This window comes from Chenopodium quinoa, unplaced genomic scaffold, assembly GCF_001683475.1.
Source record: "Chenopodium quinoa cultivar QQ74 unplaced genomic scaffold, ASM168347v1, whole genome shotgun sequence".
Taxonomy (NCBI): domain Eukaryota; kingdom Viridiplantae; phylum Streptophyta; class Magnoliopsida; order Caryophyllales; family Amaranthaceae; genus Chenopodium; species Chenopodium quinoa.
Window position 1 is genome coordinate 582502 of NW_018744348.1, and position 144179 is coordinate 726680.

Below are 144179 nucleotides of genomic sequence, written 5' to 3' on the forward strand. Positions count from 1 at the left end.
TTTCTTGCATATTTTAGTTGCTTATGGCATTAGATTAAACTTTATTGGTTTATTCTTATGTTTAGGAACACTTGGATAAGTTCATTGATCAAGATTGAAGAAATATAAAACATAAAAGAACAAGTAATGAAGAAATGTGCACTTGATTTGCAATGATCGAACTTCAAACGCCTATAACTTTTGATCTACAAAACATTTTGGGGAAATTCCAATTGGAGATGAAAGCTTATCTTGAGAGCTTTCCAAAGACAGGTTATATGCCCAATTCCGTTGTAATACGTGGGAGATATGCTCATTTGAAGCTGAGCGGTTTGCCCAGTCCGATAGGAGCGGGTGCGCATCCTATGAGGAGCGCCCGCTCCAAACTTTCTGGAACGATTCTGCCATATTTTGCTGCAGCTAGGAGTGCCCGTGCACGAAATTGGAGCGCCCGCTCCTCTGCACGCTGCTCGACTTTTTGCGGAGCTTCCTAGGCAATTTAGTAAGGGGTATAAATAGATTTTTTGCTCATTTTAGAGGGGGAATTTCATATTTTCAGTAGTTTTAGGTTATTTTTAGGTTTTTAGAGAGATAAACTCTCAAATTTTGGAGAGAGAAAGTGAGAGAAACAATGGTTTTCATGGATTTTGGATAATCAAAGGAGGAATTTGATGGTTTGAAGATCTCCATTTTATATCAATGAGCATTTCTTACTCTCTTCTCTCTTTATGCTTTATTAATTGCTTTGTTAATCATGTTTGAGTAGATTTTCTTCTACTAGGTGTTGAGTGAAGCTTTGTTATGGTTAATTGAGTTATTTGAGATAAATTTGATGATAATTGTGTGATTAAATTGATTGAATTGATGATGGCATGTTGTTTGTTTTAGATTGGATTGATCTCCCAAGATAGCAAACTTAATTGCATGTTAATTCTAGTTTGACAAGGGATTGTGAATTAGAATTTATATATTTGATTGCATTTTGGGTAAATTTCTTCTATGCACCTAGTCAATGAGGGATCTAGGCTAGGAATTTGAGAGATTGCTCTTGATGGTAATTAATTCCCATTTTAATTCTTTCTTTGCATGATTGATTATCAAATCGATTCCCATTAACTTGTTAACTGTTCAAAGTGGATCTTTGCCCCTAGTAGACTTTGTAATATCTTGATCTTTATATGTGTGTTAGTGTAGTTGTAGTGTCCACTATCCATAAACCGACTTCGGCGTAGCTTAAGCATTAGATCGAGAACAATCCAACATTACCGTTCCTTGTGGTTCGACTCCGAACTTACCACTAGACTTGTTTAGGGGTTAGTTTAGGATTATAATAAATTTTGTTTGGCCGTGAGGAGGTTAGTCAACGACATAATTTCCCCGCGCTCAATAACCTCGTCGATAAACTTCTAAAGCACCAAAACCATCAATAATACGCTGATCTTCATAAAACAGATTTACACCATTTCTTAGAGAACAAGCAGTTATGACATTTATTTCTCGAGAAATATGGAGTACGGCACACCATTTTTTAAGTCTATGTCGGATCAACATCACAGTACATGGTTTCATTTCTCTGAAGTAGGTTCTAGCAAATAAAGCCGGAACAATCTGCACAGAATAGTAGTTTGTGAGAGGTTAACCATCAAGAGCAAATAATGCCTATGTATGAATAGAAGGAAAAAGGTGAACAGAAAGGGAACAATGAAACAAATTATCTAGATAACAAATCAAACATACTAGAGTTCCTTCATTAATATATGGTGCACGGAATATATGCCTAAAAGATGGAGCAGAGATTCTCTGTTGCATTGCAGATAGATGAACATCAAGTTCTGAATTGGTTAGTGCAGGTATCCTTTCAAAGTTATCAACCCTTGGTAGCATGGCATTTAGATTTGTCTTTTCTTCACCAAGAAAGGCAAATATACGTGTGTGAAATATGGCATTTGCTTTAAAATACATTATTAGCTTATCTCCAACTTCGATATCATTGTCCGATATAAAGTTCCTCCATCCTTCTCCAATACATATACGCCTAATTCCACTCGCATTGCAAGATTTCTTAAGAGTTACATTCCATGAGAGCCCGTCAACACCTTGAATTTTCCACATTGATTGGCTAGAATATGATAGAAATTAGGAGGGATTTCCTGAACATACACATACAAACAGTTAACAAACAAACATTTGCATTGTACAAAAAGAAAACAGCTTAGCAAACTAAACAGCAGTAAACTTCACACACTGCAGAAGATTGATGCTTTTCTTCTATTCTAATTATCCATTTCATTACATAATTCTAATTAGCCTGGCAAAACAAATACACCTACAGTTAAATTATGATCATTCCAAGAATTAAACAAGAAATTTTATTTCTAGATACACATACCATTATTCAAACTCCAACTAGAGCTGCAATAATCTGCACTACACTCTGCAGCAAATCTAACCCCCTATATATAGTAGCCAAGGTAAACTAATTAGTTTTAGAGTAACTACAAGCTCCACAGCAACTGTGACCATGTGAACCTTTACGTACATCAAGTGCACTAAGACTAGATTCTTTATCATTACAAATGTGCAGTGCATAGGATTTTAACATGACTTCTTCATAAACGCAGGGATCTTTTCTTATATTCAAACATACCCATTGATTCCTGTAAACTGGCTGCATGGTTATTGCATTGTAAGGTCATATCTAGACTTGTGATATCAGTCTTGCTGTAGTGATTGAGGTAATTTTCCCTTATCGATAACCACATATAACTCATGTTATAATTTATTCCCTAACAAGTCATATAACCATATGAAGACTCCTTACACGAATCTTTGAAATAGAGGCTTAATCTTTTCTATATTCACGTTGCTACATGTGAATTTTAAATAACGAATACTACATGGACCATACAGATTCGCGAAAATTACTTATCGAACCGTCGAGGGGGCACGCGCGTAACGCGTGCTCCAACGACTAGTCCTTAAAAATGTTTGTTCACCTAGTTACCCCTATTAATATTATGTTAATTACCTCTAAGCTATTCTTTTGTGTGATTTAATGATTTATCTCTTATGAATAGTGTTTGGACTATTATACTCTTTAAATTGTTTTCAATTTATTTGCCTGCATTAATGTTATTATTATTAATTATTGTATTATTTTTTTCTATAAAAAAATCTCTTAACAATAGTGTGTAGAAGATGATGCACTTAAAAAGCGTTCTGAAATGGCTAGATGTAGCGTGTGCGTCGCTCGCGTCAATCACCTTGAAAAAAATTTAAATTATTATTATTAGAGAGAATAGATCGATTTCAGTGTTTGATACTAACAATAATATAGTTTACAATTTTTTTAACAGAATAAGATAAACATTTTAAAATGATGACATTATTTATAAGTTTGGAGGAAAATATTTTAATGACAACATAACTAGTCTAATATTAAGATAGGATAATATCATTGCTATTTATAGATTCTTATGACCATTCCAAATCTTTGATGTCCAGTTCTTTACTACTAAACGATTATGGGCTTGTTTTCTTCAGCTTATTTTCAGTTCAGTTCAATTTAGCTCTAATAAGTGCAGTTCAGTTCAATTCATTTCTTATCTTAATTTCCTTCTCTCATAAAATATTCAGTTCAGTTCAACTAACTTCAGTTCAATTCAGCTCAATTCAGTCAATCAGAACAAACCCTATATATTCTTTACTGAACAACTATATGTTCATTTCGTTTTTTTTTAAAAAAAAAGATGCACGGAGTATCGTGCATCCGCCTCCACATAAAAAATTTCAATAAAATCTACTCCAAATGATAACATTATGTTGATTCTAGAAAGAAGGTACGTAACAACTTAACTACCGAGTACTCATAACAATAGATTAACTACCAATGACTACTCATAATTAATTGATACAACAATGAATCAACCATAGCAAAATTAACTTTCAATCATCAAAATAGGTAAATCTAAACTAATTAATAAATTACATGATACATACACATATAAATATAAATATATGTGCATGGTTGTCCCTAAGAATTTATTGACTCGAATTTATATATAGTCCTTTCTTCTTATCCTCGTTTATGATGAAATGCAATTCATTGCATTGCATTAGACGTTCTGCCGCAAACAGTAAAATAATTTATAGTACCACTTTCTCTTTTACGGACCATTATTATACTCTACTTTTCTTTTTCTTTTTCTTTTTTTTTTCTTTTCCTTTTTTTTAAAAAAAAAAATAAATAAATTATAATACTCTACTTCAATCTGCATGGTTGATTGATTCTGGTTGTTCATCATACTTTATTTTTTTTGGTTGTTGACGATACTTTAAAGTCTTTCTGACAACACGTCTTTCCTGTTGACCTATTCCATTCCAATCCCCTTTTCTATATCCTCATACCATCTTACTTAAATAATACACCAACGAACTAAATTTAAAATTACTTTTGTTCAGTTTAAAGTTGTCGCATTGTCCTAATCTCTTATGATTAAGCATATGATGTAGTTTTATGAGTAAACTCCTTATTAGTTACTTTCTCTGTTCTTTTTTACTTAACCTGTTTTTTTTATCACGCTTGCTAATGCAAAACTTTAACGGTCAATAACTTTAATTCTCCATAATTAAAAAATATAAAAGTTATATATTATGATAGTTCTTATTGAGATGAATTCAAAATGATCCAACATGAATATGTTTTTCCTTACATATTATTCACAAAACACGGTCAAATGAGGGGTGGTGAATAGTGTAAAAGTCAAATCAGGTCAAGTAAAAAAGAACGGAGGAAATACAATTGTTTTAAATTGATCGATTCACCACTTTATTAAAATTACGGATTATTCTATATGGTAGTCATCATTTTATACTAAATTTTATTGGCTGATTTTTTTTAAATGTCAAAATAAACCATTTATCTAATTTTATAAATTCATTTATCAATTTTGAAATATTTTTTGAATTTTAAAAATATTTTCAATATTAATTTACAAATTTAATTTTTATTACGGTTGGAATTGAAAAAATAATTCACAAATTAATTGAAAATATAAAAAAAAATAAAAAATAAAAAATAAATTTTAAAAATAAGAAAAAATATTTAGGATGAATACCATAGAAGTTTCATAAAATTACACATTTGAGTCTTATATATATATACGGAGTACATATGCATATTTAGGAGTAGGAGATTTTACCTTCTCCATTACTCCTCAAGCACTAGGTTGATTGTTATTTAGCCTAATAGAATCCTTCTACTCATCGAAGAAATGGTTTTAAAAATGCAAATGTAACAAGTTTCCTTTGAAAGTTAACATATTACATGTAATTATACATCTAGTAGTTGATGATTGTGAATTGACTCAATCTATAATAACTTTATTATACATCTATTCTAAGTTACTCTTTTGTAATATTAGCAATTATTATTCAAATTATCATGATGAATCCACTCTTTTAAGAGTTTGACTATTAAATTTTACACATAAATGACATAATTAAAAGGTAATTAATTGACTCAAAACAACACTTCATGTTATAAAATAAATTATGACCTATTCTCTTCACCTTATTTTTAGTTCAGTTCATTTCTTAATTTCTTTCTCTCATAAATTTTCAGTTCAATTCAGCTCAGTTTAGTAAATCAGAACAGACCCTTACTCTACAAATATTATATAGTGTACAATTTATTTACGAAATTTGTGTTAACTTCAAATTGGGAAGTAGTATTATATATCAAGCCGTGATTAAATACAAGTTTTAATAAATTGTACCAAATTGTCGATGATATTTTGTAATGTAATGAATTTAGTAAAAAAAAGGGACCCACTTCGAATCTTACTCGACGTGCCAGCAAGTATTATTAGTGTCTGCCGTCTATTAAGACATGGCTACCAATTAAGTTTCCTTCTCTCTCTTAAAGTTATGATCATCATGTGAACATAAAAAAACAAAAGATTAGTTCTTTACAACTTATACCAACATAATAAAGGACAAATTTTAATTTATTTCTTTTACGTAGTATACTTTGTATGAATTTATTTGATTTTACTATCAAGTTGAAATATAGTTAAGTTTATAGTTAGGATAATATTGAACAGTCAAACATAAGACATGTGTAGCATGTCTTGCGCTGATTGATGAAGCTAAGGGTCATCATTTATTTATCTTTTGAGGTTTATTATGCTTTTTTTTTTAAAAAAAAAAGCCTCTACAATAGAGATCAGCGTATGATTTCATTTTCTGGCCCTTCACTTAGGGTTTGTTCTCTTACGTTGAAATTCAGCTCAATTCAGTTCAGTTCAGCTCAATTCAGTTCAGTTTAACTCCTAATTTCCTTCTCTTATAAAATATTCAGTTCAGTTCAGTTCATCTCAGCTCAGTTCAGTTCTTTTCAGTTCAGCTGAGTTCAGTCAATGAGAACAGACCCTCAAAGGTTAAGAGAAAAGTATTAATAATGATACTCCCTCCGTTCCTATATATATGAAATAGTTTGGATGATGTACGTGTCAATCTATAAGTTTGACTTTTGACCAAAAAAAAAAAATATTTGAAATTTACATTGATATTGATTAGATAACATCTTACACAATGATTAATATTTGACTTTTACATATTAGTATAATAAAAATGTAATGAATGTTGACATATAAATAGTGTCAAAGTAAAACTACATGTGGCTAAAGAAATAGTCCGACCAGTAAATTAGGAAGTAAAAAAGGTTAAAAGAAGATGTGCATAAGGAAATATCTTTACTCTTTGAGGTAGTAGTAAATGAGCATCGATTTTGTAGACCAAATTTTGTACATTTTTATGAGTTTAGATTTGAATTTGATCTACAATCCACTCAATAGACAGGTTAGCCCAAACTTGATTAAAAAATTTATATTCAACATTTTTTTAAAAACATCTAATGATTCTTAAAGTACTTGATTTGTATAAACAAATGACAAAAGTTTGTGATACTTTTAAAAATGTGAGAATATGTTGGTTCAAATAATGTAATCTACATTTCTCTCATTATTTGATGTTTTTTGTTTGTTAACTGTAAATGGTGAAAATTCATCAACTATACCCCAAATAAGTATTATTATTTATTTTTGATGTACTATAGAACCATCTTAATATTGGGAATATAGCACTTGCGTCATGTTTGGTAGTCAAGAATAATGTGAATTTCTACCATACATATATTTGGATACATTGATTCCATACATTTAGAATTAGGTATAACCAAAGGCTTATTATTGCTCATATATATCAAATTAGCAATTTTTTTTTTTAAAAAAAATATAGGGTAAAAGAATTGGATATTATTAATGGCATCAATTAAAATTATTGCCTATTAATTTGAATTTTTGTGTAGACGCCTCATATCAATGCTTTTAGTAATGCAATGCAACTTTAAAACTTAAAAATGTGTATCGTGTTTATTAATAATTTTTCATTACTCAAATCAAGCTAGCTTAAAAATAATTTTATGTTGATAAAAAAAAAGTGATTTTATCATGTACAATTTAGGGCCGATTTTCATTTACTGAGCTGAGTTGAACTGAATTGAAATGAATATTTTATGATCGAGAGAGAGAAATTAGGAGTTGAACTGAACTGAACAGATTAAAGCTGAACTGAAATTAAGTAAATATGAACAGACCCTTAGTATCAATTTAATAATTTAAATAATATAATACGGAGTAGTCTTTTTTGACCGTATTGATTTGCAAACTAGTAAAAAAAAGTTGTAGATAAAACTAGATAAAAATAGATTTAAATAAGTTCATTCAAAGTGAGGATTAAATCAAATAAACTTTGTAGCTTATTTCAAAATAATGCTCGGTATGTTAAAATAAAATAAATTTAGACAAAGGCGAATAAAACTAGTCTAAACACTTATACACGGTCTTTATTAAAATAAAAAAGGCACGATTTTCGGTGCAAGTAAACTAGGTTATTCGGTGGTGGATCCGCCATTCAAAATGGTCACAGCTAAGCCATGGTCTCCATTATTATTATTATATCTTCCTATCTCTTTGTTTTTTAACCTCTTACCAACCAAACCCTAAACAACAATTTTATTTTTTTTTTTCAAACCAAATAAATTTCACAAAATATAAAAAATTAAAAATTAGCCGCTGCCTGCAATCTCCGAGTATGGCCCCACACGCTAACTATCTTTATTTTTATTTTTTTGGTAAAATTAATTATTTTAATTATTATATTTTTTGTTTATTATTTTTATTTTTTTTTGAAAGACGAGGATTTCACTAACTTAACATTCAATCAACACACAGACATCCAATGTATTTTCTCCCAATCACAGCTCACCAACTCTTTTAATTTCCCTTAATTTTGTTCCTAATTTTTGTAATTATATTATATTTACAAAAATTATTTGAATAATAAAGTACTAATAATGGGAAATAGTCTAACAGTACAAAAATTAAATGTCTATGTCAGGCCAGCAGCCCAATAAATATTAGCTTTAAATTGATATAAAAATAATTAAAACTAACTGGTAGTCCAGTAAAACATTATTTTATATTACGTCAACAAATACCCAACAAAGTAACACCATATATCAACACCAAGATTCATTTCTAAACTTTCAAAAATTGTGCTTTCTTTCTTCTCTCTCTTACACCACCCCAAGATGGCTCCTTCTCCATCTCCACACATTGTCCTCTTATTGATTTCCCTCTTCATTTTCTCTTTCGTACATTCGTCGATCGCTGATGGCAGCGACGACGGCTACTACAACCCGATGGACTCGTCAAACGGTCCCGAAAATGTAACGGTTGATCCTAGTGTTCAGTTTGAGAATGATCACCTTCGTAAAGCCTACATTGCTCTCCAAGCGTGGAAAAACGCTATGTTATCGGACCCCTCCAATTTCACTGGAAATTGGGAGGGTCCTGATGTGTGTTCGTATAATGGTGTCTTTTGTGCAATACTACCTAATACGACTTCTGACTCGTATTATGGTAGTACTTATGATAACACCCCAACCCGGGTTGTTGCCAGCGTGGACCTTAACCACGCTGACATAGCCGGGTATCTTCCCGACGAGCTCGGATTATTATCCGATCTCGCCGTGTTCCACATCAACTCTAACCGGTTTTGTGGGACCGTCCCAAAATCATTTTGCTCAATGTCACTACTATTCGAGCTTGATATAAGTAACAACCGTTTCGTGGGTAAATTCCCCCCGGCCCTCCTCAATTTACCCTCATTGAAGTATTTAGACATCCGGTTCAACGACTTCGAGGGGCCGATCCCACCCGCCATCTTCGACAAGCCACTCGACGCCCTCTTCATCAACAACAACCGGTTCAAATATGGGATCCCGAAAAACATGGGTAATTCCCCGGTATCGGTTTTGGTCATGGCTAACAACGAGCTAGGAGGGTGCATTCCCTCTAGCATTGGTGACATGGGGTACACCTTAAATGAGATTATAATGTCTAATGATAATCTCTCAGGATGTTTACCCGAAGAAATTGGTAACCTCAAACATGTAACGGTATTCGATGTGAGTTACAACAACTTATCCGGGTCATTGCCACTTACCATTAATGGAATGTCTAGTGTGGAGCAATTAGATGTGGGTTACAATCAATTTACTGGGGTTATCCCAGAAGCTATTTGCTTGCTTCCAAACCTCCAAAACTTTACATACTCACATAATTACTTCTCTGGCGATGCACCCTCGTGTACCGCCTTGGCCGGGGCCGGTAAGGTTATCGATGGATCACAAAACTGTATCATTGGTGAGGCCAACCAAAGGTCCGCTGAGGAATGTGCCTCACCTTTGGCTACACCCGTTGATTGTTACTCCTTTGGTTGTATTAAGAAGCCTGTGTATACGCCTTCGCCATCATATACTCCTACCTATTCACCACCACCTTACACTCCTAGCTACTCACCATCGCCGTCTTACACACCGTCGCCTTCGTACACACCACCACCAACTTCTTTTGGTGGAGCCTCGTCAGGATCATACTCACCGTCTCCGTCGTACACACCATCACCATCATACCAACAGCCTACACCACCAACTTACACTCCTTCACCTGATTACTACTACTCCTCACCTCCACCACCATCAACACCGTCTTACAACACTCCTTCACCATCGAGTTATCCACCATCATCATTACCCCCACCCCCACCACCCGCCTCAGGGTACACCCCTTCCCCTGCTTACTCAACACCCCCTCCTGTAGGATACAATAGTCCTTCATACTCACCTTCGCCGTCTTACACACCACCATCAACCACCCCTTCATATTCACCATCATACACTCCACCATCAACAACCCCTTCATATAGTCCTCCATCAAATACCCCTACTTATTCACCATCGCCGTCTTACACTCCACCATCAACCACCCCTACTTATTCACCTTCGCCGTCATACACTCCACCATCAACCACCCCTTCACAGAGTCCACCATCAAGTACCCTACATATTCACCATCGCCGTCTTACACTCCACCATCTACCACCCCTACCTATTCACCTTCGCCGTCATACACTCCACCATCAACCACCCCTTCATATAGTCCACCATCAAGCACCCCTACTTATTCACCATCGCCGTCATATAGTCCACCATCAACCATCCCTTCACGGAATCCACCATCAAGTACCCCTACATATTCACCAACACCGTCATACAGTCCACCATCAAACACTCCTACATATTCACCAACGCCGTCATACACACCATCAACACCAGAACACAACCATAATCAATCTCCACCACCAAAAGGAAAATGTCCATCAGAACAATCACCCCCACCATCACACGGCGAAACACGAATGCCACCAGTTTACGGTGTTTCATACGGATCACCACCACCTCCAATCTTCCCAGGCTACTAATTAACAACACCACCCCATTATCATCATATCATATTTTGTAATATGTTATAATATGTTCATTAATTATTTCTTGGGGGTTCATCATTCATCACATTTTGTCATAACAATTCCTTCCAACGATGTCAGGAAGTTCAAAAAAAAACTTGACAGATTCTTTAAATTATACGTTTGTTTGTTTTTTTTTTTTTTTTTTTTAGTAATAATATGTACTTTGTTAGATTCATTTAATTTTACTTTTGTGCTCATTTGTGTTAATTACATACACATACATATACATAAATACAGTAAATTATAATTATACATACAGCAAATATACATAATATACAAGTTGATTCTTCAATCTTGATTGACAGCTATAAAATTTTTGTACAATTATAAAGTATAGTTTTATTTTCATTATTAGTAGTTTATTTTGTTGTTGATATGAATTAATAATGTAAGTATTATTACTATTATTGATGATATCTGTCAACTCCCTTACATTATTTCTTTCAATGTTGGCTCGTGTTACAAAATTTATGTTGTCTGCCCCATTGCTTTTATTTTACAATCGAGTAAAATCACTTTAAATGTCCTTCAAGTACGGATGATGCCCCCCCTCTTCAAATTTGCAACGTTCATATCCTTAATTTTTTAAGCTAGTTAAAGTACTAAGGTGAATAAATTGTACTCTATGAGCGAGCTTATACATCGACTGTGTTCTCGGGTGTATCATATAATAAGCATCTTCGGTTTTGATAGAGTACTTAAGCTTTGTATCTATATGTTCTTTCTATTTTGACGTTTTTGTCTCTAATAATGGAATATATCATATGCGTTAATGAATTGGTGCTCACATAAGAATAAAACCAAGTTAAAAATAGCAATATAAAGATTATGAATTTATGATAGTTGTAAAATCTATAATTGAACGATGTTATAACATATTACTATTAGATCATATGACAAACTCGCCTTTTCGTAAGAGAGGTGACAAACATATTACTATTAGATCATATGACAAACTCGCCTTTTCGTAAGAGAGGTGACAAACTAGTGTGAGACAATGTCACTTAAAATTGTATTATTCGGTATCTTATTGACCATTTAACAATATGAACAAAATTATTACTCGTACTACTATAACTATTTTAAGAGCAAACAAGATTTATTCTTTCCCATGTTCTTCTGAACTATTCTATATTTTCCCAAGTCTTACAAAACTTTCACACTTTATAAGAATTGAAAGAAAAATAATGATGAAGAAATTAAAGCATATACGGAGTAGTATAAATTTTCCTCAAAAAAAGCATATAGTATAATTTAATTTTAGGTATTCACTTTGGATACCTTACAGGCCTAACTCTTATGATAAATTTCTATTAAAACAATATGTGACACTCACTGACTCCCAAAAAGGAAAACCGAAATTTTTTGATAAGTCCCCAAAATTCAGAAAAAAAATTTCAATTTCCAAAAAGATTGGAAATATATTCGAGAAACCATTATATTATTAATTAATAATTTCAGGTGATCTAATTTGATTTGTCTGCCATTGTCTCCAAATGGTCTTACACCAAAATACTAGGAAAAAAAAAAAGGGGAGAAAAATATGTGTTCTTGTAATTTCTTGATTAACCAATCTTCTTGAATTAATTAAATGGATTTACTAGGACAAAAACATAATAATGCCACAAATTATTGATCTAACTACTTCAAATCTTGAAGTTTTCTGCCTTCTAGATATAAATTAATTGCCGGCACTAACCAAGACTTTGACAAATTCGAGTGTAAACTAATTAAATGAATAGATAATGTATATCAATTAGTATAAGAGCGTACTTGGTCACCTCTACATGTATAATTTACACCATAGTTCATCGTAATCTTATTAGAAATTATGTATATTCGCCGTAGTTGATAATGAAATTCAGGATATTCTTCAATAAGATCATAATGTAACCTAATGAAGATATAGCAAAAATTAATCAAAGCCGGCCGGAAAATACATGGTAGTCATGGTGAACAACTAATATATTTACGTGATTGCAAGTAATACATTGATAATCAATTTACTTAAATAAAAAGTCATAAATATAATTGGTTAAAAACTTAAAATAAATTATAATTCGTACATATTTGTATTTTAGCAATAGGAAGGAAAAGAGAAAGTTCATGAAAATGAATAAATGATGATAACATGTGGCCGTCTTTAAATTGCACGTAATATGATTAATAGTAACAATTATTGTTCATATACTGTCTTCTTTGTTATCAGCTGCATGTGTTCAGACCTTCTGATATAAATATTAAATTATTTTTCTGGTGCAATGCTATAAATGTTGAAGCTGTATTTGTTACTGTTCTAATTTGAATCACGAGATCTAATTTCTCCTTTTCTTCAGATATGAATAAAAGTACAGTGAAAATTAACATGATGTTTTGTTAGAGCTGTAATTGTTACTGCTATAAATCTATAATTTGAATCACGGGATCTTCAGTGAAAATTAACATCTGAATTTTTGTTTACTGTATTTCCACTTAGAGTATCATTTGAATTTTGTGCTAAAGTTTTATCGGATTTATACGGATAAAAGATATGTTTGTTGTTTTTAGTTGCCCAACTGTTAAAAAATTAGTCGGACTCATTTTCGTATCTTCCCAATGTGGGCAATCTGGTTGTATTGCTTATGACATGTTGACTAGAATTAGTTTCCTGGATGAAAATTCAAGAAATGGAAGCAAATGGTCAATTTAGCGGTTAACATTTTCCTCATCTGATGGCTGCAGAAAATCTGCCTGCAGTCGCGGAATTTTAAGCAAAATCTGATAAGGGAAGAGATATGGCATAAATTAACAAGGATATTAACAATTATCATAAATCCAGCAACAAATGGCTACAATTCTCAAACATGTCTGCTGATTCATATAATCTGGATTTGATTCTGGGCATAATCACACAACCCCAGCTGCATAATGTAGCAGAATTTTCAGGTCTGTCATAAAATCTTAATCAATCAGAATCCTAAATCCAATAATCACCTAGTAGAAGTCGAACAATGTTAATTGATACAAAAATTAACCAGGTCCCACTTTTGGAATGTCATAGTGGTCACTCAGATTTGCCAGGTACTGGTTAAATCTTTGAACCCGATCACGGTGTGATTCGTTAGCACTCTTGAGCAGCCGTCTTACTTCAAGGTGCTTCCACTGCTCTAGGAATCGTCTCTCAGCTGGTGTGAGCCTTTCATCATAGTTAGCAGACACTTCGTTCCCACCGTCCACATTTTTCTCAGTATTTATCTCCACAAGATCTGTCAACAATACCATTTGTTTCCAGCTTCAGCCCATTTATGCAAACACAGCGATAACAGTGATGCTAATCCAGTCAAAAGAACACAATAGTAGACCACAGACATCAAGGCACATCAAATAACAGGTAGATATGTACTGCATTCCTAATTTCATTACCAAATTAGGAAACATGTTAAGGGTTTATAGAATCAAAGTTCTAAGCAGAAAATTTTAAGTTAGTTGTCTCGATTGACATTTTCGGTCGGAACTCGCACCAGCTGCACAACTTTTATCAGCAACACAGTTATTAAAGTAAAACATGATTATTAAAGGTACAATCTAATCTTGAAAAGGGCTTTCTGAGGCTAGCATTAGCCACAGTCCACCCCCCCCCCCCAAGACAAAAAATGTGAATTTAGACACTTGTCAATCCTTATCCTATTGTACCTGATATTCTTAATGCTTCTTTATAAGGACATCACCTGCCTGCCCACCCACCTACACACTAAAATACAACAAAACAAAACAGGACTAAGGAATCCATTCAATTTAACTTTTACACTAAAGATAACTTATTATGCAACAACAAAATTGAGAAAATTAAGACCCAACTCCTGATACATCATTTCTTTGGCTGACCAAGAGCAAAACTCTTAGAAAATCTAGACTCTATATCAATACACCCAGCCAATGCAAAACTTCATGGTACCAACCAAATTTAGAGACAAATATTAACAATTGAAACTTAGTTCTGAATTTTAATCCTCGCCAGAATAGAAATATCGGCCAGAGGTTCATACGACTGGAAAACACTCCAAGACAAATTCTCTATAAAAACAGTAAAGACACTGGACAAACCATATGGTACTGATACATAGTATAAGGCAAAAAGGAACAAGGGCAGAGTGAGAATACAGAACTTGAGAAATGTTTTCAGTTCTTTGACCAAGATATGGTATCATGTCTAGAGTCACAATGTTAAAAGAAGCCAAGTATATCTAAATATTGAAACTACACAAACATTAACACGAACAAAGTAAACAGTTTTACAACAATCATAGTTGACCTAACTTAGGAATAGTTAATGATAAATCCAAAGAGATGAAACAATAATTGAAATACATGCAAACCTAACAAGTTGTTCCAAGAAACAAATCAATGCAGTGGATTTTTGGAAGATAGAGAAATATAGGCAGTCATATAACTGGTGATTAAGGTAAGTAGGTAACTGATATCCCATATTTCCATTAGATAGACAACCAATGCAGAATAGGTTTCCAAGGAATCAAGGAAAAAAGAAGAAATGGAGGCACCAATTTGTAAGCATTCATAGAGAGGATACGCGTTTGATATTGAGTTGCAGGCTTGCAACATAATTGATAGATAGGTATAACATACGTGAGTTGGCAAAGTCACATAGCATTGAAACAACACTAGACAAGTAGACAAGGAGATTTGGTGGTGAGTAGTATACATCAATGTGAGGTATGGTGTATTTAGATCCTAGATCTGCAATTCCTCTTTCTTCAAGCTTCACTTCAATCCTATTAAGACAAGAATGATTTAGAAGTAAAAGAACAATGTATACTTGACAATCATAAATATATATATTAGCATCTTGGGTCATAAAAGAGTTCAAACATACCAATGCACAATATAAAGCGCATCATACCAAAATTCTCAAAATTAGAAGTTATAAAAAAGTGTTATTGTTTCAAAAAGGTGAAATGTTGCACTACACGTTAAAATTTCCCTCTCTTTTAATCAAAGGCTGCGAGATGATTATTGTTCATTTACAAATTTTTCTGTGAGTTAAAATCAGTGATTCATCATTATGTAAACACTCATAATTGCTATTATTATTAAATTAATTGTTAATGGGACCATCACCACCATAGAACTCTGAATTGCTCCTGTGTGAGACAAGGATGCTGGGTAGAATTGCTTAGGAGTCGCTCAAATTTACATAAATATGCCATAATTCAGCAACAAGATTGCATACTTGGCCTACTTCTATCTCTTGCATGCTTAAATGGATATAGGCAAATAGTCAATGGGCTCTATGCTCTAATGACACTGAAGCAAAATCCAAATCACAACCCTCTCCAAGAGCCAAGAGTGCAAGGCAGGTATTCTCATAAAATCTTGGCCTTTTCTTTTTAAATGGCAGATATAAGCAACTAAATGTGGCACCTTGTATGCAGATCAACAGAAAAAGACAGAAGCGAAGGTGAAAGGAAAATATCCATCAAAAGAAAAAGATACTAAGTAAAGACGTAAAGTGAAATAGAAGGGGGGGGCTGGGAAATTATGGTAACACAAATATTACCTGTAGCAGTTTTTTCAGTTATAAACCGTTCAATGTTCTTTCTGTGTTTCTTTTTCTTTGCAATTCCACCTGCTTTCACGTCAAGTGCTTTTCCCTTTAACCTCAATTTTCCAGCGATAACATTTTCATATTCCGACATCCTACACATTCCATTAGAAGAGATTCAGTCTCAACATTGGTTTTTAAGAAAATTGAAAGCATGTTTGATATTGATCCCATCAATCATAATCCCCCTCTCCCGGAATCAGAAGATCCATAAGCAAAAACCAATATGGTAAATGACTTTATAGGATATGGAGATATTGTCTCCTTTCAAATATGATCAAAGTGAAAATAGTTCAATTCATACTTAATCCTGATCACATTGAGCTATTCACATAACTATTACTATCCTCTGCACTCTTTTAATTTTCTTTTATCATGTGCTAATATGCAATTTTCTTTAATCATTATCCCAATAATCCCATATTTTACTATTTAAATTTTTTTTTTTCAAGCTCTAGAGCATAGGATATAAGCATTGTCCTTCTCCTTGCTTACACTTTTGTTTAATATATTAATAACAATATGCATGAATTTTAAAAATACAATCCACATAGGCTTAGTATAGCCAAACCAAAATTTTGTTTGTGTCCACTACATCATAATACACTATACAAGCAGAGCTTAAAAGTTAAAAACACTAAAAGCTTAAATCTGTTAACCCAACAAGTGGGTTTTAAACTTAAAACGCTGCATAGCTAAGACTGTCAACCTAATTAGCAGTTCAAAACAATATGATCAGTTTGTCCAACAAATGATATGAAATCTATTTTCCCAAGCCAAAGAATTATTTTCAGGAAATTATATCTGAACCTAGAGTTTAATTGGTAGATCAGTTAGAAGTTAATAAGCTACAAAGCATGCCCAAGAAGTCTAAATCCTAAAACCTATAGCGTCAATGAAATTTTGGCAAAAACTTCATTGGCGTTGTAAAGTTATTGTTTGTCTATTTCACAACTATCTTATTTGTAGCTATCACGAGTTTTCTTATTTCACCGCATCAATACCTGGGAATCAAAATGAGGCGGGACAACAGATGAGATATGAGAGGTGTCTTATATAATGCAAAAGAAGATCTGGATATTTTTAAGGCCTAGCTCAGATCCACAACTCCACAAGTCAAAACTATATTAGAACTCCAACGCTAAATTTAAATCAAATGAATTAATTTCACTCTTTGTTAATTTTCTCCTCCCTTGAGCTCACAGTAGTGTTTCTTGAGGTCCAAAATCAGCAACCAACGACGCCATCTTCACAATCAAATCATACAATCATTCAAAAACCCTACAACTATATTTTCTCAGGAAGAATTATTCAGTCGTTGATTTTCTATTCCTTCAATCTCACTAGTCTTTCAAAACTGGAAATCCTAGCTATTATTAGCATGATAATTCCAAATTCAGTATTCAACAACATCGATTCCACAACCATATTATATCACCAATCATGAACGAGCACACAATTTCTCTCTCTAACGCCTACATTTGTACACAAAATTCAATCGTCTCCAAATTCAAACAATCTACAGGAAGCCAATTCATCCTAATAATTTCATTGAAATAATTTAAAAAAAATCAATTAAGCGCCAAACCCTAGGACTGCAATTAAAGCAAAAAATTCCAAAATTCACAACAAATCATCAAACAAACTCGTGATATGGTGTAACTGATTATACTAATACAAAATATTTTGCTAATTTTCAAAAATCAAAAGAAATTGCGCGAAAAAGAATCAAGGAGAAATTTAAAGGCTTCAAATTCAAGCTGCAATTGAAAATTAAAGCTTAACCAACGATTATAATGATGTAAATTGCACGTACCTTAAGAAGAAAATTGCAGAAGGACGCAATGATAATCGCAGATGATGTTTGAAAATTGATGGAGAAGCAGAACAAAGTTTAGAGAGAGAGTAATGAATAGGAGGTGTTGTTGAGAAGGAAAGAAATAGAGAGAAATCAGGAGAGCTCTTGTGAAGTAACCAGTAGTTTCCAGAATTGTCCAAAAACAATAGTTTCCAGAAATATCCATTCCATATCTAGGTACTCCGTAGTACGAGTATTTAAATTGTGGTTCATACGAATATACGATCAAGTGTTACACTACAGATACAAATACAAAGAACGGAGCATTAGATTGGTGAAGTTGGTAGGAAACTTATCATGGTAAATTGAGGTCACAAGTTCGAGTTGCACCAACTACAAAATCTCCGAGAGTAGGGTCCTTCGTCTTACTACTACTGTAGCATTTTACAACCATGAAGATTTGAATTTTGATTATATATAGGAAGTAGATTCATGTACTCTTGTTTGGTTGGCAATTGGCAATTTCATATAAGCTGAAACTTTCTTAATAGTTTCAAATTTCACAAACCTGCTAAACATACATTCCTCAGCTGAAACTAAAATCCAGATTGTTCAAATATGATACAAATACAATAGCTACCGTTTGTACTAGCTTGGTTTATGATAACAGTCAGCATCCCTTGATGAGTTGATGAACATATGCATGCTGGTTGTTTACGGTCAAAACGGAATTGTGAATCAGAAATGACTACCGGAGTTTGCAGGGTCGTTGATTCGCACATATATGACGAAAGAATCAACCCAGATTGTAGTACAAGACTTCTTGGCAGTTGTGTATAATTGGTAAACGAGGATGAATATACATAATATCATAATTCATTAACGTCTTTGGAAAACAAACAATGATCCTCTAGAGCCTTTCCCCAACCTGACTTTCTTATCTACATAAGTAATCTGCAGCTTGACCTCACTCTGTCCACCATACTGAAATTCAAGTCCTCCTACCTTCAATTCAGGTGCCTCGAATATAACCTGAATCCAACTCTCATCCAAAGCTATCAGCTTACCTGTAAAAATAATAATTTTGGCAATTAGGCATGAGAATCTATAGAATTAAACTATAGAATCAAGATTCAGGACAAAAATTTGAGATATTGATGCCTCATACCAAATTGCATACATGGTTGGGAATCTTGGAATTTGGACTGGAAACTAACTACTATCAATAAAGTATTACAGTAGTTTATAAACACATGATCAAGTATTGATTGCTTAATCCAGGCTTACCTTTCAAAGATACCTCACCATCAAGGAAACCAAAAGCAGAAAAAGATACTTTGTTCCTGACAGTATCAGGAGCTTCAATAACTTGAATCATTTCGTTTGTCTTAAACACAAGACGTCCTATTGCACTCCGGTAGCCACCACCAGGTGAAGTTGGATTTGAACAGTAAACCACATCCCACTCTGCAACATAATAATGTTACCTATTAGACTTCTCATGCCAACAATCAGTCATTCACTAGAAGCATATAATAAACTAGATTAATATCGTGTTTGGATAGAGGGGATTTGGAGATAGGGGCGTAGTTAGGGGGCAGGAGGAAGAGTGAGGCAAACAGCATCTCATGTTCACATAGTTAGGTTGGGTTGAAGAAGTAGAGGGAATAGACCATTCTTCCAACAAATACCTCTCAATTTAGGTAGATTTGGAAGGGAAAAACTCCCTTTTCCTTCCTTTCCCAAATTTTTAGTTATATCTAGATGAAAAGAATAGTTTCTCTCCTCTCCCTACCCTTCTTTTCTTTTTAAAATTCCTTACAAACAGGTCAAACACACAGTTAATTGTAAATGAAAGTATCCATCAACCGTTTATAAGTATGCAGCGCAACTTAGAGACATTAGTGCCTGTTATGCCACGAGAACAGAATGTGATTGCACTTCAAAAGTGAACTGAACTACGTACCTTTTTATTTTTCCTTTTCTTTTTTTAAGGGAACTACATATCTTCTATGTACATGAAATGAAATAATTAGTAAAATGTTCACGAGCAAGTTGTCTTTAATCTGAAACTTCTATTAACGTACATATTAGCACAATTACTTTGAATCTCGAAATCAAGCAAGAAGCAACACTTGAAAGCCCCAAAAGCAAAGCTACATTAGTTACCCTATCCCACAGCAGTACCACACTAAATCTTGAGGTTAGGAGGATATCTTTTGCTTCTGCATGCTATTTTACAAAAAAAAAAAAAAAAAACTACATTTGTTTTGAGTGAATTTGATAAAAATATTCAATATCTGTCTCTCAAGCTCAAACATTCTCTAGTTCTACAGCTACAAAGTAACAACTGACGAGCATAATTCTACCACTTTTTCCCAAAATCCCAGTTAAACTTGTCATTGAACATCTTTTCAAATTTCAACAATTAGACTGGAACATCAATAGCAGATCCAAAACAAAGTAATCGACTATCATAGGATGCTGAAAAGACCAAATACAAATCTAAAATTTCTGTGTCGCGAAAGACAATACTATCACCTGGGTGCTAGAGACTCTTAAATGTATTTACCTCCAAAAATGAGTGGACATTTTACTGGGGCATTAACACAATATTTCTGAAGTTCTTCAGCAATTTCACCAACTTCCTTTTGCTCTTCTTTTGTTAATAAAACACCTCGATCTGTTTCAGTGACCTGAAGGAAAAGCAAATAAAGAATTACTACCACCAAACTATCATAGTGACCTCAGACAAGGTACGAAGTACATCATCCAGCCTCCACTAAGTTTTCAGTCTGTTTGCTTCATATATAGAGGAGATTATTGGATATTTATTGAAGAAGGAAGATAATACAACACATTTTACTCCCCATTCCTTACCAAATCCTCCTCCTCTCCTCCCTTTGCATCTACATTCTTCCTTACCAATATTTCTAGTAGGGAACCAAACAAGAGAAAATGAAGTTTGAAAATGGATTATCACAGTTATATACTTTTTATTGAAAAAGTATTCAATTCAAATAATTTTTTCTTTAAACCTCTAAGGTTTGGCTTGTATCATCATTTGCTTTTGAACTGTTAGCCTTAAATCAAAATAACAGGGGTATCAGTGAGCAAAATTACAAGAAATACAATAACTGAGTCATTGTCTCTTACTCCTCTTTCTTCCTTCACACTTATACTGTGTGCATACCTCACCATGAATTCAACCACCCAGTTACATACACGTACAATAGCAGTTCTTCATACCAAAAAGGAAAAATCTAGGTGCAAAGGGTAAGAAACTAAGAATAGAAGCAAATTCAAACCTTAGAGAGGATGTCAGAGACGAGATCACCGGCATTATTTGGTGAGAATCTGGCTTTGATCTTTTCACCTCAAATAAATAAGATTCAGGAAAGATATAATCAGAAAAGGCCCAACAAGTTCAAATAAGGGTTACCAACTTCACCTTACAACAAAATACAAGTTCAGATATGCCATATATGTTCAGATATAATCTATAAAAGGGAAATATATGTGAAAAAGACGAAAACAATATGGGCTTAACTGCTTCAGTATTTTAAATTACAGTATATATAGTCAAAATTCTGTCTAGAAGACATTTTTTAAATTATCTTGCAAAATCAAAATCAGCACAATACATAAAATGTGTAATGAACCGGCCTAGGGGAGAGGCATCAAGGGTAGTTTTATATTACGAGTATTTTGCTAGCAGTTATTGGGTTTAGTAATAAGGGAGAGCAGGCATAGAAAAAAAGGTACCCAGAATATATGAGTTCTTATTTGGTTAGCTTTGGGAGAGGGTCAAGTCCCTCAAGTACTTGAAAATTATCTTTATTTTTCTGTAATTTCAGCTTTACCATTCAAAATCATCATTATCTCTTTAGAATTATCTGTAATATGCTGGTTCGTTACAAAATGTCACCAGAATACGAATTTCATAGTTGAGTTCTATTACAGAATCTAACATTTCCTGTGGCCGCCCTCTAGATAGAGATCACTGATCAGTCTGTTCACCTCATTAGAAAATCTCAGGCATCTTCTTGTGAACCCCTCCTAAACTAAGATCACTCATCAGTCTAGCCACTTCACAATAAATCACAGGCATCTCTGATCATACTAAACTATCAGTATACGTTCCATTTAGGATAACTTGAAATGTGTTTCGCATCATGCCTTCATCTTCAAGTGCGTAAAGAGTTTCATTGGGTATGCAATGTCAAACAAGAAAAGTTAAAGTGTGCTCAGAAGCAAAGCTATCAACTTTTCTATCCTGAAATTCTCATTACATATAAGTATTGCAAAGGTTGATCATTATTTTCCAAGAGTGGAAATATTTATCCTGATCTAAACAAGCAAAAGCCCCATACATCTATCCCCATCCTTTAACTTCGTCCTCCTCTCCGTTCTCCATCTATACTCTTCATATCTTCTCTAGATTTTTCCATTAGAAACCAAATATCGAATGAAGTTTGATATATAATTCCTTAAGAAGCATATTTGAAATGTCTCAATCAAACAGCAAAAAAACAGTAACCACTTATACATAGACAATTCGACTTTACTATTGTAATCTCTATTATATAAGCCGGGAAAGGTAGTGGTGTCTAGATGAAATACTTATAGTGCCCTTAATACGTACATAGTCAATACTCCTTTAAATGGTTGGTAATTTGGTGATAATAATCTAAATTTAGAGATTGGATTCGTTTGGCATTGTTGTGGTTTTCTGTTTTTTGGTTTTTTGTTTTTTAAAAGTATAGGATATATGTCCCATAATGAATCAAAAATTATTTAAACATATTAAAATTATAATAATTTTGAAAACTGACAACAGAAAAGTGGAAACATCTTTTTCTTGTTTCCTGTTTTTGGTTTTTGGTTTTCAAAAAAAAGGAAACTGAAAACAAAAAATGATGTCAAACAAGCCCAAATGCCCAGATTTATAACTTTAACTTATCGTGAATAAAAGGTGTTTATGTTCAAAGTTGTGCACCGGTTATTATTGGAGAATTTAAGAGATATTTGTATCTCATTATATCATATTATTCTTTGTAATTTGTAGTACTTCGTATGAAGTAGTATTAATCTTCGCATATCTTTAATATTATTCTTTGTTATCGTTAATATGTATCTTAATGATTGCTTGTACATCTTAGTGATTATGTTAGCCTAAATAGTTGGATCAATTCAAATATACTTAAGCATTCCAACATTCTCTTATTTCATAAGAGTCCTACAGTAATTTTATAGTTGGTTTGCCTAAAACTCTACAATTCTACATCATATACATGTAATGAACGGAGGTAGTATATAAGTGGAGTTCAAATTGATTATTCCCAGAACAAACACACCCTAAATAAAAGGTAATAGTATAATTCAATTCAAAAAGTTAGAGAGCCTATTATGTACACCGGGTGTACCGTACACGTACACGGGGTCATTTGCTCATTCAATCAACAAATGAGTAAAAATGAGCAAATGACCCGGGTGTATATAACAAATTCTAAAAAAAAGTTATATCAATGTAACGCCCGTCAAATAGCACAATTACAAGAACTACAATAACTTGATCACAATTTTTACGAATTTAATAACAAATAATCACAACAAACAAGATCAAATCTAAAGAAAATAGAAAGGGGAAGAACAGAGAAGTTGATAATTCAAACCTTGGAGAGAAGAGAGGAGACAAAATCGGCGGGAGAAGAAGGAACCACCGGAGCCGGCGAAGAAACGGCGGCGGAAATCCTGAGAGGGCGGTTAGGGAGGCGGAATTGACGGCGAGGAAGAGAGAGAGTGGTGCGGTTGGAGGAGAGAGAAAATTGAGGTTCGAAAGTTGAGAAGAGTGTTGAAGAGGAAGCTGAAGCTGAAGCTGTAGCAGAAGCAGCCATGGCGGAAAACAAGTGGAGTAGCAGATGATGGTGGTTGGTAACCTGGTTATCGTTATGGAGGAGAGAGAGAAAATTTTGGTGGATTGGGTGATTTTGGAGATGCCACGTCGGATGGGAAATCTGCTGGGGTCCATTGTTGCCACGTGTATCTTAGCTAAGTGATCGGGATTAGATTATTCACCTAACTAGTCTTTTGACCCGTTCGATACACGAGTTGTTTTTTTTTTTGGATTTTATCACTGGTACCCTCAAAGTTTGACTTTTATCAATGGTGCACCTCATTAAGTTTTTATTATCAGCGGTGCCCCTAATATTTTCACCTAATTGCTACAGTGATCATATGTTATTAAAACGTTAATTAAACGTTAAATGGGGGTTTTTGGCTGGTTTAATGGGTTAGGAAAGTGTAAATACTCTAATGCCCCTACCCTAAAAACTCCCCCCAAAAACCAGTTCTCCTTTTCCCTCCTTTTTTTCGATTTTTCCCTCTTTCCTCTGTCTCCTATTTATTCTCTCTGCTGCTTTAGAATTCCCCTCTTCTCTTCTCTTCATCCCTCTTATAATCTCATACATTTCAATGTCTTCTTCTGGTCAGAAATTATGGTTCAGTCTTTCCTATCTGATTGCTTGACAATGTTGTAAAAATTCCAAAGAAAGTGTGACCACAAGAATTATACAAAATAATTCACAAATCAAGATCGAAGTTGAGTACTAACCTTAATCCGCAATTTGTCAAAGCGATTCTCCACAAATTTTGCTTCAATTAGGGCTTTATTGCAAGCTTAAGAACAGGGGAGAGAGTATGGAAGTTGGACGATCAATTTTATTTTTTTTTGCCTTTTTTGTGATAAATGATGTTAGTTGGGCTTGGAGGGAGAGTTAATGATTGGGGGCATTATCGTAAACTCACTTGCTGACATATTCCACACAAAATACCCACACTTAACATTTACTAAACGTTTTAATCAAATATGATCACTGTAGCAATTAGGTGAAAATATTAGGGGCACCGCTGATAATGAAAACTTAATAAGGTGCACCATTCATAAAAGTCAAATCTTTTAGGGTACCAGTGATAAAATCCCTTTTTTTTTTTACAAGACACGGGTTGTTACTTAAGTTATTTTTATTGAAAAGTGTGAAAAGTGTCAGTGTAGTTGTGAATTTAGTTATGTATATACTAGGTTAGTCCCGTGTGATGCATGGTTTTAGCAATATTAGAAGACATGATGTTAAACATTCTAATTAAATTCAAAATTAAAAAAAAATGATAGCATTATTGTTTAGTGGTGAATATAGGAGGAAAGTAGGAAATATGAAAAAGCTACCACCAATTCCATAGTATTTTTTTTTTGTATATAAGAAAATTGTGTCGTTAGTCAATTTTGTGAATAAAAAAAATTATTTTTTTATGAAAATGTATAATTAATTTAGCTTTTCCAAACAATAGCTTTATCTTGAAAGAAAAAAAAAGAAAAAAAAAACAAAATGATGTCACTTATAATTTTGGCTAGAAATTTTTTAATAAAAAGCTGACACATAGGCAGTGAGACAGTGATGATGTCATCGATTCCTACTTTAGTTATAGTTATAGATACATAGATATTGTAGGGGATGAAATAACACATTGGTTTAAGTTATATTTAAGTTTAGGAGATGAAAAACCTATGTTATTGTTAATGTAATGAACACTAATTACTTTTTTTTGAAATAATGAACACTAATTACTTTAACTTTAATTTATTATATTAAATATGAAACACTCAATTTTCTTACTTAAATTTGTAAGTTTTAGAATGCATAAAGATTAAAGACTCAAACATTATATATATATATTTTGTTTTTATATTAAAATGGAAATTTAAAAAGAAAGGATTAAGTTAGGTGACATGTGGCATATGAGTGATTATGGTGATACGTGGCGTAGTATAGATTTGTGGTTTTTGTTTTTAAATATTAAAGTATAGATATAGATATAGATAGATATAGATATAGATTCATTTTAAACAATGTTAGTTTGTGTTTGGATATACGGAATTTATTTAGGTTGTGTTTGGATATACGGATCGGAATTCATTTCAAATAGGAAATTTTGTCAGAAACCACCCGTTAAAAACAGTTTTTTGTCAAAAACCACCCCCCAAAAAATTGACTTTCTAGAACCAGCCAATTTTAAAAATTTGTTGTCAAAAACCACAAGAGCCTATTTTCCGGCATTGACCCAAAACTCCGGCGTTGACCCTAACCACGTGCCTTGCACGTGACTTTTGTTCCCTCCATTATCTCTCTCCTCTCTTTGTTCTCCTTTTCCTCCTTCACAAGCCATAAAAGTGCAATTAAAAAAATCAAATTCAACAGAAATAAATTGAACACAATCTAAATTAAATACGAGAGCAAGTAAAATATCGAATTTTCAATCATAAAATGGGTTCATAACACATCAAAATCAACAAAAATATCCATAAACAAAATCATCATAGCATAGCAATAATGATGACAAAAATCAATCCAAAACAGATGTGAAAAACAAAAACTCAAATCCAAAATTGACAATAATCAACATTTCTTAGACCTCTAATTCTTTAAAAACCTGAGTTTGGAGAAAAACCAATGATTTTTTCCAGTCTTAAACCTTTCCTCAAACATAGCTTTAGTCTCTAGTCTCTAGTCTCTTTAGCAACAATAACCTTCTTATCTTTCGATTGAAGAACATCAGCAAAAACAACATCTTTAAGATCAACATCAAGAGTGTAACGAGTAGGCATAATGTGATTGTAATTGACGACTTTGACAAAGCATTCAACCCTAGATTTCTTGGCCTGCTTTTTGGCGAAGTCCTTGGGAATGACCTTCTTAGGGTACTTGTTGATGCCGGCGATGAGGCAGTGACCGTAACGGCGGTTGCGGCTACCTTTGTTGAAGTTGCACACAATCACAACCTTGCGTCCGGCATAACAACCTTGAATTGAAAGAGGAGAGAGATAGAACGGAGAGAGACTATGGAGGGAACTCCAAATTTTTCCGAGGGGGAAAAAAAGGGAAGAGAGGGGTTTATTAGAAGTCACGTGCAACGCACGTGGGTAGGGTCAATGCTGGAGTTATGGGTCAATGCCGGAAAATAGACTCCAATGGTGTTTTACAACAAATTTTTAAAATTGGGTGGCTGTAGACAACAATTTTTTTTTGGGTGATTTTTGACAAAAAACTGTTTTTAACGGGTGGTTCCTGACAAAATTTCCTTTCATATAATAAAATTCAAATTCTAGGTGATTTATAGAGTACATTAGGAAAATTGGATGAATATACTCCTGTGGTTTATTTCAAATGCATCACTTGGATTTGCATGTGCATATGTTGAATGTATCACTTGGGTCTGTGCTTATGTTGAGACACATTTTTAACCATTAATATCTACTTCATTGGATTGGTCAATGTTTAGACTAACGGAATTATTTACATTTTACAACATTAAAGGAAAGATGGCATAAGGCTCATCTATCAAGTCACATGTGCTAGCATAGGGGTAAAGATAGCCCTAGGTTGGAGTCAATTCGAGACACGACACGACCCAACACAAATTGAAATTTTATAATATTGACAACATGTAGGCACAACATGACACATTATTCAGGAGAAGCATGACAAAGTACGTCCCGACACAACAAAACATGAAATAGAGAAATTTGGCTTTGAACAACCAAGCTCGACAGATGAACTTGGGCCATACATGGATCAACTTATTGAAACTTTTGGTATGACATTGGTGTTTGTTTGGAGGGATAAAAAGAGGAGGATAGGGATAAAAGGAAGGGGATTTAAATAATCTTTTGTTTGTTTAGGAGGATGGGGATAACTTAAAAGGAGAGGATAGGGAAAAAAATGCAAGTTATCCCTGCAAAATAATAACTAGGGGTAGGTGGTATAGGGGATGACTCGATGAGGATAAAATTAATGAGGCAAATTACATTTGTACCCTTAATGAAGAAAATAAGGAAGAAAAAGGATAAATATGAGTAAGGGTAGTTAAGTAAATTTCTTGCTCATCCTCATATAATTCTCAATTCTACAACATCATTTTTATCCTTATTCCACTTACTAATCCTCCATCTTTAACCTACCCTTTTATCCTCCTTATCCCTATCCCTCATACCAAACGCCCCGTTATAACTGATCAATTGATCATTACTAACCCCCCCCCCCCCTTTTTTAAAATGATTTTATTTGCTATTAGTTTTCTTAGAAACTTTTCCACCCCCCCCCCCCTAATTTCCAAAATTCCAATAGCTCTTAATTTTTTTATAAGACCACTCTCACTCATGGGCAAAAAATAAAAATGCCACTCTCTCTCTACTCACTTTCTCACTCCTCTTTTTTATTTTTTCTTATGGGCATTTTATTTAAGAACTCTTCCCACACTCATGGGCTAAAAAAAAAAAAAAAAAACCACACCACCATCTCTCCTGTATTTTCTCTCACAAACACTCATGGCCCCATAGGTACTGTAGCAATTTATTTTTGCCATTCCTATGGGCATTTGATAATCTCCTCATGGGCATATTTTTTTTTGCTCATGAGTGGGATAACATTTTTAGCATTTTTACCATTAAATTTTCCTCATGGGCATTTTTTTGCCCATGAATGAGACTGCTCTAATAACCTCCTATTTGATTCAACATATTGAATTTGTTATTCAATTCATCAACTGTTTACTTCGACTCCTATTTCCTCTCCTAATATTTTTTTTTTTTTTTTTTGTGACATAATATAAATTTCTAATTAACTTTTGGGTTTGGTATTCACTTATTTAATACAAATAACTATCATCAAGTGTAATGTTACAACTTACAAGATATCATGAGATAAAAGTTATTCAAGTAATTTGTGATTTTTGTAGCATAAATAATAACCTATATACAACTCGTGCGTAGAACGGATCCAAAAACTAATTTTAATTAATAACAAATCACATGTATGAATGGAATTCAATTAAAAATGACAATTTTGCAATGTTTAGTCATCGATATAGGCCCTTTCAAAAGTTCTACTCTGTAACACATTATCATACATCTATTACTTTTTTTTTTTTTTTTTTTACACAATCATACATCTATTACTCTTTACTGATTCTTTTTCCCTCCCAAACTCCCTACAAATCCCACCTAAAACTCACAAGTGACTTATAGATACACTCATTCCATCCTTTTTTTAATTACTCATTTGAGCAATTTCACGAGAATTAATAAGGGGAAAAAAGTTGTAGTAAAATTATATTGGAAAGTTAAATCCACATGAGGTTTGTATAATAATAGAGAGAGAAAGTAATAAAAGTACATGGAAGAATTAAAAATCACATGGAAAAGCTAAACTTTACACAAATATTATTGCAAATTGATGGGTATTTTAATGCAAATGAGATCATCATCTTGGACTTGGACAAAGAATTTGGCTAAACGAGTCAATAACTAATGGATGAAGGAAGTATAAAAGTATACTAGAAATTGAAAATTTTGGAAATACGGAGTATTTTCTTTCTAATGCTTAATATTGGAGCATAATAATTGTTTTTTTTTCTTATAATAGCATAATACTTCCTTTGTTCTTTTTTACTTGATCCGCTTTGACTTTTACACTATTCACCACCTCTCCTAGCTTTGACCGTCTTTTGTGTGATATGTAAGGAAAAATATAGACATATGATATCTTTTTAAATTCGTCTCAATAAGTACTATCGTAATATACAACTTTTATAATTTTTACTTATGAAAAATTAAAGTTATTAATCGCTAAAGTTTTGCATTGACAAGCGTGATAAAAGAAATAAGTCAAGTAAAAAAAGAATAGAAGAAGTAATTGTTATCAACCTTGGAAAGTGATAAAAAAAAAGTACTTAGCTCATAGTATACTTCGTACTTCCTCGGTCCCCAAAAATTTGATGTTTATGGCCAAAAGCTAGTCCCAAAATGATCATCTCATTTGCGTTAAATTATTCTACAATTTATAATAATATTTGTGCAAAGTTAATTTCTATGCAAATTTTGTTTTTCCATATAGTCATATACTTTTATTACTTTATCTCTCTGCTTCATTTCAAACCTCGTGTGAATTAAACTTTTCAACGTACTTTTATTATTTCTTTACTAAATTCCCGTGAAATCTGCTCAAACGTATGAGTCAATTAAAAAAGGACGGAGCCACGGAGGGATTAGAAGTAATTGTATAGCTAAAATACAATTAATGTCCATTTAAGGAAGGCTTAGCAACTCCTCCTTTCATGCAATTAATACTGTCTTCTATGCATTGTACTTGTATCTGTTAATACTGTCTCTTTACATTCCCTTTGAATATTTGTAGGAGTATAACTATTACTCCAATAGTACAAGAATAAATTCAGAATTTTCACTTGATCACATGATACCAATTCCTTGTTTCTCCAAAAGGCAAAAACCCCAAATGACGCTAAATTTCCCTGTTTCTCCAAATGATCACATGATACCCAATTCCCTGCTTCATTTCTCTTTTCTCTCTCCTCATTTCCATCAAATTCCCTTTGTATAACATAACCCTTTTTTTGTTTTCTCTCTCCTCATTTCTGGGTTTAAGCTTTCATGGTATTTGTATTTCTATCTCACCCTCTTTACTTCTTATACGTTCTGTAGTATTTTAGACTTGACAAATTTTGGATTTTGACTTATGGGTAATTGTTTGAATGTTGAAATTTGTGAAACTGGGTGTGTGTGTTTTTTTTTATTTTATTTTTGAATGTATGTTATTTGTTTGTTGGGGTTTGGAATTTTTGTACTAATAGGATGTTAGGCTGTGTTTTATTCACCTTATTTTTTCCAAGTTTAGATCAAATTACTTGTCAAATAAAAAGTTTTAAATCAAATGAGAAAATATAAGTTTAGATCAAATGAGAATAAATAAGTTCATATCATATCACAGTTTGTTTTTATAGTTAAATATCTTTAATTTTGTAATGAAAATTATTTATGAAAATTACGTCTTAATAAAATGCACATTATTGCACATCTAACTATACTCATTTGATATATTTTTTCATTATAAATTATCGTATCAGTTAAAGTGTAGTTAAATTAAACAATTAAATCTTATCATATCAAATCAGACAAGCAAATATAAGATCAATTAAACAAATCTTTTTTTAGGGTTCATTGTAGTATAAAATAATCTAAATGTCGGATGTAAAAATAAAATAAAAACACACACTTAAATATGAGTATTAACCGCGGAGTCTCTCAAGATACAGATTTAGACATTCTTGATTTCATTCCCATAGGTCTTAGTCGTATTTTAGAAGAGGATGTTCGAGGTGTGGCTTTCCCACGCCTAGTTCCTCCTTGATTGTGTGTTTATTTAGTTTTGTGTTTTCGTTTTATTTTCTTTGTTCTTGGCTCTGCCTAAAAAAAAAAATTAAAAAAAAAAATTATGAGTACTAAAGATTGTTTTACACTTTTTGTAAACCACAATCTTCATGCACGTAGTATACTAGTACGCAGTACACTAACAAGCTTAAAATCTTCTCATTTGATAAACAACCATAAACTTTTTTATGGCAGAGGAATAGAAGACAAATAATAAATACGGAGTAACCATTACGGAGTATTGTGTTCTTTTAAAATTCTAATGTAGTTTTATAACTTTTGACTACCACAATTTTTTTAAAAGAATGGAAGGTTGTGATTGTTTGTTTTTTCATTTATTTTTAATTACGGATTAATAATTTTAATTTTAAATAAAAAGACAAATAATCTCAGCATTCATTTAAAAATATTGTGGTAGGCAAAAGTCATATCTATATGTTTTTTGTGTTTTGGATTTTAAAGTGAAAATTTTAAAACAATTAATTCATATATAATGAAGATGAAAAAATAAGTTAAAAATCTAAAATTTCATTAGGCGTGAGATGTTCATGGCCTTCATGCAGCGTAGCTCTGAAAAGTTGTAGGTAGTAAGAGCCTCGGAATATATATTGCCGGAATATAATTTTGGTATGTAATAAAGGGTCCCGGAAATTAACTCCGGTAAGTAGTAAAGGGCCCTGGTTTCTTTTTATTCTGATAGGTAGTGTAGAGGCCCGGAAATCATAGTTGATATTAAGATGAAGGTCCTAGAAATATTTTATGAATGGGGTTGAATTTGGCCGGATATCGAAAAGGTTTAGTGATAATACGGTTTTGGTATTGAAATTTGAAAAATAGACCGATTAAGTGTCGTGTCTGTCAATCTAGGTTCATGTAAAGGATTTTTTTGTTTAGGATAAATAATAGTTGATGACTATGTGAAATGTTTACAAATTAAATGTCATGGGTAGTAAAGTAGATATTGGGTGTAGGTTTTAAAACAAGGCTAAGCTTGGACAAATAAAACTAGAAACTTAGGTAAAATAAAATAGGAATTGTTGAAACTTTTCCCTTTTCCCTACTTATTTGAAACTTTTCCGTTTCATTTTCTTATTTGAAAGTTACCTTCTGTATTTGTTACTTTTAGCCCATACTAGACATCTAGAAATAGAAATACTTAATTGCATTCATTTCCTACATCTAAAATTACTATGCCAAACATCCCTGTGTGGCGCGCATTATGAATAGTGATTCAGATACAGTGATTATAAATCACAATCTAAGAGAAGTTCGAAATACCATTCTTGTATTTGATGCTTACTTGTCTCTTAATCCAATGCTTAGCCATTTGTTACTTTAATACATGAGTTCACTTGAAAACAACATGCAAAGTGTAGCAATTAAAATGTCAAAATCTTGTCGTTCCATATCTAGTTACTTGAATGCCAATGTACGAGGCCAGTGTAAAACTTTGTCACATTCCATGACATGACTGACTAATCGTTCGTTTAAAAGCTGCATCATAATGTTATTCATGTACATGTTTTAATATAATTCCATGATACATGTTGATTCCTAATAGATGGGACTTGTGGGAAAAGATAGCATGGACACCAGCAGTAACGGTAAAGATGGATTTGATGATATTGATCCGGAGAACTGGGATGATGAGGGTATGTATTCGTCAGATGAAGATGCTGATACTATGTACATGAGCTTGGATGACCTTGGTGAGGCTTCATTGACGAACTTTTGCAAGAAAGCATCGTCGTCCTTCTTCAAGCAGTATGGTCTTATCAGTCATCAGATAAACTCCTACAACAGTTTTGTTCGTGAAGGTATAAAGAGAGTGTTTGATAACATTGGTGAGATAACAGTGAATCCAGGCTATGATCCCTCGAAGAAGGTAGAGGGTGGATGGAGATATGCTTCGGTGATATTTGGGAAATTCGAGCTCGAACGTCCTATGTTTTGGACCGGAGAGAAGTTTCAAGCAGATGGTGGGAAAGACTATATTAAGTTGCTTCCCCGACATGCCCGCCTTCAGAAGATGACTTACTCTGCTAGATTGAAAGTTGAGACTCGCCTTCAGGTTTGTTAATGTCACTAAAATAATTTATGATGCTAGAATATCTTTTGTTGTGTAATGTTCTCATTTGTTTGTTCGTGGTTGGTTTTTGATTCTTAGATATATACCCTAGAGAAGGTCATAAGTGACAAGTTTAAAACTGGTAAGTCAGAGTATATAGACAGAACTATATTGAGCGATGAAACAACGGATGTCATCATTGGAAGGATCCCTGTGATGGTGAAGTCTGATATATGCTGGATGAGTCAAGCTGAGAAAGGCGATTGTGAATTTGATCATGGAGGGTATTTTATAGTCAAGGGTGCTGAGAAGGTAGGTTGATCAACATTTTCTCGTATCTTATCTATTCATTGTTTTATGGAGATGACTACGCGAAATAATCATTTTTGGTTCATGTAGCCGACTCCACTTATGGGATTAAAGCTTTAATTGATTGATTTAATCCCGTTTCTCCTATAATCAGAAAAGCTATATGTGTCTTTGTTAGTTTGTTGCAACTTGTTCTAGTTCATAGGATAATTGTTGCCTATTGTTGTAAGTTTTACCGCATTTTGTTTTGCTAAATAATAATGATATCTGACTAAGTTAATGTTTTGAACTTGCTAAAGATACTAAACTGCAATTTATATTGATGGCTATCTACACAACTGCACTTGTATTACCATTGGTTGTATTTCGAATTTAAACTTTTCAAACCGTTCTGCAATCAGTTGAACTCGTGTCTTAGTTCTTACAAGAATGATCGTAGTAACTCTTTATTTTGGTTATGTTGGATATGGTAACTGCAGGTATTTATTGCTCAAGAACAAATCTGCTTGAATAGGCTTTGGATTTCTAGTGAACGCTTTTGGAGGGTTGCTTATCGATCTGAGTTCAGGAAGAGAAGGTTACATGTCAAATTAGCAGAGAATCCAAAAGTTGAAAACATCCGAGGAGGAGAAAAAGTTATCAGTGTGTACTTTGCGTTTGTAGAAGTCCCTATTTGGATACTCTTTTTTGCACTCGGTGTATCATCTGACAAAGAGGTGGTGGAGTTAATTGATTGCAGCACAGATGATGGCTGCATCAGTAACATCCTCTTTGCATCCATTCATGATGCTGATGAGAAATGTGATGGATTCCGTCGTGGTGGCAAAGCTTTGGAGCATATTGACCATTTAATAAAACAATCTAAATTCCCTCCGTCTGAGTCTGCTGCAGAATATATCGAAACATACCTTTTCCCTAGTCTTTCTAGGAACAAGCAGAAGGCCCGATTTCTTGGATACATGGTGAAATGTCTTTTGCAAGCATTTTTAGGCAGGAGAAAGTGTGATAATAGAGATGATTTGAGAAATAGAAGACTAGAGTGTGCTTCTGAGCTTCTAGAGAGGGAACTTAGGGTCCTTATGAAGCAGGCTGAGTGGCGAATGGTGAAGGCAATGCAGCGAGACTTGTATGGAAACCGTGATCTGCAGGGTATCGAGCATTACTTGGATGCATCAATAGTCACCAATGGTCTTAACAGAGCATTTTCCATTGGTGCATGGGAGCATCCTTACAAGAGATCAAACAAGGTTTCTGGTGTGTCTGCAAATCTCAGGCGAACTAATCCGTTGCAGAGTACTTGTGATATGAGGAGAACTCGTCAGCATGTTGCTTACACAGGGAAGGTTGGAGATGCCAGATACCCGTAAGTATTTCAAATTCTTGTCTTATACTCATACATCTCTTTTGTGGTTTAAAATGTTCAAATTTTGAAATGAGTAATTTCTTGTTTTTTTTTTCATTATTGTGGATTGGAGATCAATTTAATCCCTTATTAATGTCATAAGTAGAAAGTACAAAATCAGGGTCAATAAAATAGCCTAAGTTTGTTTCATTGGGTACTCTAATTAAATTTGCAACTATGATTTCAGACACCCTTCACACTGGGGAAAGGTATGCTTCTTGTCTACGCCGGATGGCGAGAACTGTGGTCTTGTGAAGAACATAGCTGCTACTGGACTTGTAAGTTGCAGTATTAGCAAGAAGGGCCTGCCTGATATTTTGGTGAAGTGTGGGATGGAAAAATTAGTGAGCGACACTTGTACTTCGCTGGGTGGAAAGGACAAGGTTTTTGTGGATGGTGATTGGGTAGGAGTATGTGCTGATTCCCTCTCCTTTGTTCAGGAGTTGAGAAGAAATCGTAGGAAGAAGCGTATATCAAGCCAGGTACTATTTCATTTTTCTACCTTTGTTCTGGATTGTAAAGCTGAATATGTATGTCACGTTTTAAAATTATTTTTTCTTTGTGCCTGATAGCTGCTAGTTATTACCGTGTGCTGTGCTCTTTTTTCCTGATATCTTTTCATTACATTGATTCATGATCCCACATTTATGGTGCTTGGTTTGTAACATATTTTTGTATGCTGCTAAACGTTATAGATCTCTATTTAGCCCCTCAGTCTATCCCTCAAATTTGTTTTTGGATTCATCGTGCTGTGTAGTATAAGTTCCTGTGTAAAAATCTAACACATTGTTGGCACTTGTAGGTTGAAATCAAACGTGATGTTCAAAATTCTGAAGTGCGAATATTCTGTGATGCTGGAAGAATACTTCGACCACTTTTAGTAGTTGAAAATTTAAAGAAGACAAAGTTACTGAAAGGGGATGAATTTTCTTTTGAGACCCTTCTAGACAAAGGAATAATTGAATTGATTGGGCCTGAAGAGGAAGAAGATTGTCGCGCTGCTTGGGGAATTAAGTTCCTCTTTGAAGACAAGGGAAAAGACGCTGTCAAATACACTCACTGTGAGCTTGATATGTCATTTTTGTTGGGAATCAGTTGTGGTATTATCCCCTTTGCAAATCATGATCATGCTAAGAGGGTTCTTTACCAAGCTCAGAAGCATTCTGGACAAGCCTTTGGATATTCCAGCACAAACCCGAATATAAGAGTAGATACCTTATCCCACCAAATGTACTACCCTCAAAGACCTCTCTTCCGTTCAGTGATTTCTGATTGTCTAGGAAAGCCAGGATATCCATTAGGCCGCAACCAGATACTTCCAAAGGTGGAGTTTTTCAGTGGTCAAAATTGCATTGTGGCTGTAAATGTCCATCTTGGTTATAATCAAGAAGATTCTTTGGTCATGAGTCGAGCTTCCCTGGAACGAGGCATGTTTAGGACCGAGCATTTTAGGAGTTACAAGGCTGAAGTTGACAACCAAGAGTCATCAGAAAATAGGAGGAATTTTAATGATACTGTTAAGTTTGGGAAGATACAGAGCAAAATAGGACGGGCTGACAACCTTGATGATGATGGATTTCCATACATTGGAGCAAACTTGCAGAGTGGAGATATTATCATTGGCAGGTGCGCGGAATCTGGGGCTGATCATAGTGTCAAGCTAAGGCATACAGAAAAAGGCATGGTGCAGAAAGTTGTCCTGTCAGCAAATGATGATGGGAAGAACTTTGCAGTTGTTTCACTTAGACAGGTAATGGTGTGCTATTTTTTTATTTTTGGGAAAGAAAGTATTGATGTGCTTTGGATCAATTATGTGGGTTAAATATAAATGTGTGAACATATTTTGTGATGTGATATGTATGTAATTAATCATACAAAACTACAAAAGCATTATGTGATGTGACAAAATGTATGATCTGGGTTAAATTCCATCTTGAAATCCACTTCTTTTTGTGATTTATAAGTCAGTGTCATGCTGTCAATTAATGCAGGTCCGTTCACCTTGTCTTGGTGACAAGTTTTCGTCGATGCACGGCCAAAAGGGTGTTATTGGACATCTTGAGTCACAGGAGAATTTTCCGTTCACAAAACAAGGGATAGTGCCTGATATAGTAATCAATCCTCATTCATTTCCCAATAGACAGACTCCTGGCCAACTACTGGAGGCTGCCCTTGGGAAGGGTATTGCATGTGGTGGTTCATTGAAATACGCCACCCCATTCTCTACTCCCTCTGTCGAATCCATAACGGAGCAGCTTCACAGGTCAGTTTATACTTTTTTGTATTCGATTCCCTCCTGTTATTCTGTCTGCATTACTGTATTTTTGCTTGAAAATTAACTCCCCTCCCTTGACAAATAAGACTTAAATTATGTGAAGATGATAAATTAGTTATTGTTATTGTGATGTTATATACTTATATACTACCTCTATTTCATATTATTTGCAACAATTAGATATTTTCTACTCACTTTTTATGTCAAATCGTTGCAAATTGTATGAAACAAAGGTAGTATATAAATTTTGATTAAATGAAGAACGGAAATGCTTGATTAAATTCTTCTGTCACAATGATTGCAGGGCTGGATTCTCAAGATGGGGGAATGAAAGGGTCTATAATGGAAGAACAGGAGAGATGATCCGTACCCTCTTATTCATGGGGCCCACTTTCTATCAGCGTCTGGACCATATGTCTGAGGACAGATATAAGTTTCGAAATACAGGTCCCGTACTTCCACTGACCCGGCAGCCAGTGCTAGACAAGAAACGGTTTGGGGGAATCAGGTTTGGGGAGATGGAACGGGAATGTCTGATCGCCCATGGTGCTTCAGCCAACCTGCATGAGCGCCTTTTCACTCTAAGTGACGCGTCCCAGATGCATGTTTGCAGGAAATGCCAGAACATTGCTAATGTGATCCTAAGGACAGTCCCTGGTGGCAAAAAGATCAGAGGGCCTTACTGCAGGTTCTGTGAATCTGGTGAAGAAATCGTGAAGGTGAATGTGCCATATGGGGCTAAGTTGTTGTGTCAAGAGCTCTTCAGCATGGGTATTTCGCTTCGTTTTGACACCAAACTCTGCTGATACTAACCAGTCTTTCGTTCAGTATATCAGTAGCTATCTTGTAAAATCTGGTAATATGCTTTTGAACCTGTTCTTGACTAACAGTGCTATTAGTATTTATGTAAATCTGGTAATATGCTTTTGAACCTGTTTGATCCTTCAGGAAAAGGTGGATAGTTTTGCCTAATTTTCCTGCAGAACATGCTTGGAATCATGAAGAATGTTTCAATCTGACATTAGTTTGATAAAATTCCAATCCTCAATTTGTTAATAACTTGAATATGCTACATGTTGTATGGTTTATCTCTTTTAATCTTAGTTCATTTATCTGTGATTTGTAAATGAGCTTGTTCTCTAGTTTGTCTCTAATAATCTTAGCCTAGTAGATAACTAAGCTTGCTCTGCCATGTTTATATGCATTATTGGTAGTAATCTAATACGAACTACTCTATTAATGTATAAGTCATTTGAATTTCTCTAGAATGTGTGATAATGATAATTTTAAGCTTTTCAGCCTTTTCAAGTTGTCATTGGTAAAACTGAACTTTTTGTGTTGGGTCGGATTATAATCAAGTTACTTCAAAATACATTTGGTTAATTAAGTAACAGGTTGAAATGGCTATGGCCGAAACATGTTCATTGTTAGGGTCTAATTTGGTTATTTTTGGTCGAATGTTGTATATGGTATCAATTGCCATGATTTGGATTGTAAACGGATTTAGCCGGTGTTTGGTGTAAGCAAATCTTTCCAGTGTCTACTGCATGTAACAATACAACTGCTCCTTATTAGATGATGGTAGAATATCAAAAGGCCTCTCTTTACAGTAATGTAATACGAAGTAAATATGTATGGTTTCTGTTTTTGTGAATATTTGATCACTTGGAGAGTTGGAGAGTGCATGAGAGTAACATTTTTACTTGTTATTTTTGGCATTGAGGTTGATTTTATTTAGCTGAGCTCCCAAAGCCCATAAAATTAGAATATATATACTCCGAATTTGTGTTCATTCTTCTTTCCACTTTTATATGGAGCCTAAATATTACTCCGTAGTAGCTTCTTGCCTTCTTATGTATTTCATCAGGTGCCATCTTTTGGATAATAATTTCCAATAGTGAACTTTGGCTTGAGCAATCAAGCCTGACACATGAATTTGGGCCATGTATGGATCAACTATTTTATGAAATATTGGCACGACATGTAGCTCATGAGCCACCTAACTAACCCAAAAACGCGTAAGTTCAAAACGAGGGATGCTTAATAACCATCTTTACATTATGGTCATACTCCATAATATCAAACCCCTTATAACTCATATCGGGTTGACTTATGTGAAGTTTCAATTCATTAAAAATTTCTCCTTATCTACCATAAAGAAGTTTTAAAAAATGAAATAAAAGTGTTAACTCATAATATTCTTTATTATTAGATGAAGTTTTTTCCATGGAGGCGGATGCACAATGCTCCGTGCATCTTTTTCTTTTTAAAAAGGCGGATTAAATATTTAGTTGTTTAATAAAGAACATACGGTTATTTTATAAAGAACATCTAGCTGTTTTGTATAGAACATCTCATATAGTTGTATTGTAATGAACATATAGTTGTTTTGTAAATAACATATAGCTATTTTTGTAGAAAAAACATCAAACTTTATGTTCCTTGTATATATTTAAAGAAAATCCGTAATATTAATAAAGAACATGATTATGAAAGGTGGTCAACTTCAGCCCGACCCGATCCGACTCGAAAATAAGGCGGGTTTTGTCAAGCCTAAAAATGCATTTTTAGTTAAAAATCCAAACCTGACCCGAAAAAAACCCGCTATATTTTTCGGGTTTGGGCATGAGATATTTGTTAAGGCTCGACCCAACCCGATTTTTTGATCACCTATAATGATAATTTAATGTAATGAACATTATTTTTATTCAACCACCAATCTAAAGACAAAATTCAAAGAACATTTCAAAATAAACAATTGTCACAAATAAAAATACATTATACTGACAATCAAAGAACATGAAAATAAAGAACATTATTTAACCTTCTATAACATGTTCTTTTTAGTATTGAATGTTCTTTACATTTCTATACAATGTTCTTTACAATTCTATAATAGGTTTTTTTTCACTTTAACTAAATGTCCTTTACATTTCTATACAGTGTTCTTTCCGCTTTTTTCTTAAAGGGATGCACCATGCGGATCGTGCATCCGCCTGCATGAACCATGCATTGGCTATTAGGTAATACTCGTATTAAACAAAAGTATAAAACACATTGGTTTAGGAATACAAGGTGGCCAAATCAAACCGGTAAGGCTTTTTTCTTTCTAATTTTTGTAAATAGAGTCGCAAATGACAATAATTTAATATACAACCCCAATTCTTATTACGTGCAACAAAGGAATATTTTGTGTTTCACAAATAATACATTTTGTTGCACATAATAAAAAATGGAGGTAGTAAAAGAAATCTTATTTAATACTTCGTATATCAAGTACCTGTACCAAATCCAAATATTTAATCAAATAAGCTAATTGATATCGGTAGTTTTATATCATTGTAAAAAAAGAAATATAAATAAATTTATGCTACCACAATCATCTTCTAGCTTCATCCCTTGTATATTTCTCTATTCACTAATTAATTTAACAAGTTATATTACTTTGATTTTATAATTTACAAGATTTATTTCCTACACTTTGTGCATCTGCATCTTCACCAAACCATACTGCCTTTTCTTATCCTTCAATTTACGTTATTTCAATCACTCATTATTATCATCCTTTTTTCCCTTTGTTGCTTTTTTTATGTCTTAACCATTAACAATTTTAATTGAACTTCTAGCAATTCTATGATGCCACAATTATTTCCTTGAATAATGATACTTCTTCCACTCTCATATAAAAGTCTCATTTATTATATTACACTCATTTTTAGATAGTACTCCGTATATACTCCCTTCGTCCCTTAATTATATGTCTATTTTCTCTATTATGTGAGTAATAAATAAAGTAAAAATGACATATAAAATTAAAGGACGAAGCCACAGAGGGAGTACTCCCTTTGTCCCTGAAAGAACGATTCATTTGGCCTAATTTTAGTCCCAAAAAGAATGACCCATTAGCATTAAAATACCCACCAATTTACAACAATATTTGTACAAAATTAGCTTCTCTATATAAAATTTTGTTTTTCCATATACTTTTATTACTATTTCTCTCTACTTTTTTGTAAACCTAATATAAATTTATTTTTTCAATATATTTTTACTTATTTTTATTTAACTTTATTAATACCCGCGAAATCAACCCAAAATGGTCGTTTTTCCGGAGACAAGGAAGAAGTATTTTGTAACATAGATATTGGAACTTTTATTTTTTATTTTATTTTATTTTTAAGAAAATAGATATTGGAACTTGTTTTTTTTTATTATTATTTTTTTTTTTGAAAGAAGATATTGGAACTTGATTACTTAAATGTAAACATAAAAAAATGTGGAGTTTGAATAATTACGGAGTAAATTTTTAAAAAAGAAAATTATGATAAGTATTTGTAAGAGTAGTTTACTTGAAAATGCTTCATGAAAAAAAAAATTAAGAAAAATACGTGACCTTTTAATTTTAAGAAATATTTTAATCACCATCCTCTAAATTGTTTTTTTTTTTTTTTTGCAAGATACTATGGATATGATGAATGACGCATTCTTGTCCGCATACAAAATACGAGTAAATTTTAAGGCTAATGAGATCAAATTACGATTGAATGATTGATCGAATTCAATTGGGCGTAAAATTAAAACACAATAACAAATTAACGAGTGAATAAATTCAATTAGATTAGATGTAATAAGTTCAATTCACATAGGTTTGTGTAGGTAAACAAACACGTCTGAACACCATGAAAAAAAATTAGCATCCCATAACTACAGTCGAAAAGTCTAATACTGCAATAAAGTGACATTTTAAAAGTCTAATACAACATAAATAGAGTTTAGACCATTAAACCCTTTTTTTAAACAACACCAAAAAATAAAATAAAAAAATGCACATTATCTTCCCAACAGTCCACTTGTTCAAACTTTACAATACTTTATAAACTTTCCAAAAAAACATTATTATATAAATTCCTTCCTTATTTTACTCAAGTTTTTTCTTGGACTACCCAATCAAAAAACAAAACCATTTTTATAAAATAATCACAAAATCAAACCTTAAAATATACAACTTCCAAAAACAGAATATTATTAATACAGTATTAATTAGGGTATCAGTATAATATATTGTATAAAAATAAAAATAGAAATACAAATAATTAAGACATAATATATGAATTAAAACTTACTATTATACGAACATATAAATTCGTCATTTTTATCATTAGATCAGTGTTATCGCTCTTCCTTTTTTTCTCATCATCATCGATTCATCGTCTTCGATTTCGTAGATCGTACGAGAACCAATTTTCTCTCTCCTCTTTTTGGATTGATTCTTGCATTTTATTCTTCAGCTAATCTGCACTTAATCAGGTAGTACATTTATTCTTGATTTTTTTTTTATCGAATTTATTTTCGTCGAATTTTGATTTTGTTGATTTGTTTGATAATTGATTGTACTAAAAAAAATTAGGTTTTGTGTTTTGTTGTTTTTCGAAAATGATTGATGAGAAATTACGTTGATTTTGTAAAAATTTGGGGAATGTATAGTAATGCTGTAATATGTATGTGAAATTTGTGTGAATTTGATTGTTTTTGGATTGAATTTTGAGTTTGTGTTGATTATTTTAATTTGGTGGTTGATTGTTTCAGTTTAAAAATTAGCACTTTTTGACGTTTGGTTTGGAATTAATTTGAATTTTTCTTGACTTGATTATATTATATTTTATGATGGTATTGTATAAATTGATGTGACACAAAACCTAAATTACTGGATATTATTCTCTTGCGTCATTTTTGTTCAAATTAGTGTGTATCTTGAAATAAACTCATCTTTGGTTGTAATTATTGGATTTGTCAGTTGTAATTTACTTGGTGTATTATGAGCTTTTGGATTTTGGTAGTCTGAAGCCCTTGGATTGTCATCTCATTCTGCGTGTATAATTAAATTGAGTATTTTAGCAATTGGGATGTAGATGTATTTGCATTGGTTATTTGGAAAAATGCAATTAGAAAACTGGGTTTGTTGATTTCTGTAATGGTTCTTATTTTGAGCCTTGCTTGATTCACTGTTTCATTCCGTAAAAGGCGTTACAGAACATAATTATTTAATTATAGCCACTGGGGTTATTTAGATGAAATTGAGATGAAAATTTGGTAAGTTTTGTAGGGAATTATTTCTGGTGGTCTATGATTAATGGGAGGCTGTTTTTAGTTAAATAACTTTTTTTTGCCCTGAGTTTTGTGGTCTACAACAAATATCAAGATATATGTGTAGTTTGTTACTTAATTGTCAATAAATTTCATATTTAGGCATTGTTGCCTTGAGTGCTTAAAGGATTTTGAGCCGGTGTGAAATTTCTGGTCGGCCACCTGATAAGTGATAAAAAAAGCTCTATGCCCACCAATTAGAAGCTTTTTTACATTTTTGAATGTTTAGTATGGCATGGAAGTGAATACATCAATAGAAAAGACTGCTTTTAATTTTATTCTTGGAAACCAAGTGATTACTTGTCTTAATTTGTGAATTATGTCTTTCAATGCAGGGCAATCTGGTTAGGATACCATTTTAGCCAATCAAGACTATTGTTATGTGGGATTTGAATTGTGAATGATGTGGAATTCCGAGATAATGCCAGGTTTCTAAATGAAAACATCTCGTGCATGGCAGTTACGTGTAAGAGACCTGGTGACTATGCCTGGGTCGCGTCAGCGGCCACATATGAAGAGGCCAGTATGGATTATAATACTGGTCTCTATGGTGTGTCTTTTTCTCATTGCTGCCTATGTCTATCCGCTCCGAAATTCTGCCCCCTGCAGTTTCTTTTCCTCTAGTGGCTGTCTAATTTATGCTGAAGAAGAATCCACTCCTACTAGAGAGCTGACCGATGATGAAATTTATAGCCGTGTTGTAGTTAGAGAAGTCTTAAAAACACCTCATGTTGAATCTAAAAACCCAAAAATTGCCTTTATGTTTCTGACCCCAGGTACCCTACCTTTTGAAAGACTCTGGGATAAGTTCTTCCAGGTAACTGCTGATATCCCTTTTTTCCTTCATTAGTTTTCTGTCATTATTTGGTTTATGTCTTTTCTCTTGGCCTTCATCTGAATGAGATGTCTTTTCTGGGCTGTGTGTCTTGACACTGCATTGAAGCATTTTTGTTTACATTGTCTTTATTTTCTTACTCATATGAGGAGTTGATGTTTCTAATCTAACCTTGTGCTTCATCCATTTACCAATGGATGAATCATCATGGTCTCCAATGCAACTGTTTGACCATAAATATCTTTAATTGTACATTAGTAAGAATTATAAAAATTTAATATTCGTTATATTGATTCCGTGGGTGGACTTACATGTGAAAATATACATTAAGATGAAGCTAAAAAGATATCACGTGACTATTTAAGTGAGAATTTACGGTTAAAATAATATAAAATTGAAGTTTGACCCTCAGAAGAGAGACGGTGCAACTATAAGTGAACAGAGTAAGTATTGTATATCTCTCTGTTCACCTGTACGGAGATGTTATCTTCCCAAGGGCTGAAAGGTAGGCGAAGATTTTGATTCCCTCATTCTTTGACTTGTATTTTGGAGGCTTGGAGGGGTTAATTGACTTTTGGAGATCAATTATTTAGGACATTTCTGTTGTAGAAGATATGGGGTGAAGACGTAAGAGCCTGAGACATAGTACACTGGAATTTGTAATTGTGCTTGTACGGTGCACATAATAATTTTCAGGTATTCTGGCCAATATGTATTAAGGAGTGATTGAAAGAGTAAAGTAAACGGAAGAGCGCTGGGAGCATAGATGCCACATATGTAATGTCCTCTAAATTCACAATCATTTTGGGTTTGGGTGATTGCTAAAACTGTTACTTTTTCCTCCTGGTATTTAGGCTTTATGCTTTATGTTTGCTTTCCTTCTTGGGGACATATTTCATAAATACCACACATCAAACACCCTTTACACTCATGTTCATTGGACCAGCAATGTACAAGTGTCTTAGTTAGGAAGACTTGTATGTGAGATGATTGGGAGTTTGGGACTGAAACTCTTCTGTCACTGATATGAGTAAACCATGATTGAACTCGTCTACTTGCTCCAAAAGGCTTGAACAGCTCGAATTTGGATTTGAGGAATTCAATGCTTTTGGATTGAGTTATCATATTGCTTTCAAATCAAAGTATTATTCGCTAGTATGTTTTACGTTGTAGTTTTTATATTTTCTATGATTGCTTATTCGGAATTTGGTTCTCTTATGTGGTCATATAATAAAACATGTCTACAGATTGGCATGAAATTTCAGAAAAAAGCCTATTGGGAATGTCCAAATACCATAGCCTTGCCAGCTATCCTAATTTTACTCTAGCACATTAGGGTTACTATGGTTTTTGGAGTTGAATTTTGAATTCTACCAATACATGGGCTTACAGAGTTGGGCTTACAGAGTTTGCTCTAGATTTAACACTTTATTGTCCTTCACTTTTGTCATATTGATTTTAGATACTAAAAAGACTGGCATTTGTATAATTTCGGACTCACTGACCTGTCTTTACTCTAATCATCACATAAATGATATACTTCCTCCGTTCTTTATTACTTGACCTGCTTTGACTTTTATACTATTCACCATCCCTCCTTTGACCATCTTTTGTGAATAATATGTAAGAAAAAATATATTCATGTATGATCTTTTTGGATTCGTCTCAATAAGTACTATCATAATATATAACTTTTATAATTTTTACTTATGGAGAATTTAAATTATTGATCGTTAAAGTTTTGCATTGGCAAGCGTAATAAAAGAAATAGAGGAAGTAACATGTTTTTTTTGGTCCTCAGGGTCATGAAGGCAGATTTTCTGTTTTTGTACATGCATCAAGAGAAAAACCAGTGCATGTTAGCCGTTACTTTCTTGGTCGTGACATACGCAGTGACTCGGTAAATTTGTTACTTTGCTGTTAATTGCTGAGTCTTACCTCATAGATTTTCTTGTATTATCAGTGAACACTGTAACATGATTACTTTTAAAGACAAAGAAGCATGTGTATGGGGAAAAAGAAAATCATGGTCGTATTATTTATTTGGCTGTTAATAGCAGCCAACGGACTATTATCAAATTAATATTCTTCTGTTGCAGCATAAGAATAAATCTTGAAGTGGTATTTGTTTTGAAATTTCTGCTAGAGTTACTCTAAAACATTAATAGTTGTTTGGACAAGGAAATGAAAGAAAAAGCTCTTGGACTATTCTTTGTCATTCTGTGTGTTAAGGAAGCTTATTTATAATGTTCTACCAGTATTATAATATTCTTTTATTGTGTTTCCAGCATAAGTTGCATGTCCAATATTTCAGCTATTATTTGTTGTCTGTATTTTTTGTGACTATTCAATGTATAGTGTTAGTAAAATTTAATTGGCTGCTTTCTAATGCTAACTCTCTTGAAGACCTGTACCTATGATTAATTCACAAATCCTCCATGTGAACTGTGATCCGAGAAATGTGAATTGGTACTAATATAACATACTAGCCTACTAGGTAGCAAATCGTGTTCCCATACCCACTTATACCACGATTCATATTGCAGGTTTTCAACTTTATTTTTTTTTTTTATTTTTTTTATTTTGCATGTAATGTGGCATCGTTTGGTAATTAAATAATATTTTGATATATACCTCTGTCAAAATTTTCACAGGTAGTCTGGGGTAAAATCTCAATGGTTGATGCAGAAAGGAGACTACTTGCTCATGCTCTTAAAGATCCTGATAACCAGCACTTTGTATTACTATCAGACAGGTAGGTACTTTTGTTTGGACTTTGGAAGATAAGCTCAATATCAAATGCCAATCGTGATAACATTGTATTTTTTTTGGTCTTTGCAGCTGTATACCGCTTCATAATTTTGATTATATCTACAACTATCTCATGTTCACAAATGTCAGCTTTCTTGACTGGTAAGAAGCTAATTCTGCAACGATAATATAGTGACTTAGTGCCTTAATTGTTCTCAAACACCACATGGTTTCTAGATTCTTGTATAATCATGGGAATTGGATGTTGTATTTCCATTAATAGCTATGAAACTCAGACCTGGCTGCTAGTTTATGGCAGCTACATGTTTAGGTGTCAACTTTTCCATCCTTTGAAGTCTGAACATGGTTAAATTGAATGAAGTGTCATGCATCCAACTCATGGGTAATTGAGGTTAAGTGAAGAGTTTGAGTAACATAGGTGTTGAATAATGAGTGTTATTTCCAAAGTTCAGCATTAAAATCAATTGAATCTAACATATCTGCTTTTCATTTATCATTGTTTGTCACTAGAACATTTCATATTTCTGTACTACAATTGTATTGTTTAGAGCTGCTACTGCTTGTTTGTCTAATCACGCAAACGTATTTTATTGTTTTTTTTTTATTTTTTTTTCAAGTTTGCTTGATGAATCCAATGTCTGTATACGGCCTTGAAAATGAACATCAATATATGTTTATTGATCTTGATTTCACACTTCTTTTTCTGATATTTTTGTACACTTATTTTGTTGAGACAAAGCTAATCAGCCCTGATTTTCTCTTTTCAGTTTTCTTGATCTAGGGCCACATGGTACTGGAAGATATTCTGAGCACATGTTGCCCGAGATTGAAAAGGATGACTTTCGGAAGGGATCACAGGTATTAATTAACGCAAATCTAGCTTATGTGACTATTGGGCTGCCATATGTTTCACAGTTGATCTCCCTTTGTTAAGAATTATGCCACCATGCTTGTCAGAATTTAGTCAGATTGAGTTTGAATGTGTGATAACTTATATGTCTTTTCTAACCAAAAATAGTAAAAAGATTGAAGGATTTCTGTGTGTATTTTTCTCTCTCATTTGTATCATTTATCCCCTTGTTTAAAGTATGGTTAATACTAAGGATTCTTATTTTTGTGGTTCTTTAACCAAAGTTCTCATTTGTAACTCAATGTGTAAACTCGCTGAAGAGAATTTAGTTTCCATTTCAAATTATCCCATTAGCAATTCTTTTGGAAGGTTATTTATTTCTTTGTTTGCTGCACTATGCACTTGCATTAAATTAGTGTGTAAAATACTGAAATTTGAAATTATCCTGATAGGAAAACTAATTTGGACCTTTTGTGTATTTCTGAGCTTTCCTTCTGGTTTTATGTGCTGTATAGGTCCTCTAAAGAAGCATATATTCTGTTCTATAATCATAGTCAACCATTGCCTATCTTGAGGGTGCTGGTAAAGTCATGCATGTTAGAATATAGAAATTAGAAAAGAAAAGTTGTAGTCTTCAAGGTGATAAATTTTGTTGTAGAAAACTTGTATTCAGGCCTCCTTGTCTTGTCAATTTCATGTTGCGGCTTCTGCCAACTTCACTTTTCCTGATTAGGGAAAGTTTAATTATCCTTGATTTCAGACCCTTTTTAAAAAAAAAAAAAATGAGATTTGAGAAGGTTTTCCGTGAGTTGATGTATTTAGGGAATGCTTTTTGAGTAGAAGTCACTCAATACTCGAAGACAAACTAGTTTTTTTCCCTGTTTTGGACCAATCCATCAACAGGAAACTTTAGGCTTAGTACTTTTTTGAGCATCTCTATCCTTTATTTACGGTTCTCCCGGTCTCTCCGTTTGCACCTTATATCTGAATCTTCTGGTCATTGTGTGTGTGTGTGTGAAGGAGAGAGAGAGAGAGAGAGAGAGAGAAATCCGTTTGTAACTGTAGATCCATGTCTTCATGCTTCTCTTGTTTGCAACTTTTAATAGTCTGAAATGTTATTGTTCCCTGTGATTGAGAGATAAATTTTAACTTTTAGTTTTTAAATTTCTTTTTCAGTGGTTCACCATGAAACGCCAGCATGCCCTGATTGTTATGGCTGACAGCCTATACTACAGAAAATTCAAGCTATATTGCAGGGTAAACTTTACAATATATTGTTTTTGTTTTGATTCTATGTAAGATTCCTGCTTTCTTATGGGGACAATGTCTTGCAATGATGATTTCTATTCTTTAGAGTATTGTTCTTTGAATTGCTATTGCATCCCTTCATATGCATTTGGCTTGAAGGTTACATAGTTTTCTTCTGATGTACATAACCTTATCCTGCCTGCACTTCATTTGAAGTTACAGCCAACTGTGTAGCATCTTGGAATAAGGGTCAACGGTAACCAACTCTTTGAAAAGGTTGGGCCTGTGTTTCTAGGACTTTTTATTTTACCTCAAGTACCCTCCTTAACCCTTGGACTTGGGTATGATGACTATGATCGTTTGACACCTCTTTTTAATTAAACTGTGACACTTAAGACTTGTACCAGGTTCTGCTCACAATACCTGAGTCCGAGCAACAGGGTTGTTTGTTTTTTTACTCACTCTCCATTCAGAATTGTAACAAGGTTGTGTATTGCCCTGTGAAATTAAGTTTACTCTTGAGTGACATGCTAGCTAACTCTAAGTTGTTTCAAGTACAAAATCCTTTACTATGTGAGGTTCCAGTATTTCCAAAGCTTGCGCATACTGGTGGGATCGAGCAAAGCTGGGAAAGTGAACCTGAAGTGGATTGAACTTTGAGTCGTCCGATTGACCGATCCTCTCCTGGAATCCGTTCATCTTTTGTGCAATAAATATGATTGTTACTGAAGAATGAAGTTATTGTCTTTTTTGAATTCACCTTTATGCCAATTATTTGGTGCTTCGACTTTGGATATGACATAGTGTCATAACTAGTGAAGTTATTTAGTGTTTCTCTGCTGCTAGACTGTTAACATTTTGGAACCTATGAAGATTTTTATGTTGAAGTAGGTTTTTTTTTTTTACTTCCACAGCCAGGAATGGAGCACGGGAAGAACTGCTATGCTGATGAGCACTATTTGCCAACTTTCTTCCATGTCAGTAGTCTATTCATAAATTTTCCGTCTTGTAGATTACCTTGTTCTGTATGTTCCTGAATTTTTGTTTTTATATATGTTCAGATGACTGATCCTGGAGGAATAGCTAATTGGTCAGTGACATATGTTGATTGGTCTGAGAGAAAGTGGCATCCCAGGTCCTATAGAGCCGAAGACATCACATATGAGCTTCTAAGAAATATGACAGTATGATTTCCGTACCGTTTGACTTTTGCTTTTGCAGTCATTGATAATGAGTAGTTTGCTAACTGTTTTTTTGGCATGACGCAGTTTCTTGATCAGAGTGTGCATCTGACAAGTGATGAGAAGGTATAAATTATTTTTACTCTACCACTAAATTCTTGAGAGAAGAGTTGAACATGCATGGTAGTTTTTGGCTGACAATGTATTGTAGACTTGAACCACTTGGTAAATAAAGTTTTTGTGTTACAGAATCCAGTGACAATAACACCATGCTTGTGGAATGGACAGAAGCGGCCTTGCTATCTATTTGCTCGGAAATTTTATCCTGAGACATTAGAAAAGTTGATTACTCTTTTCTCCAATTATACGGTGGTATAGTGGGGGAACTTCTTCATTCTTTATGGTCGATTGATATGGTTGACCTCGTATTTTTTGGTATATATAAACAATAGGATGCAGCGAGGTTTAAACATGGAGTATCCTTGGATGAATTTACTGTACACAACCGTTGCAATGTTCAGAAACGTTCGGTGATTGGCTAAGCTATCAGCAATACAGCATTGCTTGACATGAGGGCAAGGAGATGAGGGCTTGATTTCTTCCGATGGTTCATGCTTTGTAGGCCAACTATGTGCAGTCCCTTCTGCCTCCCTTAGAGCTCTTCTTGTTTGGTCATTTATAACCGTAAAATTTTGGGTTGCAGATACTCAATTAGGCTTGTTTTTAAGCGAGTATATACTCCTAGTATAATTAGTCCCTCTTTGTTTGGGGGTGTAGTATTATTGAACCTTGTATTTTAGTGCTATGAGCTTTTGCTTTTGGTAATGAAATATAAGTTAGAAAGATTTGTTATGTAGAATTAGTTGAAGCCAATATGATTACTGTATGTCGAGAAAAAGTAAAAAAAAAAAAAAAACATCAAATAATGGATTAGCTAAAAATGACGCATGGAACTGATCAACAGATATATATAGGTGGAGAATTGTAATCCAAGTTAAACAGCAACTTATTTTTATTTTGAGGGCAAGTTAAACAGCAACTTATGAATTATCAGAAATGCCTCGAAATTTTATGACATTATTTACTTATTTATTTATAAAGTAGTACGGAGTATTATTTTGTTGGCCAATGGCAAATGGACTTTATTTTATTAGCTTTGTAAAAGAATGAGCCTATCTTGATTCTTGACTTGTGCTAAATCAAGATCAAAGTCAGTAAAAACCTCAAGCCAATCTAGTTCACTTTTGTGATTAACTTCAATTTAGCAATTGAATGTGTTAAAATATTGCCCTCCCTATTAACATGAGAAAGGAACAAAGAGTGAGGGATAGGATAGCTTAGGTGGTAAGAGCAACAAAAAAAAAAAAAAAAAAAAAAAAAAAAAAAAAAAAAAAAACACAACCTAGCTGCAATGTGTCATAATGTCATCGACTATAAAACCTACCACATTATTTGGCTTCAATTGTCATAAAATCTTAGGCCAGGTGCTATTGCACGCAACTAACATCATGGTTGGTGTTATAGAGTACACTTGTTTAAGGTCATGCTTTCCTACACATGACCTATAATTGGTGTCAGCCATTTGTCTATTGTAAATGCCCAAAATGTTGTTAATCGTTAAGTCATGAGACTTGATGGATTTACTCGAGATACACCGCCCCATGTAATTTTTGAATGGAGAGTTGCTAACATAGCCCAACATACTTCTATAGCTTTGGAACTCGATTTATGCTTGCAAGCATGATAATCAAGAAACAATTTGTAAAGGCCCCTTGAATTGTGTCTTTTTTCGACTAGCTCGTCCCTATAGAAAGGCAAAAACTGTTGTTTGACAAAGTAGTGCATGAGCTTTAAAGATATAGTTGTTTGACAAATTTATACAAGTTTATTGCAACATATTGACTTAAAAAGCAGTAGAAGCTCAAAATTGAATTTGGTATATGTAGTTGCAATTCGTTTACAGGAAATTGGGAATGCCCATCATATTTCACCATAGAATGGATGGTTCATAAGACTTCAGCTATTGTGGGCGGTGGAGATTTTAGCTATTGGATTTAGCATCATTTCCATCAGCCTTCGTGCTTGTGGCAGATTCCACAAAAACCAGTCGTCCTTGAACTACCTGCATTGAAAGAAAAGTAACAACTCAGAAGGCAACCAAGTGAACTTTGCTTCTTGGTCAGTCCAGGAAAGAAGAAACAAGAGAATCAACAAGACGAGAATCACAGGAACAAGCAGTTACTTAAAAACTTTCGAACATATTCTTTGCCAATAAAACTATCATTGATTGGTGTGGTTTCCCTTACGTCCTTACAAATTGAACCACCAACCACAAATATGTATGATAATAGCTACTAAAGTAACTAGGCATCATAACTTACTGAAAGTAAAATTTGCAAGTATGTATCCATCAAAGCTTCCATGAGAAATTGGTAATGAAACCATAGATAGCCACAATCTTCCTGGAAGGTAAGCTTCACACATAGCACATCATTATATTTTCTTACACCAATTTCAGCAATTTGATCTTTGTATTTAAATTTACATTTTTTACATAATTGTTAAACAAGCAAACACCTCAGTCCTATGAAAACCATGTCTTTCCATGTACCTTCGACAAATTCAACGTATAATGAGAACTCCAAATAAACACTATCTTTCTCAAATGAAATTGAAGAACACTTTTTCAAATCTCCAACAGGCCATCTTCCAAATAGAAAACACTCTCCTCCTCAAAGCTCAATTCCAGATGTCTCCATCTCAAAGTCCCAAAGAAGCCACTTATACAAAGTGTCGTCCAATAGCAAGAAAAGTCTAGAGTATAATTTGCTATAGATCTCTCTGTAAATAACTTATTTTCTCCGTTTCCAACCTTTTCTTCTCAACCCCAGACCTTTGGTACATGCAACAACACAATACAGGAAAACTCCTCCACCGCCCACCATGGCATGTATAGCTTATGTACTGATGTTCACTGTACATAAATTGTGAAAACCAGAGTATTACCTACTTAAAGGCTTTTCTGTAGCTATCCCCTCCACTTCCATTTAAACAGTAAGGTACTTCTTCTTCTTTTTTTTTTTTTTTTTTTACTTGCAACACTTCTAATTTCACGATTGCCGATAAAATTTAACCACAACTATATTAATTATCAATAAGTAGAAGTTGTAAACACTTGATATTATGAAAGTATAATCAAAACGAATTTAATGAGCTCCCATATAACTACATTTTCCTTAATTATAAATCAATAAAGCCAGTCAAAGAGGAGTATGTGAATAGATAAGTCAAATGTTGCAAGTAAAAAGAAAAGGAGGAAGTATTATTTTTTGGTAGACCCCTCATTAGAGTAAGGGGAAAAAACATCGAAATCTGATAAATAGGGTTATAGGCAATTAGGCACTAAATGTATAAGAATTTCAATTACTTCATTTCCACTAATAAAGATGCACAACATGAGTGCAAAACTTCAATCTTCATCTATGAAGCACAAAAATTTACTCTTTTACGTTTCAACATTTTGAAACACCCATGGAAAAGTACAAAATGCTCCCAAAAGCATCAAGCTAACAAAATTCAAACATACCAATATACCATGTTGTCAATACGTTCAAATTACCAATGTTAGACCAGAATAAAAAGTGGCTTGTGACATGTGAATATAAGTATATAACAAGCACAAAATTTCAAAAAAAACGTGAACAAATTTTGAATTGCTTATCAGTTATCATTATCCAAAACCCAAAATATACTCAATGGAGCTGTTACAATTTGAAATTTTTGGCAAAGCCCGAATTACAAATTTACAATCCCAAATAATGCAAACCCACAACTTCAGGTAAGTTTTCCCAAATTCAAAATGTAGCCCCACAACACAAAACTAACAAACTGAGAGCGAGTAGAATGGTGAAACAATGAGAATGAAGTAGAAAATTACCCTGCCATTCAAGCCCTTAATAGCTTTAAGCGCCTCATCTTCCGTCTCAAACGTAACAAAACCAAACCCCTTAGTCCTTCCAGTTTTGTTATCCATAATCAACCTAGCTGTAAACAACACAACTGAATCCCATTTATCATCACAGCTAAGAAAACCACAATTCAATGGCTAAAACTTTCACATATAGTAGAGCAATAACTCAATCAACAATCCAAAAGAAGAAAATATGTGACCACTGCAATCTACCTTCTTTAACCTTGCCGAATTGCGAAAACATGTTCCGAAATTCATCATGTTTTGTGTAAAATGATAGCCCTGCATCATTTCGCCAATATACAACCAATTAAACAAAACACAATATAACATTAACAATCTGAATTTAGCTAGTAATTACAAGTATCTTACTGCTGACAAAGACCTCGGAGCTACATCTAACAGTTGAAAACCAAGACTTCAACACCGTAAAGCATCGGATATTTGCCGCAATTCTCATCATTTGATGCTTACAAATTTCTTAATCAAATCAGGGAATTCCTCATTAATACATTGGGCTTTAATTTCCCAAGTTCAACCACCAAATGGGTTTAATTTCTCCAGATTAATGAATCATTATACACCAATTTCCCTGCACCAAATTGCATTTTCTCAATTGAGGAGAAAGGTCCATTTTCATGGTTTCTTCCTAACATTAAAGAGTAATATAAGCCAAATCCTGCAACACATTAGCAACCAAAGCTGATTCAACTATCAAACTAGGGTTTAAAAATTCAAGTTCTTCGAGTATCAATAATCCAGCTAAAAGAACCCTAAATTGAGTATACTGACAATTAAATTAACGATTAACACTAAATTGTCAAATTGGTATTCGATAATTAACAAAATAAAAAGTACCTCAGAAGCTGGCAAGCTGCTTCAATGGAGGAGAGAAAGCTCGCAAGGCGCTTCAATGGAGAATTTAGAGAGCGCTTCAATGGAGTGTAGGAGGGGAGCAGCGAGGCAAGGTACACACTAGACCTAGGAGGAAATATAAGTTATGATGAGAGTTAAGCTTTCAAATTTCAATATAATTAAAAATTAAAAATAATGATTAACTAATTTAACCAGGTTTAATAAGTTTTAATGAGCTATAGAGTATAATAAGATAAATAATTTCAAATAAGATAAATTATGCATCAAGTGAATAAAACCTATTTTAAATTTATAAGAGTGCGACGGATGGAGTTTTTAATAAGCTACAGAGTATAATAAGTTAAATTACTTCAAATAAGATTAAACAAGATAAATTATGTAGCAGGTGAATAAAACACACTCTTACTCCCTCCGTGTTTTAATAATTGTTACACTTTGACTTTTTCACTATTCATATAATGGTTTTGTCTTGATTAATTTATTAATATATAAAAAATGTTAATATCGTATAATGCATCGTTGATTTCGATATAATGAATATTCTCATAATGTCAATTTATCTATATTTTTACTAACATGTAATTAGATAAACTAGTGAGTAGCCCGAGCGTTGCATCAGCATACTTATAGTTGTGTAAGTGCTAATTTTTAAGAGCATTTAATAGTGTGTATGTAGTATGTATATTTCATACTTTTATTGTATAATATTATTTAGCGTGCAACGTTAAAGCATAATTGACTATTTATCTAAATGGTTAAACAATAACATTTCTTCAAAGAGGTCATGGGTTCGAACCTTTTCATCCATATAATTTTAGAAACGCCTTATAATATACGGAGTATTAATATAGATTATTAGTCAAAGTCGTGTCTCGACATGCATGTTTGGTCAAAATGTAACACTTATTAAAACATGGAGAATTTTTTTTATTATTATTATTTTTTTAAAGTGCATAACTTTGAATAAAATGTAACACTTCTCACATTCGTCTTACTTTGACTAAGGTTTTTATTTTTATTATTTTTTTAATGCAGTAGGAAGGGGTGATTTCATTAAATATATTTTCAATGTACTTTGTATTATGTAAACGTTACAAAAATGATCACAATATAGACTTTTTTTTAAAACACAAACAATACATATTTTCATGATTAGTACCACTCAGGTTTTGACTTTTCCCAGCGGTACCACTTTTTTTTTTTACTTCCTGGTGGTACACCCCAATTTCATGACTTCTTAACGACCGTGATTAGTCTGTTAATAAATCGTTAATAACTTAGTAATTCTAGGTTAAAAGCTGAGATTAGGTTACTAAAGTTGGAAAAGACTAATATGCCCCCTTTTAATCCTTCCCTCCATCACCCATAATTAAACCCCTTCCCCTTCCATTTATGTCGATTTGACACAAACCAAACTCAACTTTCAAATTTCATCTCTCTCTCCTCTGCTCTCTGTTGAATTCACCAAGTAATCCTAGGGTTTTGCAAGGGAAATTCGCTAATTTCGTTGGTCTACAAAGCCATTAGAGGATAATCTTGCATAATTCAGGTACTTTAGCACTACTGATGTTCATTAATGCATAATTTGGTGCAGTTGTTTGATGTTCTGTTTTCTATGCGTTTTGAGGTTTAATTCATGATTTAAATGTTGTATATTTGTGCGATTTTAGGGTTCTTTCATGTTATTAGGTGCATGATTATGTGTGTTCAATTATTTATGTAGATTATGGATTTAATTTGGATGAATTGGCATGATCCTGTTTCATTAATTATATGATACCTGAATTGGAATTTATTTGCATATTTCATTGATTGTTGGATACCTGAATTGGGGTTTATTTGCATGTTGTAGATTGTTGTATAGCTGATTTGGAATTTATTTGCATGTTGTAAATGTGTATATTGTTTACCTTCTTTTGCAGAATGGGTGATGTGGTGTTAAGGTTTCATTACTTAGATAAACATGTTGATCTTGTTGTTGACTTAGATAGATGTAATTTGATGGATTTGGTTATGGATTTTGAGGACACTGCTGCAGTAGACACTGAGTTCCCTATAATCAACCCTACCTTTGGTTATGGTTACAATGAAAAGATTCACCCTTTACTAGATGATGCTGATATTTTTAAGATGATTCATACCCTAGGTGAGTGTGAGATGTATCACATTTGGGTAGGTTTTGGCAAGAAACCAAGTGCCTTGAATAGAATGACCAATAGGCTAAGGAACAAATCCAAATCTGCACAACAATTTGTTGCACCTTTCCATATTGTACCTCCTCATGTTGTTGATCCTTCCCAAACTGCACCACCAAATGATCTTCCCCCTCAGATTGATACAGAACAAACAGATCAACCCACTCAGAATGAAACAACCCAAACAGATCAGCCTTCCCTTGAAGATATATCCCTAAATAATGAGTCCTCTCCACCTAGGTATAATGAGGGCTATGATTCCCCTCAAGATGAAAGAAATGATACTCAATATGCTGCTGAGTATACCAAGGGTAGAGTTGAGTTTGAGAAGACTATGGAGAGGATAGAGAAGTCAAAGAAGACTAAGGCTAAGGCACTAGTAGAAAAATAACATTAGGCACCCCCCATATGGCACCGGTTCAGGCCAAACCGGTGCCAAAAATCGGCCCAAAATTGGGCGGGTTTTTAAACAAAGGCAAAAGGCACCGGTTAAACTCAAACCGGTACCAAAAATAAAATAGGCACCGGTTTGAACCGGTGCCAATCAAACCGGTTTTTTTTTCAAAAAATAAAAAACGCGACCAGCTAGCTTCTTCCTACTTCTTTCTTCTCCTTCCCCACTCTCTTTCATTCCTTTCTAACCCGACATTAGAGACGAATTGAAGAACAACGAACCTCCCCCTTTTCCCTCCACCACAGCCGCCACCTTCACCGGCCACCGGCCTCCAGCCACCAACATTGTTCGAATTGAAACACCGCCCTTAATTCTCCCCCTGCCCTTGTACGAATTGTCGAATTGAAACACCGCCGTTGTACGAGTTGAAACACCACCAGCATTGTACGAATTGTCAAAAACCACCGCCCTTAATTCTCCCCTACCCTTGTCTTTTCCCTTCCCTGCTCTTCTCTGTCTTTCACCGCCCTACAGCCACCAGCATTGTTCGAATTGAGCAGCAGCGCACCGCCTCCACCTCCGCGTTGTTCCCTCCACCAACGCGCACCGCCTCCACCTCCGCACTACCTCCACTAGTGCGCACCACCCCTGCTACCTCCACCAACGCAAAGGTCATCCTCAATATCTCATCCCCTTAGCTTCTTCCACCTCCAACTAATTTAGGGTAAGTTTTTATTTTTTTTGTTAAAAATTGAACAATTATTTTGAAATATGTAATTCTATTATTTTCAATAGCATTTTGAACAATTATTGTTAAGAAAATTAAAGTCAAGGAATGTATATATATAATTTTACCCTAATTTTTTTTATTTTTGCATTGGTTGTTTATTTAGAAATTTTGAATACATATTATACATTAGAGTTATTTTGTATGTTTAGAGTAATTTTGAATACATATTATAGATTAGAGTAATTTTGCATTACCTTGTTCCTTAGTTGAAAAATTTATAAGTTTTAGTGGGTTATTTTGAGGTTGATTTAATGAGTAATTATGAATATAATAGAGATTAGTAAGAATGTTACTTAATTAGTTGAGTTTTTGTATGTTTTAATGTGTAATTTTAGGTTGTTTTAATGGGTAATTGTGAATATATTAAAGAATTAGTGACCTTGCTACTAATTAGTTGTGAATAAATTAGAAAATTGTGAATAAATTAGAGAATTGTGATTACATTAGAGATTTGTGAATAATTTAGAGAATTGTGATTAAATTAGAGAATTGTGCATAAATTAGAGAAATAAATAGTGATATTGCCACCTAATTAGTTGTGAACAAATTAGAGAATTGTGAATACATTAGAGAATTGTGAATATATTAATTAGATAATTAGTGACGTTGCTAATTTTTGTTTTTTTAATATATAGATTCATATGTGAATTGAAGCACGAGTTTAATTAGCTTGAGGAATACATATTGAGCTCAAGTGGGTAGTTGCATTGCTATATTGGTATGACTTATAAACTTTACTTAGCTATATTCATTTCTATTTATCCATTTAATAAAAGTTGATTCATGAAATTGCAACTTGTGTATTGTTTAATTGCAAATAAATACAACAATATATAGAATACTTGCATCATCATATGCCTAGATACCCGTTCAAGGCTTTCTCATTAGGAGAAAGTCTTGAATAGTCCCCGGTTGGGACTGTTCTTGAATGTGTACTCTCACTTAGGTGGTGAATGTATGTTTTCTTTTCGATTTTAAGGAACATCTTGGCTTACCATTTCCTCACTATGTTCTCTGGGTACATATGTGGGTAATTAATTATCTACATCGTGTACTTGGAGAACTAGGGGGAAATGCTGCCGGATTTTCCTTAAAATTGGAAAGTTGACATACATTCACTAGTGAGAGTAGACATTCAAGGATGGGTTAGGTTGGAGTGATAAGGGCCCTTTGGAAACATGCATTTTTTCACTATATGAATGGTATATTCACGTTTTGTACTTGAATTTGATTTACATAAAATATGTAGCACTTACACATTATAATTATATGGTGCTATATATGTTTAGAGACAATTTACTAAATGGAGAAGGATTGTGGTTGGATGTATGGTAGACGCGATACATTGGAATTTTGGAATGGGGTTCAAGAGTTTAGCGAGAGGGCTTTAGCTTATCAACGCAAACTAGGAGGCAAAGGCCTTTATTGTCCTTGTGTTGATTGTAATAATGTGAATGTGGTCGATAGTGTTGAAATCATTAGAGATCATGTATTATGTCGTGGATTTAGGCAATTATACCATGTGTGGATTTGGCACGGAGAAAGTGGAGAGTACATTGGGGATCTTGATCGGAATGATGTGCGTGTTAGAAGCAATGAGATTCATGTGGACGAGGAATACGAGAATGATGAGTATATTGTTGATACCCTATGGCACCGGTTTTGAACCTGTGCCAAAAGCTTGGTTTTTGGCACCCCTCACATAGGCAGCGGTTCAAACCGGTGCCTTAGACCGGGTTTGAACCGCTGCCAAAGGCCTTTTTTCACCTAGTGAGGGTAAGGCTAAGGATACAAATAGTAAGAAGAGTGCTGCCACCAAATCAACCCCAATGCAACCACCATCTCCTAGGTCACCTAATACTGTGTTCAAGACATTAAATTTGAGAAGGTGCCCTAGATTTTCACCTATTCCAGTCACTGACACATCTGCTCCTAGTGTTGAACCATTGATTAATTCATCTCATAGCTCTGTTTTTGCAAAAAAAAATTCCTAGAACCACAACATATAGGAAGGGGGTAAGGGTTGGCAGTACTGTCACTGAGAGAATAATGCTTGGTGTAGGTTCTGGTTTGGATTCTATTCAGATGGAGGGACTTAGAGTTGGTGTGAATGAGACAAAAGTTGAGAACCCTAGTTATGGTTTCAAGGGGAGAAGAAAGATGGACTTTGTTGTTCAGAGTGATTCATCCGGTATGCATGGCATCCAGGAGGGAGACAATAGTTTGGGTGTTACTGAGGGTCAGGAGTTGGGCCCTAGTTCTGGTTTAAAGGTGAGAAGAAAAATGGACTTTGTTGTTCAGAGTGATTCAGAAGAAGACAGTGAAGGAGAAGTAGCACCAAAGGGTGATGTGCCTGCAGATGAATTGGTGCAGCTTCAAAGGATTCCTAAAATCAAGGATAACAGGAAACCTGGGAAATGGTTTGAATTTTTAGATGATGAAGATGATGAGGATTACTTTAAGAGACTTTACAAGAATGGAGAAATGTATGAGGATGCTGATTTTGGGAAGATAATACTAAGGCCATGGATGATTTTCACTAATAAGGCACACTTTAAGGATACTCTTAAGGACTTTGCTGTACAAGGGAGATTTGCAATCAATGTGGAGTATGCTGACAGCAAGAGGTATATAGCAGTGTGCCAATCTCAGTGTTGTGACTGGAGGTTGCATGCAAGTAGGCTTTCAGATGGTAGAACTTGGGCAATTAAGAAGATTTGGCCCAATGTACACACTTGCAGAGGTTTAGAAACATACAACCCCATATGCAATGTTAAGTGGGCTTCCCAGAAAGTTATGGAAGAAATCAGAGCTAACCCAGACATTTCTGGGAAAGATTTAAATGAACTTCTATTCCAAAGATATGGCATCTACACGAGACAATCTACTTTGTATAGGTTAAAGAGTTATGTAATTGAGCAGCTCTTTGGAGGCCATGATGAGTCATACTCATTGTTGCCTATGTATGCTAAAATGTGCATTGAGACTAACCCAGAAAGTTTAGCATTTTGTGCATGGCAAGAAACTGAGTCCCTGCCTAAGCAGCTGCAGTTCACAAGTATCTTCATTTCCTTCTCTGGACAGTGGAAAGGACTTCTCATAGGAGTTAGACCTTTTATCGGTGTAGATGGAACACACCTAAAAGGTAATTATGGGGGAATTCTGCTTTCTGCTGTGGGAATAGATGCCAATAATGAGATCTTTCCCATAGCCTATGCTATAGTGAGCCAAGAAGACAAGGAGTCATGGAGTTATTTCTTCTGGCATTTGCTGAAAATTGTCAAGGAATCCTCAAGGGAGCATTGGACAATCATATCTGATAGGCAAAAGGCAAGTGCTTAAGTGTGAATTGAGTTTTTATAGTTGTTATGTAACCTTTGATTGTTTATTGGAGCATACTAATCTTGTTCATCATTGTTTCAGGGAGTGGAGTTAGCCTTAGACAATGTGTGGCCAGAAGCTGATAGAAGATTCTGCTGTAGACACCTCAGTAGGAATTACAAAAAAAAGTTTCCAGGCCCCATGATGTATGTGCTATTTTGGAGAGCATGCAATGCAACTTCAGCCTTTTCATTCAGAAAAGCTATGGAGAAGCTCAAGAAAGAGGGAGGTGGTGATGTCATGTGTTGGTTTGCAGACTTGGGAGAACAATCCAAGTGGAGTAAACATAAATTTAACCCTAATGTCTGCAATGAGACAAATACATCTAATTTTGTGGAAAGCTTTAACTCCACACTTGGAGTTAATAGGTGTAGGCCTGTATTAACTCTGCTAGAAAGTATGTTGTGCATATCTTTATTTTGTTGTCTTTATACTGTGAATATAAAAGGTCCTGCAATGTCTGATTTAGTGCTAATGTGCATGAATAAGGAGGGTGTGTATGGTGAGAATTGCAATAAGGATGGAGAATGCAAAGTCCTGGAAAGATGAAGACATATGTCCTAAAATTGTGAAACTGGTGAAAAAGATAGGCAAGGCAAGCTCAAATTGTAGAGCTTTCAAGTCCAGCCCAGGAGAGTATGAAATCCATGAAGGTAGATCTCAGTTCCCTCTGAGTCTTAACAATAAAATTTGCAATTGTGATGCATGGCAATTGTCAGGGGTGCCATGTAGGCATGCCATTAGGTCCCTAATTGATGCAAAGTTAGACCCACATGATTTTGTTAGCTCCTGGTACTCTGTCAAGACATATAAGCAAGCATACAGTGTATGCATTAGCCTTATTCCAGACACAGAACAATGGCCTGCTGATGACTCTGGCAGAATTATCATGCCACCTAAGATGAAAAGGGGAATTGGAAGACCAAGTAGGAATAGAAAAAGGGAGGAAGAAGAAGTCCAACCAAGCAAGAGAAGCAAAACAGTCAAATGCTCTAAGTGTGGATGCTTTGGGCATAATAAAGCAACCTGCAATGGAGGCTTAACTGGGAAAGAGTTGAAGGCATCTGAGCCTGTTGTCATAAAAACCCAAGGGTCAGAGACCAATCAAATGCAGCAAAAGCAGCAACTAAGTCTGTAGCCACTGATCAACAAGCAACAAAGCCTGCAACATCTTCCAAGAAAGCACAAGGAAAGAAAGGCAAACAGTTTGCTGATGCAGCAACAGTTTTGACAGCATCACAAATGCCTAGCCAGCCAGTCAACTTGTCCCAAGAAAACTCAGATTCTCAATGCTTTTAAGTGCTACAGAGCAGTACATTAGCAGTTGGTTTTTTTGGCAGTGAAACATTTGGTTTTGTTTAAGTTATCTTGGGTTTTTTGAACTTAACTTGTCTAGTTGGTACATATGTGTTTTTACCAATGTTCCCAAACATCTGAAATTTACTGATATATATGAATATAGCCAACTGTGGCCATTTTGTCTATTTTAAGTTGTCCTTATTTTTGGCCTTATTTACATTTAGGGAGTGTTTGGTATAGGGATTTTATAGGGATGGAAACGGAATCATATTAGCGTTTCCGTTACATTGTGTTTGGTTAAAGTAACACAAACCGTTAGTTAGGGGTAACCCAATCCACCCAATTGTTTCCCCTGTAATAGGTGAGGAAACAAATCCCCTTTCCTTCCTCTAACACAAAAAATAAAGAAAATTCTTCTCTCTCCTCTTCACTTGCTTGATAATTCTCTGAAAATTCCCAAAAAATTTCGACGATTCTACGAGGAAGCTGCAATTCTCCAGATCTTACTCCTAAATTTTCGATTTTCTTCTGTAAATATTCAGAAATTATCACAGGTTTGCTATCTTCATTTCTCTCATTCAATTTCTAGGGTTCATGTAGTATCAATTTTTGCGTTTTTGGTATGAATTTATTACTTGCGTGTTCAATTGCAACTCCAGAAAGTTGTTTTCGTTCAATTTCTAGGGTTCATGTAGTATCAATTTTTGCGTTTTTTGGTATGAATTTATAACTTGCGTGTTCAATTGCAATCTTCAGAAAGTTATTTTTGTTTGATTTTTGATTGTATTATTATAATTACTTCAAGTTTCAGCTACGAATGTTATTGTTTTAAGCTTCAATTCATTTGAAATTATTTAACAAACATTGGAGTTTTGTATAATTTCTTCATTTGGTAATTATATCTATGTTATGAATGTAATAGATTATTGGTGGTGCTGAACATGTCTTATTTTGCTCCATATGTATGCATTACGATGAGAAAGTTGCTGCTACTATTTTGAGTATATAGACCATGGTTTTCTGGTGCTATACATGTCTTATTTTGCTCCATATGTGTATGCATTACAGTGAGAAAGTTACTGCTACTATTTTTAGTATATAGACCATGGTTTTTTGCTTAATTTTGCTTGTTTCTTGACTAGTTTACTCCTCATGATTTGGTTGACAATATTTTTTATTTGATTAACTAGAGATTGATATAACTATTGTTTTGCCGTTTATCAGGGTCAATTGCCATTTATTTTCTGTGTTTCTTGTACAATGCCTCGACTTATGCGTTCTATAAGGAAGAAAAAGCTAAAACAAATACAAATAGTAATTGCAATGGTTATTATTATGTTGATGATGTATTGGATGTGGTATATAATTAGCGTTGTTACAATAAGGGGGGTTCAAATAAAAGATAGGAAAAGAAACAAAAAATTGTTACGGATGTTAGTATTGAGAGGGCTTTATAGGGAGAGTGATGTGAAATGCAAGAGTGAGCTTCGCGTTAATAGAAAAACTTTCAATATTATTTGTGAGATGCTTAGAGACATTGGGGGTTTGAGTGGAACAAAAAACATGTCGCTTCAAGAGATAGTAACCATGTTTTTATACACGTTGGCTCATCATAAGAAGAATAGGTCTATTGGACATTACTTCTATAGAAGTGGAGAAACCGTGAGCCGACAATTTCACCTTTGTCTAAGGGCTTTTCTCAAGTTGCATGAAGTACTACTTTTACAATCCTACACCAATATTGGATGATTGTAAAGATGAAAGGTGGAAATCCTTCAAGGTATTGGTATTTTCAAAGCCCCTAAATTTTGCTAGGATTTTCTTATTTTTGCTTGTTTGTAAGTAATATTTTTTCCTATTTTTGTAGAATTGTTTAGGGGCATTAGATGGGACTTACATTAATGTAAATGTGCCTTCACAAGAACGACCAAAGTATAGAACAAGAAAAGGAACGATTGCTATGAATGTATTGGGTGGAGTGCACTTTAATACTGATGCATCTTAGGCACTCCAGCCTCTTTTGACACAATTGATGGATCCTTGGGTGCTAATTAAATTTATGTACCTTTTAAATTTATTGTTGAAAAAAAAAACTCATTAATCTCATAATCTCCATAATTTTACTCTTAAGTCTTGACATCTCATAACCTCTACTAGTCTTCTTGTTATCCTTTCAGTCTTTATTGCATCTGTACCACTACCTTTTTTTATGGTGTTATGTTTTTGTATGTTAACATTTTCAATGGTGATTGTTAAATGATGTCTTTATTTTGGAAAGATCAGCATTAGGTCAGTAGTAGCTTCAATTGATTTTTGGTTTTTTATTTTTTGTTTTTAATTTTTCAGATGGAGGCTAGTCAAGCTAAGGGTGAGGCAAGCAATCGAGGTAGAGGTAAAAATAAAAGGTATTGGACGTATGAAGAAGATGCGGTTCTTATAAGATATTTGCATGAGTTGAGTTGCGATCCGAAGTGGAAGTGTGAGAATGGGTTTAAGAATGGTTACATGAATAAGTTGGAAGAGATGATTAATGGTGTACTTCCTAATTGCGGCTTGAGAGCGGTTCCCCACATTGAGTCGAGGATCAAGCATTGGTCGGAGAAATATAGTGCATTGGCGGAAATGTTATCCACCTCAGGATTTGGATGGGATGCTGAGAAGAAGATTCTACAAGTAGATAAGTCGGTGTTCGACGGATGGGTAAAGGTATGCTGCTTCCCTCCCCCCTTCTGCTATTCCCTTGCTGCTGCCCCTCCCCCTTGCTGTTATTCCCCTGTTGGAGGCCTTGTATACTTTCTTACTGCAGTATTTTAATACAATATAACTTGTTTATTCTTTGGCTGCTCCTTCCTTCAGTTTTCAATGACTGAGATCTGTTTCTTTGTTTAGTAATATAATTCTTGCTCTATCATCTTTTGAATACTGTTTCACCATTTTAATTCACTAAATTTTTTTTTATTCTTCGTCAGTGATTCCTATAAACCCTGTTAGGATATATGTTAGTCACAACCACAGTTTAGGACACATAGCCACATAATCTACCTTAATTACAATGTCAGCCACATCCTTTCTGTTTTCTTCATCCAAGATTTTGTGCAGTGTTTAAAAGAGTGATTTTATTGGGAAACAAGTTTGAATTAAATTTTGATAGGCATTACCTTATAATTCCTGTTATTTTATTATTGGCTCTTTATCTGCTGTTAGGCTTTCTTGATGCTATTTTGATAGGCATTACTGCAGTTGTTCACATTTCTGTTGCTTTCTACAGTATTAAATTCTGGCTGCTGGATTTGAATCTACTGTTCATCCAATATTACGCTGATATTTTATTAAGTATTCTAATCTTTCTCTGATTGAGACTCTAGTACATCTGCCTGGATTTTCTGTCTAATATTTTATTAAGTATTCTAATTTTTCTCTGATTGAGACTCTAGTATTAAATTTTATAGTCAGAAGGTTATTGAAATTTTGTTAACAATTTTTTTCTTTTTCTTATATGGCAGACTCATAAGAAAGCTAAGGGGTTATTTGGAGTTCCATTCGTTCATTATGACACTCTAGCAGAAATTTATGCTAAAGACAAAGCTACCAGAGATGCAAGTGAGTCGTTTGTTGATGCTATAGAAGATATGGATCAAGACATTGATAAGCAACCATTGAATGTCGAGAGTGATGAAGAAGATCAGATGATGTGAATTCTACTCATTCAGACACTTATTCTTCTACAAGTCAATCCGGAAAACGTCCCATGAAGATAGAGGATGATCATTCAACTCCTTCAAAAGTGGCAAAAGTGAAGGCTTCTACGATTCATTCTTCCGCAAGTGATTCCACTACTCAATCCAGAAAACGTTCTACAAAGGCGAAGGAGGCTAAGGTAAAAGGAAAGAACAAGCTAGATTTGAAGAGTTTTTGTAGGAATGATGATGATGATTTGGTGGCCTCCCTCCATGATGTTTCTAACAATTTTGGGAAGATATTTGAAAATATCAATGTTAATCTTGGGATTATGGCTAGTGCATGGTCTAAAGCTGAAGAAAGAGAGCAAATGATGGATGAAAAAGTGAACAAGGTTTTGGATGAGGTGATGAAGTTAGATGGAATTTCTCCATCCGAAACTTTAGAGGTTGCTACAATTCTCATGGCGGAAGAACATAAGCTTCACATCTTCTATCAAGCTCCAACTAATATGAAGAAACAATATGCAATTGATCTTCTTAAGAAGAAGTAGAAAGTTTTGTCCTAAATTGTTGTTATTGGAGTTAATGTTTTAATGGTTTTTAAATGCTTTTTTTTTTTTTTTTAGAATACTAGAATTTCAATGCTTTTGTAATCAACAACTTATGTGACTTTGCCTATATATCTAGCATATGATATATTATGGTAATCGGTTCAAAAAATATCTATATGTATATTATGGTAATTAGTGTTGCTCTACATTGTATAATGTATATCAAAAGTTAGCCAAGACATAAAAAATTAGAAGGAAAACTATTTGTTTCCAAGTTATCTATGCCAAACAAGAGGAAAGGGATTGGTTACAATTGTTTACGTTTCCTTAGTAATACCAAACAACTAGTAAGGGTAACACTATATGTTACCCTTTCCTCTTCTAATTTGTTTACATTCCCTTACATTTACTAATTTGATACCAAACACCCCCTTAATGGAAAGTAAAAGAACTTGTACATAAGAAATAAACAAAGATAAATGCCAATTATTCGAAATTTCCATTCATTAACCCACAAAATACAACCTTTAACTATTCATAATCTAACAATTACATGGAAAAACTAAAAGTTGCAGAACACAAACCTCATTTCAGAGATATAAAGAGTAGGATCAGGTACATGACAAGACCAATCCTAACAACCATGTAAACATAGCTTGCAAACTCATACACTCTTTCAGTAAAATCAATAAATTCCTCTCTTAACACTCTCACATTAGATGAGTCATCAAGACTTCCCATCAATTGTTCTTCAGAAACCCACACGAACAAACCACAATGCATGCACTTGTAATATGATCTCCCTGGATTCGAAATCGACTCAGAAACCCTAATGTCTGCAGTTCTTGGTGGATTGCAGTTGCATTGAATGCGTTTGACCCACATGGATCTTCCAAATCTCCTACCAAAAGTTGAACCACCTGCAGAACTAGCCATGTCAGAGAAATACAGAACAAGAAGTGGAGAGAAGAGAAGAGAAGAGAAAAAAATTGCAGCAATGGAGGGAAAGCAAAATGGAGAAGAGAAGAGGAAGTGGCACATTTATAGGGAAGTCATAGGGTGAACGTTTTTGGTGGGAAATAACATACATTTTAAGGGGGGAAAGTTGGAGGGAAAGCATTTAAATGGGGGCATATAAGTCTTTTCAGTATATATCTCAGCTTTTAACCTAGAATTACTAAGTTATTAACAATTTATTAACAGACTAATCACGGTTGTTAAGAAGTCATAAACTGGGGTGTACCACCAGGAAGTAAAAAAAAAAGTGGTACCGCTGGGAAAAGCCAAAACCTGAGTGGTACCAATGGGAATTTCCCAAACTTTTTTAAATTTTTAATTAATGATGTGGACTATAAAATGTATTAATAGTTAAAGTTATAAGTTATACGTTGAGATGTGTGACGGTCAAAGTGTTCAATGTAAAACGATGGTAGTAAGATTTTTCGCATCCCTTGTGTTTTAAAATAATTATTGTCACACTTCTTTTGACAAGTATTTTAAGAAAAAAGTAGGTGGGGATCGGAGTGGGGACCATATATTCGAGTTGTTTAATGTGAAGTTGTATTAATGTGAAACAAGTATTTTAAATCTAGATTCTTGCTACATAAATGGGATAATGTGAAATGAATTTTGGTTTATATTATTAAAACAGAGACGTGAGACATTAAGAGGGTGAAAAAAATTCAGTGGACCATAATGAGTAGTGTAAACAATTTTATTAAAATATACGATTTATGGTATATATGGTAATGTGTCAACTATTTTAAAACAACAAAAAGAGAGATATGTGTCAATTTTAAAACAAAAGGAGTACAGAAATAACTAAGGGTTTGTTCTGATTTACTGAACTGAACTAAACAGATTGGAGCTGAAGTGAACTGAACTGAAAATAAGCTAAAGAGAACAGGCCCTAATAGGGTCATGTTAAAGAGATAGATATCATAGAGTCCACAAAGATAGCTAGTGTGATTGTTTTCGCTTCCTCCACTTGCCTATGTTTTTTTAACAATTAACTAAGGTGGTTAACATGTGTACCATAGGTAGCCATAAGGATCACTTCATTTTGCATTATGCCACAAATTGAGTTGTTCACAATTAACTGAAAAATAATATGTAAACAAATATTTTTAGTGGTATAAATGTTTGCAAATTATACATCATAGCTAAAAAAAAATAAAAAATCAACGAGGGAAAAATAGAAAACAACCCTTTTTGAAGGTATAGTCCGCACACTATTCCTTAGAATTTACTTGATAAATCCTCTTCTAGGGCACAACAATAAGCTTAACACCACCTTCATCCCACCCGACTCGGCCCCTCCATATCTTTTTTGGTCATATTCAATCTCGCGACTTGCAAGAGCAACTTCGACTAATTGATTTATTCTTATATAAGCCACTAATATAATAATATTTAACGACGATATGTAATAAAACTTTTATATTTAGAGTGTAGCTGTGGATAATAGATGTTACAAACTATCTGATATGTGTTCAATCCACGTAATATTCGAATTATGAAACTACTCGTATACATTATATTTGGTTAAAAAGAAGAACACCTTGGATTTATTATCAAATTATTTACCTATTACGGAGACACAGAGTACTCTATCATTTAGAGGAGATAGTTATATTATTGAGATAGTCATTCCTAGATTTCACAATAAATGGATAACCGTTTCTAAATTTCACAGGATTATAAATGCAAAATTCTTAAAAAACAATAAAATCTAGTGAAAATTCATAACTTAGAGCTACCTTTTATACTTGTGAGTCGATGAAGGAAAGCGTCTCACTTTTCTATGTTTTTTTAAATTTTTTTTGCATTATGTCTTGTTTATGGCTAGTCATAACATTTGTTTTGGAGGATAATCATCGGTCCTTAAAATGAGAAATGTCATATATTCACGTGCATATACCCTTAATTTGTCCATAAAGTGACCCTTATTTATTATACGAGTAACATTAGACAATTTAAAAAATTAAGTAACCTTACTTGTTCATTCATGTAACTTTTTTACTTTTATTTGACTATTAAAAAAATAACTCCACTTGTTTATAAGAGTAATTTCATGTTTTCATAGTAGTATCCTTTTTGTCAAGGTAACTCAATTTGATTACTGGTGTAACCTTTATTACTTAACTAGTTGCTTATAACAATTATACTACACCATGTGGTTAATTACATATAATTTTTTTTTTTTTTTTTAATTTGAATGACTATCACACTAAAAAAATAAAAATGGAAAGTCAAGGTGTATGAAAGCAAAAATATGGTGTATGAAAGCAATAAAGTAGAGCAATAAATTCGACTCATTATCTTACTACTTCTAATTTACAATATGTTTGGCTAGAGGGAAATGGATGTAAAGAAAGAGAGGATAAAAAGAGGGATGCATCTTCCTTTATTTTGATATTAAATAAAAGAAGGAAAGGGGAGATCCATTTTCCTTTCCGGGCTTTTATTAATAAACCAAATCCCTCCCTCCCCTCGCCACCCCTTTCCCTCATGCACCTCCTTTTCGTGTCACTATAGTTATTTAAACATATAGTAGTATAATTTCCTGTCAAAAAAAAAACAAACAAAAACATATAGTATAATGACTAAAAGTAAATTAATGTTTTATAGTGAATCCTAATGTCCTCATAAATCAAAACTGTTGTTTAAATTACAGAGTACAAGAATGCAAAACCTCTTTGAAGTTAATCTTAGAATTCTGTATTACTCCATATAAAGCTATGTTCTCTTCACCTTAAATAGTTTCAATTTAGTAAAAATGTGTTAAGTAAAAATAATTTTAATTCAATCAAACAACTTTTTAATCAATAAAAGCCAGTAAAATAAATGTTAATCAGTATAAGTCAATAACTTTAAAGAGCAAAGATAAAAGATAATTAGTAAAAATAAGTTTTAATCAGAAAAACTGATTCTAGTTCAATAAAATTGATTTGAATTCAGTAAATTATTAATTTGCAGTTTAACAAAATAAGGTACGTGAAGAGAATGTGCCTTATGTGTAAAATACTTTTTTACATTTTAACTTGTTGGAAAAGGCCAAGGGGAAAAAACTATCTCCACCTCTTGGCAACTTTATTTTCATCACATCAATTTAGGAAAAAAATAAGCGATAGAAAATACACGTGCCATCACATAACTAAATATTTCATGCCAAAATGTTGTTAAAAAAATTACTCCGTATTTAGTAAATATGTATGAAGTTAAAAAACTATGGTGATATATGGGGGAATTACGCATAGATAATACACGTGCCATCACATAACTAAGAACACACTATTTATCACAAATTTTTTATTAAATAGATTTGTATGCCTTCAACATAAAACTCATGTATGGTATCCTTTATAATTACTCCGTAAGTTTTTATCATTTTTAAGGGATCCTCTACAATATATTTTTTTTTTCAAGGAATCCTCTACAATAATGTTTTATTTTTGTAAAATATCCTCTATGACGATTACAATCAGACAATATCTTTCAGATTATGGTAATATTAGATACTTATACATCTTTTTTGATACATAATCCTTCATCAATAAAGAAATTCTATCCAAAGTCTATCCTAAATACCCAATTATACTGTCATTTATTTTAAAAAAATATTTATTATTTTTTATTTTAAAAATATTTATTATTCTCACACTTGGAAAAGCAAATTTCAGTATTTCACTCTTTAATACACAAAAACATAGAAAAATGAGCTCAAGATGAAATCTTGACCGTCCAAAAACGCGGGAAAATAATATACCCTTTCATTTCCCTTTATTTTTTTTATTAATTTAATTTAATTTAATTTATTTATTAAAATAAAAATAAAAATATGACAACCCAAAAGAAGCTGTGAAATTGTCAGTTATCTTACATTTCCTTCTTCTTCCTCCCTCTTCTCCATACTTATTACAGTACCAACAACAACAACAATTACTTTCTCTCTCACCCATTTTCTCTCTCTAGAAAACCCACCATTTTCTCTCTCTAAAAAACCCTTTCATTTTCTCTCTCCAAAATGCCACCAAAGAAGCGTAGAAGTCAAGTTGACGACCTCGCCGGAGAAGTGAAACCGACCGTCGAAGTTCCGTCGCAAAGAAGGGTGACTCGGAGTTTGACTCGTGCTGACGCGGTCCCACCACCACCACCATCTCAGGTGGCTTCCAAGAGGAAAGGGAAGAAGGCCAAAACGACGGCTGAAGCGCCCAAAACGACGGCTGAAGAGGAGAAGAAGGATGAGACTGAGGATACTGAGGAAGAAGAACCTGTTGTTGATGATGGTGATGCTGGTGCTTCTGGGTCTGGTTCTGCTGCTACTACTATCGTCATTGAGCATTGGTATATCTTCTTTAATATTTCTCTCTTTTTTGTAAATTTTTCTGGGTTTTTGGTGATTTTTGTTTTAGGGGTTGATTTGTTAATGGAAGAAAGAAAATGGGTTTAAATTGTTCTGGGTTTTCTGTGGGTGAATTTTCTGGGTTTCTTTTTGTTTTTTGAATGTGTGTGTTTATTTTCTGGGTTATAATTATATCTGGGTTTGTGTTTTTCAGTAAACTTTTTTTGGAATTTTTTGGGTTTGAATTAGGGTTTTAAAGATTTTCTCTCTCATCGTTTGTTTGGGTTAATAATTGAAGTTCTTTTGATGGAGTAATTGATTATGGAAGTTCTTTTGATGGAGTAATTGATTATGGAAGTTCTTGTCATTATTATCATATTAATTGTGAAATAATTGGTGAAATTTTGAAGAAAGTGGAGAATTGTGTCGTGTGTGCTACATTTTGTTATTTTTTGAGCCATTATTATCTGACATTTTTTGTTGTGTCTTCTTCACTGTGTTCTTTTGACTATTTGGAATGTTGGTGCATAATTTACGTTTTAATAATGTGTTAATATAAGATACAAATAGTAAATGAGTAGTGTTTTCGGGATTGTCTAAATGGGTGAATTTAGGTGAATTTTGTGTCACTCGACTTCTTGAATTTGCATATGGTTTTTGCTTGATACCTTTCACTCGAAATTCAATTTACAATGTATTTTGGAGTTGTGTTTCAACATTTGACAAGTAAGCACGAATTTGTATCAAGGGCTTTGTGATAATGTGGACTCACATTCTGCTAGTTACATCATTAGGGCAGTGAGAATGTTCCTGAAATTGTGCTTTTGGTTTACATTATTTGGAAAAGATGTGTTGGGGCGAGGTAAACAAGATGTTTTGGTGGTGATAAAATGTAAGTATGCTATATGAGGGCAACGGGGGAATGTGGGATAACTATTCTCATTAAGTCATTAGAAGAGAATCTTTGAGATCCTGTGCACGAGCTGATTTTCATTAAGAAAAACAACTTATGGAAAGAATTTTGCTTGAAAGATTTGAAACACGTCTGATTTTACTGTATTATACTTGCGTTTAAGCTTGTTCACATTAGATATCATTTACTATTTGCGTTTATAGTTCCCAAATTCTGAAGAACTTTCTGTAAGATTGCATAAGATAAAAGTTTGCTTTGTGCTCTGATCGAGTCTTAGATTGCATGGTGGTCTGTGAATTCAACTTTCATCTGACTGGGATGTTGTATGCCTTCATCGACTATTTACATCTTGTTTATTTGTTTCGTTATTGTCATTTGAACTTTGAAAAGCTGAAAGCTGTGCCCAGTTACTCATATCAAATTGACTAGCCAGTGGTTATTTTTGCTTTTATTTTAAGCAAGAATGTTAGTTTGCTAACTCGCCCCAGTAGCCTTTATGCCTTCGTTTCTTCAGCAGAAATATTTAGGAGGGATAGTGAGACAACTTGCAAGGCTTGTCCAAGGGTATACATTAAATTTCACATGCTCATACTGATTATTAAATCTTATTAGCATGACAGATATTTCTTCTGATGCAGATGTTCAACTGTTGAAGTGCATTTTCTTGGCTTTTGCCAGTCATTTTAATATGAGATGAAATCAGTGCTTATGTTTTATGGAGGTGCCTCTAATATAACAAATGTGGACTTGTTTGCTTTAGTTTTACTCAATTTTTTCTCCTTTTTTCTGTTGCAGTAAGCAATGCGGATCATTCAAAACCAGGGCTAAAGAAGCGCAAACAGGCTTAAACGAGGGTTTACCTGGTACCAGAATCGTGGTTAACCCTAAGAAGGTTAGTTTAAAATTTATCTTGTTCAGTTTTCCCTATTTTTGCATTGTGAAAGTTCATCCTTTGATTGTGTACACCTTACTTCGTACACAATATCATTACAACAACCTTGAACGGGATAAAAGGATGACAAATGCCATGCAATTGTGTAGAAGTTCTTAGATAGTGAGTTGTGATAGGTCTGAGCATGCTTTTAAAATATTGACATCATGCTTATATCAGAGTACATGCCTTTAAATGGCGCAGATTTAGGCAAAATTGCATATTATGTAAAGCAAATGAGGCAATATTGATAAACTTGGCTGTTTTGATTCCCTGAGCTTATAAAATGAAAGTTTTCATTTATAATTTAATATGGTGTCTTCTGTCTTTATGTCCACTTTAATATCCCCTGTCCCCTCCCTTCTTTAGTGCTTAAAACTTAGAAACTTAAAAGGCTTGACTATTAATTAAGGCTGTACTAGCCCCCTGCTTTGAGAACTGATGTCATGCTTTAAAATGAGAGGGGTGGGAATAACTGATAATGCCATGTTAGTTCCTATTCTTATACTCAATAGTCTCTCTGAAATATCGACTTTTTTCTTTCGTTTCAGCCAAGGAAAGGTTGTTTTGAGATTCGGGCGGAGGGTGAGAAAGAACAGACATTCGTCAGTCTTCTGGTAAGCTTCATGTGCATGCAATGTTATTTCAATCTTACTTGCTTTATTAGTACTCCTATGTCATCGTGCTGGTCCTAAGTTTTACTGTTATTCTTGAGCCGTTGAGTGAAGGCATGCATTATTGTATATTGCTTGTCAACACTTGATTGATGGTTTGGTTTACTGGATGTATTAATTGCAGGATATGAAGAGGCCATTTCAACCAATGAAGGATCTAGACATGCAGGAAGTCATCGCAGACATCATCGAGAAGATTCAGGGTTGAAGGTTGGTGTGAACCTGTGCTAAGCTGAGAGAGCTTCATTCTTCTGTGGTATTTGAGAACATTTGCTAAAATGTCAGCAGTGAACCATATTGCTTAAACTAGATCATTCTAGTAGTATTTCGTAAACCTAGATATTACAATTGATGTAACAGGGTTAGTACTCCTGGTGAACTTATATCTCATTTCAAAACTGTACACAGGTGCTAGCGTGATCACTGATTAGTCACTTTGATGAGAGCTTAAACTCAACTTATCTGATGATTCTGATCATCACATTTCTGCTATGGAAATTATTGTAGCTAGCTGGTTTTCTCTACTCAGGCTCTACTTGTGGTTTCATTTTGATGTGTGGGATTTTTATGTGATTTTGATCCTGCATATATCTTGTTCTGAGCACGTCTTATCCGTGCTTGTTTCTCACTCGTTAATGGCTTAATATGGATAAGCAGGTACCATTTCTTCCCATGAGGTTTACAACTCTCATGAGAATTGAAGATAAGTGAATTTAATTAATTAATTTATTTATTCGTAATCAGGTTTGTTGTTTTATTCATATGAATCTTCTACTCCTGCTGAAATTATAAGTTGTCCTGCTATTCATATGTACTCTTATATTAGGACTTTGTGTATACATTTTGGAGTTGAAAGTTAATGCTAATATACCATTCAAAGCTATTAGATGATAGTAATGTGGCTTTGCTAATATAAGTTGTCCTGCTAATCATATGTGCTACTTAATTTGTTGAGTTTAAGTGCATTCCTAAAGCTGCTCCAAATCTGTAAAGAAACGTAGTTGTATGGTATGGAAAGGTGTCCAATTAGAGTTACAACTGGTGAAATGGAACAGCTGTTTGGATGATCGGAGTCTCAATGAAGATCTAATGCAACAAAATACTCTGTAGTAGCTTTCTCTGCTTCATGCATTAGCATAGATAGCATATTACAGGATTTTGAATCAGACTTCATATTAATGATGAGTTATTTCAAAGAAATCGAACATAATTATTAGAGAGGCTGCATTTAACTTGAGATGATACGAATTACTGAATAAACACTACAAATTCAGCAGTTATGATCAAACTAAGCTGCTGTCACCCCACAATCAATAAACTAAACCATACGAATCAGAATATTAACTAATACGAGTACTTGTTACTTAAAAACAAGATAAACTTGCAGTAACAATTAGAGATCGAAGATTTAAAACAGCAAACCTTAGGTGAATACAATTTAAAGCGCGATTATTCCAAGTTTAGAAATATATCAAAGATTTACCCTAAGATTAATAAGACTAATAACTCAAGTTTTCTAGGCATTGTATCCTGGCAAGTAATTCTTGTACAATCTCCAAAAAGAGGGGTTTCTTAGAAACTGAGAGAAAATAAAATGATTCTACTGTAATAAGTAAAATTTTGTAGCACTAATATCACAAATTCACAATTTTTTTTTTTTTTTTTTTTTTTTTTGGAAAATTCACAATTTAAGATAACATCATGCATGCACAAATCTCCAATTGAGGCACCAAGATATATTCAATGAATTACTTGTTCGACAGAGTGGAACATGTTGCAATAAAAATTTCCAGCGGTCTCATTTTTTATATATGTATCATTAAATTCTTGGATTGGAGCTTTCAAGACACATCTATCGGGAAGGAAATCGGGCAGCAAAATATGTTGACTCTCTCGGCTATTCATTCTACTCCAACTCATCAAAATATAGATCTATTTAATTTTTAGATAGTAAATTTTCTTATTTTTTACTCGTAGTTTAGGTTATGGTCTTATGAGAAGACGTACCTAATCTCCTTCATCTATCTTACTTTTTTTTTAAAAATACTCCATATTATGTAGTACTTCGTATTAACCTTTTACTTTATTGTTTATATATATATACTAGTACATAGAATATTCATTTTTGAAGTAATTTGTTATGAGTATTAAGCTAAAAAAAATACATGACAATATTGACAAAATCATGCGAAATCATCAGTATATATAATATAATGAGTGTTAATTGTTAAATTTCAATTATACTTAATTTATATCATTCCACCACTTTTCTAATATGTTCAAAATATAGAAATATTTAATTTTTTTTTAATTTTTTTTTACTAGCAATCAATATAAGTGTCTTGACGCGTATATGCACAAAAAGTGAACTAAAATTATAATTCACCAAGATATCCTAACAACGTACATGCAATGACATTTACCAAAGAATTGAATACTCTTCTATACATCTTTCATTTTCCTTACCCCATTACTCTTTTGGACATAAAACCCCAATATATGCAAAATCAAAGCACATGCAATAACATTCAAATAAACTTTAATGTGATAATGTCAATTAACTTGCTAGTTAAGTTATAGGTAATTATGTGCCAATGCTACCAAACCCATAACACAAGTAACCACACCCCCAGCAACACTCAACCTTGCACCACCATTCTTATGTGGGACCGACTTAGCAGGCGCCTCCTTGTCAGCTTCGTCCGCTAGTGGGGCCGGTCCTGGGGCCGGCCCACTAGCCGGAGCCGGAGAAGGGCCTTCACTATCACCCCTTGGACTATCTGCAGAACAACCATCATCATCATCACCAGAGGGACCAGGGGCGGGGGCCTCCACCGACTTAGGTGGTGGAGCGGCCGTAGGAGTAGGAGGGGAGGCTGTAGGGCTGCTAGATGGCGCGGTGGGAGGTCCTTGTTCAAGGCCAGGAGTAACAATAGGTTTACTAATTTGAATCACGGAAATGTGGAAAGGTTGAGAAGCTAACACTTTCACCATCTTGGAGTCTTGTGGGGCCCCCTTCGCCGTTGAGCCGAAGAAGATATCCCCGCCGGACTTGGAGATGTTTAGGAGTCCTTGCCCTCCGTTGGTTTTCCCTGTCTCTTGGAAGAGGTTGGTGGCTTTGACTGACTTGCCATCCAATTTACCTAATTTTATGCTATCATAATAGTCAAGGATAACGTGGGTAGCAAGTATGTACCCTAGGGTTGTTTGTGGTACGCTTGTGAGGGGTCCCACGGCCGAGTTGTCAACAACGAGGACGGTGACCGTGCCTTGCTTGTTGATTCCGGCCGCCACACCGGTTTTGGTTAGGAGGTTATTGAAGGTGCTAAATTGTGGATGTTGATCTAGGAAATAAGTTATGTTAAAGGCATATATTGAGGTAGTTGTTGAGAAAAAAATAATTGAGATTAAGAGGATAATATTAGATGCCTTGAGATTCATCTTTGAAATTGAAATGAAATTTAAAATGTTGTAATTCAATTTTCAAAGATGAATATATGTAATTATTGAATTATTATCCTCTTAGGTTAAAAACGGTTTTTATTCATGAAGTAAAATAAGAGCATGCATTATAAGTCTTTATAAAAAAAATTATATAGCCTTTTGTTGATGACCCGAATAAATTATATACTCTAATTATAGTTTTTTTTTCCAACAATTTTGCATGGTCATTATTGTGTGTATATGTCTATTTTCAAGCTATTTTTAATGGTGAGAATAATGTTCATCAAGCTAATTAGATAAGCCTATATTTAAAAATATAAGTATGTCTAATTATAGTTTTACTCATCAAAAATTGTCAAATTAAAGTAATCATGAATCAGTAAAGTTATGGAATTCTATATCTATTTAGTTATCAAAATTAAATTATATAGTCAATAGAACACATTAGCATGCAGAGGCTTAATATAATTACATTGATTATTTTACATAATTCTAGAAGCTCAATGACAACATTTTTGTCTCGATTGCATAGTTACGGGGTCGATTCTCATTACCTTAACTTAATTTTAGTGTAGGTTCATTATTATAGTAATTGTTGTTTCTTATTACTCTGTACTATGTATGTAATACGACATTGTCAAAAGTAACCAACAATTGTAGTGTTATGATGGGGCTTACATAAGTGATACTCTTATAAGAAAATTCAAGTTACTCAACATGATAACGTTACTTGTTTATCTTAACTGTTTTGGGGTAAAAACACTACTTGTAATAATCAGCGTTTGTCGTCCTAACATATGCCAATTTTACTCTTTGATTTATAAACAAAATAACCTTTGTTCTGGGCATCCTTTAAGTGATGTAATAATTGTTTTTTCTATTTGCATTATTTGTGCTCCAGGCTTATATTCTTGGAACTACATAAATTAAACATTCACAGTTCCACCTACAATTGTTGATTTCAATCTTTCATTGATCAAGACGATATATTTTAGTGTTTTATTTTTATTTTTGGTATCTTATCAATCAAAGATTATATTTTTTTATATATATACTTTTGATGATATATATAATGTGTATTTTCTTAGAATTTAATAGTCTCTAAAATAAACTATATACTTCCTCTGTTTTTATTTTATTGCACCATTAGGATTTTTACACTATTCACTTAATCTTCTTTGACCATCATTTGTAATTTATCCATTATGAAAAATATAGTCATGTGGAAACTAGTTAGATTCGTCTTAAAATCATCTTTTAAAATATAATTTTTTTTTAATTTTTACAAAAGTATAATTGAAGATATTGTTGAGTTGGTCCTTTAACATATTAATAGCTAAAGTAATGCATTGACAAATGTGAAATCCATCATGGTGCAACAAAAAAAACTATAAATATACTTGATCTCTCCTACCATTGTATAATCATTTTTCTACTTCTTATTTAAGATGCATAATTTTCAAATAAAATCATATCACACCTTTAGCAACTCATAGAATATGATCGATTCAGTTAAGATACGGAGTATATATAACTGTATAAGCTAAGATTTCACTATCAACCCGATACATTGAATGTCTTCCTAGAGAGGCGTAATACATAGTCGATTATAATCACATATTTCTTTAATATAAAAGCAGAAAACAAGAAGAATAACAATCTAACTCTAATAAACTATGAATGATTGAATGTATGTAATTAAAGGAACTAGTGAACGGGCAATAGAATGAAGCTAAGCACAAAATTTGTAAATAATTATTCTTTTTTTAGATATTAGTCTACTAGATAGAGAAGTCATTATTGTAATGTTAAGCATCTTGCCTAACAAAGAATTAGGGAATGTAATTGGAACAGAAAGAATAACAATTATTTAAAATAGACAATGTATCTTACCATTCCTATATAATTATAATAATCACTTTGTTTTCTTCAACAAACTTTCATCGTTTCTTGAATTAGCAATCTCATTCACTTGCTCTATCTTGTTATCTTTATTGAAGTCATCTTTGTTCTTCATATTATCACCAATCTTTGGAGAAATATCATTTGGATTAGTACCAAAACTTTTGTATTCATTATTGATGCTCGATAAGTAGAGTTTGTAACACAAACTTTCACCCAAACATTTATAGCATTTACTATTAGGGCAACTTATTACTAAGACATCCTCAAACTTAGAATTTAATTCCTTGGGAGCAGTCATTATTGCTAATAATGAGTGGTATATAGTTGATTTGGTTAAACTTAAAATAAAGAACGTATAAAAATTTTATGATTAGAGGAGTACGTACTAAGTTTATAGCACTATAAGAGTTATTAGGGTGGGATTTAATTTTTTTTGGCTAGGTAGTAATCCTAAGTAGAATTGAAATCGGATTATATATATTAGAGATAGATTATCATGCATGAACTCTGGACAAAGTCAAAATCAAATCAACTATCCATAAAATATATTTAAAATTACTATCTATATTTCAAATCAAATAGGTTTGGCATGCTTTGACTTACAACACGCTATTCTTATCATTTGACAACTATCCATATATATAATATATTTGAAATGACAAACTATACTTCAAATCAAATAGTTTGGCATCCGCTTATTTGATTGAGCTACCTACACACGAATACATAGTAACCTACCTTAAGGGGAATACATATGGATGGGTGTTCAAGGAATCCTTACTGATGCCAAAGTTAGTTATTGGAAACTTTATATATATACTTTATTGAATTAGAGAGCTTATTAAATTTCTTTTGGCCATCATACTTGGATCGGACTATCTTTTAGAAGCCAAGCCCTTATTGAATTGAAGGACCTCAAACCTTTTGATGAATTAGTTTGAAATAGTTGTGGATACGATTCTCTTCACTTAATTAAATAATGTCATGAGTTATTTTGACAGTTTTTTTTTTATTTTTTTTTGGATAAAATTAAATTGATAAAACGTGCATGGTTAAGTACTGGCAGGGTTTATAGCTTTTTTTTTTGTGTGTGTATGTGTTTGTTTGTTTGGAGAGAAACAAGCGCGAGTGATAAGAATCGACCCCAAATTCACCAGAAACCAAGAGGGAAGCTCTATACTTGAGCTATAACTTTAGCTATAGCGTGCAACCTTTCTGTTTGCCTTTAAATTTGTTTGCTACAATTAGGCTTTGATTCTAGGAACTTAGCAAATCAAACCTTTCACCAACAATTACTGATTCTAATTTTTCATTAATCAAGAACATATTTTGTAGTGTCTTATAATTACCTATGATTTAATATACATACACTTCCGATGTATTAACATATTAGAACTTAATATACATATATATTACTAGTTGTTTCCTTTATTTTTCCCCCTTAATTAAGATGTAAACTCATGCTGTATGAGTCTGATAATATTCGCAATTAACGTGGACACATTGAATGTCTTAGTGAGGATTAATGCGTGGACATCATTTGATTTATTTACATAAAGACAGAAAACAGGAAGAATATCAATCTAACCCTAACAAATTATAATAGTATATGTAATTGTATAAATTAGTATATAAGTAGTAATTATTAATGAGCTAGTGAACAAAAGTATAAAGCACAGATTTCGTACGTAACTTATTCTTTTTATATATAGTGTAGGTACTAATCTATTAGATCGACAACTTTTTTCTTAAGCATCTTGCCTAAAAAAGAATCATGACATATATATAATTGGAACTAAAACTCTCAAAGGTAAATTAATACTCCTTACTTTGTAATTTGTATTAGAAATGTATAAATTATAATGTATCTTAATACAAAATTGACAACTTTACACAATACACTGATAACGTAACTATGGGTGAATGGGTCTATGGCATGGCCAGACTAAATGCATGCCCTACATTATATATTACTTCTGCTTATATGTATTTATATTCTTAGAATACACCAATTTGACGTGTACTTTAACAAAGATATATATAATTAGATTAGAAAATGGATCAATCAATTTGACCACCAATAAAATAAAATTGTTAAGTTATTACATGCAGTTTCGATTTTATAACTTAATTCATTTGTATACCTTTTCTAATCACTCCATCAAAATAGAGAGTGAGGGGTAGCTCAAGTTGTTAGAGCTTCCCTCCCAGTTCTAAGAGATCTTGAGATCGATTTTCACCCCTATCCTTGTGGCTCTCTAAACACCAAAAAAAAAAACACTCCATCAAATAGCGTGTCAAGAAGATGTATGTATTGCAAACAAGTATAAAACATAAAAAGTAAATTGTAATAGATGATGAATATAAAAAAGTCGAATATAGAAAAAATAATAGTGGGGTTAGAGGAATTTCGTTGATCAAAAGTGAATAAAAAAAAGTTAATCTTAATAGTCGATGATGATACACCCTAGGCCATAGGCCACCCATCCAAATGAAAAAAACACGCTTTTTGTTAGTTATTCTGGTATAAATGAAGCTTAAATTTTATACTACGTATATAGATAAATCGAATAAGGTAATTGTCATCTAAATGTCTTCTAATAGTATTTGTGACTCTTCCATGCTCATATAGCTAATTAATGAGCTTGAACTTCATTTGTTGATGTCATCGATCGTATACATATGCTTTAAGCATATCAGTTCTTTAATTTAGATTAATAAGCTTAATTAATTAGTTGCTAGATGACTATTTACTTGTAGAGTGTATGTATTTAAATATTAGCATGGAAGATGCATCTTACTTTTGATCGATCTCCTACTTTATTTTTCACGCCTATCGCCGCAGTGCGTATATACATATATATGATGCTAGCTTCAATTTAATAATAATCTTAATTTATCCTCCTTTTTATTATTTTAAATTTTTTTTTTTATACATATATATAGAAAAGATCAAGAATATTGTAATTTCAAAGGATTATAATTTATCAGAAAGACTTGCGTGGACCTGGTACACAATAATATTATTGTGGACCTGAGGTTTATACATACGCAACTGACAGTATATTGAACATAGTGACCCTTAGTTTTTCCATAGTAACCTTATTTTTAACATAGTAACCTTTATTAAAACTAGTATAACGTTGAATATTATTGTGAACTTAAAATACAACGTTATGACACTAATTTTAACATAATGACCTTTATTATTCATATTAACCAGTATATAAAATATTTCATTAAAAAAATTAACCTCTTATAGCCTATATATTACCAAAATCACTTTTATTTCAACCTTTTTTCTATTATAGTGACCCCTTTTTTTACTAATAAAACAAGCATAATTTCCTTAATATTAGTGGTCCACAATAAATCAGTGTGAACCAGATCCATTAAAGAATTTATATATAACTTATTTAATTTTGCTCCTAGACTAAGCGAGTACAATAATAGATACCTTGCTATTTGCATTGCTTCAATTTATTCAATCTCATTGGGGATTAAATAAGGTTGCGGTCACAAAGAGTTTAGTGATCATCAGACAGCGTTTGTAAGGTTAGACGTGAATCAAAGTTATCAAAATTGAGATTTTACTTTAAATTCAAAGACGCTTTCCAATTGAATTGTAGAATTGTAAGATTTTACGAATATGCATATATAATTAAGACGTCATATCCAAAAAAATCCTTTGTTGCAATTAATATGTAATGGAGGTAGTCAGGTAGTAGTAGAAAAGAGTTGTTAACTCGTTAAAAACCAACAATTGACAATATATATTTATGGAAAATGTTATACATATAGCCCTTAGGGTTACATATAAAAATTAAATTTACACTTGAAAATCGTAAAAAAATAAGAAATCATAAAAATATAAACACTAATTACACTGATTTACGCGTGTGTTTTGTCATGGATTCCTAATTTTGTACAATTTTCAAGAGTGTATTTAATGCTTATATATAACTCTATATTTATAAAAAAAAATTGTAGGCAAGCTTCGAACTTGTAAAATTTTGGGGAAAAAAAAAAGCCACACTTTTTGTTATTGATAGTTGCAAACAAGTGAGAGCCAGCCTGACTATTTATTTACTCCCTCCATCCCCGAAAGAACGACCCATTTGAATTGATTACACGGTTATTAAGAAAGTTAAATAAAAAGAAGTAAAAGTATGTTGGAAACATAAATTTACATGGAATTTATAAAAAAATAGAGAGAGAAAGTAATAAAATTAAATGGAAAATCAAATTTTTATATGGGAAAGCTAATTTTGCACAAATATTGTTGCAAATTAGTGGGTTTTTTTTAATGCAAATGGGTTATTCTTTTTGGGACTAAAATTATGCCAAATGGGTCGTTCTTCCAGGGACGGAGGGAGTACAATATTACATTACTCAAAATAGTAAACAAAGGGTAAAATCCTCTTTTTAGTTTTTACTATATGTATAATATATGCTCCATATAGTGTATTTTTATTGTGTAATTTTGAATGTTACTTTGTTTAGTTTTAAATTATAAGAAAAAATGGATATCTTATTAAATGAATTAATATCCTATTTCTTTAGCATAGGACACTCACGGGTGAGTTTATAATGGGTTAAATTTCAACACTTTGTAAGTGATAATTAACACGTTCAAAACTATAGCCAATTGACCGTACAAATTTTTAAAATAAGGCTGTTGGAGAGAGAATTTGTCATACATCAAACTTTGGTCGATTACATACGGAATTTATGCCCTTATTGGTGGGAAATGAAGTCACCTAACTTTGGGTAGCTCCTTCCATACAAAGATGAATACCAGTATACCACCATCATTTTTTCGACCTTTGAAAGTTGAATCACATTCATATATAATTATAATTCCTTAGCTTCTAGCTAAGCTAGCTAAAATAGCCTCTAAATTACAACCCTTTTTGGTTAAATATTTCCATAATCTTAATTAGGTTAACTAATTCCCTAAGAGCATATTTTGTATATGAAAGACCAATTATCTTATAAGCTTTGTTATAGACCTTTATTTGGCACCTTCCTTATTCCTAATTTTCTAAGAAATTGATATTTAGGAATAAATTCTTTTTGCTTACGGCACGCATTGTTAAGAAGAAATCTTTATTATATAAATTAATAAGAAGTTTATTCTCCTAACTTTTGTTTATCTTTCCTTAAAGTATTATAAGTTCATTCTCAATCTTAATCAGTACTTCATATTAAACTATTAATGGAGATTATTTTGAAAAAGGTATATATAAGATTTAGTGATATAACAGCTATGATTCATTTATTCCCCATCTCTTTTACTTGTGTTTCTACCTTTCTATAAAGGTTGTGCTTGTTTGGTATTGATTGTGATAGGTATGTAAGAGAGAACAAATTGATTTAATTAATTAAAGTAACTATATAGATAATATAGATTTAAACTATCAAATTCAATGAAAATAAATAAATATAAATATTGTGAATGTTGAGTTTTTAAACTAGACAAATATTCCATTCTAAACAACTATTGTGATTTATATGCAAGTAAAAACATATTATGTGATATTGAACTTTGTTAAACGGTTTGGATATATACATGTAAAATTTCTATTATTTTTAGATGTTATTTATTAATAATAATTAAAGATATTAACGATTAAAGATTTGTTGAAAAACAAAACACAAATTCTTTTATATATGTAGCTGGCCACACCGTATGGCAGATCATTATAGGGATTACTTCGTTATTAGTGTAATAGGTGTTATTACTTGGTCAGTGTTAAAGGGATTACATCGTCAGTGTCATAGAATTACTCGATCAGTGTTACAGGGGATACTTGGTCAATATTACAGGGGTTACTCGATCAATGTTATAAGGGTTACTTTGTTCATTTATAAGTGGCACATACGTTGTGGTCAGTCACAAGACATACCACATATTGCAATATTTATGGGTGGGGAATATATTAGTTAGGCCCCTATGAATATTTGACTTATTTAGTTTTTTGTAATGTTTAATTTCGCGAATCTAATGTGTATTTGAGTTTTTCAGACCAAGGGCATGTTTTCATTGATTGAAATGAGATGAACTAAATTAAACTTATTAAAGTTGAACTGAACTTAACTGAACTTATTAGAGCTAGTTAAACTGAACTGAAATGAATATTTTTTAAGAGAAGTAAATTAGAAACTGAACAGAACTAAACTTATTAGAGCTGAACTAAACTAACTGAACTGAACTTATTAGAGCTGAAGTGAAATGAAATGAAAATAATCGTATGAGAACAGACCCTAAATGATTAAAATGATTAATGCAATGTTTACTAAAGGATTAATGATTACCCGATGTTTACTAAATGATTAATGCAATGTTTACTAAAGGATTAACGCAATCCAAATCGTACTATGAGTTTTAAATATTTAAGTAATTGATCAAATTGATACTACTACCTCTGATCTATTTAATAACGTTCTTAACATTTTACTTTTTCACCTTTATCAATGTGGAACTTTAATCATATATGAGTATATCATTAATTTGTGATTTCCTTTATGTATAAATTACATATAATGGAAAAATAAAATTTGGTGTCAAAAAAAAAATGCTAAGAACATTGTGAAACATAGGTAATATTTCTTAACAAAATAAAATACCCTACAAAAGTTGGCCTTGAGAAAATTCCTTACTAAGCTAATTAGAATCTGAAACCTAGACTAGAAACATAATTAATGATGCATGAGAAGAAGAAAAACATGCCTTTAATTTTGTCGTCTAAAGTGTGTACATCATTTTAGTGGCTGAAATATTGAAATATAAATACTGAGTACTTAACTAAAGAATTAGAATCTTTTTTTTTTTTTTTTTTTTTTTTTTTTTTTTTTTTTTTTTTTTTGCTTTGCCTTAATTTTATTCTATGCAATTTTATGATGTATAAATATATAAGAGAGAAATATATACGGAGTATAAGAGAAACATTGTAATTTGTAAATAAATATGCTAGTCCTTGTTATAATTGTTTTGTAGGTATAAGAAGAAAAATTAGTAACCTAATACGTCTAGAATTATATGATTGGTAAAATAATAAGGATGACACATATCTTAAATTAATAATTTGAGTCACATGAAAATTTTGTAAAATTTAAGCATGTTGTATTGTATTTTACGGAGTACCAATTTTAATTTTGACTTTCCATTTTAAAAAAGGTATTTCATATACAAAAGTTGTATTGAGATGGTGATTGCTATTGCTTTAGCATGTTGAATTGTTGGTGGTCCGGTGTGGGAACAATGGTACTAAACTACTAACTAGTCATGTTGTTATTGTTGTTGTTAAGATTGCCTCCTTTTTAATGAGTTACTTTCTTTGTTTAAATTTAGTTGACATTTTATTATTTATGCCAGCTCAAAGTTGTTATACAACATATTTAATTGCCTTGGCATCAAATATTCAAAATAAATTAATAATGTGTACATAAATCAACTAATATGAAGAAAAGGGATTATATGATAGCAATGGTACTAAACTACTAACTAGTCATGTTGGGAATCAATCGTGTTGGCATGAAAATAAGTCCTAACCCACCCCAAACCCAACAAATTAAAGCAAGTGATGCATTGTATGTATATTATTTTCAAAATTTGACACAAGTCTAGCATAGGCATGACGGGGTAGTTCATGTGTCAATCCGTTAATAATTGATAATTTTACAAAAAAAAAAAACCCGTGAAAAGATTAGTAATTAAAATTAAAGTCTACCCCACTGACGTGCACATGGACTGGTTCATGTAAATAGGCTCTATGTATAGAATATCAGTCTAACATGATATTATTTTTTCTTAAACCGTTGTAAATATTATCCGCTTAAAAATAATACACGATTGCACGATATGTGGGCCTGATCGATCCGACTCATACAGGGGCGGAGCTAGAAGGGGACGAGTGGGGACACTTGTCCCCCCATTTTCAAAAAAAAAAATTAAAAAAAAAAAAAAATTTAAAAAAAAAAAAAAAAAAAAAAAAGCAATTACAATCCTGTTGCGTTGCGACATTTTCCAGCCAGCCAAAGCCAAACCCTAAGTTTTTCAATTTTCAATTTCTCTCTCTTCGATTCGCCCTCGCCTTCGTCCGTTCGCCGGCAGTCTTCGTCCGTTCGCCGGCAGTTCGCACTTCGCAGCAGTGACGAGGTTCAACAGCCGCCCTTGAGCCTTCGTCCTTCCTCCTTCGTGACTTCGTGTGTTCGTGACTTCGTCTGTTCGCCTAGCCGTCTGTTCGTCCACCGTTCGCCGGCAGTTCGCAGCAGTGACGAGGTTCAACAGCCGCCCTTCAGCCCTTGAGCCTTCGTCCTTCGTGAATCGTGACTTCGTGTCTTCGTGACAGCGTGACAGCGTGACTTCGATCGACACTTCGTCTGTTCGTCATATGCATTTCAATGGAGGTATGAATCAATGAATGTATGATTAATTGAATAATTGATTACTTGTTTTGTTGTTTAAATGTTTAATTGTTTAAATTTACAGTAAATCTGAAATTCTGAATTTCATATTTTTATTACTTGTTTAAATGTTTAATTGTTTATATTTTTATTGTGAATTTGTCATTTGTGGCCTTGTGGGTATTGATTATTGAATAATTTGAATTGATAAATGATTATTGATTTATATTTGTTTGATTGTTTCCCCTGTTAGAGTTTTTGGTTGTTTTTGTGAAATGTGAATTTAAATTTATTAATTATTGTAAATTATTGAAATGTGTAGTTGAATTAGAAATTTAAAATCTTAGCCTCTTAGGTTTTGTTATTATGTAATGATGTGGATTGTGGTCTTGTGGAAATTGATATATAATTTTCGATTTAATTAGGAAATGTCAAACGATTCACCAAATTCAAACAAATCAAAGGCAACTAAACAACCCGATCTTCGACAATTCTTGTTTAAAAGAACGAAACTCAATGAAAATGAGTCCAATGAAAATGAGTCCAATAACTCACCTTCATTTAGCTCCCCTCAAAGTCAAGAAAATAGTATGGAAATGGGTGGTTCAAGTAATAGTAATGTACCATTAGAGGAAGATTTGGTGTATGATGTTGAACTTCTTCCTCATGATCCGGGAAAAAGAATAAACATTATGGATTACCCCGCAAATGAACGAAATGCTGTTAGGAGGGGTTATATTCTTAAAAAAACCTTGCCAACCAAAAACTCATGACTTCCCTACAAGACAAGTGTCTGGTTTGCGTCGCTTTAGTGTTCATTGGTTCAACAAATGGGATTGGCTTGAATATAGTATTGAAAAAGATGCTGCATTTTGTTTTGTATGTTACTTGTTCAAGAATGAAGTTGGTATTAAACCGGGGGGTGATGCATTTGTTGATGGAGGGTTTAGGGCATGGAATAAACCGGAAAGATTTGAGAAGCATGTTGGTGGAATTAAAAGTGCTCATAATCTTGCTTATGAGAAATATGTGAATTTAAGAGATGAAAAAAAGAAATCAATCTTGAATGTGATTGACAATGCAAGTGATGTGATTAAAAGTGAATATTTTATCCGCTTGAAAGCATCTTTATCTTGTTTAAGATTTCTTTTGGGGCAAGGTTTGGCATTTCGTGGACATGATGAAAGTGGGGAGTCATATAATAGGGGTAATTTCCTTGAGCTTTTGAAGTGGTTAGGAGAAAAGGTTGAGGAAGTAAGGATACATACTCTTGAAAATGCACCTAAAAATTGTCAAATGACTTCCCCTCCTATTCAAAAGGACATTATTAACTGTTGTGCCAAAGAAACAACTAGGTGCATAATAGAAGAAGTTGGTGATGATTACTTTGCTATATTGGCCGATGAGTCAAGTGATGTGTCCCAAAAAGAACAACTAGCTCTTGTTTTGCGTTTTGTTGATAGAGATAGTGGAAAGGTAATGGAGCGATTTTTAGGCATTGTTCATGTTGCTAATACTACCGCTTTAACTCTTAAAGATGCAATCATGTCTTTACTTGTTGAACATTCATTGAGCCCATCTATGATAAGAGGGCAAGGGTATGATGGAGCTAGCAACATGAAGGGTGAAATAAATGGCCTTAAGACTTTGATTATGAATGATACTCCAAGTGCCTACTATATACATTGTTTTTCTCATCAACTTCAACTAACATTAGTTGTCGTTGCTAAAAAGAATGATAGTTGTGGTTGGCTTTTCGAGATACTTGGAAATTTGTTGAATGTGGTTGGAGTTTCTTGCAAGAGAAGAGAAATGATTCGTCAAGATCAAGCTCAAGAAGTTGCTCGAGCCTTGGATGTTGGGGATATTGTGAGTGGATCGGGTTTAAATCAAGAACTTGGTTTGAGTAGGCCCGGGGATACTCGTTGGAGTTCTCATTACAAGTCACTTTTAAATGTCATCCTCTTATTTCCTACAATTATTAAGGTGCTTGTACAAATTGGGAAGCATGGTGCATCGGAAGATAAGTTCAAAGCTCAAATTGTTTTAGGACAATTAGAGTCATTTGACTTTATTTTTGTTGCTCACTTGATGTTGACTATTTTTGGATACACTAATGATTTGTGTGTTGCTTTGCAAAGAAAGGAGCAAGATATTGTAAATGCCATGGAACTTGTCACTTATACAAAAACGGTGTTGCAAAAAATGAGGGAGCGAGGATGGGATACTCTCTTAAACAAGGTAACTTCATTTTGCACTAAACATGGTGTTGTTATTCCCACTATGGATTCTCTTTATGTTCCTCATGGAAGATCAAGACGTTTTGTTGAAGAAGCAACAAATGAACATCATTTTCGGGTTGGAATTTTCTTAAGACTAATTGATTTGCATCTTCAAGAACTTGATGAACGATTTAATGAGAGGAATATGGAGTTACTATTATGTATGGCTTGTTTAAGTCCTAAAGATAACTTCTCATCCTTTGATAAAGATAAGGTACTTAAACTTGCCTCTTTTTATCCCGAAGAATTTTCAAGCTTTGATTTGATGGCTCTTGAATATCAACTTGATGTATTCATGGAGAATATGCTAAATGATGAAAGATTTCAAGGTTTAAATGACCTTAATTCTCTTTCTATGATGCTTGTTAAAACCAATAAGCATAAGACTTTTCCTCTTATTCATTTGCTTATCAAGTTGATGTTGATTCTTCCCGTTGCCACGGCAAGTGTTGAAAGAGTGTTTTCTGCAATGACATGTGTCAAAAACAAGTTGCGAAATAGCATGGGTGATCAACTTATGAATGATTGTTTGGTCACTTTTATTGAGAAGGATGTCTTCTTACAAGTTTCCGACGAAAAGATTATTGATCGATTTCAAAGTATGAAGACTCGAAGAATGAACTTGTAATTTTAATGTAATGTTTATGTAATTTTTTTCATCATTTTGAATTGTATGACTAAGTATATATTTGTATTTTGAAAATTTAATATTAAGTATTAACCAATTTGTGTGTGAGTTTTTTTTTTTTTGTTAAGCTTTTCGTAAGTTAAGCATTTTGTCCCCCAAGTTGAAAATCCTGGCTCCGCCACTGGACTCATACCCAACTCTTAGCAAATAAGTAGTATATACATTTGATGTTAAAAGAGGATATATCTATGTTTTTTTTTTCTTTAAAAGAAGGATATATCCTTGATGAGTTGATGGCAATGGTTTTGACTAGACAAAGCGGCTTGTTGAGATGTAGGACCAAGGAGGCCATGTGAGTTTCATGTGGTGGTAATGCTTATTTCCATGACATAAGTTAGCATGATGTTGGAAGTTCATTAAAGCTTAATTATTTGGTGTGGTCAGTCCATTTTTCTTTATTTTTCACATAAAGTAGATAGTACATTCTCTAATAGGCTTAATGTGCATGTGTAGTAGGACATTGATTTATCATTTCATTTGTTTGCAACAAAATAAATTTAATTGATTTATCATTTTTGTACGAATTGGTTACTAATATGTAAGACATGATTTGTCTATATGATACAATTTTAATTATATCTAATCTAATATACAGTTCTTATTAATTTAATTGAGATGACTCCTCCACCTCATCATTCCAAGTAGTTTGGCCCATGTCTCTATAAAAGACATTTTAATTTATATGAAAATGATTGATTTGTATTTGTATGGCACTAATATAACATCATCTATACGTCACAAGTTCTTAATAGTAAATACTACCAATCATAAGTAAATCAGCTTGTACCAAACATTAATTGATTTATATGATTGTATCTCACAACTTTGAAATCGGAAGATTAGTCTCTACGAAGAGCACTTTAGAAATGGAGATTTCTTTTCCCCCACCTATATGCCTTGCTAGTAACACAGGTCAGAATGGTTTGTGTATGGTCATTCTTGTTCCCATAGATCAAGTACCCTTTTCTTACCTACCAAAAAATTTTATTTGAATTAGCAATCGGATTGGTCATGCTTAATGTGGACACCAAATCATAAAATTAGCTTACGTTATACCACTGTATATACATATTGTGCTTAAAATTTTTTATCATTAATGAATCTGCAAAAGTTTGAATATATATACTACTTCCGTTACATATTATTTGCAATGATTGGACATTTTCCCTCTCTACTTTACATCAAATCGTTGCAAATAATATGTAAAACGGAGGTAATAAATATTATGCACCCAAGTTATAAGATCACCTTTATAAAATCCATATTCAGTCAAAAGATAAATGGTCCGCTTGTCACCTCTAATGTCTAGTTTGAACTTGATAATGTGTGTGGAACAAAAATCTCCTTTGCCCATATGAACTTCTTTCTTTCATCATATGATGATGAGTACATTGATATGACCTTTCTCTATGCTCCAACTCAAACTTGCATGGACACTTACCTTTTTTCATGTAGGACCATCAAATGATGGGCACTAAATTTATCCCTTTTCACAATCATATAACATATATAACTGTATATAAAAGACATATCAAAACTTTTGTGACATATAATTATGAACACCAAACAAATTATTAACATGACATGACCCAATATACATATCAATTTATCATTAGCTCTTGTCCTCTATACAAATTCTCTAGATCAAAGCAATTATAAACCATAAAATCATAGTATCTAAAGTACACAACATGTTAATTACCTGCTATGGACCAATAATATAGTGTTACCATCCCCCATACACCTTATTCACATGGGCTTTGCGTGATCAAAGTGGGCACTACCTTTTTTTGCCATTGGATTAATTTTCCTTTTGATATCTAGTGTTGTATGTAGGCTAGACTCTTCCTTTTTACTTGTTCTTGGTTCCCTAGATTCTTCTATTTTATATGAACATAAGCATCAAAATTCCTCCTAAACTATACCCACGTGTGCCCTAAATCACACCACAAGGCATCTTCTTGTACCCCCCCCCCCCCAATCAAAATTAAGAACACCCATGGTAGTGGGACCCTTTTCATCTAGATTCTTATGCTAAAGGTAATGATAATTTGATAATTGATGGATGTATTGTAAGAGTATTCCCCCCTTGTTTTATCTTCACCCCATGCCCCCCTAGCTATATATATACCTCTTCCCATACCTCCCCATTCACTCATCCATCCACCTCTAAACATTTGTTTAGCTTTTATACATCTCGAGAAAAAAAACAAACAACACAAACCAATCCTTTTTAATACCCTAACACTCAGTCTAGTAAAGAAAAATCAACAAAACTTAAAGATGTCAGGAGTGTGGGTGTTCAAGAACAATGGTGTGATTCGTTTGGTGGAGAACCCTCAGGCCGACCAGGGTGGAAGTGATCAGGCAAGACCAAGGAGGAAGGTGCTCGTACATCTTCCTACCGGAAGAGTGATTTCATCGTACCAAACCCTTGAACCAATTCTTAAAGATCTAGGGTGGGAGCATTACTTTGGAGGTGATCCTGATCTCTATCAATTCCATAAGAGATCTTCTATCGATTTGATATCACTTCCTAGGGAGTTCTCCAAGTTTAGCTCGGTCTACATGTACGACATTGTTGTTAAGAACCCTAATATCTTCCAGGTTCGCGACATGTAGATCCTATATATCTACATGGACTACCATCAATCAAAGCTACCTACTTATCATCTCTACACAATTAGTTAGGGTTTGTGCTTGCATGTAAGTATACATAAGCATTGCTTGTTTGATTTTGCGCATTTTTTTGTGTCCCTTTTAAGGAGTGTTTAAGGTTATCTTCATGAGTGATAAAGTATTTTTCATGTTTGCAAAATTTTCATTTCATCCAATGAAGCTAGAAATTGATGTGTACTATGGAGGTACACTTAACTATATATATCATCACCTTATTTATGTATTTCTCGGTTATTCAATATATATCGATCTAATTTCAAAGTAAGATCACATTACATTCAATCTTCTCGGATGTAAGATTTCTTGTAAGATTGTTATTTCCTTCTTATAGATAGATGTTTCAATTGTTTTGGTTTGTTATACTAGCTAGCTCCTTGCATTTCTCTTCGAATCCATGCAAGCTTATTGTATATTATTTATTTATATTAAAAATTAAGAAATCACAACAAGATTAACGCTCCATATATCTATTCTTATGATTTTATCACTATTATAAGTGCTTTATTTGAGGATTATATATAATAAATCTCATAATTCTTTGTGATTAACTTAAATTTTATAGAATTAGATAAATATGAAACACGTACCCTACCATGCACGTACTAATTAAGCAGAGAATTAAAATCATATGATTCTGATAATAGTTTATAATTTCATCTGTTTTTTTTTAATACGAAGTATATTGTTTTAGAGTATTAAGTGTAGAACCTTCTATAGAACCTTCTTATTCTTAAGCAACTAAGTGATAAAAAATATTGAACAAGTTGAGAAGTGGGTCGATGTTTTTATTGAGCCCCACTTTATGTGTTATGATAATTTTATAGGTGTACATGGAATGAAAATATTAGGCTAAAACTACTTGAGTACTAAATTGTACGGTGCATGGTTTCAAGATTTTTTGTATTTTCAACGTGATGCTAATTGGTGTGGGGATATGGTGGTTGGTGAAGTGGAGGAGAGATGTAGTCGTCGAGAGGTGGTGAAGGGAAACCGGGTGGTGATGGTGGTCATTCACAACCATCGTCGAGCTTTGTAGGCTTGTGAAGGCTAAGTAGTGGACTAGTGGAGTAGTGGTGGTTGTGGTGGTGGTGGTTATGGGGAGAAACTAGAATAGAGTCGGGGTGGGTGTGAAGAGATTAATTAAATGGTCAAAAGAATGGGGCATGCTTGCTTTATATATTTGCCTTTTTTGTTACCGTGTTTTTTTGCATATTAATCACATTATTATTTGATTTGCTATGGTGAAGTCGGCAAGTTCGTTTTGCCTTGATTACTAGAACAATTATTCGATAAGAGGTGTGAGGTTTTGAGACTCAATAAAGCGTGTTTTTAAGAAAAAAATTAAAAGTTAGATATTGGTGGGCCAGTCCAAGCATTTGTCATCATACATCATTTTTGAGATAGTATGTCCGTTTGGGTTGATGTCATTATCATGTAGATGATGCCATGCGTTGAGTTATAAGAGATTAGAAATCATATACTCATACTTTGTAATACATAAATGTGAAAATTAGAACTGTAATACTATTTCATTTATTTGCTAATGACCTCCTTTTCTTAAACTCTTAAACAATATTCACACACACTTATTAACTTATTTCATCCATGACAATTTGGTAGAGTCCCATAATCTAAACTTTTTATTTTTAAAAAAAGATCATAATTTCGGTAAATCAATATTATCGCCTTCCTACCTATTAGGACATTTACATAAATTTGTATTTTAGATTGGCTTATATAATACACTCTAGATTCAATTATCAATTAGTATAATTGTAGTTAGAAGTTTAAATTTTATATTGTTCATTTTTAAAAAAAATATATAAATAAATAAAAAATTATACTATATGTAGGAGGAGTATGTATATACTACCTCCGTTACATATTATGTGCAACGATTAGATATTTTTCCTCTCTACTTTATATCAAATCGTTACAAATAATATGTAACGGAGGTAGTATGATCAATTATTAACTGTCAGAAGTTGACATCCTCTATTTTAGAACACAAACAAAAAGAAATGAAAAAGGTAAAGAAAAGAAGAAAAAGACTTGTTCAAGTGGGGTACTGCATTGTGATTGGCTGTTGATCAAGATTTCAACTCCCAGAAGTGTGGATATGGAGAAAATCCTTAATCCTTATCCAACTGAATTTCAATTTGAATTCTAATAGTTTTAATAAAATAATAATAATAATAATAATAATAATAATAATAATAATAATAATAATGATAAATGATACGAGTAGTAGTAATAATAAGTTGTTGGTTTTAATTTGTAGCTGTTGTTTTCTGGACTTGCAAATAGTGGCTGGGGTCCTTCAATAATTGTGGGTCCGAACCAACAGAAATGGGTCTTCACGTGAACACTATCACGGCTGCCCTGAAAAGTCCTTACTTGCAATTTCAAGATATCTTTTAATTGTCTAAGATAGGGCTGTGCAGAGTACGGTCTAGACCGCACCAAACCGCAAATCAAACCGCAATTTTGCGGTTTGGTGTGATTTGCGGTTTGGAAATTACGGTGCGGTTTTCAAATTTGACCAAATCGCGGTTTTGCGGTTTGGTGCGGTTTCAAAAAAATTTCAAATCAAACTGCACCGCAAACCGCAATTTAATGCAAAGACTCTTATATGGAAAGAAGACTCTTATATTGTATTTATATGTACTGAATTGTGTGGGTCATTATTAAGAAAACCAAAGTTTTCCTTTCTTATTACTCTCCGTTTCTTGTGCTTTGGAGTTGTAATGGAGTAATTGTGGTTTACTTAATGATTTTGCTCCATGTTTGCCTTGGCATGTTACAGGGTCACTATTAACATTGAAGTAAAGCACTACTTCTTTATTGAATTATTTGCATAGTTGTACAATTTCCAAGTAAAAATTTCATAACAAAAGATTAGCAAATAATCATTATTTGTGAGGTAAAAAAATTATGGAAAAACCGCAAACTGCATCGCACCAAACCGTATTTTGCTATGCGGTTTGGTGCGGTTTGTATAGAATTGCGGTTTGGTGCGGTTTGAAAAAATCACAAACCGCAATTTTGCGGTTTGGTGCGGTTTGAGATCCAAACTGCACCAAACCGCACCGTGCACAGCCCTAGTCTAAGAGCTTGTTTTCTTCGGCGTTCAGCTTAATTCAGCTCTAATCAGTTTAGTTCAATTCAGATTTAATAAGTTCCGTTCAGTTCAATTTATATTTTAAGTCTAATGATATTACTAATGATAATTTAAACCAAATATCATACTTTTTAGCATATATTACAAAAACGATGATAATAATAATAAGTTCAGTTCAATTCAGCTCTAATAAGTTCAGTTTAGTTCAGCTCAACTCAGTTCAGTAAATCATAACAGACCCTACTATATACTCGGGTGTTTAAGCTGTTTTTTTATTTTATTTTTTTCATATGGTTACTTATATTATATACCTAAGAGCACTCACATCAGTGAGCAAAAAAAAAAATTGTTCATTCTTTCTCTAGCCACTTTCTTTCTCTTCCCAACCAAATTTGCTAATGAGCATCTTTGGTGAGAAAATTTTATCCCACTAGTGATAAAAAAATAATTGAATTGCTCATGAGCATATTTTATTTTGCACATTGATGCAGTAACATTTCTATCATTTTTGCTCATCATTTTTAGATGAATGTTAGGGCCCACGTATTTACTGTTCATCTTCAATTTTGCTCATCCTATGAGCAAATTCTATTTTGCTCATGAGCATATTTTATTTTGTTCATTGATATAGTAACAATTCTACCATTTTTGCTCAACAATTGGATGAATGCTAGGGCCCACGTATTTACTGTTCATCTTCAATTTTGCTCATCCTATGAGCAAATTCTAACTTGCTCATGAGCACATTCTATTTTTCTCATTGATGTAGTAACATTTCTACTATTTTTGCTCATTAATTTTGCTCATGAGCAAAAAAATGCTCATTGATGTGAGTGCTCCAAGCCTCTAAGTGTTCGGCTCATTTGTTCATTTGGAGAATTAGGAGACTTTGTTTACTTTATTTTCATTGAGAGCTTTAAGTGATCATACAAACGGATCTTGGACGTGAGTGTAAAATTGTGCACGTACCTACCTTTTGCCTCTTTGTTAGTCTTACTCTTACCTATTTCTAATGATGACCTTTTTAAACTATTGTATGTTATAAATTCCGCAACAAAGTGTATATATAAACGTTCGTGTTGCATAGAAGATCTATTAAATAAACAATATAGCATCATTAATTATCCTTTATTTAAATTTTAAGGTGAAAAGACTTTTAAACTTGGTAGTGTAAGGAATATCAAGATATTTTTGTAAAGGTATTCAATTGAAAAGTTGATTCTTGTTTGATATTTTATAGAGGATAAGTAGATAGCATGTTATAGCAAAAATTATAAATCATTTTAGTTTAAACCTTAAAGAATAAAGATATGCACTTGAAGTAAAGTTAAAAAGAAAATGCATCAATTGGAGTTTGACAACATTTTTAGACAACATGAGTTCTACATTGAGAAGGGATGTTAGAGATGATAAGTGGCAAGCAAAACAAAGGAGCTCTTCTCACTATTGGATTGGAGGTTGGATCATCTCATTTAATTATTAAGTTCATTATTGCTGAAAAGGGCTACTCAAACTAGTTAATTTGTACTTTTGAGTTATGATAAAATATGGATGTACATGGATGTTTGATAGGACCAAATATAATGCGGAGTAAATTAAAACAAAGTAAAAATTCCATAAATTACATACAAATACTTGATTACATTACAAATTGTACTCAACATTCTGGTGGAAAACTTACTCCACTCCTACACATGTACTTAAGATGAGCATTTATGGGGGCATGATTTAAACCTTCAAGCTATAATTAAGAAATACAAATAAATATTTAATCATCGTGACATATTGTATATCAATATTTAAGATAATAATTTTTTAAAAAATTCTATGATCACTTCCCTTCATAAACTACTTGAGGTGGAGCCCTCATGAGCCCTAGAATGAAGATCCTCCCCTTTATTGAGTACTACAGTACTTCCCAATTTTGTGGGAGCTCTTAGCTCACTATCCAATAACTTCGGTAGAACACTACTCCATATTATTTCTACACCCAAAGATGATGTATGCATGCTATTTATAGTTCTACATATTGGTCCATGCACTTATAAATTTCTTCACCAAACTTACTAGTGTTTCCATCATAATATATATATATCTTGTGTCAATCCTTTAAGAATGTTTCATGCACTTTCTTTGTCTCATTTATAGAACTTTTTGTACAATGCTATTTTTTGCCTTGCATTTTCACCATTTCTAGATTTTTCTAAAAGCATTTCGTTTTCTAAAATTACTCCTACAAGTTGAAAACCAAGATATTTGTGATATCACCTAAACTATCACCATTTAATTTTAAACACATGTGATAACACCTAAAGTATTTGCCATTTAATATGCTGATGTCAAGTAAAGACTTATCTTAGAGTAAGTGAAATTTCAACTTGAAGGACAAGTATGTAATTCCACCCATAATAATTAAATTCGTTTTTAATTTAATCTGTGAATCTTAATCTTTTATTAGGTCACAAGATCGAGGCTAAGAGTTGTAATTCGAACTCACCACTTCATCAAATAGTCACTCATATTTTTAGGACTTTTCTTCAAACAACTATATGTCTATATATGCTTGTCTATGATGAATCACTTTGGCACACCACATACATGTATGGACCTATCAAATGATGGATACTCATCTTCATAATTTATTATTCAAACTTATATTCTCTTTAATCCACTATTGAGAAAAGAATCAAGATATGAAAAGGTAATGACCCTACCAATTCATTTATTGGATTAAAAAGCTAAAATCTAACTTTTGTGGTTAAAGGATATTTGTGAATCCAACTGTATAAGTGGTCCAATTCCATATCATTCTTGTAATGGCACTTTCAACCCAAGAATGAGAAGATTGGTTTAGAATTGTCCATGAAAAATCAGAAAAAGATTGCAATATCTTTTTCTTTTATTTTGGGAGTGTGTTGATAAGTATTAGGTGACTCGTACTTCGTAGCTTTGTCCGCCCGATCGGGCGGACATTGCCCGGTCTGACCGGGCGGTGGGGGTTGGATACGTTGAAGCATTCGTATGGAGTTTTCTTCTCGCGCCCGATCGGGCAGACCTTGCCCGGTCTGACCGGGCGGAGAAGGAAAAATGCGGAGACGCGGATTTTACGATTTAAAGTTATCTTTTATGTTATCTTTTTGCCCAAGTATCTTTTATTTTAGGGATTAATATAAAACCTCCCTAATATTAGTATAAGGGTTAAGAGAGAGAGAGTGAGAGCCGTTCTTGAGAAATACAAGAATCATCTTTGTAATCTTTGCAGTTTATAGTGAAATCATTCGATCTCGGTGCCCGTGGACGTAGCTATCACATCGATAGTGAACCACGTAAATTCTTGGTGTTGTTCTTATTGTTTGCATTGAATTTCTTTATTGTTTTCTTGTTTGTTTTCGACCTTTGCTTCCGCTGTCGCACAACAATTGGTATCAAGAGCTCAGGTTCAATCCTTGGAGAGTTTCTTGAAGATAACAATGGCAGGAGATTCAACAATAAGAATTGAGAAGTTTACCGGGAAAAATAGTTTCGGGCTATGGCAAATTAAGATGAAGGCTCTGTTAAAACAACAGCAGATATGGCGTCCGTTGGCTCCAAAGAGTACTACTTCGGAGTCAGAAGATGGACCGACTGACCCGCAGTTAGAAGTTATGGAAGAGAAGGCACACTCTACCATATTACTTAGTCTTGATGATCAAATCATCACGGAGGTGGCTGATCAGGAAACGGCGGCTGGATTGTGGCTGAAGCTGGAGTCATTGTATATGACTAAGTCGTTGACCAACAAATTATTACTGAAACAGCGGTTGTTTAGCCTCCGGATGCAGTCAGGTACTTCCTTACGGGAACATCTAGAAAAACTTAACTCTATTTTGCTTGATTTACGTAATTTAGATGTTAAAATTGATGATGAGGATGCTGCGTTGATTTTACTTGTATCTCTACCGTCTAGCTTTGAGAATTTTGTAGAGTCTTTTGTTGTTGGTAAGGATTCTATAACCTTAGAAGAAGTGAAGGCAGCACTTCATACTAGGGAACTCAGAATGAAAGCTACGAGTGATAATGGGGATAATGGTAGTGGGTTGTTTGTTAAGTCCGGAAAGTCTAAAAAGAATAAGGGGTTTAACAAGGGGAACAATGCTGGGTCGGGTGCTGGAAACGGCAAGGATGGATCTAGTAAAACTACTACTAAAACATGTTATTACTGTAAAGAACCGGGTCACTTTAGGAATAATTGTCCGGTGAGGAAAAACAAGTCCCAGGCTGCTGTAGTTGAAGAGAAACCGAATGAGAGCTATAATTCAGAGGAAGATTTAGCATTAGTCAGTTCTGCTAGGTCTGATGATTTATCTGATAACTGGGTTCTAGATTCGGGGTGTTCGTTCCATATGTGTCCACGTCGAGATTGGTTTGATACATATGAACCTCGCAATGGGGGTATGGTTATAGTCGGTAACAATGCTCCATGTAAGGTCACAGGTATTGGTTCCATGAGGTTGAGGACTGTTGATGGGCGGAGGTTAACTTTGACTAATGTACGGCATGTTCCTGCTTTAGGAAAGAATCTGATTTCATTGGGTACCCTGGATGACTTGGGGTACAATGGTGTGTTTTCAGATGGGGAGTTGTGTATTTTCAGAGGTTCTGAGTTGGTACTTAAGGGTATCAAAAGGAACACCCTCTATGTTTTTGAGGGTGTTACACTGCCTAGTTCTGCGGTTTGCGCATCTGTATCTCACCAGGAGATGACTAAGATTTGGCACATGAGGCTTGGTCATATGGGGGAGAAGGGGATGCAGCTATTGTCCAAGAGGGGTCTTCTATCCGGGGTCAAGGTTGCCAACCTTGAATTTTGTGAGCATTGTGTGTTTGGTAAGAAACACAGGTCAAAGTTCAGCAAGGGTGCTCACATTACTGATGCAGTGCTCGATTACATCCATTCAGATTGCTGGGGTCCATCTAGAGTTGAAGGTATGGGAGGTTACCACTATTTTGTGTCATTTGTTGATGACAAGTCCCGATACACATGGCTTAGGTTGCTTAAGTCAAAGGATGAGGCCTTCAAAGTTTTCAAGCAATGGAAAGCTTTGGTGGAAAATCGACAAGGAAGGAAGATCAAGAAGCTACGAACGGACAATGGGCTAGAGTTTTGCAAAGACGAGTTTAATCAGTTCTGTGCAGATGAGGGTATAGGTCGGCATCATACTGTCAGGAAGACACCACAGCAGAACGGTGTAGCAGAACGGGTTAATCAGACACTGCTAGAGAGAGTTCGATGCATGCTCTCTAATGCAGGGCTTGGGAGGAGGTACTGGAGTGAAGCTGTGTTAACAGCTTGTTATGTCATTAATAGGGGTCCTCATTCTGGAATTGATTCCAAAATTCCGTTTGAGATCTGGAGTGGTAAGTTGCCTAATTTTTCGAATTTGAAGATTTTTTGGTTGTGTTGCTTATTATCATGTTATTGAGGGTAAGCTGGATCCACGAGCCAAGAAGGGGTGTTTTGTTGGGTACGGGGATGGTGTGAAGGGGTTTAGAATTTTTTCACCTTCGGAGGGTCGGGTCATTCTTAGTAGGGATGTTACTTTCGATGAAAACACCATGTATTCAATTAAAAATGCAGAGATTTCAGATTTGAGAAGGGAAGGAGACAATTTATTACAGACAGATGGGGTACTTGAGGTACATCAGTCTACCATTGCTGATTTACCTCGGGTACAATATATTGATGATGATGCTGATGTTCCAGTGCCGGGTACTCCTGAACCTGAGATTACTCCTACTCATTCTAACTCTGGGGATGAGGTGGAGCAATCTAATCAGGGGTCATCTAGTCAACCTGACACCATTCTTGAGATGCCTAAACGAGTTATCAAGAAGCCTGTTAGATTGATTGAAGAGATGGAGGGAAGAAATTGCTGTGTTGATGCGATGACAGGTTATGCATTGAGTGTAGCTGATGATGTAGAGTCATTTGAACCTGCCACATATAAACAAGCAATTAGTTGTAGTGAGTCTGCGCAATGGCTTGCCGCAATGGGTGAAGAGATGCAGTCTCTTTACAAGAACAGAGTGTGGGAACTGGTAAAGGTACCGGAAGGGAGGAAGCTTGTGGGTTGTAAATGGATTTACAAGAAGAAAGAAGGGTTGTCGGAAACTGAGCAAATACGTTTTAAGGCTAGGCTAGTTGCTAAGGGGTTCAGTCAGGTAGAAGGGTTGATTTTGTTGAGATATTCTCACCTGTGGTTCGACATACTTCTATCCGTGTGTTATTGTCAATTGTAGCACATTTTGATCTTGAGCTGGAGCAGTTGGATGTTAAAACGGCTTTCCTTCATGGCGATTTGGAGGAGGAGATTCTGATGAAGCAGCCCGAAGGATTCGAAGTTCCTGGAAAGGAACACTATGCCTGCAGATTGCTAAAGTCATTGTATGGACTTAAGCAATCCCCCGACAGTGGTACAAAAGGTTTGATTCTTTTATGGTTTCACAAGGTTTTGACAGGAATTCATATGATTGCTGTGTGTATCATAGTAAGCTGGATAATGGTTCCATGATTTATCTTTTGTTATATGTTGATGACATGTTGGTTGCCACAAAGAATAAATCTGATATTGCTAGATTAAAGGAGATGCTTAACTCGGAGTTTGACATGAAAGACTTGGGTGCAGCTAGGAAGATTTTGGGTATGGAGATCTACAGGGATCGGGCTAGAGGTAAGCTTTTCTTGACTCAGAAAAGCTACATTGAAAAGATTTTGTCTCGTTTTGGGATGGAAAAATCGAAGCCTATAAGTACGCCAACTACTGTTAGTTGTAAGTTGTCTTTGTCTATGTCACCTCAATCAGAGGAGGAGTTGTCTTATATGTCTAGAGTTCCATATGCAAACGCGGTTGGTTGTTTGATGTATGCTATGGTCTGTACTAGGCCGGATATTGCGCATGCTGTTAGTGTTGTAAGCAGGTTTATGGCTCGACCTGGGAGGGAACACTGGCAAGGGGTGAAAAGGATTTTTCGCTACCTGAGAGGGACAACTGATATTGGTCTTGTGTACGGGAATGGTAGGGAATGCTTGGTCACTGGGTACAGTGATTCTGATTATGCAGCTGATGTGGATACCAGGAGGTCTGTGACTGGTTATGTGTTCACTTTGGGTGGTTCTGTGGTTAGTTGGAAGTCTACATTGCAGTCATCAGTTACGTTGTCAACTACTGAAGCTGAGTATATGGCTTTAACTTCTGCAGCTAAGGAGTCTATTTGGCTCAAAGGCCTAGTAGGTGAACTGGGTATTGCACAGGATTTTGCTACAGTGTATTGTGATAGTCTAAGTGCGATTTGCTTAGCTAAAGATCAAGTACACCATGATCGGACGAAGCACATTGATGTCAGGTATCATTTCTTACGTACTGACAAGAGGATTAAGGTGAAGAAGATTGGGACTGCTGACAACCCGGCTGATTTCTTCACTAAGCCTGTTCCGTTTAGCAAGTTTAAACATTGCTTAGACTTGTTAAATATTGATTACTACGTGATGTAGTAGGCCCTGAGGGCGAAGTTGGGGAGCTCCTGGTGTAGGTGTGTTGGCCTTAAGGTGGAGCTTGCCCGGGGCTTGTGATGCAGGTGGAGCATTATGAGTTGTTATACTTGGAGACGAGTATGTGATGGGTCTTGGTTGAAGACTTATCGGGATGTATGGCTTATGCATGAGTCTTGCATCGGGTTTGGCTTGAGATGTTTTTCACTATGTCTTGATGGGGTCGTTTGCTGACTACGAGTTCTCGTCAAGGTGGAGATTGTTGATAAGTATTAGGTGACTCGTACTTCGTAGCTTTGTCCGCCCGATCGGGCGGACATTGCCCGGTCTGACCGGGCGGTGGGGGTTGGATACGTTGAAGCATTCGTATGGAGTTTTCTTCTCGCGCCCGATCGGGCAGACCTTGCCCGGTCTGACCGGGCGGAGAAGGAAAAATGCGGAGACGCGGATTTTACGATTTAAAGTTATCTTTTATGTTATCTTTTTGCCCAAGTATCTTTTATTTTAGGGATTAATATAAAACCTCCCTAATATTAGTATAAGGGTTAAGAGAGAGAGAGTGAGAGCCGTTCTTGAGAAATACAAGAATCATCTTTGTAATCTTTGCAGTTTATAGTGAAATCATTCGATCTCGGTGCCCGTGGACGTAGCTATCACATCGATAGTGAACCACGTAAATTCTTGGTGTTGTTCTTATTGTTTGCATTGAATTTCTTTATTGTTTTCTTGTTTGTTTTCGACCTTTGCTTCCGCTGTCGCACAACAGAGTGGATGTTAGAGATGAGGGGAGGTGGCAAAAAGCGACCCCTTTTTTTACAGTTGGATTGGAAGCTTGACTCTTTGACCACTTAAGCATCTTGAAATTGTCTTTGACACTTCTAGTGTCTTCTTGACCATAATCACCTACTATTTTTTCTTAAAAAGACCAATACATTTTTTTCTTAAAAAGACCAATACATTTAAATGAAAAAAAATTCAAAATGATCAATTGTAAAAAAAAAAAAAAAAAAAAAAAAAACCTTGTTTTGTGATTGTAGTTGGACAAATTATATATTTTACATTTTTACAAGAATTGTTTTCAAAAAATCAACTAGAATGAGTCTTGTTAAAAATAAATAATAAAAAAAAGGAGAAATATTAAACTCATTCTAATAAGGAAATCAACTAAATAAAAATCAATTAAATTAAATGGGAAAACTTATGGGATTATCAAGAAAAAGGTGGGAAATGATCAAGGAATGAGAGTCAAAAGTGGTTAATGATAAGGAAAAAAGGAGAACAAGGCAGAGCAAACATAGGGTAGTTTTTTTTTTTTTTTATAATTTATAACTATAGAAACAAACGGCCAGAAAATTTTATCACTACTCATTATCTATTTTACATGGATTTTAATGCACATTTTAAATTAGCTTACATTTTAAATAAGCTTGTATGGTTTTATTGAGCATTTGCCATGTTTTACTCTTAGCAAAATAAGAATAACATCTTGGTTTATGGTTATGATAAACTTCAAAGCCTGAAAGATATATTTGTTGCAAAGACTTGATGGTCTAGCACTCTAGCTTGCCTCTTAATAGATGAATTTTGTTGATGACTGATCAAACAAGAGTAGCTATTATACAAGCTCAAACAAGAGTAGCTATTATACAAGCTCCAATCTCATTATTGATGGCAGCAACCTGTGCTTCTGGTCATATGCATATACATCCACATATACGGTGCATATATAAAACTGATAAGTAAATTGATTTTATATCAAAAAACTACAATATCACGAGTAATAAATTTTAACGACAATTCATATTCCAACTTATAAGGGTAGTAAAATTTTAATAGATAAAACATCCCTTCGATTTGTGCAGTTATTGATCGAAAGCCAGCATATACATAGATCATACTACGAAACAGGAGCTATGTTACTAGATATGATTCCTTCAAGGCAAAAAAATAAAAAGTAAAAAATGCTACTAGATATGAAACCTGAACTGATCAAGTCAGTACTAATACTAATACTGTAATAACAGAACATGCATAGGATTCAACCTTAATTAGTATATTATAGCCATCCTCTCCCTAGTCCATTGCCAAAATATGGATTTATGCAGCAGTAAGCTTGAAGTGAAATTCATCGATTGTAGAGTATATTAAGCCTTCATCCTCCAAACATGGGATGGATTCCCTAAGAACAGCAGGAAAACAACAGGTCATATGTTAAGTTATGACTAATGAGGCGTGCTTCTCATCTTTTAATTTTATATCTACAAACTACTTTAGGGGGGTAAGGGGATTGTGTAAGAGAAATAACGATAGAGAGGGAGGGTTTACATGAGCTTCTCCACTGGAATCTTCAAATGCCGAGCAATCTCATCCCTGTGTACACCCTTTTCTTGAGCCCTGAAAGAATGCAAACTTTCAGTGAAACAGCATATAAAGCACCACTGTGATCAGGCATGCAGCAGTATCAAAGGGACTTTGATTTGCACATAAAACTAGGAATGCGAATTATTCAACTTGCAAAGAAACATACCCACATCATGGAAAAAGAGGATAAAAATTAGCACAATTTTAGCAGCAACAGAAAAATGGTACAAACATCTATCTAGACAACAAAACTTGCAGTCCAAAACATGAAAATATAAGGGATTTAAAGTGATTCACAACTTACAGGCTTGAAGATTGCAATAAATAATCAAGTATCCTCTGATCAATGTCTTTTAAGCCATCAACACTCATTTGCATTGAGAACTGTAGTAGAAAAAGAATAATCAGAAAAAGTGCAAGATAAATTAGAGCTAGCAAGCTGATAACAACCATTGGTGTCTCGAGCTTACTTGATTAGGTGGAGATGAGTGAATTCCATTGGATTCCACTTTGACTGGAGTGCTATGCGATGATTCCATTGTCTGACCTTGAGTGAGAGAGTCACCTTTCTGCTTAAGTACAAGTACATTCAAAGTGAGATCAAATTCGCACTGCAAATACAATATTCCTGAACTTGTGGAAGACCTGTGGTGGGAGATAAAAATAATCTACCTGTGACTTTTGGTTGACAATATGTTGGTGAATGCACTCTACATGATGGAGGGTAACCTCGTTAAAATTAACAATAGGCCTGCAAGCACCAAATTCCAAGCAATTATTAGTCATCAGATTGCCATACAATTACAAACTATGATGAACGTCTGGCTAACATCAATGAATTACAAGTAACAAGACAATTCAGAATGATAGGATTTGCCTAGTTTTCTGAAGGCTACATTTTTTAGAGGTTCTTGCACCCCCTCTTATAAACTTATGAAATTACATGAGCCCTTAGAGAAACATCTAAGCTGCTATTGCTAAAACAAAAATGTTATATCATGGCTCCCTCCAGTTCTTCTAAGTGAAATTAATCAAATTCCACAAAGACCACAACAACAAATGAAATCTTGAAAACCAGCAACATTTACCGGAAACAAATTTCGTGCCTACATATCCTATTTCGGTGTAACTATTAGACCATGAACTTGTTTCAATACATTGGCAAAAAGTAAAACACTCATTAAGCCATAAATTATTAAGCAACAACATACAAGCATTTTCAAAGATGTGAAATGCGATAAGCAGCAATATGATAAAAGTCAATAAACACTTGAACAGCGGAAAGTGATTTCTGCAATTTTTAATGCTACAAACTTATATATTAAGCCATTATAATTGTTTAAATAAACTTTTGCTGTCCTTAATTAATTAAAAGAAGGTGAGAATGTGAGATTGCCATGTAGTAACATCAAAAAAATTGAAGGAAAATGGAAAAAGGATTTTAAGACATACCGCATATTAAACACAGCTATTTCATTGTAGCCTCTGGTGTTCCTTAAGTGACCAACTAGCCGAACGTACATGCCCTCTCTGTTAAAAACAAAACCATCTCGCCATCAGGCATTGAGGCAAACAAGAAAACACAACAAATTCAAGTCAAGAACTTACTCTATAACCTCCATCTGCTTCCTATCAAATGGTTCATTCAGCCTGGACAGATATTGAGCAAGATCGTAAAACATTAACAAGTCGAGCAAGAAAGAAAAACAGGACCTTAACACCATGAATTAACCAAAGTAAAGAAAGCAAAGACAATCTGAAATTGCCAAGTCACCATCCAATTCAAACACAACTCTCATTGAAAGAACAGATGCAAGTTGCATCATGCAACAGATTACTCAAAGTGTTGAGCTCAAATCTAAAAAATGAAAATAACTGTTTCATCTTCATGTTAATACAAATGATTATTAACACAAAAATGTTGTATCATTAAAAAATATAACCAATGAAATGGAAAATGTTACCATCTTTTACATCCAATACGTCCAGTTCCATCATCAAGGGTGAACGAAACATCAGTCACTTTCTCTGTTTTGTCAAGTACCATTCCCACCAATTTGACCTGAACCCATCAAACAATATGACCAAAATAAACTCAGTTGTTGTAAGCATTAAACAAAAGAACAGATAAATAAATTTAACAATTTAGATAATATGAATCACCTTACTCAAAAGGTGACTTTAAATCCTTAAACAATCCTAACATCAAACTTGTCACTTTTACAACTTACTACTACCTCTGTTTATTAATTCAATAAATCCTTCATTTTGACTTTTCAAGATTGCCTACTCAAACTTTGAACAATAACATCTTTAGCTCTCAAGAGGTAAAATTATAAAAAGTTGATATAAGAAAACTATACATTGAGAAGATTCTAAGATCCTAAACGTTTATGTAATTTCTTGTATGTAAATCACCACCATTGGTCATATTGAAGTATATATGAATAGCCTAACAATATTTTTGTACAAGCCAAGAATCGCCCACAACACTTGCTGCCTTGCAGCACCAATTATTAGAGCTATTAGTTACAAGGTTCTTCTCAGTATATATACTCAAGAGCACCTAGAATTCAATTTGACACTAAAAGGCTAAGACCAAAAAGAAAACCAAAATTACTTTCTTTAAAATTTCAAAACACATACAAAACATAAAGCAAAAACATCAATAAATCACTACTACTTCCGTCAATAGAATTTTTTATATCCTACAAAAAATATCTCTTTGTTGCAAATAATAACAAACTAAGGTACTCTATAATCCCTAGTATTTATAAATAGACTTTAAAAAACAAATGTTCGATAAAAATCATAACATCAATCACAAATCATTAATTGCTGCAATTTTTTAATTTATTGTTGATTTAATTGTTGGAAATTTTGACGCCATTCACGTAACATTATTTTACCAAAAACAATATTTCCAATATTCAATCAAAAATAAATAACATCAATATATATACCACAAATCATACAAGCATTTTTCTAATCTTAAATTCTTCAACATATTGCATCACAAAGAAAACACAGCAATTAGCAATTCAATTCAAATCAAATCAAATCCAATAAAAACCCTAGATCAAACCTAAAAAAAAAAATCATTCCAAAAAAAATTCAGCTTTCAAAAAAAAGAATTAGAAGAAATGTTACGTTGGTGACATCGACGCCGTCGAGGTTGAAACTGGATTTATCGTCGGCGTTGGAGTGAGAAGCTTGGCTAATTTGCTTCACAGTTACTGGAATTGTTCCTTGCGGATCTCTACTCTTCTCAACCAAAATCAAAATTAAAATCAATATTAAAATAATCGATAATTAAATGAAAATAATTGCAATAATAATCGAGAAAAAAGGGGGATTAGGTTATACTTTAGCAGGAGAAGGAGTGGAATCAGATTGAGTGAATTGAGAAGATGAGAAGCCATTGTCGTACTGGCTTTGAGAGAACATCATCTTGCTTTTTTAGAGAGAGAAAATTATTGTTGAGAGAGAAAGAGTGAGTTTGGGAGTTTGAATTGAAATGGGGGAAAATGGTGGAAGAGAGGGTTTTATGTGGTAGAGGTAAGTGAATGGTTTTAGCGCCATTTTTTGTAGGTTTTCCCGCCTTTTTATGGTTTTATTTTTTCTTTTTGATGATGAAGAATTTGAAAATCTTCCTTTTTCATTTTTATTTTTGTAGGGGTTAGATTGATGCTCCTTTCCTTTTATCCTCTTTTTATTGCTCCGAGAAAGGTAGAGGTTTTTTATTTTTGGTTTAAAAGGGTAAAGTGATTGTGATTAATGACGAGATTAATTGAAGTGGTTGTGAGAGTAAAATAGTGGTCCCTAAAGTAATAGATTGAAAAAAAAAATAAGACAAACATTGGGGAGATGGAAGGTTTTTTTTTAAAATTTTTTGAATAGTAAAATAATACGAGTATTATTAAGGAGATGGAAAAGATATTATTAAGAGTTTCTTTTTTAAATTTAAAGATTGACAAAATAACAAATGTAAAATATATGGAATGATAGGAGGTTAAGTTTGACCCATTACATAGCAAGTTTCGGGCAATTGTGTTCAGTTTTCAGATTATTCTTTGGTTGGGTAAATATTTTTGTCATGTTTGACTTAGTGTGCACAAAATTGAATGCGGCAAGACCTGAGGACGAATGATCAAGGCATTTTGAAATGTGTCCAAGAGGAGTTCTAGGTAAGGTGATAGAATCGCACACCTGAGAAAAGCATTCTGCATCCCGAAATTCCCAATACTTATCTACGAAACCTGCAGAGCGATTTACAACTCCGTCAATGCTGCAGCCAGTAGTTGGTAAAACCAAGTTGTAACAGTCTGATTTCTAGGAGGTTTGAGGATTATAGGAGCATTGTGCTCCAGGTGGAAAACATCCGGCCTTGGGGTGCACTATCATCAGTAGGACTAGGTCCATTACATATGCATAAACGGTGACCAAGGTTGTGGCCAATGGTAACAATTATGCAACTCCAAGAAAATTATTTACTCAACCATCAAAACCGGTTGAATTATGAGCGTTTCTGAACTACAAAGTGAGCATTTGCTTGATAAAGAAATCAATTCTATCTGATTTTAAATGAGTCCTACTACTTTTCATGTCAAATTCAAAAGTACACGGATCCAGACTCGTCTTCAAAAACTAGGCATCCTTGGTATAAAATCCAAGTATCCAACTTCAACGTTCTCTATGTCCAACCTCAGCACTTCTAGCTGATAACTTTCGAAACCACACCAGCACCAACTGTTCGTCCTCCCTCCCTCAAAGCAAATCTTTGCCCTGTTTGAAGACAGTGAGTTAGTGCTACTACATCAGTGGATTATCATTTTATTCAACATAACAAGAACCTGACAAAGTTGAAGTGCTAAACAGAGCAGAACCAACTATCACTAATGGTTTTTTGGAATAAAAACTCGTCAAAGGCACTAGTAAGCAGGTATCATTGAATCAATCTGTCACCGGATTCTGTTAGATTCATCTTATACTCCTGAGATCTCCAGAGGAAACCACCAATCTTTCATTAAATTAAATCACTAAAACCAAAAAGCATGACTTGTAAAGTATACATTCTCTCTTTAATCACTCAGCACTCGTAAAGGTCTCTTTGGGCAACGTTCCCCAAGTGAAAATTGTCAGCAAACAGCTCAATCAAAGATCAAAATTTATATTCTCTTCTTACTACAATGGCCAGAATCTCAGAACAAAGGGCAAGTTCACGAAGAATTCAATTACAGATCTACAATATTAAATTATTAAGTGTTGCAAAAAAGAGCATACATCTTTGACTCCTATCAAGCCATACTTACTACTTCCAAGAGAAAATTCGATAATAGTCACTCTCCCAATCTCTGGTAAAAACTCTTCCTCTCATTGGGAAAAGGGAGGGGGGCATAGAAAGTTAAAAAAAATGAGGCTGCAATTTTCATAAATCAATTTTTGTCACAAACTACGGTTTTTGTGCATCAATTTAACTAACTTATCATTATTCTCAGAGTTTTAACTTACAGATTTTTATTTTTTTGAACAAAAGTACAGCTCATCCAACTAAAGTCCACTTTTATTGCTTACTTATTCTACCACATACAGTCAGAATGGCTATTAGCTAGCCAGGCTAGGATCTAGGAGCCGGGCAATGTAGGCTGAAACTAATGAGATGAAAAGACCAGCCTTTTAAAATATTAACCACAGACACTAGCATTGAAGTTACAGTCTTAAACCAAACCACACAGCATCATAACTTATGCAATGGTACAAAAGAGCTCCATACCTGGTTCAAGAGGAACAGGTGATATCAATTCAAAAGTAGCAGTCACATTGTCACCAGGCAAAACCATCTTTACTTCTTCTGGCAACTCAATTTTTCCAGTAACATCTGCTGTTCTCAAATAGAACTGAGGCCTATAGTTGGAGACGAAGGCTGTGTGACGACCACCCTCATCCTTGGTGAGAACATATATTTCTGCTTCAAACCTTTTGAATGTTTTGCAACTTCCTGGTTTAGCAATTACCTAACGTAATCAAGAGATATAGTACATCAATAGCAGCTTAATGATTTAGTTTCAAGCACAAACTGAAGTTGATCATTAAAAATGCAGGTAAATACAACTTTATCTTACATTTGAAGAAATAAAACGAAGAGCAAAATAATTCATGAGAAGCCATAGGAAGTCCAAGCATTTGCTAGTCTTACAGGTCCTTCATATGCCTTCTATTATTTCTTTCCTTATCCATATAGATGATAACATAACCGGTTGGTTGAACCAATTATAAAGTATCAAATGCCTTCCATAATTTCTTTTCTTTTTCATCCAGTACTTGAATTGGTTTCTTTCCTAATCCACCCTATACTTGAAGTTTTTCCATTTAAGACATTAGGAACTCAACTATTATCTTTAGTGTAATTCTACTTGAGTGATTAAGGTATGGTTATAGAATTATAGTTGCCTTGCTTTTCATTAATACCTTGTAAATGGCTAAGCATCTATGTCCCAATGAGTATGACCTTATCCTTGACTTATGGAAAGCTCTGTATTCTCTAATATTACCATACAGGCATACATCTTCAATTATGAGTTCATAAACCATAAAGATTACATCAAAATTATTTGTATAACAGAAAAATATGAAATAAGCCAGAAAACAGTGTTAAAATCAACTGAAATAGAGCACACAATGTTCTTCTGACTTTTTTTTTCCATGTGTGTATCATGTGTGGGAAGAAATAAAGGGGGAGGGGGGGGGGAGGAATACCTAAAAACCAAAAATATCGATTGCAAGTGAGATGAGAATGTGAGGTTAACACAATAGACTAGATCAGTGTACCTGTCCTCGCTGTACATCTTCCCTCTTCAGTCCACGCAAAAGAAGACCCACATTGTCTCCAGCCTAGGATACATTATACACGCAGAATTTTTAGTCACATACCATACAAAATATAACATATATGCAAATTGCAAGAATCAACTTCAATCATTTTACCTGACCGTGATCCAAAATTTTCTTAAACATTTCCACACCAGTCACTGTAGTTTTCACTGGACCACCCTGCAGTGTAAACAGTAGGATCAAAATGAACACTAGTTACAGTTTTAAGGAAAGAAAACATCTTCATCAACATTTCACCAGTAAAATTTGTAAAGCATACATAAGTTTTAGGTTTCAAATAGCTCATCATATTACAAAAAATTAAAAATCATAGCAGCAAGTTTCAACTGTACCGGCATTAGCCCCAAAATCTCTACATCCTCTCCGACTTTGATCATGCCCTGTTCAACACGACCAGTCACCACTGTTCCACGTCCCTGTATCAGGAGATAATAAAAATCAGCGTTGCCAATGTAGGCCCTCTCACCACTACTTTATCTATGATGAATTGTCACTTAATATCTATAGAATGTGTCAAAAACAAACCTCAGCTACGAGAAGGTTAGCATAGTAAATTATACTAGTTGCTCTACCAATATTATTTATAGCATTCAGTATTACATTATTACTATCTACCTTAATCATCACAAAATAGTAAGCAGTTAAGCACACCCTTACTGTTTAATGTTCACAACTCTTCGTGTTTAAAATATCAATTTCAAGCAATATCAAGTACAGACTCATATACCATCAATGCCTAACAATATAACAAATAAGCAAGCAGAAAATGTCAATAACTCTTATTCTATAGAAAAAACCGACATAAGTCTTGTGTACCTGAATCGAGAAAACATCCTCAACTGGCATCAAGAAAGGTTTGTCAAGAACACGGACAGGGTCGGGAATGTATTCATCGACAGCATCCATTAGCTTCAGGATGGCTTGCCTCCCAATTTCATCATTTGTGCCTTGCAAGGCAGACAAGGCTGAACCCCTAACAATAGGGATATCATCCCCAGGGAATTTGTAGAAGCTGAGAAGTTCTAAATGCCCCCAAAGTATTGCATCAACAGACAAAAAGGTCATATTAAAGCAAATTGCTAGTACATAAATCATCCCTCTACAAAATCCACTACTTATTTTTTTGGCAACAATCCTATAATAACAGTCAATAATTTTAAACTTACCACGGAGTTCCATTTCTACCAACTCAATTAGCTCTGGGTCATCCACAGCATCCACTTTGTTCAAAAAACAAACCAATGATGGCACACCAACCTACAAGGAAAGTGAGAAACAAATTAAAACATTTAGATAGTTGAATATGACAGGATCTTACTCCCACCATCCCATGAGTTAAATGTATCTTATTCGTATGTCCCATAGTAAATAATTTTTCTTTCAAGTAACTTCTCTACTTTTGTTTCTAAAATTTGGCCCCACATCCACCCAATTTTTGCTCCATGATTTTTCACTCGCCATAAGCTCAGTGCAAAATTCAACATAATGCTTGTTCACTAGACAGAAAGAGTAATATACTACCATAAAGAGTTGTGATTCAACCAAAACTTGTATATCTCACAAGACTCGGAGAGCATGTGCTCTCCTAACCTTTTGTATTCTTCAAATGATGTCATTCTCTACAAAGACCAGAAATCCAGCATCTTTAGAGTCATTACTAGAATTCTAACCCAAAATTATGTATTTTTGCTTCAGCGATTTGAATCTTACAAACAACTGTATCCCACTCATGCTACAAAACCCATTATCAATTAGGAAAAATTGACATTTGCTACCGCTGAAAGCACCTTGTATCACATTTGCTACCCGTTTAAAAAAAAATATTTTATTTTGCTACCACCTAAAATCACACAATTAAAATTTCACTACCACTTAACGGAATCCGTTAAGATTCCGTTAAGTTTATTCAAAAAAAAAATAAAAAAAAGTAACCCAACCACCCCCTCCCCGCCGGCGGCCAAAGCTTCAGCCAGCGCCTGCGCGAACCCACCCCCTCCCTTTCTCCCACCCCTACGCAGCCAATGAGCCTTCCCTTTCCCGTTCTCGCTGCCCCGACCCCCACCCCGAACCCAAAACTACACTTTTCCCCTTCCTCCCACCGGAATCCACCCCCCTCCCCCGCCCCGTTCTCTCCACCGAAATCCCCTCCCCTTCCCTTACCCTTTTCGGTCATCCCTAACCCTAAATTACCACTCCAAAACCATCTCAAGCGAAACCCTAAAATTCGTTTAGGGTGGTTTGGGGCTGGTGGTTTAGGATTAGGGATGGCCGAAAGGGTAAGGGAAGGGGAGGGGGGTCGATTTCGGTGGGGGGATTTCTGTTGGGGAAAGGGAAAGGGGGTGTTTTCCGTTTCGGTGTGGGGATCGGGGCAGCAAGAACGGGAAAAGGGAGGGGGGGTTGGTTGCGTAGGTGGGGAAAGGGAGGGGTGGGGGTCGCGCCGGATGGGGGGAGGGGGTGGGGTTGCGCCGGTGCCGGCAGGGGGGAGGGGTGGCAGTTGAGGGGACGGGTGGCAGTGAAGTGGAGGGGTGGCTGCAAGGTGGTTGAACGGTGGCTAACGGAAACAGTAACGGCCTTAGTCTTTGGTAGTGAAATATATATTTTAGGGATTTGTATGGTAGCAAAATAAAATATTTTTTTAAACGGGTAGCAAATATGATACAGGGTGCTTTCGGTGGTAGTAAATGTCAATTTTTCCTATCAATTAGCCTTTTTCCTTTCATCGCTTTTCTTGCTCTAAAAATGGGATATTGGAACAGCTATACTTCCAATGTGCAAAATATATAAACAAGGAAGTACATGGGATGCACTGTCTGATGTAAAATAGAAAATGGACAAGAAAGAGGGATGCAGCCCAGTACATAATGCACCAATGCAGATATTCTAACAGTTATTGAAGCACCTGACGGGCAAGTAGAATATGCTCCTTGGTCTGTGGCATGGGCCCGTCAGGAGCAGACACAACAAGAATACCACCATCCATCTGAGCAGCTCCAGTAATCATGTTCTGTTAAATCCAAAACAAATAAAATTTAGCACGTAAGTAGCAAGAACTGTACAGACCTTTAATATAACTCCTGAACATTACAAATGGTGGCTGATAAATAAAAATATCCTATGGACTAAAATGTAAAACTCTAAAAGAGATTACTAAAGGAGAAATTTCATTGCTATCTACCAATAGATATTTCACTGTCTGACACAAAGGACAAATAGAAGCCCACAAGCAAGAGGAAAACATTCATGAAAGAAAGCCATGATATAATAGCTTTCAGTAGGGTTTCTCGGTAACAAGAAATTCACAATAATACAAAAATACAAGAACAAATAATAGAAGCAAAGAAGCTAGCAAGAGTTCAAAGACAAAACTGTTTCAGGTGAACATAATAAATGATATATGAAACTTCCAGAAAAAGCCTATAAAAATGTTTCTAGTTTTCTACTCCTACCTATGGCACAGAAGATGCCAAGGCAAGATTGAATTCTATAAATAGATGTTCCCAAACAAAAGATGCCAAAGTAAAGAATCAAGTGTTCCCAAACAAAACTTTTATCCCCACCCCACCAACCCGCCCTGCTACAACCAAAAAAAAAAAAAAAAACTGCTTACCTTGACATAATCAGCGTGTCCAGGACAATCAACATGTGCATAGTGTCGCTTTTTAGTCTCATACTCTACATGTGCCTGCAAAATCAATTAATTTGATCTTGGATCATAAATTTTCAGTCAAGTACAGAGGCACTAAGACAAGCATGCAGTCTGCTAACCGTTGCAATGGTAATTCCTCTCTTCTTCTCTTCAGGAGCTTTGTCAATTTCATCAAAGGCAACAGCCTTGGCATTCCCTTCTTCTGCCAAAACCTATCCAAATAAAGATCACAATTTCAGTCATACATCCTATTTGACCTAGTTATGATAGAGGGAAAAATATGAGGCATCTACCAGCAAAGCCAAGGGAGGAATAAAAGAAGCAAGTCAAAGGAATGAATATACAAATAATAGCTCAATACACCTTTGTGATTGCTGCAGTCAATGTTGTCTTCCCGTGATCAACATGTCCAATAGTTCCTACGTTGACATGAGGCTTTCTGTATCATCAAAGAAAGAAAAAACAATTAAGAATCTACAAATAATAAGGAAAGGTAAACTACTTCAACTGATTATCTTGTTATGAACCTTTCCTTAATATCTTACGATTCCTTATGATGATTCATGTTAGCCGACCCCAAATCATTTTGGGAAAAGGCTTTGTTGTTGTTGTTGTAAAATAAAATCAGGAAGTCCTTCATGAATTTCTACATCTCAGAACTAAGTAATCTTTATTCAGGAACTTGAAAGCTTGTGGAATTGAGAGCTAATTGGTCAAGACAACTTAATTTGTGCCTCTATATTGTGCATAGTGCAGGTTCGGTTCGGTTCAGTAATTATAACACATGTGACACATGAACCTAATTGCTCTCATATTACTGTAGACATAATTAAGACATGTATCATCTTATCATTACAACAGCTAACAATGTATGTGGCTATAATAACTAGTGGAAAAGATTAAATGGTTAATGATTCGATTACTACTCATCCATTTAAACACTATTTTTTTATCATATTCCTTCAAATCATATCTTGAGCTACTTAACACAGTCTTTATCTTTCAGATGAGCAATACGTCGACTTCAAGAATTTCGTTGACTTAAAGAATTTACTTGTTGAGAACAAATCTATAAGGGGTGATTAGTATAACCTGGGTAACATTTTACGAGGATAGCAGAATTTCAGTAAAGATAGTCATAAATTGACTTTAACCATGAAATGCATACTAAAGCAAGCAAAAAACACTAAATGTCTGAAATGACTTAATTGAAAAATCCAATTGAAATTCTACAAAATGTGTTCCCAAGAGATCAAATCATTTCAACAAAATAATAAATGCATTTCTTACAATTAACCAAAAATTGCTAAAATGCAGTTGATTTCCCAATTTGTGTATTAAAATCAACATAGCATTTTTTTCAAAATGAACTATTCAGGCTTGATCTCAAAATGACGAGCTCAAATGATGCACACAAATCATCAAAACACAATCAACTTCAAATTCGAAGAATTCATCTACCAAATGTCAGATCATTTCCTACTAACTCAACACAAAAACACACTCATTTTCGAACAAATAACAGAAAAATCAAATTCAAAAGTAAGAGAAGTCATACGATCGTGTAAAGGTAGCCATAGATCGCAACCAAGAGGAGAGAGAAGAAGACTCATTTCTGGAAGCTTGTTCAACAATGGCGGAAGTAGGAGAGAGAAGAGCTCGACAAGCGTTGGAGTAGAAATGGATTTGGTGAGAAGAAGAAGGAAGAAGTCGTTTGGAATTAGGGTTTCGCAGAGCAATTGATGCCATTTTAGGCGATTTGAGGAAGAAGATTGGGGAAAATGAGGACAGAAAAGGGTTTTAGCCGCACCAGAAAACGGAATCTGAGGGTTTTAGGATTTTGTGTTTTTAGGGGTTTTTCTTTACTTTCGAATGTGGAGGAAGAAGAGTGGTGTGTGGTTTTTGGGCCTTTTTTTGGGCTGCATTAATTATATGGAATGGGCTACTAAGTTTGTCTCTTTATTGGATTGGAGCCCAACCTGGTAAAAATATGATCGGGTCAAAGTCGGGTTTATTTTGTCTTGTCACTTAATTAAATTCTCACGATATGAAAAAAAAAGGGAACAAATTTACATTTGGACCGGATCAAGAAAACTATAAATTTACATTTCTCAACCCTGAGGTTTATTGGTTATCTCTAGCCTCGTCTGGACCATTTTTCAGTCAAAATTAGTTTTTAAACGATAAACAAATAGATGAAAACAACTTAAATCAATTCAGTTACTATCATACCCCTTACTTAAAACCACACCATCACTTAGCCCACCATCTAGCTATCTAAGCCATCAAAATGACCATTGCCCAATCGGCCCTCACCACCCAATTTACCCACCATGTAGAAATTTTTCCCTTTTTTTTATCAATGTCGAAATTATTATACCAATGCATGCATCACATGCATAAAAGACTGATATACATAACAGAAAGATAAATATATATTGTTTATATTCTTTCAATATTACTACATACAGAGAGTGCACTAGGTTCAAGAAAGTGGGGAAAGGAACAAAGAAAGATAAAATTACAAAACTTGTCTATGTGACTATAAACATTAACTAAGGGCCTGTTAACATTTACTGAGCTGAGCTAAACTGAACTGATTGGAGCTTAAGTGAACTGAATAGAGATGAAATGAATATTTTATGAGAGAAGGAATTAGGATCTGAACTGAACTAAAATGAAATTAAGCTGAAGTGAACAGACCCTAAAGCAACACTAATTTCAAATTTAGGGGATATTAGATATTTGCATTGTGAACAAAATATTTATTTACTTAAAGTGGGTATGTTACAAAATTTGTGAAGATTTCTATGGAAATTATCGTTGTAGTGTAAAAGGAATGAGAGAAGTATATATAAATAAATAAATAACGTTTGATTAAGAGAATAAATTTGGTAAAAAAAAAAAGGAGTCTCTTAAAACGATATATATATATATATATATAAAGGTTTAAATATGTGTGATGAATTTCTAGCATGTTCAAATGATATGTGATAACTTTAATTAATATAGGGTTGAACTAACATGCATCAAAATTAGGCTTAAAAGCCAAAAAATTGATCTGAAATGCGAGTAGCTGAACTGAAATATTAGAGTTAGGAAAGCCTTCTTTAAATTAGTAAGAACCTAAACTAGAAGTATGGGTAATTGACTTGAATATTAATGATTGAGTCAGTTGAATATCACATGTGTTTCGGATGAAAACAATCGAATCTCGGAAGATCCTTTTATCTTGAGGGAACTTGGTCTCGGTCCGAACGACGCAGGAGCCGAGGGTTTCCTGCACAACAAATACACGTAAACTAGCCTCGGGGGGGACGCCGAGGAAGGCCCCTCCGATGCTTAAGTCAGTATATTAGAGAGAGAAAGCTGTGCAAGAGTTTAGTTGCTTGAGGCTTTATTGTCTTTGTCTTACCAAGAATTGACCAAATTGTTGGCTTTTATACCTTGGCTAATGAAGGAGGCGGATTGGGCCCGGAAATCAGTTGGGCTGGGCCAAGCTGATTGGGCCGTTGACTGACCTTGACATGGCTTTGAGGATGTTGATTTTTGACTTTAGCATATTTGGAGAGTTGAACCTTTGCCTTGGGCTTTTAATTGGATCATTCAGTGACCAGGCCCAATTGGACTAAATTGGACCCAAACAACTTGCCCCCCAGACCCGATTTGGAAGGATGACGGGTCGGGTTTGATTTAACCAGAAAAGGAGGGAAGTGAATGATTTGCTGATCCAAAAATGTGAATTTAAACCGTAATTAACCCATGATTAATGAGATAACAACAGTTAATGTGGATAATTGCGGAAGTTGGATGGGTAGTGGGCGATTTAACTGCAAGGTCGTGTGTTTAACGGTTACTTAGTGGGGTGCTTGAGAGAAGTTGAAACGCAGACTCCTTGAATTCCCATTTCTGGAGATATAAATAGAGGCGCGTCTTCTCTCCCCACTCACTCATCAACACAAACCCAGAATTCTCAAGGACGCTCAAGAGCCCGCATCAAAACTTCGCAAATTCCCCGAGCATTAAGCTTAGAAGCTGAGACCTGTCACTACCAATTCGTAAATCGGCGGCTTTTGCTTCAGATCAAGGTAAATTCCTTTGATTTTATTTCATTTTTCCTCGACTTTGCACTCTTTCCCCTTTTTCGACTTTTTCCTTCGAAATTCGTCGATGGTGAGGGGAGTTAGAGGTGGAGCCCGTGCTCCAAGAAGAGCAAGGCTAATCCCCGATCCCAGGGACAGGATTGGGACCTGGAATGGACGAAGGACAGAGTCTGACCCTGCTGAAGGGGTTAGGGCGACTCCCATTTCTTCGGCTCCTCCTCAGAGGGCTGAGGGGGTGAGAGCTTCAGGACGGGATGATGAAGTTCCCGCTGTCCTTTGGGATATCCTCCCAGGGTTTTCAGAGTGGGAGGATGCCGAAGTAGCTTCGGCCATGATAAAGAACCGTCCCTACTCATGGTGGGTAGAGAACGCCGATCAATATCGATTTGCTGAGCAAATTGAGTTGCACTACGGCATTTTTGAAGCTGATGGATATTGGTGCCGAATGCCCTCAGCATCCGATAGAATCCATCGTCCACCCCCGGGGTATGTGGGGGTGTACACGAGACAGCTTCAGTATGGGCTGAGGTTCCCTTTGGACGTATTCGTCCGAGACTTGCTGATCCATTACAACATTTCCCTGTGCCAGCTGACCCCCACCAGCATCCGAAGGGTAATGACGTACTTATGGGTCTGCAAATTCTTCAGATACGTGCCGAACCTGCACTGCTTCAGAAAGCTCCATCGGCTAGTGCCAAATATTCAGAGTGGGCACGGAAGCCATGGGTCTGGGTGGTATCGGATTGAGTCTCGGCCCCCGTTCCTAACCATGTGGCCGAACGACTCTTCAGACAAGGACTGGAGAGGTCAATGGATTTGGGTTAGGGCGCCCACGGAGCCGAGCCATCCTTATGTTTTCAGCGCTCCCCGGTATCTTGCCGAGCCGGATCCTGATATGGGAAGTTTAGGTCCTCCCGAAGATAGCGGGCCAGACCCGAACCTTAATCAGCAGAACATCTTCGGCAAGCTGCCGAACCGGGGAGGCAGCGGCCGAATGCAGCATATCCCGGAGACTTGGCTCCCCGATACGCACTATGTTTTCCAAGAGAATATGCTGGCAGCTGTCGGCCTCAGCCGAAAGTTTAGGGATGGTAATCTTCTTTCGGCTGGGGCCGAGGCCTTTTAATTATCTCTTTTCTTCTTTCATTTTGCTTTCTTGTGATGTGCCGAACTAACTGAATTGACCTCTCCCCTTTTCTTTTTCAGAACGGGACGAGACCAACGTCGGCATTGATTACGCTCGCCTTGGCGTCAACCGAGAACGAGTCGTTACTGATCGGGCTCCCCCTATCACTGAACCAAGGCGCCGAGAGGTTCACCTAGACTCTTCCCACTTCCAAATTGAGGCTGTTGCTCTGTATCAGAGGCAGAAGCCTTGGTGGGAGAAGAGGGATCCCTTGTTTCAGCTGCTGGAAGAAGAAGCTGAAGCTGCCCGCACAGCCGAAGAGGTTGCACGGGTACTTGAGGCTTGTGAAGGAGGAGAAGGGTCCTCCAGAGCTGCTGAAGCGAAGCTGCAGCTAGAGCAGCTGAAGAAGACGAGGCTTTGCTGAAGACCTCGGTGAGTTTTAGACAACTTTTTTCTTTTTTTTTTTTTTTTTTTACTCACACTCTTCTTCCCCCCTGTCTGTTACAGTCTGAAGAGAGTAACAGACACAGAGAAGGCAAAGCTCCTGTTCGTCCCGAAGATCAAATACAAAGAGTCTTCAGATTCAGATATGGACGAGCAGCCCCTTCTGAAAAGGCGCCGAAGGATGGCCATCATCGGCCCTCATGATTTTCAGCAGAGGCCGATGACCATCGGCGTCGCAATAAGGGAACCTGAGGAAGGCAATGGATCGCCGAGGGTTCCCCAGCCAACACCCCAATCTCCTCAAAAGACCCCTCCACCACCTCCTGAGATGGAGGTGGATCAGAGAACTCCCGAACCTAAGGGAGGGGTCCAAGAAGAAATCAAGGAGAGTGCTGCTGAGCACGAAAATAAAGATGCCGTGATGTCAAGTGCTGAAGGCTTCACGGCAGATATCGCAAGAGAGGTTGAGGCTTTCGTCCTCACCCCTGAAGAAGAGGAGGTCATAGTACTTGACTCCTCTGAGAAGGACGATGCTGAGACAACCAAAGCTAATCAAGCTCCATCGTCGTCCTTCCCTTCTTTCCAGACTCTGCATTCTGGAGAAATGGGTTTCTCGGCCCCCCGAATTCCAATCCCAGATCACATCTGGGACCTCATATGGGGTCAAAACCGAGAAGGAGCTGCAGCCTACTTCGGCAATTTTGCTGGCATGTCCGAAGTAGACAGGGCAAGGATCTGGTCGCTGAAGGCCACTGCTGGGATGGGCGAATCCAGTAGATCAGTTCCTGACCCAGCCAGGTCTAACCAACTGCTGATGATGCAGGTAATTTTCCTTGCCTTGATTTCTTTCTGAACTCAACCTTTCAGCTATTATTTTTTACTTTTTTAACTTGTGCCCCTGTTTTCAGTTCGTGCACAATCAGACTCTCACTGTAGAGCTGATAGATTCCCTACAAGATAGGGTGGACGCTGCTGTGCACGAAAGGAAGGTGGCTGAAGAGGAAGTTAAGCTTGCTAAGCTGAAGCAAGCAGCAGCTGAAGAGAAGCAGCAGGAGGTTGAGGAGTACGGTAAAAAAGCTGCCGAAGCTCTGAAAACCTTCTGCGATGCTATGGAGATGGAGGTTTTTCCCCCACTGATGGAAGGGGAAAAATTCCTCCAGGAGCATATGGGAGTGGACGTCTCCAAATTCAAGGCTGCTATTGAGAGCCGAATTCAAGAAGGAACTGCTGCACAAGCTGAAGTGCAGCAGCAGCTAGAGGCTCTTGAAGCCAGCCGAATGGCTGCTGAAGAGTTGCTCTGGCCAAGAGGACGTCCAACTCTCAGAGGCTGCTGCTGCTGCTGAAGCTCAAAGAGCTAAGCTACAAGAGGCTGAGGATCAGCTCACTGCCAAGAAGGAAGAAATGGTCCAAGTTCAGGCCGAGGCTTCCCGGTTCAGCAAGAGTTTACCGAGCTGAAAGGCTCCTCCTCCAAGCTCGTCGATGAGCTGAAGAGATCCGAGGAAGACTTGGAGGAGACGAAGAAGAAGTTGGCCGATGCTGAGGCTCTACTCAAAGTCCGTATCTATACCCAAGAAGAGTATGAAATGGGTTTTAGAAACGGGTTCAGAGTGTGCCGAAGGGTCTGCCTTCATGCTGAGCCGAAGCTGGACTGGTCCAAATGTGCTGAATGGGTCCAAGATCCCGAAGACCCTCACATGAAGTATGCCACTCCAATCGAAGCTGAAATCCTTAAGGCTGAGGAAGCCGAGGAAGAAGCTGAGAGGATGGAGTTGGAGGCTGAGCAGAGGGAAAGGGAGGCTCGGCAGAGTGCAAAGCCTGCTTCTTCTGCTGCTGGAGCTGAGACCACCATTGGGCCCAATGAAGCTGATCAGTCTGATCCTCAGGCTGAAGCATAGGAACTCGGGCAGTCGTCTTCAGAATCTTGCGGTTCATCATGCGCTCAACTTTAGACTTGCCGCTTTCTGAATTTTTGCCTTTTGTTTTTTTTTTTTGCTTCAGCTTGCCTTATCGTACAACAGCTTATTATATTTTTATTTTGCCTGTACGTATTTCGGCAGCTGTTACTTTCCGCTTGTGGGCGGCTGCCGACTATTTTTGTAATTCAACATTTTTATTTCAAAGAAGTTCACTTTCTCAGCTTTCTTGTGTATTTTTTTTTTCTCTTCGCTTTACCAGTCTTCGCACTTTACTGCTTTCTTTGAATGATCTTTCAGATATTTGCTAAGTGCAGAACTTCGGCTAGCGAGAATCATTTCTGCTGAGACTTCTTTTTGCCGTTTGTACTCGGATGTTTTCAACTTGTGAAAAAACTGACATAAGTATCAAACTTCGGCTGAGCTGAAGGGTATTAGATCAGTTGTGCCATTTCTCTATTTCCCTCTGCCCCCCCAGAAATCTGAAGATGAGGTCTTCTGAATTCTGGAATGGCTGATAATTTTTCTCGGCTAAGCCGAGGATCTTTGAACACTTTGCTTTATTTTCTACATCTGTTTTTAAAGTACTGATTTCCCACCTGAGAGTTTTCACTCTAGAGATGGTACTCTTGTGACACTTTCTTCAATTCATCCAAGGGAACAACTATCCGAAACACCATGCCGGGGCAGCAGTTTATCTGAAGTACGAGGCATCATCATGCAATACTTCAGAGTTGCAACTACCACCCGGAACTGATTCATCCGAAGTACAAGGCATCACTATGCAATACTTCGGGGCTTTATCAGTTCCTATTTTTTTAGGCTATGTTTCGGATAAGTCTATGGCCTTTTTGCCCAAAGGAACAGATTCTCCGAAGTACAAGGCATCACTATGCAATACTTCGGGCTTGTATCTTTTTTTGGCAGGTTTTACGGCTTGCCGAGGTACAAGGCATCATTATGCAATACCCCGGACAGCGCCGAATGAAACCTTGAATTTTTGAAAAACCGTAGAAAGCATAAAGACTTAAAGAATACACGCAATCTGAATGAATACTGGCTCGATGGCCTTTTTATAAACAAAATCAGTGTACTTACATAGATTGTACTATCCGAAGGATTTACACATAGTATTTTTTGAGCACATCGGCATTCCAATGGTTTTTCAGCTCGGTGCCATCCATTTGTTTGAGTCTGAAGGTACCGGGCTGAAGCTCTTGATAAATTTCATAAGGTCCCTCCCAAGATGCTGAGAGTTTGCCATGAATGCGACTTTTTTGAACAGCTGCAGCATTCCTCAAAACTAAATCCCCAACTCTGAGAGGTCGTTGATAGACTCTTCGGTTGTAGGACTTGCTCATTCTGAGCTTGTGTGCAGCCATCCTTTCTCGGGCTAGATCTCTAATCTCGTCAAGGAAGTCGAGGGACTCTTTCATGAGCTGCTCATTTTCCTCGGCTGAGAAGAGATTCACTCGTAGGCTTTCTGAGCCCACTTCCACTGGAAGCACTGCTTCGGATCCATACACCAGCTGAAAAGGTGAATGCCCCGTTGCCTCCTTCTCGGTTGTCCGGAGTGACCAGAGGGTTCCCGGAAGTTCCTCTACCCACTTGGACTTTTGATCCTCTACTCTTTTTCTGAGAGCGTTAAGGATCTGTTTATTTGCGGCTTCGGCTTGGCCATTACTCTGAGGGTGGCAAACCGCGGAGTAAGCCAATTTTATCCCGAATTGATCAGTGTATCGGCGCAAGGGCAGGTTGTCAAACTGTCTGCCGTGGTCGAACACAAAAACTTTTGGGATGCCGAACCGAGTTATTATGTTCTGCCAGATGAACTGTCTGACAGTTTGCTCAGATATGCTTGAAGCAGCTTCCGCTTCAATCCATTTGCTGAAATAGTCGATTCCGACTATCAGCCACTTTCTTTTGTATGGGGCCTCGGGAAAGGGTCCCAGAATATCCAACCCCCATTGTGCAAATGGAAGAGGATTAAGAATTGGCTGGAGATCTAGGCATGGCCGATGGATTACCGGTGCAAATTTTTGGCATTTCTCGCATTTTCTGACCATGTTCTTTGCATCCGAGATCATTGTAGGCCAAAAATACCCTGCCCTGAGAGCTTTGTGGGCTAAGGTTCTCCCTCCTATGTGGTTTCCGCAGATGCCGAGGTGAATCTCTCGGAGAATATAGTCGGCATCCGTTGGACCCACGCATTTCAATAATGGAGCGGAGAAGGATTTTCTGAGGAGTTGGCCGCCGAAGACGAGGAATCGTGAACTGATCCGCTTTATCTTGGAGGCCGAATTCCTATCCTCGGGGAGCTCGTCCCTGAGTTTATAAGCCAGGATGTCATCCATCCAGCTCGGCTCGAGTGCAGCGCAGCAGATTGATATTGCTTCGGCTACACTCTTTTCTCGGCGCACCTCCACATAGACAGAACGGCTTAACTCAGTCAGAGTTGAGCTTGCAAGTTTGGAGAGTGCGTCCGCTTGAGCATTTTGACCCCTTGGGATCAGCTCTACTTCGAAAGATCTCAGCTTCGCAATTGTCGATTTGATCCTTGTGAGGTAAGCTGCCATTGAAGGCTCTTTAGCCTCATACTCCCCCCGGATCTGATTGGCGACCAGCTGAGAATCTGTCTTGAGGTAGACATGCTCGGCTTCCAACGATATGCACAGGTCTAAGCCAGCAATGGCTGCTTCGTATTCGGCCTCGTTGTTAGAGGCTTTGAATGAAAATTTTAGTGCATACTCGAAGGTTTTGCCTTCGGGAGAGGTGATGACGACCCCTGCCCCCGAACCGTTCACGGTGGAGGACCCATCCGTGAAGACGGTCCAGATTTTCCTCCTTGCATCCAGAGTCTCCTGATAGGAGCACTCGGCCAAGAAGTCTGCCAAGGCTTGCGCCTTGATGGCTGTTCTCGGCTGATAACCGATACTGAACTCGGTGAGCTCGAAAGCCCACTTTGCTAGTCTACCGGATTTTTCAACCTTGCCGAGGACTTTCTCTAACGGCTGATCAGTTAGAACCGCTATTTGATGAGAATCAAAATAGGGTCGCAACTTCCGAGCAGCCACCACCACTGCATAAGCCACTTTTTCTAACAATGGGTAGCGCGTCTCGGCATCCGTCAGGGTGTGGCTGACGAAATAGATCGGCTGTTGAACTTTTTCTTCTTCCCTTAGCGGCACCGCGCTTACCGTGGCTGGACTGACCGCCACGTATAAGTATAGGATGTCTCCTACGACTGGCCTTGCCAGTGTTGGGAGTTGAGCCAGGTGTTCACGGAGCTGCTGAAAGGCTGACTTTTGTTCGTCTCCCCATTCAATGCCTTTTGAATTTTGGAGCTTCAGCGCCTTGAAGAAAGGGAGCCCTTTGTCTGAGGCTCGTGAGATGAACCTGGACAAGGCAGCCATTCTCCCGGCTAGACGCTGAATATCCCTTTTTGTCTTCGGCTCGGGGAGGTCTAAAGCAGCTTGTACTTTGGCGGGGTTTGCATCAATCCCCCTCTTGCTGACCATGAAGCCGAGGAACTTGCCTGACTTCACGCCGAAGACACATTTCTTCGGATTCAGCTTCATTTTGTATTTTCTGAGGGTGGCGAAGGTTTCGGCTAGGTCCGTGACATGATCTTTTTCTTTTATGCTTTTGACGATTGAGTCGTCAACATAAACCTCCATGTTTCGGCCTTTTTGCTCGGCGAAAACCTGATCAACCAACCTCTGATATGTTGCCCCCGCATTTTTCAATCCGAAGGGCATCATTCTGTAATTGTACAACCCGGAACTTGTTATGAACGCTGTTTTAGCTCGGTCCTCGGGGTGCATGAAGATCTGATGGTATCCCGAGAATGCGTCCATGAAACTGAGCAGAGCATGCCCGCTTGTCGAGTCGACCAGTTGGTCGATCCTCGGCAGCGGATAGGAGTCCTTGGGACATGCCCTATTCAGGTCCGTGAAGTCAACGCACATCCTCCAGTTACCATTTGCCTTCTGAACCATTACAACATTGGCCAGCCACTCCGGATACTGACAGGGTTCAATGAACCCAGCATCTAGGAGCTTATCGACCTCAGCTGCGATGTTCTGGTTCTTTTCGGCGGAGTAGTTCCGCTTTTTCTGCTTAATGGGTCGACTGGAGGGGTCGACATTAAGCCTATGGGAGACGAAGTCCGGATCAATCCCGGGCATTTCTGCGGCTGAGAAGGCGAACACGTCTCCACTGGCCCGTAGGAGTTGGACGAGTGCCGCACGGGTGTTTGGCTCCAGTGACGACCCGATGCTAACACATCTGTTCGGATCTCCTACGGTCAGTTCTATTGACTCGGTCAGGTCATCCGTCTCCATGCTCTTAGAGTTGGATTCCTCGAATTCCGGCCTGCTATCAATATTAGCAGACTTTCCTGACCGCGGCTGGCCATCAGAGTCGTTCGGCTCTGAGGCGGAGTCAGCCTTTTGGCCCCCATCAGATTTCTCGTTGTCTGGGGCTTCATTAGCCGAAACGTCTGAGCCTCTCGGCTTTTTGGCGTTTCGGTCCCGGTGCTTTTCCTCCCCATCGCCACGGTCGCCTCGGCGAGACGTGGATGGCTTGAGGTGATTGCATCGGCGGGCTTCTTTTTGACTGCCCTTTATTTTCTCGGAGCGTCCCTCGTCTGAAACGTATATCATGATTTGATGATACGTGGAGACGACTCCTTGAATGCCGTGAATGAGGGGTCTCCCCATGATCACGTTGTATGCAGATGGAGCATCTACGACCAAAAATTCGGCCATGATATTCCTAGCTGCTCGGCCTTCGCCGATGGTGACAGGAAGTGTAATCTTCCCGTCAGGATACGAGGAAGAGCCGTTGAATCCAGACACCGGGTAGGGTGCGGGGGCCAGGTGCTCGGCTCCCATCCTCAGCTGGTCGAACGCTCCTCGGAAGAGGATGTTCGCCCCGCTACCGCCGTCGACGAGGGTCCGCCAGACGTTGCGGTTGGCGATGCCCAGAATGATTACTAGTGGGTCATCGTGGGGGTATACCACCCCCTCACAGTCTTCGGCTGTGAACAGGATGTTCGGCGCCGGTGACTGGGACTGCCGAAGCTCAGCCTGATGAATCTGATGGGTTAGACCCCTCAGTTGGCGTTTGGCTGTGCCTCGCGAGATTCCCCCGGAAATAACTAGGATGTCGAGGGACTCCTTGCCCTGAGGTCCCTTATCCTTCTTCCGAGCGAAGTTGAGGTCCTGCCGAGAATCTTTTTCAGCTTTTTTCTCCTCGCGCCTGTCCGCGAGGTATTGGCTCAGGTACCCCTTGCGGACCAGATCCTCAATCTGGTCCTTCAGCTGGACGCAGTCCTCGGTGCGATGTCCGGGTGAGTCATGGAACTCGCACCACTGGTCCTTTCCCCTCGTCTGATGCCAGGGAGGCAACGGACGAGGTTTTTTGAATCTCCCCTCGTCCTTCGTCGTGCTGAAAATCTTAGCACGGGGAAGGGAGAGTGGAGTGTATGAATCGTACCTTCCCGTGTAGGGAAAGTGTCTTTCCTTCTTCGGCTCGGCAGCAGAGGACGGTTCTGAGGCCTTAGCCTTCCCTTTCCTCTGCGCCGAGACTTCGGGCTGCTGCCCTTTCGGCTTCTCAATTCTCGGACGAGACTGAGACCTGGATCTGTTCCACTCCTCGGCTCGGATGAACCTATCCGATGCTTCCAAGGCTTCCTCCAGGGTCTGCGGGGGATGCATGACCATGAAGTCCAGGAACTTTCCAGCTTGGAGGCCGTTCCGTAGCGCGAACACGGCCAGGCCTTGATCCAGGCTCGTGATTCCGGATGACTCGTTGCTGAAGCGAGTCAGATAGTCGCGGAGGCTCTCGTCCTCCGCCTGCTGCAGACTCATTAGCTCTGCAGTGGTCTTCTCTCGGCGGTTGGCCGTAGAGAATTTGCTCTTGAACTTGTTGGAGAGGTCGTTCCAACCGGTTATGGAGCCTTCCTTGAGCCCTTTGGTGATCCAGGATTGGGCAACACCTTTGAGGGTCGTAGGAAAGTATTTACACCAGGTAGCCTCAGACCTCGGGTTCAGATACATGTGCCCCTCGTAAGAGGCAATGTGATCCTTAGGATCTGAGGTACCATCGTAAGTAATATGTGCCGGGATTTTGACCGTTGGCACATGCTCTTCCAGAATCCACTTCTGGAAGGGCGAGTTCGATGGAACCATGACCGCCTTCCCCTTGTACCCGGCCTCAGGGACCTCGCTCCCTCCTCTCTCAGAGGTGGAAGTGGTTTTCGTCCCCGGCTGAGACAAGGTTGGGTGGGGTCCGGTATCCTCTGGGAAGGTGAGGCGGCTATGCACACTCACCTCCCTCGAACCCAAGCGTTCATGAACGCTTTGGCGGGCGAATTCCGGGTCCTTGGAGGGCCCCATGGAATTCTGAGCTTCGGAGTGGTCAGAGGGTTGAGGGTTCCTCCTCCTCTCCTTACTGGAGTTTCGGGTGTCCCCTCGCCACCTCTGGCCGAGCTGTCTATGTGGTGGAACTTGTCCACCATCATCCTGACCGATCCTCCTTTTCAGGTTTCTCGGCTGGTGATCATCAGGCATCTGGATTGGAGCCCCTTGAGCTTTAAGGAACTCCATGCAGATGGCCACTGCTCTGGCCACTTCCTCGGTGGAGGGTCCGGAGGGAGGAGTCTCCCGCGGATGTGACCTGGATTGCACGCTATGGCGCGGCGGGGAGTTCCTCGCACCTGAGCCACTCGGTCTCGGGGATGGCCCCGGCTGCCGAGTGTGGTGCGAGGTGTTCTCCTCCTGGAGGCTAGGACCTCTTGAGGCTTCCCTTTCCGGAGAAATGGGGGCCTCCGATTCGGAAGAGGCTTGCTCCGGGGAGGGATAAACCGGCTGGCGTTCCCTCACCGTAATCCGGCCTCCTCCCTTCTTAGCCTTCTTGGAACTCTTTCCACTCTTAGTCATGGCGACTGCCGGAGTGTTTGATGACTGACGCGAAATTTAGTAGCGTTCCCCACAGACGGCGCCAAATTGTTTCGGATGAAAACAATCGAATCTCGGAAGATCCTTTTATCTTGAGGGAACTTGGTCTCGGTCCGAACGACGCAGGAGCCGAGGGTTTCCTGCACAACAAATACACGTAAACTAGCCTCGGGGGGGACGCCGAGGAAGGCCCCTCCGATGCTTAAGTCAGTATATTAGAGAGAGAAAGCTGTGCAAGAGTTTAGTTGCTTGAGGCTTTATTGTCTTACCAAGAATTGACCAAATTGTTGGCTTTTATACCTTGGCTAATGAAGGAGGCGGATTGGGCCCGGAAGTCAGTTGGGCTGGGCCAAGCTGATTGGGCCGTTGACTGACCTTGACATGGCTTTGAGGATGTTGATTTTTGACTTTAGCACATTTGGAGAGTTGAACCTTAACCTTGGGCTTTTAATTGGATCATTCAGTGACCAGGCCCAATTGGACTAAATTGGACCCAAACATTATTTATTACTGTTATCATATATATAATAATAATAATTTATTTTTTTTTTGGTACCTCACTTGCTGATAACGATAACAAATGTTTTTGGTAGACTGTCAACTCTGCTGTCGGGGTTGTACATATGTACAAATATTATCAAAGGCAGGTTGACAAAGCAAAGATCGTTCTCAAAAAGGCCGACGAGGAGCGCCGAGCTCACAAAGCTGAGTTTGACGGATACAGAAGCAAAATTAGCATGTTGGAGGAAAAGGTGGTCGACAATGACGCCCTATTAAAGCAGCTTGAGGATCAAACACAGCTAAAAGCTCAAATTACCGAGTTGCAAAAGAAATTAGAAGCTGAGAGCACAGATAGACAGAGGGCCGAGGATGAACTTCGGCTTGCCCGTTTGGAAAGGCCCCTGGTCAAGTATCGGGCCGTCAATCCATTCTTGAGGTCTGATTGATCACTATACCGGCGGTTGGGTTGCTGCTCATCGGTGCGTTTGTAAGGCCGAGGACTGGGATGAGGATAGATGGCAGGCGGTGGAGGATGCTTATGGTGCTTACAGCCATCTTTCTCCTATAAGTTAAGAAGAGTCGTATTTCTGATGACGCCCTTCTTGCTACTCCTCCTCGTGATGACGGTTTAGAGAAGGAGTCAGCAACGAAGGATTAAAGTTTACGGCTGTCATCGTCGATTTCGTCATGCGGTTCTTGTTCTTGTTTCTCTACTTTCTAACAAACATTTCTCTGTATTTAACGTACTTTTGATGTCTCTGTTCAGATAATCTTTAGCTCTCTTTTTTTATTTTAGCTTTTATCTGGAACACCTGCTGATGTGTACATATATTTTGCTTTTTTATTTGACTCTATCGTGCTTTTATGCTATATTCTTGTTCTCATGACTATATTTCTGCTCCCCTAGTTTTACGAGCACACATTCGATTTGTTCTCGTAAAAATTGGAATTGATTTCGCTTTGATTTCCACAAAGTTTGATACCGGTTATATTCTGCAATTATATTTCCAACCTTTGTTGACCGAGCAATGGAAGTGGATCAGACTATCCATTCAACTCGCCTGTAGGTGCATTAGTTATCCAACCATCTCGTTACTTGAATGAGTGTAACAGCTAGCTAGGTCGTCTACACTTACATATCGAAAGTAAGCAGATGATTCAATATTGTCTCACAAAATAACACTTTATACATAGCTTATGCCAAATTACAAAAGATAAGAGCATAAAACATATACTTTGCAAACTAAAGTTACCGTTAACTAAATCCACACTAGTTTTAAAGCTTTAATTAAACTAAAAGTATTTAAACGTAGTACTTTTTAAGCACAGCTGCATTCCATACATTTTTTAACGGTTTCCCTTCTAGGGTCATAAGACGGTAAGAACCTTGCCTTATAGTCTCATACACCTGATATGGTCCTTCCCAGTTGGCAGTAAGCTTGCCGTCAACATTTCCTTTACATGTTGCTTATGTATTGGCCCGTAAATAATTCAAATAACGTATTAAAGCAATCGATAGACCCGGGCTCCAAATTATTGAACCAATCCGAAGCTGCTCCAACCATCGTCGGTGTCGGTATATAGCAACATGTGGCTCTCAAATGCCGCTATATACCTTTTTGGGTCACCCTTGCCGTCATACGTACATGACGGCATTTTTATCTTTTCCATTTGTTGATCAAGGACCTCTTGCGTAAAGGGAGATGTCCTCGATCGGACTACAGCTCGGGCTATATGCCTTGACGGCCCGCTACTAGCCTCATGCCGGTAGGACTCCGATTCTCCCCCTAACGTCGTTCGTGTAACCTGACGCTCTGATGGCACTACCATCTCCCGGGGCGGTGGCCGCGGGTTAGGTTGCGGTCCAGCCTCATTGAACTGACCCTTGAGGTTGATGACTACAGGGGTTGTCGGTCTATTCCGGGGTTCCTTTGTGGCCGCAATCTCAGCCTCTTTTCTTTTTCGAAACATTGCCCGCATAACCTTGGCTGTTATCTCTAGCTCTTCTGGAGTAAACTCTCCCAAAGGATCTGGGGTTGGTGCCCGAATTCTTTCCGGTGTTCGCGGTACATCTGTAGTGTCCTTATAGAGAAGGTGGGTCTCATCTTCCACCGTTATCTCGGGTATAAGGTTTACAGTCTTGTTGGTGTTGGTGTTTAGGACACCGCTATCAACATTCCGGTTTTCAGTTTCCGGTATGGGTGTAGTTTCATTGTCTCCTTCCATGACTGCCGGAGGTCTTTTTGGACGATAGAAGTTATTAATATCCCCTCCTTCTAGCGCCAATTGTTCCGGTTGAGCTCTGATACCGTAATGCCTTCGAGGTTGGTAAAGGTTTACCGTCCAATTCAATGCCTGCACAGTCAGCACAGATTATAACTAGCCCGAGGGGTTATCCGGGAATAACCACTACGATGCTAAAGTCAGTAATCTGGGGAAGAAAGAATGAAGAGAGAGAAAGTGTTTAGAGAGAGAAAAAGATTGTACGTTGTTGTAGACACCTAAAAATGTCTCCTCAAAACCAAACCCGATGATGAACAACCTTTTACCGCCACTATTGGTCGGGTTTAGTATTTAATCCCGAGAGTGCTTAAAAAATCGTATTTTATTAAATTCATATTTTTGAACAGTCCATGGATTAGTTTTGATGTTTGGTAAAAGCATAGTTTTAATTTCAGCCCAAACTTATTAATTAATTTTTAGCCCAAGCCTTTTTTATTTTATTGTTTTATTATTTATTTTTGGCCCAAACCCTTTATTTATTTTTATTTAATTATTTTCTTATTTTAGCCCGAATAATAAAAAGTCAGAAAGGCCCGAAATTATCAATCGGCACTTAAAATGCCGAAGGAAATTAGGTTTAAAAATGTATTTAGACGGAAAAACAGGCTGGAATTTCCCGCGCCGCGGCAGGTACCTACCGTGTCACGGGAATCCTTAACGCGTTTTTTATCCCGTTTTCTAAAAATTTCCCGCATCACACCAAAAATGTACCGTGTCACGGGAAAGTGTACCGTCTGACGGTGGAGCTTCCCGTGTCACGGTACAGTTTGATCGTGTCACGGGATACTTTTTTAGGGTTTTTATCATTTTAGGGTTCCGTGTGCTCCCTCAACACATTTTCCCTATAAATCCCCCCTCATTTCTGATGAAAAGGGTACCGAGTAATTCTCTGATTTAATTTTCTCTCTTCTATGCTTTAGCCTAAACACTAGCCTACCCCTTTACTACTTCAAAACTCCTTCTTCAAGTACTCAAAGGAGTCCAAACTTTACTCGTGGTTCCATCCTTAAGCCAAGGCATGAAAGGTAGAACTGTTTGAGGGTTTGGCCCCAAATCTACCTTACTTTATTTAATTTAATTTAATTATTGCTTTATTATTTTCTTGAAGTTACTAACTCGTTTATTATTTTGTAGTTGCAAACAAACAGAATCAAAGTAAGAGTCATGCTCCTTTTATTTTTATTATTTTTCTAACGATTATATGTTGTTGGAATTGTGATTAAATTGGTTTTAATATTAATGTTGTTTTATTTTTTATGATCACCATATTGCATGTTTAAAGGGAATATGTAATTGAAAATCACGCCTAATAAGATAATTTGGACAACCGGTTTAGGATCCTTTTTAATCTTATTATTAATTGAAGTGATCACCAATATTTTAGAATTATGTGTGCATTAATATTAAACCAATTTAGTTAAATAATAGTTTGGAGCGAATTGAATTATTGTTTGTATGCCTTTGAGATCACAGGAATGTTTTTCACTATAAGAATCGAGTAGAGGCCAATACGGGCGAATGTGACTCCACGACTCACTTCGTACCATCATCCCCGATCCTCCTTTTGTGGTTCCGAACCATATGGAGTTAGTAATCTCATGGATTATGAATGGGGTGTAACCTTCACGGGTCAATCGTTGTTGCCTTTGTTGTCCCTTATTCGTGGTTGCCTTTTTATGATCCGTGAACGGTTTACAAGTTCCTTAAAAACTTGTTGGCGGCTCCCTACTTTCCTTGTCCCTAATCGTATTATGTCAATTCCCACTTCCTATGAGTGCCAAGCATATTCACACATGCTTTTAACGTAGGCGCACTTCGAGCGACGCCTACAATTTGGCGACTCCACTGGGGAGGATTCTTGGTTATTTATTGATTTGAGTGATTGATATTTAATTAAGATGAGTGGATGAGACTTGAAAGATTCTTGAAAAATATTCCTGTGATTAATTTGGCATTTTTGCATATGCATAGACGTTTTAACGTCGCATTCAGGTCTGTCCCGTAGGAAAAATTGGATAACTTGGTAGCGCGCGAAGGAAAATAGGGCACCAGTCAGATCTTCTGACTGCCGTGCCACGGCAGAATCTGCCGTGTCACGGTACAGTGCACCGTCTGACGGTGCATAGTACCGTGACACGGAAATTTTTGTCGTGTCACGGCAATCCTAAAATCAGTCCGGTGGCTAATTTTCTTTCCTCACAGTCGACTTCCTTCGATTTTTCTGAAAAAACGTATGTGTTCTACATGCGTCTTAGCCCCGGGGGATTTAAGCTCTATCGACCCAAAAACGCTCATGGCAATAAGGGTTCATCCGAGTTATTAAATCCACCCAAACCATGAGTCGAGTTCGATTTCATCACGAACTCGCGGAGCCGCCCGTTGGCATACACCCTCAAGGGAGGCTGACTTGCTAATGCGTCCAAACTCTTAACCATGGTACTCTTTTGACACCCAAAGCTTGACCAATAGTTGAACATAGATCTTGACTCTAGGTTGCGAACTTTTTTACATCATCGTGCCTAAATGTTATGTGGTTGTTTGGTGTTAACCTTCATGTGTTTGCTCTTTTGTTTAACCCATGACCGAGGGTTTTTATTATCACATAGTAATTAGTACGGATCTAAAATCGGTTAAAATCTGGAAAAATCACAAAAGTGACCTGGAACTGCGCACCGTGTCACGGCATGTTCTGCCGCGCCACAGTGAACAATGTCGTGACACGGGGCTGTCTTCCGTCTGACGGCAGACTGCACCGTGTCACGACAGTCTGCACCGTGACACGGTGCCCAGGAAAGTGTCCTGTCAGTCTTTTTTTTTCGATTTTTGTGCGAATGCTGTGTCCAGTTTGGTGTCATGTCTAGCTATACGGTCAAAACACGCGTCTATAACCTCACTTAATCACTCACATGTCGTGTTCACACACTTTTTTGCTTTAAGTCGTGCACCACTTTTTTGACCGTATTTTAGGGAAGTCTTGTATTTGTGTCGTTTTTTTTTTCGGAGTAAGTCGGATGGTATCCTCCCTTTAAAAATAAACAAGTAGAATTTATAGATTTTTTATTTTTTTTTTTTTAAAAAAAAAAAATTCCTGTGTCACGTCAGCATCCACTGTGGCACGGGAATGGTTGCCGCGACACGGGACTGTCCACCGTGTCACGGCACAGTCCACCGTGGCACGGTGGACCTGCAAAAAAAAAATTCCCGTGCCACGTCAACATCCACCGTGGCACGGGAATGGTTGCCACGACACGGGACTGTCCACCGTGGCGCGGTGGACCTGCAAAAGAAAAAAAAAAAAAAAAGAGGGGGCTGCCGCGCCACGGGAAACTCTACCGTGTCACGGCAAATTTCCACCGTGACACGGTGGAATTTCCAAAAAATAAAAAAGAAAGCGTTAGTCAAGTCTTCCGTGTTAATTTGGTCCTCACGTCAGTCATTTTGGTTATTGTTCACATGTCTAGCCATACGATCATACCACGAGTCTTATAACATCACTTAATCACTCACGAGTCAAGTATAATCCACACACTTTCTTTATGTTCCAACTCGAGTCGTGCACCAGGTCGTTTATGATCGTATATTAGGTTCATGCACCCTTTTTTCGTCATAATAAAAAATGAGTGGAGTTTTCTCACCTGTTTTCAAATGTCTATTTTTTTTCCTTCCTTTCCTATCTTGAGCAACGAGTCAAACAATTAAGTGAACTATTTTATTTCACAGTACTTGGTCAAGGAACAGGGATAGATCAATACGGTTCAAGCCATTACCGCAACAATCTCTCAGATCTAATAGGCATTCAAAGAGAACTTTGCCATCTCCGTTACTCATCACCTTTCAATGGCCACTAAAGAAGACATTAAAACATCAACAAATCCATTGAGGCACTGTCTTCCATGATGCAGACCCTTACCACTAGGGTCACTACCATGGAACAAAATAAGGTCACTGTTTCCACCCTTAACAAACTGAAGGAACAAATGAGTAAGATCTCTGAGGATTTCACTTATGTGGAACGACCTCCCACTCCTTTGGATGTGAAGGATAGACTCCCTGAAAAGTTCTCCACTGCTGATATTCCAAAGTTCAAGCCTACTGACAATCCAATATTCCATTTGAAGGCGTTCTCTGCAACCATGGCTCTTAAGGGATTGAACGTAACACTCTTCCCTACGGTGTTCCCTCTCTCCTTAGAACATGCTTGCCAACAAAGGTTTTATTCCTTAGATGTCAAGCATACTGCGACTTGGCAAGATGTCACCGACAGTTTCATGAATCGTTACAAATGTAACATTCAAACTAAAACTTCTGAACGTGAACTCTCCATTCTCAAACAGAAAGAGAATGAAGGCTTCACCGCTTACCTGAACAGGTGGAGGGAAACAGCTTCACTCTTGGTAGTTCCACCCAAAGAAAGAGAGATGGTTCGCCTCTTTATTCAAAATCTAACTCATAAATATTGGGAACATCTCAAATTTCTTCCACTGAACACTTTCGAAGCTGTATACGACATCGACATCAATATCGAGGATGAGCTAATAAAGACTGCTGGTAGTAACAATAATAACAATTGGAAAAACAAGAAGAACGACCATCCTTCTTCTTCGTCTTCTAAGCACGGAAATACTACCAATAATATAAGTCAAGTTGATCTCAATGAATTGTTAGCTCTTGATACTCCATTGCCCAAGAAGAAAAGAACTTACACTCCTTTAGGAATGACTTATGATGCGGCCTTTGATCGCCTTTGCAGTCAAGGCTTGCACTAGGTGAAAAAAGGCAATTGGCAGCGGTTCAAACCCGGTCTAATGCACCGGTTTGAACCGCTGCCTATGTGAGGGGTGCCAAAAACATGGTTTTTGGCACCGGTTCAAAACCGGTGCCATAGGGTGAAATAGGCACCGGTTAACCGGTGCCTAAAACTGCTCTCCTGCCATTTTTTTTGGGTGGTAAATAGTTTAGGCACCGATTGCTGCCTAACCGGTGCCTATTAACCAATTTTTTTTTTCGTTTTTTTTTTCCATCGTGCAATAATATTTAAAAACAAAACCTGCAATAATAATAACCTGTAATTCCAGCAATTATATTAAATATAATAATTAATAATTTTTATTATTATAATAACTAATAATAATAATATTATTAATTATTACAATAAGCTAGATACAAAAATAATATTAGAAACAAGAATTCAATTATATATATAGATATAAATATTCCCAAACGCAATACAAAAAAAAATGTTGCTTACATATACAAATAATAGTAAGTACATATATAATGAATAATTTACAATTACAATGCCATTTACATGTTGAAGGTGATAAAAGACGCCAACATGTCACGAACTTCATTAAGCTCCTTGATTGTCAACGGACCATCATTTTGGACCTTGCAAAACTTGAAATACAAAAACATTATTTTAAAAATAATTTATTAGGCAAACAATATGTATTTTATCTAATATTACCTATATGACTTCTATATAGCCCATTTACTACATTACTTATCAAATGAACTATTTCTTTCTCATAACATGTCAATATTGGATAGTTGTATGTGTGTAAGCCCTAAAATTGTATAGGAGAGCATTTTGTTAAGGTTTATGACCCGAATATGGCCTATATGACCTTACTTTGCCCATTTCCTACATTTCTTATTAAATGAACTTTATTTATCTCATTACATGTCAATATTATCTAGTTATAGGTGTATAAGGAAAGAAATCACATCAAAAGAGCATATTAACACAAAATGGCCCTAATATGGCCCATATGACTTCTATTCAGCCCATTTTCTACCTTTCTTGTGAAATAGCCTTTTTGTTTCTTATAACATGTCATTGTTGGATAATATTAGGTGTCTAAGGCTAGAAATCACATCAATATAGCATTTCAAGAAGTTTAACAACGCATTTTACTCAACATGGCCCAAATAGGGCTTATATGACTTCTATGTAGCCCATTTTCTACATTACTTATCAAATGAACTATTTATTTCTCATAAAATGTCAATGTTGGGTATTTCTATGTGTGTAAGCCCTAAAATTGTATAGGAGAGCATTTTATTAAGGTTTATGACGCTTTTTACTCAAAATGGCCCGAATATGGCCTGTATGACCTTACTTTACCCATTTTCTACATTTCTTATTAAATGAACTTTATTTATCTCATAACATGTCAATATTATCTAGTTATAGGTGTATAAGGAAATAAATCACATCAAAAGAACATATTAACACAAAATGGCCCTAATATGGCCCATATGACTTCTATTCAGCCCATTTTCTACCTTTCTTGTGAAATAGCCTTTTTGTTTCTCATAACATGTCATTGTTGGATAATATTAGGTGTCTAAGGCTATAAATCACATCAATATAGCATTTCAAGAAGTTTTAGGACTTACCTCATCAAGCTGTTGAGTGTCCGTACAATGAGTCACAATGTCAAGCATGAATTTCATCACATACAAAGCACAATCAAGTCCATTCTCTTGTTGTGCGCACTAGCATATGACAAAAAAATCACATCATTGAAACATTCAAAGGAAATGAGAAAATATTTACTACCATAGATTTTCAAGATAATCACAATATCATGTAAATTACCAACGGTGTCTTCCATGTTGGACCCTTTGGAGCACGACAATGTAGCTTCTTCATAACACTGTAGTATAAAAAAGTACATTCAAATTTTATTAGTCGTATGATTACTAAATTAGTTATTATTAGCAATAATCATCACTAGGTTGCTATATATATTTACTTTTGCAATATAGACTTCACGAGCCACTTCTCCGATGATCGAGTTGAATCAAGGTGATAAATTCTGTTAGTGGAATTACAAATTACCATGAGGCTCCAATGCTCCCTACATAAGTTCACAATAGACAAGGTAATTAATATTTAGGACTCAACATATAATGAGGCCAAATCGATTGAATTTGACATGGTTAGACTTACTCTCTATAACATGGGGCGAATATGAACTTGTCTCCCGCACGCGCTGATTCCCTTATACTCTGTTCAACATAGTACAACACGTTATGGGGGTTGCCTATGATTTTAGTAGTAGATAACTGCTCGGGGCATAACCACCCAACTTTACAAGGAGAATCAGTGTCAGTTAAGTGCTCCTGTAGTGCTCTGCGTGCATGAACATTGAATAATTTATCAGATGTAGGATAATCACCATCAATTTGAATAACTTGAAAAAAGTATAGATTATGTGGGCATTGAAGTACCTCATGAATGTTTGAATGAGGGAAATGTTAAGCTTTGCACCACGTAGAAATTCCTTCACATCTTCTTTGCTGATCCATGCAATTGCATCCTCATCATAGTGGAACATTGCCTTAGGAAGTGCAACTTCCATGGGACCCACCAAATGACAAGCACAGTTGTGAAGAAAGGTCATGTCTGTAGAGAGCGATTGAAGAACAATGTCTTCAACAAGTGGAGTAAGAGGCATGGGTGAACCTTTCGAAGAGTGCAACTTCGACGCTTGTTCACTCTTGGACCGTTGTTCACTTAGCTTCGTCTTAGGTTGATCAATTCTTTTAGGCTTCTCCACCCTCTTTCTCTTTGAAGTTTTGCTTCCATTGGAAATCTGAAATAGTTGAGAAATGAATAAAATAGGCAAGTGAGTAGCCATTTCGGCTCAAAATGGCTTTATTTTGATGAATTGGACCCAAAAACTTAGAACTTGGCGATTTTTATGTAATTTCAAATGACAAACACTTATAAATATGTGATTATGAGTTTTTTTGAGATGCAAGGAGTTTATAAGTTGAGAAATGAAGAAAATAGGCAAGTAAGTAGCCATTTCGGCTCGAATTAGCTTTATTTTGATGAATTGGACCCAAAATCTTAAAACTTGGCGATTTTTATGTAATTTCAAATGAAAAACACTTATAAATATGTGATTATTAGTTGTTTTGAGATGCAAGGAGTTTATAAGTTGAGAAATGAAGAAAATAGTCAAGTGAGTAGCCATTTCAGCTCAAAATGGCTTTATTTTGATGAATTGGACCCAAAAACTTAGAACTTGGTGATTTTTATGTAATTTCAAATGACAAACACTTATAAATATGTGATTATGAGTTGTTTTGAGATGCAAGGTGTTTCGGGGTTTTCTGATGTCCTGCGGGAGAGTTACAATTCCGAGACTGGAACCGGACGCCTGTACCTGCAAAATAACGGAGACTCCTGGGAGCTCCGCCTCCA

The 144179-nt window shown here is 35.6% G+C and overlaps 13 protein-coding genes and 1 pseudogene across 15 annotated transcripts; 7 read left to right on the forward strand and 7 right to left on the reverse strand.

The window, feature by feature from the left end:
- Positions 1-8506: 8506 nt before the first annotated feature.
- LOC110696302 (leucine-rich repeat extensin-like protein 4) lies at positions 8507-11121 on the forward strand. The gene has a single exon (XM_021873594.1). It carries the CDS (start codon positions 8633-8635, stop codon positions 10868-10870), a length of 2238 nt encoding a protein of 745 aa, XP_021729286.1. The 5' UTR covers positions 8507-8632; the 3' UTR covers positions 10871-11121.
- Positions 11122-13675: 2554 nt separating this feature from the next.
- LOC110696303 (protein FAM32A-like) lies at positions 13676-18535 on the reverse strand. The gene is made up of 3 exons (XM_021873595.1): positions 18330-18535; positions 16469-16608; positions 13676-14159 (listed from the first exon to the last, which is right to left on the reverse strand). The coding sequence occupies exons 2-3, from the start codon at positions 16605-16607 to the stop codon at positions 13924-13926; spliced, it is 375 nt and encodes a 124-aa protein (XP_021729287.1). The 5' UTR covers position 16608; positions 18330-18535; the 3' UTR covers positions 13676-13923.
- A 305-nt stretch (positions 18536-18840) lies between these two features.
- LOC110696304 (probable plastid-lipid-associated protein 8, chloroplastic) lies at positions 18841-24479 on the reverse strand. The gene is made up of 5 exons (XM_021873596.1): positions 23987-24479; positions 21620-21679; positions 20884-21007; positions 19599-19778; positions 18841-19378 (listed from the first exon to the last, which is right to left on the reverse strand). The coding sequence occupies exons 1-5, from the start codon at positions 24206-24208 to the stop codon at positions 19191-19193; spliced, it is 774 nt and encodes a 257-aa protein (XP_021729288.1). The 5' UTR covers positions 24209-24479; the 3' UTR covers positions 18841-19190.
- Positions 24480-26741: 2262 nt separating this feature from the next.
- LOC110696347 lies at positions 26742-28315 on the reverse strand (annotated as a pseudogene).
- A 2422-nt stretch (positions 28316-30737) lies between these two features.
- On the forward strand, positions 30738-38702 carry LOC110696305 (DNA-directed RNA polymerase D subunit 2b-like). Its single transcript, XM_021873597.1, has 8 exons — positions 30738-30816; positions 33152-33661; positions 33758-33970; positions 34447-35330; positions 35557-35851; positions 36172-37119; positions 37361-37632; positions 37949-38702. Exons 1-8 carry the CDS (start codon positions 30814-30816, stop codon positions 38448-38450), a joined length of 3627 nt encoding a protein of 1208 aa, XP_021729289.1. The 5' UTR covers positions 30738-30813; the 3' UTR covers positions 38451-38702.
- A 3973-nt stretch (positions 38703-42675) lies between these two features.
- LOC110696306 lies at positions 42676-52070 on the forward strand. The gene is made up of 11 exons (XM_021873598.1): positions 42676-42951; positions 44124-44605; positions 46425-46523; positions 47278-47378; positions 47465-47536; positions 48163-48253; positions 49422-49502; positions 50408-50470; positions 50555-50677; positions 50762-50800; positions 50924-52070. The coding sequence occupies exons 2-11, from the start codon at positions 44225-44227 to the stop codon at positions 51050-51052; spliced, it is 1179 nt and encodes a 392-aa protein (XP_021729290.1). The 5' UTR covers positions 42676-42951; positions 44124-44224; the 3' UTR covers positions 51053-52070.
- A 348-nt stretch (positions 52071-52418) lies between these two features.
- LOC110696307 (organelle RRM domain-containing protein 6, chloroplastic-like) lies at positions 52419-55663 on the reverse strand. Of its 3 annotated transcripts, none has more exons than XM_021873601.1 (5): positions 55503-55663; positions 55017-55236; positions 54858-54926; positions 54612-54718; positions 52419-52796 (listed from the first exon to the last, which is right to left on the reverse strand). In XM_021873601.1, exons 2-5 carry the CDS (start codon positions 55105-55107, stop codon positions 52716-52718), a joined length of 348 nt encoding a protein of 115 aa, XP_021729293.1. In that variant the 5' UTR covers positions 55108-55236; positions 55503-55663; the 3' UTR covers positions 52419-52715. The 3 variants fall into 3 exon arrangements, with proteins under 3 accessions (XP_021729293.1, XP_021729291.1, XP_021729292.1); XM_021873599.1 differs by having other exon boundaries at positions 54612-54733; XM_021873600.1 differs by having other exon boundaries at positions 54612-54733; positions 55017-55323; positions 55503-55653.
- Positions 55664-60948: 5285 nt separating this feature from the next.
- LOC110696348 lies at positions 60949-63418 on the forward strand. The gene is made up of 3 exons (XM_021873638.1): positions 60949-62229; positions 62323-62528; positions 62770-63418. Exons 1-3 carry the CDS (start codon positions 60949-60951, stop codon positions 63416-63418), a joined length of 2136 nt encoding a protein of 711 aa, XP_021729330.1.
- Positions 63419-72656: 9238 nt separating this feature from the next.
- LOC110696308 lies at positions 72657-76196 on the forward strand. Its single transcript, XM_021873602.1, has 4 exons — positions 72657-73156; positions 74863-74959; positions 75550-75615; positions 75797-76196. The coding sequence occupies exons 1-4, from the start codon at positions 72837-72839 to the stop codon at positions 75878-75880; spliced, it is 567 nt and encodes a 188-aa protein (XP_021729294.1). The 5' UTR covers positions 72657-72836; the 3' UTR covers positions 75881-76196.
- A 1763-nt stretch (positions 76197-77959) lies between these two features.
- Positions 77960-79232, reverse strand: LOC110696328 (fasciclin-like arabinogalactan protein 3). The gene has a single exon (XM_021873622.1). The coding sequence runs from the start codon at positions 79111-79113 to the stop codon at positions 78247-78249; it is 867 nt and encodes a 288-aa protein (XP_021729314.1). The 5' UTR covers positions 79114-79232; the 3' UTR covers positions 77960-78246.
- A 10915-nt stretch (positions 79233-90147) lies between these two features.
- On the forward strand, positions 90148-92340 carry LOC110696350 (zinc finger MYM-type protein 1-like). The gene has a single exon (XM_021873639.1). It carries the CDS (start codon positions 90148-90150, stop codon positions 92338-92340), a length of 2193 nt encoding a protein of 730 aa, XP_021729331.1.
- Positions 92341-94547: 2207 nt separating this feature from the next.
- On the forward strand, positions 94548-95376 carry LOC110696309 (flowering-promoting factor 1-like protein 2). Its single transcript, XM_021873603.1, has one exon. It carries the CDS (start codon positions 94684-94686, stop codon positions 95020-95022), a length of 339 nt encoding a protein of 112 aa, XP_021729295.1. The 5' UTR covers positions 94548-94683; the 3' UTR covers positions 95023-95376.
- A 12155-nt stretch (positions 95377-107531) lies between these two features.
- On the reverse strand, positions 107532-112193 carry LOC110696311 (replication protein A 32 kDa subunit A-like). The gene is made up of 10 exons (XM_021873605.1): positions 111456-112193; positions 111240-111353; positions 110054-110151; positions 109698-109739; positions 109542-109619; positions 108762-108840; positions 108560-108658; positions 108394-108473; positions 108054-108122; positions 107532-107907 (listed from the first exon to the last, which is right to left on the reverse strand). The coding sequence occupies exons 1-10, from the start codon at positions 111537-111539 to the stop codon at positions 107826-107828; spliced, it is 825 nt and encodes a 274-aa protein (XP_021729297.1). The 5' UTR covers positions 111540-112193; the 3' UTR covers positions 107532-107825.
- A 328-nt stretch (positions 112194-112521) lies between these two features.
- LOC110696310 (elongation factor Tu, mitochondrial-like) lies at positions 112522-120589 on the reverse strand. Its single transcript, XM_021873604.1, has 12 exons — positions 120185-120589; positions 118990-119065; positions 118746-118838; positions 118588-118662; positions 117880-117984; positions 116147-116237; positions 115797-116002; positions 115313-115396; positions 115074-115139; positions 114918-114980; positions 113863-114103; positions 112522-112874 (listed from the first exon to the last, which is right to left on the reverse strand). The coding sequence occupies exons 1-12, from the start codon at positions 120373-120375 to the stop codon at positions 112804-112806; spliced, it is 1362 nt and encodes a 453-aa protein (XP_021729296.1). The 5' UTR covers positions 120376-120589; the 3' UTR covers positions 112522-112803.
- Between the last annotated feature and the right edge of the window lie 23590 nt (positions 120590-144179).

Excerpts from the sequence above, each read along its gene's own strand:
- LOC110696304 (XM_021873596.1), bottom strand. The coding sequence starts at position 24,208 with ATGGCTGCTTCTGCTACAGCTTCAGCTTCAGCTTCCTCTTCAACACTC. Across the intron at positions 21,008-21,619 it reads TCTCTGACATCCTCTCTAAG|GTCACTGAAACAGATCGAGG; the intron begins GTTTGAATTTGC and ends CTTTTCCTTCAG. Across the intron at positions 19,779-20,883 it reads ATGTCCACTCATTTTTGGAG|AGTGGGATGTGGTTTACTGT; the intron begins GTAAATACATTT and ends ATTATGTTGCAG.
- LOC110696348 (XM_021873638.1), top strand. The coding sequence starts at position 60,949 with ATGCTTGGTGTAGGTTCTGGTTTGGATTCTATTCAGATGGAGGGACTT. Across the intron at positions 62,230-62,322 it reads TCATATCTGATAGGCAAAAG|GGAGTGGAGTTAGCCTTAGA; the intron begins GCAAGTGCTTAA and ends TCATTGTTTCAG. Across the intron at positions 62,529-62,769 it reads GGTGGTGATGTCATGTGTTG|GAGGGTGTGTATGGTGAGAA; the intron begins GTTTGCAGACTT and ends TGCATGAATAAG.
- LOC110696310 (XM_021873604.1), bottom strand. The coding sequence starts at position 120,375 with ATGGCATCAATTGCTCTGCGAAACCCTAATTCCAAACGACTTCTTCCT. Across the intron at positions 118,663-118,745 it reads GAGGAATTACCATTGCAACG|GCACATGTAGAGTATGAGAC; the intron begins GTTAGCAGACTG and ends TTGATTTTGCAG. Across the intron at positions 112,875-113,862 it reads ACCTGTTCCTCTTGAACCAG|GGCAAAGATTTGCTTTGAGG; the intron begins GTATGGAGCTCT and ends GTCTTCAAACAG.
- LOC110696308 (XM_021873602.1), top strand. The coding sequence starts at position 72,837 with ATGCCACCAAAGAAGCGTAGAAGTCAAGTTGACGACCTCGCCGGAGAA. Across the intron at positions 73,157-74,862 it reads ACTATCGTCATTGAGCATTG|TAAGCAATGCGGATCATTCA; the intron begins GTATATCTTCTT and ends TTTCTGTTGCAG. Across the intron at positions 75,616-75,796 it reads AGACATTCGTCAGTCTTCTG|GATATGAAGAGGCCATTTCA; the intron begins GTAAGCTTCATG and ends TATTAATTGCAG.
- LOC110696305 (XM_021873597.1), top strand. Across the intron at positions 35,852-36,171 it reads AGAAGCGTATATCAAGCCAG|GTTGAAATCAAACGTGATGT; the intron begins GTACTATTTCAT and ends TGGCACTTGTAG. Across the intron at positions 37,120-37,360 it reads CAGTTGTTTCACTTAGACAG|GTCCGTTCACCTTGTCTTGG; the intron begins GTAATGGTGTGC and ends CAATTAATGCAG.
- LOC110696303 (XM_021873595.1), bottom strand. The coding sequence starts at position 16,607 with ATGTCGGAATATGAAAATGTTATCGCTGGAAAATTGAGGTTAAAGGGA. Across the intron at positions 14,160-16,468 it reads AACTGAAAAAACTGCTACAG|ATCTTGTGGAGATAAATACT; the intron begins GTAATATTTGTG and ends TATTGTTGACAG.
- LOC110696311 (XM_021873605.1), bottom strand. The coding sequence starts at position 111,539 with ATGATGTTCTCTCAAAGCCAGTACGACAATGGCTTCTCATCTTCTCAA. Across the intron at positions 110,152-111,239 it reads ACGGCGTCGATGTCACCAAC|GTCAAATTGGTGGGAATGGT; the intron begins GTAACATTTCTT and ends TGATGGGTTCAG. Across the intron at positions 109,740-110,053 it reads CGTATTGGATGTAAAAGATG|GCTGAATGAACCATTTGATA; the intron begins GTAACATTTTCC and ends ATATCTGTCCAG.
- LOC110696350 (XM_021873639.1), top strand. The coding sequence starts at position 90,148 with ATGCTGTTAGGAGGGGTTATATTCTTAAAAAAACCTTGCCAACCAAAA.
- LOC110696309 (XM_021873603.1), top strand. The coding sequence starts at position 94,684 with ATGTCAGGAGTGTGGGTGTTCAAGAACAATGGTGTGATTCGTTTGGTG.
- LOC110696306 (XM_021873598.1), top strand. The coding sequence starts at position 44,225 with ATGAAAACATCTCGTGCATGGCAGTTACGTGTAAGAGACCTGGTGACT. Across the intron at positions 44,606-46,424 it reads TCTGGGATAAGTTCTTCCAG|GGTCATGAAGGCAGATTTTC; the intron begins GTAACTGCTGAT and ends TTTGGTCCTCAG. Across the intron at positions 48,254-49,421 it reads ACTTTCGGAAGGGATCACAG|TGGTTCACCATGAAACGCCA; the intron begins GTATTAATTAAC and ends TTTCTTTTTCAG.
- LOC110696307 (XM_021873599.1), bottom strand. The coding sequence starts at position 55,107 with ATGATGAGAATTGCGGCAAATATCCGATGCTTTACGGTGTTGAAGTCT. Across the intron at positions 54,734-54,857 it reads ATTCGGCAAGGTTAAAGAAG|TTGTGTTGTTTACAGCTAGG; the intron begins GTAGATTGCAGT and ends AATGGGATTCAG. Across the intron at positions 52,797-54,611 it reads TTAAGGGCTTGAATGGCAGG|GTAGTTCAAGGACGACTGGT; the intron begins GTAATTTTCTAC and ends CTTTCAATGCAG.
- LOC110696328 (XM_021873622.1), bottom strand. The coding sequence starts at position 79,113 with ATGAATCTCAAGGCATCTAATATTATCCTCTTAATCTCAATTATTTTT.
- LOC110696302 (XM_021873594.1), top strand. The coding sequence starts at position 8,633 with ATGGCTCCTTCTCCATCTCCACACATTGTCCTCTTATTGATTTCCCTC.